General features: G+C 43.0%; 2 protein-coding genes and 2 long non-coding RNA genes across 9 annotated transcripts; 1 reads left to right on the top strand and 3 right to left on the bottom strand.

The window, feature by feature from the left end:
* Positions 1 to 22,752: 22,752 nt before the first annotated feature.
* Positions 22,753 to 24,969, bottom strand: LOC120406937. The gene is made up of 3 exons (XR_005599672.1): positions 24,382 to 24,969; positions 23,386 to 23,527; positions 22,753 to 22,880 (listed from the first exon to the last, which is right to left on the bottom strand). It is a non-coding gene; the product is annotated as an uncharacterized LOC120406937 (long non-coding RNA).
* A 51,266-nt stretch (positions 24,970 to 76,235) lies between these two features.
* On the bottom strand, positions 76,236 to 119,713 carry RBM46 (RNA binding motif protein 46). 5 transcript variants are annotated; one of them, XM_039542166.1, is made up of 6 exons: positions 119,575 to 119,713; positions 118,686 to 118,828; positions 114,197 to 114,358; positions 101,202 to 101,669; positions 99,381 to 100,160; positions 76,236 to 77,066 (listed from the first exon to the last, which is right to left on the bottom strand). In XM_039542166.1, exons 3-6 carry the CDS (start codon positions 114,345 to 114,347, stop codon positions 76,870 to 76,872), a joined length of 1,596 nt encoding a protein of 531 aa, XP_039398100.1. In that variant the 5' UTR covers positions 114,348 to 114,358; positions 118,686 to 118,828; positions 119,575 to 119,713; the 3' UTR covers positions 76,236 to 76,869. The 5 variants fall into 5 exon arrangements, with proteins under 5 accessions (XP_039398100.1, XP_039398099.1, XP_039398101.1 ...); XM_039542165.1 differs by having other exon boundaries at positions 119,571 to 119,706; XM_039542167.1 differs by having other exon boundaries at positions 119,515 to 119,580.
* LOC120406936 lies at positions 119,432 to 126,521 on the top strand. 2 transcript variants are annotated; one of them, XR_005599670.1, is made up of 2 exons: positions 119,432 to 119,846; positions 125,169 to 126,521. It is a non-coding gene; the product is annotated as an uncharacterized LOC120406936 (long non-coding RNA). The 2 variants fall into 2 exon arrangements; XR_005599671.1 differs by lacking the exon at positions 119,432 to 119,846 and adding an exon at positions 121,827 to 121,885.
* Positions 126,522 to 135,650: 9,129 nt separating this feature from the next.
* LRAT (lecithin retinol acyltransferase) lies at positions 135,651 to 143,140 on the bottom strand. The gene is made up of 2 exons (XM_039542174.1): positions 142,529 to 143,140; positions 135,651 to 139,746 (listed from the first exon to the last, which is right to left on the bottom strand). The coding sequence occupies exons 1-2, from the start codon at positions 143,072 to 143,074 to the stop codon at positions 139,594 to 139,596; spliced, it is 699 nt and encodes a 232-aa protein (XP_039398108.1). The 5' UTR covers positions 143,075 to 143,140; the 3' UTR covers positions 135,651 to 139,593.
* Between the last annotated feature and the right edge of the window lie 1,039 nt (positions 143,141 to 144,179).

Raw genomic sequence — 144,179 nt, 5'->3', positions numbered from 1 at the left:
AGCTACTCAACCAGCTTTACAGCCCCTTTGTTATTACAGCAATGCAGGAGATGTTCCTCTCCCACATAAACTTCTCTTCTTTAAGCTCTGTCTCATAACTGTTGCCCTTAGAACAAACATTAGACAACTCCACAGAGGCTTAAGTTCTCTTTTTAACAAACAAATACTAATGTGATTAAACCTCCCCTGACATCACGAAGAGCTAATGTGTCCTCTAAAAGAGATTCTAGGCTGATGTTCTGGATCGCTCTGAAAGGATACGACTACATAGTGTTTGGGAATCCATAAATTAAGTTAAAAGAAAGAATGACCATCATTACGTGTAAAATTATGTTAAAGAAATCTTGCTTATTCTTGGCATACACCGAAAACCATGTTTTAAATCACCAGAGGAGATAGCAGAATAGCATGGCGGCATAAGATTTAGGATGACAGTAACCTAGGCTCCCTAGAATTATACAGTAGGATCCTTCGAGGAGCATCAGACAAGTGATAAATAGAATTCCACACAGATTAATGTGCATAGGGTCTTTTAGGGAAAGCCTCAGCTGTATGTATGGACGTTAGAGATCCTGTGACACTTTCAGTAAGAAAAAGTTTCCCCTGTTCCCACTCTGTTGCTACATTTCAGAAGAGAAGCAATTATATGAAAATTTATAAAGCATGTGGCATAAAATAAATGAAATCTATGTTGCTATTAATATATAGCATGAGCATTTTCTTTGGAAACTGTTGCAAGCCCTCAAAATTTCACCTAGTGTTTCTAACAGCTTGTCTACACTTGCCAGGGGATTGATGCGCGGCGATGGATGCATCAGCGGTCGATTTAGAGACCTGCTAAATCGACCACAGATCGCTCTCCTGTTGACTCCTGTTCTCTACCTGAACAAGAAGCACAAGGGGAGTTGACATAGCATAGTGTGGCCCCGCAGTAAGCAGATCTAAGTACATCAACTTCAGGTACGTTATTCACGTAGCTGAAGTTGCGTAATTTAGATCAATCTCCCCTGTAGTGTAGACAAGGCCTTTGACAGTCATCATTCCTATTTAATCTCATACTATCTAATCTACTTCTATTTTATCTAATCTAGCCTGTCCAATTTATCCTATCATATCTAATTTAATTGACTCCATCCTGTGTAATTCATGATATTTATATGGCACCTATCATCTTGGTAGCTAAGCAGCTTGTCTGTTGGTATTAATTTACAAACCCCGTCTTTCACTCTTAAAGTGAGATAGCAACTGAAATGTACAAGTTTGTGTTCTCACTTTCACTCTTTGCAGTCTGCTGCTAATAACAACCTATCCAGCTTCCTGAAACTGAATCAGAGGAGCAAAATTAAAGTTCAGCCTTAAAAGGTAAGAGTTTAACATCTTTACTATGGCTATTCCCAGAGAAACAGAACTGGCCATAGCAGAAGAGTCAATTTCAGTTTCCAGTTATTTCTGCTTCCAACTCTCTGAAACAATGTGGAGCAATGAAATTAAAATGGGAGACTTTTATTAATACCCCCATATCTTGTTTTCACTCCTAAGAACAGACTCAGAATTAGAAAGCTGGCAGTAGCAGAAGACAACTATTGCCTGGAGTGAGAGCCAAGACTCACCCCATAGATCTCAGCTATTAGCTACCTGCTACATTTTTTTAATATTGGGCTTCTGAAGTCTACAGTATTTCAAACTAGGAGCGTTAATAAAGGTGCAGGGGGAGTGTTTAAGGAGACAAACTGGCTAACACACAAGTAGATTGTACTCCTGGTACAACTAGAGTATTCCAGGCATCCAACTTATTGGAAGTTTTGCCAACCAGTCACATGCTCCATCTCATAAGTAATGTCTAAAATAAGCATTAACATTCTTTTAATATATTTTATTGAAAAGAGGCAGCAATTTTTGTATAGTATGGGGCTATTTATGTAGTACAGAGACAAACCCTGGAAGGTGAACACAGTTGGAGCTTACCTGAGTAAGGACTGAGGATTTGATCCAGTGTGAGTTGAAGATGCTCAGCACCTCAGCAGGATCGGGACAAATATTATAACCCACAGTTCTAGTACTTGACATGGATACTGCTAGTTCTTTATAATGTACAAAACAGCAAAAAATCATGGGTTTACAATATGCATGTTCTGAGTAATAGTATTCTAATAGGAAGAATATGCTTTTCATTAATCTACTATATTGAAACTTCTTGTCCTAGAGCTAACTTCCCTGACTCAGAAATTTTAATGAATTTTCTGTTAAAGAAAATTAAAGAGAGCTGGCTGAATAAGTTCAATAAATATATTTTATTAGTTGTCATGAGTGTGTTCCTTTTAAACCAACTTCATTATGAGTAAGGTGTAATGTAATATAATATACTAATACAGAATCCATCTGCTAAAGTTCAAATGAATCCTTGGATGCTGACAGATCCATGGCTGGTGCTGTTGGCAGATACATATTCTGCATTAGTTCTTCACAGCTGGAAATCCCAATTCAGACGTGAAAGGAATCATAATTACTTCTATTTTTCCTATGTGCAATCTCTTTAGAAGCACAGAGAAGAACACCTGCTGTAGAGTCATGGTCCAGCAGAGGAATGTGATTGGCTTGAGGAAATACACATTTTTTGCATGCAAAAAATCTAAACATTAGCATTACTAATTTAGGGGGGCAGATTATGATTCCTTCGTACATGGCAGCACAGGGAAGTAAGAGGGTGTCAGGCCCACATCCCATAAATATTCATGTAGCACCCACCCTGATCTTGAGTCTGAGTCTGGGCCTGGGTTGGGAGGAATAAGCAGAGACTGCAAAGCTGACATTCCACCAGGTGGGTAGGGTCTATTGGAGTATCAAGTGGATGATGGCCATGTTGTAAAGTCTCCTTTCCTGGGATGGAAGTTAGAGGAAGCAAAGGAGGATGGGTTCCTTCGCTGGACTTTTAAACACTAATAAAGGTTTATAGAAGGTGAGAGTGATGGGTGAAAGGTTAGGTGGGTTCTTATCTTATTAAGCAAAGCTGTTGCCCATATCTTGTGGAAACTAGTTGTCTTCATTTTCAACCTAACACTTTTTTTCTGAGCATCCTCATAGAGGTTCTTATCCTGTCTGGTTCTGAATGCCTCCTGTGCAGTACTAAGCATGTTCCGCTCCCACTCGAGTGCAGCTACTTTAACAATGTGAGGCAGAGACTGAAAAGAAATACAGGAAGAAGTGGTCTGTACAACATTTTCCCCACAATGTCATCATCAGGTGTAGCTCAGGGGCCCAGACTACAGCTGTTCATTCATGCAAGTAGTCCCATGAAACTATGCACATGAGTAAGCACTACTTGCTTGAATAAGTGTTTTCAGGATTGGGCCCCTGCTTTTTAAGTGATCTGTACAGTAGTAGAGATTGATTGATTACAGTCTGGCTTGTGCACACCTTAACAAGCAAATTTTTGTTTCTAGATTTTTTTTTTTTGGAGGACATAGCCATGAGGACAAAAGTCAAGCATAGAGCTCAATCCTCCAGGCCTTTGACAGCATGGGAGTTGTGCCTCTGAGGATCAGTTTTGTAGTCTCACACGGCCTTTGATTAATATTCTCTCCATGTGAATTCATGCACCAGACACGTTAAGAAGATCAGATGTGCGCTGGCTGCAGATGAAGGGCCAAATTGAATGAAAAGAAGCTTAGTTAGTTTGATTGATCATTCTAACTGGGATGAGAAATTATGTGCCAGAATGCCAGCCGACAGACTCTGGGTCCCTCTGTACATTCCAAAGGGAAATAATCCAAGCAGCACATGCCACTGTAAGTGAAGCAGCTACTGAAACAAAAATATGCAAACCCTACCCTGCCTTCCCTGTTTCTCCTGATCCTCCAAATCTCTCTGAGCTGGCAAGAGAGTACCCCAGTGGGAGCATTAGCAGTACAGACAGCTAGAGAAGAATTGACAACTACTCTGCCAAAAGAATTTATTCTAATTAAGACAGTTAGAGGAGAGAACTGGGAAAGGGACAGTTTCAGAGGATTAAGCAGGGGTGGGAGGAAGAAAATCAGACAGGGGTATAGGATAAGTTAACCAAATTTAAGTTAAGGAAACATACATGTTGTAAAGAAAGTCCCTAGCAAGTAGAAGGAAAGCCTTGAAAATAATAAATGATAAGGCCAGAAGAAATAAAGTAGGGATGATGTGTGACTCAAAGAATAACTAATGAGATAAGGGGAAGTTTTGAAAAAGAAGGCCTCTGACCAATAGAAGTGACTGTTTTATTTTAAACCATCTGCAAAGAGAATCTGTCTTAAAATGAGCCAACATGGCCCTCCCCAAATCCACACCAATGTTAAAGCCTATGTGAACCCAGATGCAATGGGAAAAGTGTTGGATAGCAAGAAGGAAGGGAGAAAAGGCCTTGGGAAGAAAAGCGGCTGTAAATCTTACCTGGCTTAAAGACTGGAAATAAGGGTGAACTGTCTCAAATTGGTTCTTAGCTGAAGTTAGTAACTGGCAATGACCTCACTGTCATGGGTTGGATCCCCCTACTAGGATACCACTGGATATGCTGGGGTCCTGCTGAACCTGCCCGTTCCACCAGCCTGGGCTCTCCCCTGCTGGTCCAAGCCCTTTCCAGCACACACACAGGTAGGGACACACCCAGCTGCAAATGGACACAGAACTGAGATCAGCTTGGGAACTGCCCAGCACTCAAGTGCACACCTCCTTCGGGAGGCAAACCCAAAATTATATTGTCTTGTGCTGTAGAGATCTATATAACATAAGCTCATAAATTCACCCTCTCCCTCAAAGTGGAGGAAGATATGCACAGTTCTTTGCCCCCCCCCCCAGTTATGAATTGCACAAACTGGGTTTTAGAAAACAAAACAAGTTTATTAACTACAAATGATGAATTTTAAGTGAGTATAAGGTAGGGTGACCAGACGTCCTGATTTTATAGGGGCAGTCCCATGATTTGGGCCTTTTAAAAAAAAAATATGGGCTCCTATTACTCCCCACCCCCGTCCCAATTTTTCACACTTACTATCCCTTATATCCCTTATAATAGGATGACCAGATAGCAAACAGGACAAAGCAGTTTACTGAGCAAAACAAACATTCAACCTAAGCTTAATTCACTAAAGAAACTGGTTACAAATAGTAATTTCTCACCCTAAATGTTACACACCCCATTATAATCAGTCCTTTCTTGCTTTAGTCAGATGGCTAGTCAGGCCTGGCACAAGGCCTTTTAGGATAAGGGTGTGAAAGGGAAAATGGACAGCAGATGCAGAATGCCTCCTTCTCCAAGATGATAAAAAGGTAATTCACAGGTTTTCTATGTTAACAATTAATTGCCTTGCTTTTGCAAGTTAGCTACAGATTTCACAGACTGATGAAATGTTTGCCAAGACAGAAGAGAGACTCCATAGGAGTGGAAGGGAATCTTGTACAGTTAGGATATGTCTACATTGCCATTCGACACTTATGGCTGGCCTGTGCCAGCTGAATCAGGCTCATTTTGGAGTGGAGCCCAGGCTCTAGGACCCTGGGGAGTCTGTCGGTTTGGGCTGGTTTCCAGCTGGAGCCCAAACATCTACAGCACAATTAAACAGCCCCTTAGTCCGAGCCCCGGGAACCTGAGTCAGCTGACACAGACCAGCCATAGGTATCTAACTTCAGCGTATCTATACCCTGAGGATCCAAACCTGTCAGTTGCAGAACACTTCCTCAGGCACTTGAATTCCTACTGAAATCACTAGGGGTTATGTTAGTTAACATCTTCCAGGATATACACAGGACGTTGCAGGATCAGGCTCCTAATTCATAGCCTATGCATACAGAACTGACGCTCGGTGGTAATTATAGCCTATTTTATTATCAATATGGTGCTGAGTGATATTTATGTGCTAATTAGTGTGTGGGGTTTTTGCCAAATTTGATTTGAGATTTACTACAGGAGCAATCAAGCAATGTCTTTTTGTTCAGATAACCATATTATAATGAAACATCTGAACAACAAGACAGTCCCTCAAGTTTATCTTACCACCACATATCACAGTAGATTTTAAATTGGGTATTCAGGTGTCCCCCAGGCACTTAGCCTGCTTAATATCAATAACAATAATGGTGTTTCTGTAGCAAAACGCCTATTCCTATAAGATGCTGCAAAGGTCTGCTGTCACAGAGACATTCTAATGTTGCTACTGCAAATACTGAGTGGAAAAATTGCATTTATGTAATATTTTCACTATTCTAGAAGGTGGGACAGGGAAGAGAAATAGCTATAATGTAAGTCTTATTTTGTAGAAAAAAGATAGACAAATATTAGAATCTAAATTATACTGAAGACTGACCAAAGTTACACTGATTTCATTATAAAACAATCCTCTATCTTATTGCTAAGAAGAGAGACAGTTCAGTGATATATGTTTGTTACCAGAAGTTAGATGGAGGCCACTATCATTTTATGGACACGTTGTAGCAATAGAAATTTGTATATATACAATACTTGGTTCATTACACACACAAAAGACATATGGCAGCGATAAACTCTGCCTCAGTAAAATTGATATAGATCATGAGAGCCTTAGTTCAAGAAAAGATCCTTATTCACTAAAGCACTTAAACATGTGTAAAAGGGTGTAGTGGCCCTTTCAGAACAGAGGAGGCCAGAAGATCCCTGTTCCAAGAAGCTGGAACAAAGACCAAGCAAGTGGACTTGTAGCAAGAAAGAAGCAGCAATCCTGGGGAACTAGTAATTGAATGGGGCAGGAGCACCTAGGATATTGTCCCTTTAAGGACCCAGGAGCCTATTCTGCTGGGTGGGGCAGGGCTCCCATCTCTCCCAGCCAAGTGAGAGGTGCTCTCAGGAGACGTGATCATGTAACTAGACTATAATAAGGTATATTCACAGGGGTCAGAATTAACATTGCACAGGAAACCTTAACAGGGACATTTCTTAACTGTAGAGTGCTTGACTTTGCAACCTTAATATTCTTTAAGAGTTTTCTGGATGTGCCTGTGGAGTTCTGTATACACTTCATGGCTGCTGATAGTTTTAACAGTGACTGCTGAAAAGTTAATGTACTTTAAAAATATTAGGCCAAATTCATTATGGTTTAACTCCAGTCATTGACCTCAATGGATTTGTATTAAGGATTAATTTAGCCAAGTAAGAGCGAGATTCTGTCACCCTTATCCCTGTTGTAAGGTAATATACTGAGTCAGGTACTACTCAGAAGTATGAGAGAGAGAGTCTGGCTTGAAATTTTTGCCATTTAGCTAACCAGAAGTAAGGTTTCCAGCCTTTTAGATGCAATTCCAGCTTGCAGAGGCACTGCACCAAGCCATTTATTCTGCAAATATTTAACCTACTGCATTCTGCCTTTCCTGACAAACATTCAAACATAAGCCAGCCATATCGAGTTCTGAAATGGAATTTGTGGCTGTCTGATGAGCTGTGAACTCTGTACCTTCATATTCTATCATGAGCTCAGGACTTCCTGATCTACTAAAGAGATTCAGTGAAAAGGAAAAGGCCAACAACATATTCAGTGATATTTGTTCACATCAGACAGCTTCCCCTCTCAATTGTTGATCTCAACTTCTAAATGAAAGCCAAATTAAGTAGGTATGTAATGAATTGCTAAAACTCCAGTCAGACACAGGGTAAAAACTTTAAAAATATATATATCAGTACTATAGGCACCTACAAATCCAATTAAAACCGGTGGAAGTTGCAGGTGATTAGTACCTTAGAAATCATGCTTGACTTCCATGAGGGCCTTTGTTTAGTTTATACATCCCAAATTTGTGCAAAGCACTTGCTTGAATATGCAGTCTGTAGTTGTCCATGCAAACGTTAATTTGCACATGCAAGCCATGTTAGTGTATATAGTAGAACCTCAGAGTTATGAGCACCTTGGGAATGGAGGTTGTTCATAACTCTGAACAAAACGTTATGGTGGTTCTTTCAAAGTTTAAAACTGAACATTGACTTAATACAGCTTTGAAACTACTATGCTGAAGACTGAAGAAAAATGCTACTTTGAACCATCTTAATTTAAATTAAACAAGCATAGAAACAGTTCTCTTACCGTATCAATTTAACACCCCCCCCCTTTTTTTTTAAAAGTCATTTACATTTAGCACAGTACTATGTTTGCTTTGGGGGAGTGGGGGGGAAGGCAGGGGTCTCTCCTGCTGCCTGATTACATACTTCCGGTTCCAAATGAAGTGTGTGGTTGACCTGTTAGTTTGTAACTCTGGTGTTCATAACGGAGGTCCTCAGTTAGAAATTATTGCTAAACCTCTTATATAAATCACTGGGGAGGCAAGTTATGATAAAACTATAGGGATATGTGGACTGATCCAGCAACCAAATGACCATCTCCTGAGAGTTGCCAAGTACCTTCAGCTCCCACTGAGTTCGCTGGGAACTGGGATCACCCAACACCTCTCAAGAGACATTCAGCACCTTAACGAATCAGGACCACAAATGAGATCTACAAACACACAAATCAAAGGTCAACCTCAGAGACCTGTCATAAATGTCTTTATAGGGATGACAAAGAGAACCCTAATTTAATTTTCATTTTTGAAATAACTCAACAGCTATTAATAACTTAATAACTATTAATAGCTCAATAGCTGTTAAAATACAGAGTTTGACATACCTATCATGTTTATCATATAGAATAGCAGTTTTATCTGATAATCTTTGTCCTAAGTCATTCTACCATCAGTGGCATTAAATAGCATTTTGGGCATCATAAGCGGCAACCATTAGTTTCTCATTTTTTCCTCCTGCCCACATAATTTATACAATCTGAATGGTATTATGTAGATTGTTCTCCCTGAGAGGCATCTCAGTTGTCAGAACAAAGTTTTCCTCTTTAACTCTTAGTTATTACTTCTACCACTATCCTGGAGGTCATAGACAAGTATGGCCTTTCCTGATTGGGCAAAAAAAAAAAAAATCACTTATAGCTACACACCATTGAACCAGTTCAGTTCCTACCTCTGAAACAGGCCATCTAGCTTTTAGCATGAACTGCTCAGAGAGATCATTCATCTCTGATGGTTTTCCCAGTTGGAAACTATATGACATTCTTTACTTCTGTCATTTATAACCTCTTGTGAGGTCTGTAATTTATTGAAGAAACATCCTCAAATATTGTGGCAGTTTTCATTTATTCTGGTTTGGGGCATAATCAAAGCATATAAAGTTGTGGTAAATCAACTGTTTCCTCATTTTGATCTCTGATGTTCATTCATTCTCTCTATACAGTTTTCAAATAAAAGCCAGTCAGGAGTTTGCCCAGGCTCCCTCCCAATCCCCAATATCCTGCTTGCCTTTTTTGTAACTACACTTGATTACCTCTGAAAAATCAGGCCACTATGAGTGCCTAAATATGGATTTTAAGTGCTTTGCTTCTCACACCCAAATTTGAAAATTCTGGCTCTACCCCTCTGGTGTAAATAAAAGATCTGTTCTTGTAATTTCATTAGAAGGAAAAGGAAAGACTTTGCTCCACATTACTTCTCTCCTGGCCCCAGACATATTCTTTGTGTACATCTAAAAGTAGAATTCAAGTTCCCACTAATTAGATATTCTCTACATTCTGATTATGTTTACTTAAATCTTATACAAGATGATATACTTGTGAGTTTAGCCCATAACCATTATCATCCTGTGTTCCATATTACTATTTCCAGAGTTTAGAATAGTCTGTGTGCGCTAGTGTTATGAAGCAATCTAGGGCATTTAATTTAGTTTTGCCGCTATGCCTCAAGAACTTGCTGTGAGTGATTCAGAAATCTTATCTATCCCTATTTTCCTAAGACTTTTTATTTTAATCTCCTACTAAACTGGTATCCTGGGAGAATGCAATATCAATATCAAGGCACTAAAACTCTTGTTATTGGCTCATTAAGGCCTCACATTTCACAGTGGTAATGTCAGCATATACTGTGTTTCCTCCAACAATCAAAAAGAGCATTAAGTCTTCATCCAAATTCTGATATTTGAACTAGAAAATGTTTGATTCAAACTACTCAGTGACTTATGGCTATTTATTTAATTCACTGGGTGAACTTCTGGCCTTGAAGTCAATGGCAAGACTCCTATTAGACTTCACTGGAGCCAGGGATAGCTCAGTGGTCTGAGCATTGGCCTACTAAACCCAGGAGTTGAGAGTTCAATCCTTGAGGGGGCCATAATAGAGATCTTGGGCAAAAATCTGTCTGGGATTGGTCCTGCTTTGAGCAGGGGGTTGGACTAGATGACCTCCTGAGATCCCATCCAACCCTAATATTCTATGAAAAGGTGCTTGGCAAAAAAAGTTAGCTGCCCTCTGCTGGCTTGCTGATAATCAGAGAAAAATAAGGATCTCATTGTTCCCCCAACAGAAGTCACATGCTTATGGGCCACATTGTTTGTGCTAGCTTAGAGCATCTGTATCCACTTACTGTCTGATGGGATATACAGTGTTTTGTAGGATTAGCTCTTAAGAGAGTCAGGACTCTTGGGCTCTAATTCCTGGATCTGACGTGGGCTTGCTCTTTGAACATGAGCAAGTACCTAATTTCTGTCAGACAGTAACATTGGTATGATATTTGCCAACTTCTCAGGGGCATTGTAAGATATAATAAATGTAAAGTACTTTATCTGGGAGTTTCAAAGATGCCACAAAATATTCAAATATCACACTTGTTATAACACAATTATAGAATAAAAACGCTCCCAAAAATAGCTACAGAAAAGCCTTCTTTCCACCTGTCTGTAGTCTACTGCATTTTACCAACAACTACAGCTTGCACAGAGGAATAGACTAAAACTAAACATTGTCCTGAATGAAACAGAAATAAGTTGATCTCTACTTCATCTCTCTGTACATAAACATGACCTTTTTTCCCAGGACAGCTTTCTGAACATATTAGAAGTCTCAGCTCAGACTATAGTTAGAGCACATCCATGCAAGATGTCACCACACCAGAACACATTTCCCAGTGAAGACTGATTATTTTTATTGAATATTATTCTTCTATATTCCAATCATTTCCTGCATTTAGTTTTATGTTCCTTATTTCTGGGGGGAATGCTTATTAAAATTGTTTCAGCTCTTCCACAGGTCTGCATAACCAAGTTGGCACTTTACTTAATTACAAAGTACTTTAAAGCAGCAGTTCCACCTCACTATCCCCTCCGATCAATCAAACCAAAATGCAAAAGCTTCTGAAGTGTTCAGCCAGACAGCTTGCTATAGAGAGTGATCACTTTTCTTTTAGTGAAAAGACATGCATATAACCCACTTCTTCTGCGCAGTCTGTCATCAAATCATCAGTTTGGCATAATCTCCTCCCTGTTGTGCCAAATGGGAAGCGTGTATACAGCTGTCAATTGCTTTTTTGTACCTAATAAAACCTTTGATTAAGTCATTGTGAGCCAAAAACACAACAAGACAAAAAAAACACATCAATTCTTCGTTGAAACATTCATGAAAGGGTTCAGTCATTTAAAAATGAAATATAGTATGTAGGTACGAAAGGAAAAAAATCTGACATCCTGTCAGGCCCAGAATCAAAGTGTTTCCTATTTTTAGCTTTATAGTTTCTACTAAATCAATAGTCTCCATTTTTTATTCATATATGAACGAAACTACCTTCTGTGCAGTTTAATAACAACCCCACACTAATCTTCGAATAGACTAGAGCAGCGATTCTCAACCAGGATACATGTATTCCTGGAATATATCTAGATATTTGTCTAGTTTTACAACAGGCTACATAAAAAGCTAGTGAAATCAGTACATGCCAAAATTTCATACAGAAAATGTCTTGTTTAAAATACTCTATAGACCATACATGTAAGTACAATATTTATATTCCAATCATTTTATTATATGGTTAAAAATGAGAACATAAGCAATTTCAGTAGTAACGTGCTGAGATACTTTTGTATTTTTATGTCTGATTTTGTAATCAAGTAGGTTTTAAGCACAGTGAAACTTGGGGTACACAAGACAAATCAGTTTTCTGAAAGGGGTACAGTAGAATCATAGACTGGAAGGGCTCTCGAGAGGTCACCTAGTCCTTCCATGAGCGCAGAGGACTGGACTAAGTATTATCTAGACCATTCCTGACAGGTGTTTGTCTCACCTGCTCTTAAAAATCTCCAATGATGGAGATTCCACAACCTCCCTAAGCAATTTATTCCAGTGCTTAACCACCCACCAGAGATAGTTGGATGGGCGGCACAGCACCTGCATAGAAAGTAACCAGGGGCCACATGGAAACCTAGGGTGCTTGAGCAGAAGATAGAGAGATGGTGTTGGCTGTTAGGGCATAGGCCAAGTCTAGACAGCTGCCTATGTGCTTAACTCCAAAAGCAGGTTCATGCCTGAGGATTCCAAGTGGAGGGAAGCATCTATCTCTGGTCTATCAGTCAAGTGCACCATGTCAGTCACTTAAGTGCCTAATCCATTCCTTCTCCCCAACCTTCTACTCAGCATTTCACTCCTGACTAACCTAAGCAGCTCCCCACTCATCTTGCTGGTTTCTGAGACTCCATTTCTTAGGAATGTCTACATAGGGACATTCAGGAAAGTTAAGGGAGATCAGCTAAAGGGGTAATATCTATGTTCATAAGTAAAAGAGAACTGAACCCTGTGACAGGGTTCAGGGTATAACCCAGAGCAGTGAAGGGTTGAGTCACCACCTGCCCTGTAACCCCAGGTTCCTCAGGTGCTTTGCTACTGTAACCCCCTGCCTGGAACAGTCAGCCAGCAACAAGCATACAGCATACATACCCTGAGTGTCTGTGTACAGCTGCTGCAGTCCAGCAACTCTGACTTCAGCAGCCTGTCAGCAACACATCAATCACATTCCCTCATCTCTACCAGCCTTGCAGGACAACTCCAACACACATTCCGTTCTGAATTTTCCCTAAAACTATGTGCTCTGGGACATCCAGCCCTCTCCTGTTTGTTCTACTAAAGACAATTTTATTAACATAAATGGAGTAAATACATCCTTCCATTTAAACACCATACTGAGCTGGTTTATATTAAGAGTAAAAACAAGTTTATAAATTGGACAGATTAAGAGAAGCCAAGTAAAAGAAATAGGCACAGAGATGGTTACAAGCAAATCAGAGTGAAACCACACATCTAAAAATCTAGAACTACTCCAGCAAAGAACAGGCTTTGTTCAAGATGTTTTCTCAATCTTCCTTCTTCCCAGGCCCACATCTAACCTGACAAAGTAATTTTGGTGTATTCTTTCTCTATTTTAGCCTCTTATCCTACCTTATTTTCACTGGCATTCATTATGTTAGATGTCCAATTGCTACCAACCTCTTTGTTTTCATCAAACAAAATGTAATTTAGCACTTCTGCCATTTCTACATTTTTATCTTGTTTCCCCCTCTACCCCATTGAGTAACAGGCCTACCCTGTCCTTGGTCTTCCTCTTGCTTCTAATATATTTTCTAGAACGTTTTCTTGTTCCCCTTTATGACTCTAGCTAGTTGAATCTCGTTTTGTACCTTGGCCTTTCTAGTTTTTTTCCCCTATATGCTGGTGTTTTGTTTATATTCATCCTTTGCTAAAGATCTGAAACTCAAAGTTTCCACTTTTTTTTTTTTTAGAACTCTAGGTCAAACTACAATCTCCTGGTTAAGCCAGTGTGATCTCTTGCCACACTACCTATCTTTCCTATGCAGTGGGATAGTTGGCAGTTTTTCAAAGAGACATTATTAAAGGCACAAGAGCAAACTCTCTTGAACTGTTTCCCCCCTTAGACTTGGTTCCCCTGGGAACTTACCTACCAACTCCCTGAGTTTGTCAACCATCTACCTTCTTGAAATCCATTGTCTTTTTGTGCTGTTTTCCTTCCTACCATTTTTTAGAATCATGAACGCTATCATTTCATGATCATGGTCACCTAAGCTGCCTTCCACTTTCAAATTCTCAACCAGTTCCTCCCTATTTGTCAAAAACAAATCTAGAAAGCCTCTCCCTTAGTAACTTTCTCCACCTTCTGGGGAAAACAAAACCAAACCAAAAAGTTTGTCTCCAGTACATTCCAAGAACTTGTTGGATAATGTGTGCCCTCCAGTATTATTTTTCCAACAGATGTCTAGGTAGTTGAAGTCTCCCATCACCACCAAGTCCTGCATTTTGGATGATTTTGTTAGTTTAAAAATAGCCTCATCCATCTCTTCTTCCCGGTTAGGTGGTCTGTAGTTGACCCATACCATGACATCACCCTTGTTTTTACCCTTTTATCCTTACCCAGAGACTTTCAACAAGCATATCTCCTATTTCCATTTCAACCTCAGTCCAAGTGGATACACTTTTTCCCCTGTCTGATGTTCCTGAGCAACCTGTACACTTCTATACCAATATTCCAGTCATGCGTATTATCCCATCAAGTCTCTGTGATGCAAACTATCAGAGTTGTGTTTATTCACTAGCATTTCAAGTTCTTCCTGCTTATTCCTCCTACTTCTCAAGTTAGTATACAGACATCTAAGATACTGGATTTGATCCCCCACCCCATCTTCCCTTGTCTCTCCCTTATCCCTGCTATAGTGGCCCATGATCCCCCCAGATTCAGACCCTTCTTTGGATCTGTGGGCTTTTGTCACCTGCCCCTGTTGAACTTCATTTAAAGCCCTCCTCAATGTGTTAGCCAATCTGTATCCAAATATGCTCTTCCCCTTCCTTGATAATGTGAGATTTCACACCGCTGCTTCTGCTACACATTGTGGATAGAGAATTTCAGTCTGCTAGGGTATCAGTATAGCTCCTTTTATGGGCACTGTAATCATCATAAAAACATTTAAGGAAAAACATAGTGCCTTATGTTTGCACAAGTGATAAAATGCACAGTGGGTCAAATTCTGCAGACAGTGGAACTACTTGCGTAAGCAACGTGAACAATATTTGGCTATGAATAATCGTAATAAAAACTCCTCGATGCAGAACTGCTATTATATAGACCATTAGAATCTCAGTAGACACAGACTAACAATCTATTTAAAAAAAAATCCCACAACTTTAGCATCACACCTTTCCTGTTGGACTTTCTGATTGACATCCAGCCTTTATTTCATTTCAAGCAGTTATACTGTAGAATGCAAATTGTTCTAAGGGAAAAAGGGAGTAAAAATGTGTTCGTGTTGCATCATTTGGACAGTCAGTAGAAAAACAGCCTGATTTTTCTGAGCACCTCTCCGAGTTCAATGGGACATGTTGGTGCTCAGCTTGGGGGTGGCGGGGAAAGAATGGTCCAGAATGTCATTGATCTGAAGACCAGCTAATACAATAGGAAGTTCCCTTAGCATATTATGAGTGATATTTGGTGCTCATTGAAGTCCATAGGAGTTTAGGCATTTTCAATGGGACCAGAATTTCACTATCTGTTCTGATTCATTGATAAAGAGTAATTCATATAATTCCAGATTCCTCTGGAAGTGGTGCAGATATGCATAACAAAAAGATCCCTAGTTCATTTAAGAAAAAAGAAAAGATACAAGCATGGAGTTTATTCTTTTCTGGATGAAGTGGAAACTTTAAATAAGATCCATTTTAAAAAAATCACATTACTTTATATTCCTCACATTATAGCAGCTCTGACATGACAGCACCTAGTGTACTATATTACTTCAAATGTTTTTCTGCACTTCATCTAATACTTTTTGCAGAACTAGAATGATGGTAGCATTGCATCATTGGGTAGGAAGTGAGTGACATCATGTATTTAGAAACTGGGGGTGAATACCCAGGCTCATGGGAATGGTTGTATGTTTTTTCTGATATTACCAAGCCTGCTCAAGTCCCAGATAAAACAATTGACACTTTGTGCTGAAATTTCATCACTTATACCAAGATAAATATATCACTATGATAACATTTCTCTTTCTCCAGATTAATAAAAGGTGATTGATGAAGCATAATATGCTTCTGATGAAGTATATAATGATTGTAAACTGGTATAATGAATACTGGCTTTTCTTAAAATACCCGAGTGGAAACATTGATCTCTAGGAAATGCTGTAAACATTCTCTTTGTAATGCTTAGTATTTATCTCAAAGATTCTGTGGTCTTTACTTGTGATAAAGGCCTGGTGACGTGATTAATGACTCATTTTTATTCAATATTTTACATCTATACCATCTTCTCACAAATAAGAACTTGAATGAGTGGAGCAGATTTCTCGTTTAACATTGTATTTACATTTCAAAGAGTTAGCAAAATAAAGTACCTGAAAAAAGGTGTTGACTTGATATACAGCTGTCCATTCAGTGGGGGGGGGGAAAGGGGGGGCTACAAGTAGCTACACTATGGGAGAGAGTCTGTTTAAACTGGAAAGGCGAAAAGGATTGCAGAATCACTGTCCTGCAAGAGTCCTTCCACAGTACCTCATTGCAAAAAACTACATCAACTTTATTCCATAAAGGACAGGATCTAGAGACCATTTTCCTAGACCACCTTCACTTTGACGGGACAGCCCCCTTTTGCCCACCTTCACTGAATCCTCCTCCAATCAGCTTATGATTCCTGAAAACGAAGTCTCGTGTATCCCCACCCTACCTGTCATCTTTCATTCAGTACTGAATTAGTGACTCCCATCAGCCTATAATACCAGCCTCCATTGCCTACCTCATTACATTTTCAAACAAGCACCTTTGTACTTTCTCCTATACTACTCCACACATATGAATGTTTAGAGTGAGTGCCTCCCACTATCCTCCTTCAAATCTCTCCCTAAACTCTTTACAGCGATGCCCCCCCACACACACACACACAATTGTTAGGCTCTGTTCTCAGCACACCAGTGACCTATCTCACCGACCAATATTGTCTCATTGTTTTTGTATTCCCTTGTCCACCTCTTTCTTAGTCTTAGATTGTAAGCTGTTTCTGTTCTGTATCTGTACAAGATTGCAGAGTGGGCTCCAGGATTAAGGCGCCTATGTGCTATAGTAATGCAGTTAAATAATAAAATGCCTGATATGGAAAGAAAGCATGCTTGTACATCCTGATCCAAGCTGGGAAAAACTGTTTCCATCTAATTAATTTTAAAACATTAGCTGTTCTATAATGAGTAGTAGTGAGAACAGGAACGTTCCTGTTCAAACAATTTTTTTGCTTAAATTGATGTATATTTTGGCAGAGCCATTTGACTCATCTTTTTTTCAAACTGAGTTTGTTTCTCAGGAGTCTTGTGAAGAAAGATGAAAGGAGGCAAGAACTCAATATTTAACAAGCTGTGAGACATATTCATCACTATGATATGTCTGTGATATTTGTGCATTGGGGGAATTTAATTAAGTTTGTCTGTTTCAAGGAAGCTCTAAACTAGGTATGATGCTACCACCATTGTTAATGTGCCAGATATTGATGTTTGTGAATAATTATATGAAGATCAATCCAGGAGTCAATTATAGACATGCGTTGAAACTCAGCTGAATTCTGTGAATTGTAGTACTATGGTAGTTTTTTATAAGGTCTGTTGCAGATTGAGAAAAAAATGAATAAAAACTTGCATTTTATTTTAAATGTGTCACACCAACTGCAGTACATTTAAGCTTTTGCCAGCATTTTAATTAACCCCATGTTCCAGCTGGGTTAGACTAACTCAGCCACAAAAGTAAAATGCTTCAGCAAGAAAGAATCTGAAAGCAAGTGAAAACAAATTGCTTCAGTTATTTTATGCATGTGTGTAGATGTGGTGTTTAGATGTGCTTGTAGTTATTAGAACTGGGAGCACTGGCTGTTGGGAGTCTGAAATGACAGGAAACGGGGAGGAAGCTGAGTGAGTTACAGAGTGTGCAGCAGCAGCTTGGTAGAGGTTTCCACTGTAAAATAAAGTCCTGGTGAAGCTTGTTAGTACCTTGCCTGCTTGATACAACAGTAGAAGGAAGAGATTCTCCCTGATTTGGGAATTTCTGGTACTTCAAACAAAAGTTTAAGACTGATTAGTTCATAATTTCATCTACCTCAGGTTTTTTTTTAAAATGATCAATAAGTAAGCGACTATAATGTAGTGATTAATTTCAGCAACAAAAGCTTATTTTCTAACACCCTTAGAGCAAAATGTCAGTGTCTGGTTGCCTACTGAATAATTTCTCATGCTGAACCAAATTAGACATGCCTTACACCAGATGACAACACCTGAGCTGAAAGTCTCAGACGGGGCTTTGATTTTTCAAATAAAAAATAATCATATCCATTATATAGCTATGTACATCACAGGTTGAGTTCCATGGGCCTCCTAATGATTTTGAGTTATAGTTTTACAAGAATGATGCAACCAGCCCAGATTGAGAGGAGAGAAGCCCCCCCCATCCTCCCAATTTATACAACTCAAAAACAAACATTGAATTTTCCCCCATTCGATACGTTTCTTCATCCATTATTGATAAGTGTAGATAATCTTCACTATTATACATCTGTGTTTGGATCTGGTCATTCTTATTCATGTAACTAGTCAACTCAAAGTCAATGGGACTGTTCATGTCACATGTTGCTAAGTTTCTGTGCTATATGAATGAGAGACTGACAACTTAACACTAATCTTTCTAAATGAAAATGGCCTTATTGCTTTGTTTAATCCTGCTGATTTAAGAGACCAGGGAACAAATCAAGTTTTTATATTTATCTTAGTTCATATTATACACACACACGTGAATTTTGCATTGTTACATGCTCTGCAAATTAAAAAACCCCTGTGTATTGCCAAAACTTACTAGAAAATGAAATTTAGGGGACCTAAAACAAGGAATTAAATTAAGAAATGCCAGATTGGTTTCTCCAAACCAGATCAGTTGTGCTTGGCCCAGAACCAGAGGATGAGCCAGGGAGCAAAATGGAAGGTGAGTTTTTGCCACCTTTATACCTTGTTCTGCCTACTTCCAGTCCTAGGATCAGGAAGCGGTGATTTTGGCTTTCAGAGTTTAGGGCCGCCACAAGCACTTCCAGGATTGCCCCCCCAAGAGAGAAGATATGTACATCCAGAGCTGGCTCCAGACCCCAGCGCAACAAGCACGCGCGTGGGGCGGCAGTTGTCGTCAGGGGCGGCAGATTGGGCCGGCGGACCTGCCGCAGTCATGCCTGCGGGAGGTCCACCGAAGCCCCGGGACCACCGGACCTGCCGCAGGCATGACTGCGGACGGTTCGCTGGTTGCGTGGCTCGGCTGGACCTCCCGCAGGCATGACTGCGGCAGCTCAACCGGAGCCGCCGGACCAGCCCCGCCAACCGTCCACAGCTGCGGGAGGTCCAGCCGAGCCACGCGACTAGCGGACCCTCACCAGTCAAGCCAGCGGGAGGTCTGCTGCTCCCGGGGCTCCGGGGCGTCTCCCGCACATGACTGCTTGGGGCGGCCGAATATGTAGAGCCGGCCCTGTGTACATCTGGGCAACCAGAAATAGCAAAACAACTGAAACTCCAGAGTCGCTTTTGTTAATATTCATTTAATTTCAATGTTTTGTTAAAGGTGGTTCATATCTTATCTCAACTATTTCACTTATCCCCACTGGTTATGCAGTTACCTGGTTGACTACAATTAGTTCAGGGAGGTCTTCACTCCACTCTGAATGAGATTCAGTGTATCATGCAAGTTATACAATTATAAAAGCTGTATAATTAGGCATTATTTAAGTAAAGTAGTATTTTCACAAGGAAGGTTTATCTTTCACTAAAACATTCTAGGCAGTAGATACTTTGATATTTAAATGTTTAAATAACTTACAAAAGCCAGAAAATTCAGAAGAGACAGTTGAAAATCCCATTCTGTGCCAAACTGTTGAGGATTTTTTCCCCTTCCAACTGAGTCAAGGACAGTATTAGTCTTAACTTTCCATAGAGTTACCTTTCCTCTAAATGTTTGAGGGCCAGGTTTTGCCTCCATGTACATCTATGCAACTTCATTAGCTGGCTTGTCTTCACCTTTGGGGTTGTAAAGGTATGGTTAGTCCCTACATGCTCCCTTGTGGTTCATTGTGGCAATATGGATGCATCCCACCTTAACATCCTCCAGTGGGGGCAGCAGTAGGTTCGCATCAACAGCCCAGGGTAAGGAGATGCCAACACACTAACAAATAGCATGTTCCCTTTTAATAGGGTTTCAGGGACAGGCGCAATTACAATACACAGTCTCACCTCAGGGCCCTGATTAAGCTCCCAAACTTTAATTCACAAAGTCTCTAGCTGGGCTGGGCTGGTCTCCTAGAGTCAGAGGAAACCATCCACTTCAGCCTGCAGAGCTTCCACTCATTCTTTTGATCAGTTTCTTCTTCTTCTTCCTCTTTCTATATCCCAGCTGTAGGATGGGGGCAGGGTCTCCTTGATTATACCCCAGGCTGTCCCAGCTATAGACTCCAGGTTGTCCCTTAAGGAGCAGTACAGTCCTTCACAGAGCTCTTCAGGCTTCCAAATTAGGGTTGGGATAGGGAGTAAAATAGGGTAGAGAAGACTTCTTGGGGAAAATATATGGCCATTGGCATGCAATAGTCAATACAAAAAACCAAATTCTGCCCTCATTTACACCCATGCAACTCCACTATAGCCATTGCCCTTATCTATGCTATGAAATGTTACAATATTTGAACAGTTGCTAATAATGTCAACTGACAATGCTGCACGCGGTTCAGGACCAATTACCGATCCCCTTACTTCAGTTGAATAGCATCTTACAGTACAAAGAGTCCTATCGAAATCTATAGGACTACTGGTGCAGTAAGGTGCTACACCCCCACCCCTGGAGTAAGGGTATTAGAGAGTGAATCTTAGCAGTCAGCATAAACCAGGACAAAAGGAGTTTAGCTTTGAATGATCAGAGATTAAACCATTACTTTCTTATCTGCCAGCAAAGTTAACATTTTGTAGTGTAGACCCATCATTGGCTGTAATGAGGTTGCATGTGTATAACCACAATTTGAGGACTTCAATAACTCAGACATAGGTTAGGGGTATGTTATAGAAGTGGATGGGTGAGATTGTATGGCCTGCATTGTGCAGGAGGTCAGACTAGATGATCATAATGGTCCCTTCTGACCTTAAAGTCTATGAGTCTAACTGAGGGCAGAATGGAGAGTGATATTCAACATGAGCCACAGTATTCCAGTGAATCTTTTACACTAATTACTCTGATGCCTATTTTGGAAGTTTCCTGACAATCCTTCTCCCTGATGTGTCATTTGGTATGAAACATTAAAACAATGATTGGAAAGAGGAACAACTGAAAGGAATTGCCTGCCTCTCACACAATGAATTAACCAGACTTTATACAAATCAGAAAAATTTTATGTTGCTTTTAAATAGGGCAGATCTTTATTGATCTGTATTTATTTTTGGTATCCTTGATAATCCAACTACTAGCAGCTTTTCCCAGAGATTAAATACACAACTACAGTGATGGTCTCATTTCCATGAATTCATTATTTCTGCAAATACCATCCAACACTTCCCTCTATATGGTTAGAAGGAATTAAAACCAAACTGCATATCATGACTACTTGCCATTCCTTCTCTTGTAGTGTAAATTTAGGCCCAGATTGTTAAAAGTTATTTGGGCACTGCTCACACAGGATTGATCCTGCAAAAATCAGAACATAAGAGGATACCTACATCCATGTGAAATCCCATTGAAATCTGTGAGACACCATGCAGGTGCTAGCACAGTTTCTTGCAGAATTGGGGCCCTACAGCTCCAGTCCTGTAATGGATTTACAAATTGGACCTTTCTGCCTGCATTGAATCCAATTGATTCAATGGGTCTTCCAGGGGGAAGTAGAAGTCCAGCCATTAACTTAGGTGGAGCTCTGCATGGGACGCTACATGAGAGTCAAGGAGCCATTGCAGAATTAGGGTCTAGTTCACAAATTTCAGGCATCTGCAATAGGTCTCCCAGTCAGTGAGGTTCTAGTGTATTTCAGAAGAGTTGCATGTTAACTCCTTGGTACAAGAACTTCTTTCATCTTATCCAAAGGAGAGGTATAGTCCAGGTACAACTCTTGTGCATATCTGCACCTCCTCTTTACATAGGACTGAGTTGATGGGCTCAGTCTAGTCCTTAACTTTTATCTGAATGCTTTTCTGAGAAATCAGGCCCCCTGCCATCTTCCACAGCACTCTAGAAGTCTTTTCAAGTTTTAGTAGCCAAGAGATGTGCAAACGTTTGAGTTACTGTGAAATATTAATGTAATATACAATCAATACTATTAGAAACAGAAATAATGACCTACATTGCATTTCCAACCATTTGGGCACACTTTTAGCAGTTTGGGTATAGCGGATTTATTCAGTTAGTGTCCAAGTATTGAATATACACCAACTCCATTTTCTGCATAACTAAGTGAAAAGAAATGGAGAATGGAAGATATGGAAAGATAATTAAAAGAAAAATCTCAGATATTGTGTACCAGTCCTTCAAACTCCTAATACATTATGGTGTGAGTGAGACCAAAACCTGAAAATAAATTATTACATAAAGTAACAGATGGAATAAAATATGATAAGCAAAGTAAAAACCCACTCCCTAGAGACTCAGATGAGAAATCCCAGACAGCAAATTTATTAAAAGAACTAAATCCAGTAATTGAATGGCAGGAAACTCAAATATCCTTCAGAGAGATGTTTAAAACTAAAAACAGATGTTTTACTGAAATTACTACAAGCCTCAAGCTTAGGGAGTCTCGTTTTCTTTATATGTAGGTGCCCATCCTATTGATGTATGCTAATCAACAAAGGAAAAGAATTGTACATATGGGATCCTGAATCTGGAGTTTCCAGTTGTAGTGATGAGAACCCTAACTTATGCTGGCTCCAACAGTGCCATGCAAATGCCTGTTCTCACTTTCAGGTGACATCGTAAACAAGAAGTGGGCAGCATTATCTCCTGCAAATGTAAACAAATTTGTTTGTCTGAGCGACTGGCTGAACAAAAAGTATGACTGAGTGGACTTGCAGGTACTAAAGTTTTACATTACATTCAAAAACAAAAAACAGTTTTTTGTACATAATTCTACATATGTAAGTTCAATTTCCATTATAAAGGAATTGCACTACAGTACTTTTATTTGGTGAATTGAAATACTATTCCTTTTGTTTTTTACAGCACAAATACTTGTAATCAAAAATATAAAGTGGTCACTGAACACTTTGTATTCTATGTTGTAACTGAAATCAATATTTGAAAAAGTAGAAAACATCGAAAATATTTAAAATGCTATTCTGTTATTGTTTAACAGGCAATGAAATGCAGTTCATTTTTTAATCACTTGTCAGCCCTAACTATACATTTTAGTAAATAAGGTATTGGCTTATATCCTCCAGTATGAGCTCTTCATTTTGCATACTCAATATCCCTGATCCAGGGCATCTATTTAGCTGCTCTAACTTACACCACTAGTGCAAGGGACCTTGCAGAACTTGGCATGATGGAGCAGATCTCCATCGGCAACCTTCATCCTCCAGACAAACTTAATGGCTCATCTTTGCTCTGGAAATCAGTCAGGTTCATGGGCTTTCAAAGATCATCCATATCTGTTGGATCAGAAAGAGCAGCTTCTCAGATAATTCAGTAGTTCTGCCTCTTGCTTAAAACCAAGAGATATAGAAGCTGTCCAGTACATTTTTAAAAATGTATCTGGCCTTTTTTTGACCTTTCAGACCGATATTAGCCAAACTGCCTCACTTACAAATTAGATGCCTTGCCTGCTGCTCCAGTCATTTTCAATCCCTCCTTAAATCCTCTCTTTCTGGCTTCCCCAGGCCCAGATTAACCACTGTACACTTGGTGCACTTTCACAGGATCCCCACCTCACGCTGCTCTCACCATCACCAGGGTGGCATTGCAACAAGCCACAAGCCAAATCTAAGCAGCGTTGCAACCCTGCGTGCTAGGCTGCAAATGCACCACCACTCACTCAAATTTGGGCTGCTGCCATCCCAGCAGCCAGGCCAAATTTGAGTGAGTGTTTTTGTGACCTTCATTCCATCTTCTGAATCAGTTTTCAATTCTAGGGTTGAAATCCTGATCCCACTGAAGTCACTGCGAGTTTTGCCACTGACTTCCATGGGATCAGCATGTCACCCTTTGTCCTTGCTTTCAAAGCTATGAAGAACTTATGTCCAGCCTGTTCTCATCCCTTTTCAGTTCCACTCTGGTTTGACTAGGGTGTTCCCAAGGAAGCAATAGATTGACACAAGTGGTCAGTCTTCTCACAGGTGGATCTCTGCCTGGAAACCTTACCATGACCCTGTCTCCCCTTCCATCCTTTCTCTTTGTGAAGAAATTTGATGGAAACTAACCCCAACAGCAGCTGCTCCCCTTCCTCCACCTCAGTAAAGTCTTAATATAGACTAGCAGGACTAAGATGCATGCTGCTCATCACTACCTTGGCATTTTCATCTTGTTGCATTCCATCTTTCATCCTTTGTCTGCTTAGACTGTAAGCTTCTTGGAGCATGGATGTTGTGTACCAAGAATATTAGATGAATAGACACTTGGTGCTCCAAGTTAGGGGGAAAAAAGATAATGGAAGATCTAATCAGAGATTGCAAGGTCTATCCCAGAGTGAAGGGCAAGTGACATTTGGGCTCTGAAAAAGTGAAGCTTTATAAACGTTTCTAAGTTCAATACAATTTCTGAAGAAACAGTGGCTATCTGTGGTGGTATTCTGGTTTTTAAATTAAGCCTCCAAAAGGAAGTTTTTCAAAAATCCCATCTAGAATCTTAAAATACAAGTATGATAACATGGGATTAAGAGGCAGAGGGCTACTATGTAGGGGAACTTTACCCATAGTCGTTGCCTAATTAAAATAGTATCAGCATTTTTAAGGCGGCATAATGTGCACACTGGGGTATGACAGAGGAGACATTAATACAATAAGTATTATTGTCCATATGTAGTAAATTCAGATTTGCTATTTAGAGCATCTTTTAGAGATTCTCCTGAATTGTCAAACAGGATTTATTGGCAAGCAGCATATAGAGCTCCATGCAAAGCAAACTGAAAATAGCTAGTCCAGATGACATGTCTGCTTCCCGTTTTTGGCAGGTACCCACACTCCCACACAGCCAAAGGAAGCAGATATCCTTTTAAAAGGATGTTTCTGAAAGATACACAGAAATTCAGAGAAACTCAGTTTGAACACATTTCAGGTAATGTCTCTATGGTGAGATCCCTTAGTCACTTCATTGCTGTAAAGTTGACATCTTTTAAAAAGTGATAGAACTCAACTGTAGTTACAGAAATAACATTCTTGACATTTCCCTCCTCCTCCCACAAGTGCAGAGTGTTTTAAGGTCAAATGTTTGCTGGGCAAAGCATTGCATGCTCAGTGTAGCATAAAAAGACTGCATGCTTATCACTATGGAGTCCCTTTAGACTGAGGGAAATGAAAAGTGCCAGTAATCCCATGTTATAGAACAGTGGTTTTCAACCGGTGGTCCATGTAGCCCTAGAGGCCTGCGGACTACGTCTAAGATTGCCAAAGGGGTCTGAACCTCCATTCAAATGCAAGGTTCAGTAAATGAAAAAAAGGTTGAAAGCCACTGTTATAGAAGAATGAAAAGCCTTGAACTTCTTTAGATCTAGGTAAACAGTGGGGTTATAAACATAAGGACATGCCCAAAGAGAAGAAATGCCTCTTTTGATACATTCACTTGGTTATTTACCCACTACTTAATTTGTCATTATTTATGAGATATTGCCATCTTTTTCTATCGCATAGAGCTAAAAGGGACCCTGAAAGGTCATCAAGTCCAGCCCCCAACCTTCACTAGCAAGACCAAGTACTGATTTTCCCCCAGATCCATAAGTGGTCCTCTCAAGGATTGAACTCACAACCCTGGGTTTAACAGGATAATGCTCTCTGTTAAGAGAATAAACCCAGATAGAGACTTATTAACATTAAGTTACCCTTTATGTTTAAATAAAAAATTTTTAAAAAAAAGGCAATAGCCACTCCACTCCTACCCACAATGGTCTCCAGGGAAAGATTCAGATTACAGTGTTACCAGTCAGGCAATGCGCAGTAAGGGTCCACACAAGGAAACACAAAAAGACCCCCCCCAAAAAAATACAATTGCTTGGGGGAGGGGAGGGAGATATACAGCAAAGGAGAAGTGAGAGCAAAAAAAAGTCCAGAATCAAAATACAGACCAATAGCATTAATTATCCCTCATGTATGAGGGCTTGAAACAGGTTTGCCAACTCAGGACACAAGCAATTACTGACAAACCATCACTCTCTCAAATGAGTCAATAAGGACTGAGTCTTGGAACCTAGGTTTAGTCTGAGTAATTGCAGATCTACTAGCGCTTTCCTTCTGCGCCTCCAAAGCTACTCTTAGAGTTAACATGGACAGAGTGCCTGCTGAGTTGTGCTTTGTGATGTGGGAGGTGCAGACACTCTACCATGCAGAGGGATCCACATCAGTTCCACTGCCTAACATGTCCATTGTGGGGCTTGTCGAGCAGATTACAGATTTATGCCCAGATCAAAGGTATGTAGGCTCCTAACTTGTTGATTTCAATGGAAGCCTAAATACCTTTGAAGAACTGGCCTTTGAGCGAAATGGAGCAAGGAAGATTCAACCATTGAATGGTAGATTCTGTAAGTACTGCAGCATCTGCCCATGGCTAAAAACCTGTTGAATCAAACATCTTCTAAGGCCCATATCCTCAAGTAGTATTTAGGGACCTAATTTCCACTGAAATCAAAGTTCGATGCCTAGATCTCTTTGACAATCTGGGCTTTAGTTCTTCTAGAAGATGTTTCATTTAAGCAGATTCTGCTCAAGGTCATATATGATAGATTCTGTAAACACTGCTATTTGAATGGGTTATTTTCCCAGGTCCCATTTCACATGAGCAAGTTTTCTATCATGAGAGCTGACAGGTTTTTTAAATTAATCTTTGAGTTTACTGTTAAAAATAGAGGCACAAGAGAACAAGATTCATAGCATATATCTTTATTTTTATTGACAGATTCTATAGTGACAGGCAATTCTGGCCAGCATTTTTACTGACAGTCTGTAAGTTTACTGACTGCTGGCAACAGGGACTTGAAGATCAAAGAATCTAATGGTAGAGAATGATCAATGCAGAGGCTGATAAGGTTATCAAAAGGCTTGGAAATCCAGAATGTGATTTTGCACAAGGATAAGGAGTGTGATAAGGATTTATTTTTAAAAAGTCTTTTTAGATGGCACAAGCCCAGGTTTCCCAATTAAAGATATTTGATAGTAATGATCAGTAGGAGGCTATTAACTTCACTACACTTTTGACCAGGACCAAATTGACCTGGTGTTTATACAGGGGTGCAGAAGGGAATAAGGACCCTTCCTTTACAGTTGCATGAGTCATGTAAAGGCCAGGCAGAATAGCCACCCTCACACACTGGCTCCACTATTGTGATAAACCCCACAGGAGGGGCTCTGGGGCAGGACATCTCAGTAGTGATTCCATCACAGAGTTCAGAGTAGCAGCTGTGTTAGTCTGTATCCGCAAAAAGAACAGGAGTACTCGTGGCACCTTAGAGACTAACAAATTTATTTCAGCATAAGCTTTTGTGGGCTACAGCTCACTTCTTCTGAAAGCTTATGCTGAAATAAATGTTAGTCTCTAAGGTGCCACAAGTACTCCTGTTCTTTTTGCGGATACAGACTAACACGGCTGCTACTCTGAAACCTGGGGAGAAAAAGAGGGTCTTCAGAAAAATAATATAGCCCTAGAAAGAAGTGCAAAGAATCTCTCCAAGAAAACCATTCCAAACATTTTTAAAAGTTACTGTTACAGTTAGAAATTGCCAATAAAATAATTGGGCTAGGGAGAAGGGGAGGGTGGTTTGGAAGAAGGAGAGACACTCCAGATTCTTATATCCAACTTATTTGCTACAATCTTTAAAAACTATATTACATCTTGGAGAGGCTATTCTTCCATTTATAAAAACTGTTCTGTCTCCCTCTCCCCATCCCTCAGTCAGACTGGTTTATGCCACTCAAAAGGAACTCTAACTGGTCAGTTACCTGTGTTCTGGGACTTTCAAGGGTTCACTCACCGCTGGGGGTATCCATTTGTAGCTGAATAGGAGGATCAGCTCTCATCTGGTCAAGCACTCCCTTCTGTCACGTGCCCCATAGCCCTTCTTGCTCTCCAAGACGCAGGATGTGCTCTCCATAACTCAGCCCTTCAGACAGATCACTACATAGTTCTAGCCTTCTATGGTAACACAGTCCCTCTGGACCAGCTGTCCATACACTGCCCCAGCTAGTCTATGATTCTAAGACTATCATGGTTGGAAGGGATGTCAGGAGGTCATCGAGTCCAACCCCCTGCTCAAAGCAGGACCAATCCCCAACTAAATCATCCCAGCTGGGGCTTTGTCAAGACTGACCTTAAAAACCTTTAAGGAAGGAGATTCTACCACCTCCCTAAGTACCCATTCCAGTGCTTCACCACCCTCCTAGTGAAAAAGCTGTTCCTAATATCCAACCTAAACTTCCTCATAAATATGTGGCCTATAGAGACTATGACATAATGTGAAATAAAGGTTTTTTTTAAATATAGAGATATACCTATCTCATAGAACTAGAAGGGATCTTGAAAGGTCAGGTCCAGTCCCGTGTCTTCACAGCAGGACCAAGTACTGTCCCTGACATATTTTTGCCCCAGATAGCCCCCTCAAGGATTGAACTTATCAACCCTGGGTTTAGCAGGCCAATGCTCAAACCACTGAGCTATCCCTCCCTCCTTATCTGTAATTCCCAGTGCTACTTGCCCTGCAGCTAAGGGAATCTGGACTTGCCTACTACTCTGGGATCAAGCCTGGAGACCTCGTCAGTAGCCAGGGTCTACACAGTCTCAACCCTCACTGCTCTTTCCCTGGGCTTCCTCCTAACCTGGAGAAGGCAGAGTTTCTTCCCTGCAATTCCTCTGGGTAAACCTCTTTTGTCAGGGACAGGATGCCAGGGCTTTTGCTCCCTTCTGGAGGCACAGAAAGGTGGGTAGGAAGAAACCAAGAGCAGCTATAGACTCTCTCCCTGCAGCCCCTTTGTGCTGCAAACTTTCTGCCTTTACAATTTACCCAGCTGGGTTTCATCAGCAGTTAGTAATTTATAAATCCAGCCAGATTCTCTGAGGTGAAACCTATACGGTTAATTAGCCTTGTCTGAGTCACTTCAACCCCTTCAGGGCTGGTGTGAGTTGAACACTTCATCACAGTATACTCCTAAATACCACTGCAAAAAGGGCAGCGAGGCTTGACTATTTTCATGAGTAATATCTTGGGTCTCAATTTTAAGCTGTACATTTCCAAGATTAGACACTGATACAGTACTCCATGAATTCTGCCTCCATCCCTCTATCATTCTGCAGCCCGAGGAGGGTACAGATTTGGACACAATCATTGTTGGCAAGGGAGTTCATATGGAGTGTAGTCAACATATACAATATTATTTTTATGGGGGAGGGGGAAAGAGGGTTTTTTTATTTAATTTTCTTTTCTCCTTTAGCTTGCATGTATTTGACAGATTTTACCGCACCAGGGTCCAGAAGCCTCAGAGTCTTCAGGATGCATTAAGTGTCTTACAGCAAACAACTACATAAAGATGAAAAATATAATTAGAATTTCAGGATTATATTATTTACAAACAGGTTAACTAGAAGTTCCTGTATAGTCAGTGTAGATTTGCTCTGACAAGCACTATGAAAACTAAAGAACGGTACCACAGCAATATCAGATGTATTTAGTTGTCATGGTCCTATTATAGGAAGCATTCAACACTTAGTTAGGATATAAAGAAAATAAGAACAGCTATACTGTGTCAGAACAATTGTCCATCTAGCCAGTATCCTGTAATCCAACAGTGGCCAAAATAGATTCAGCAAACAGTAGGATTCGGAGCCTTTTGCCAGAAATAAGAGCATCTAGGCATTTTCTCTTTATGATTAGAGATAAAGAGCTCTCTCATATGTTACTACACAGAGAGAACACTATGTATTTGTTGGTTATAGCTACAAGATACATTACAGAACCATGTGATAAATAGCTACAATGGATATAACAAATGAGAGAAGAATGCAAACTATCACTCAGCTTTGAACTCCACACTACACTCGGTCCATCTCTCACTGGAACATTCTAGAATTCCAAATCACGTAGCACTTTCAAGGGACTGCCACTCTTAACAATAAAAAGCCATCCTGCCGGAGAAGTGTTCCCACCCATCTCCCAGATATCCAATTCACACACACAGTTCCCCTCTGAAGAGATTCACTGTGCTGAGGGGACTAAAGATTGCCTTTCCTGCAAGGGTTCAGATGTGACCTCTAGTCCTGAATGGTAAGTAACCCAAAGCAAGTGTGGTTCTCAGAATGTACTACCTCTGCAGATTCCCACTGAAAGATTGTACATCCTGCCATTCGGTAGAGGAACTTACTACAAAGCAGTAACCTGTTGGGGGAAGTATACATGCCCCTGTTCCAACACTGCAGAACCAAGGGGGTTTTGTTGTTGTCGTCTTTTGTTTTAAGATTGTCCCTCAGCTCCTTTCTACCTCTAATCTTTAAAATCTCTGAAGCTGCAGGGAGAAGGGATGGTCAATTTGGACCTGCTGAAGAAATATATTTGGAGAATAAAAGTCATTTCTTTAGCACTTATCAGTAAAGTCAAATGCTGTACACAGGAGGTCATGCCCATTTTACAGATGAGAAAACAATGTAAATGACTTGACCATGGTAACCCTGTAACAGAGTCAAGAATATAACCTAGTGTCTTCAGTCCCAGTGCAGTGCACCATCTCTTTTCCTCATTCATAATATTAACTTCACAGATCCCTCCTTCTATGATAGGTTAGCTACTCAGAAGGGCTAAAGAGTACTGCCAACTGAAGAGTGACTGAATCACCATTTTCCAGCCAGCCAGCCAGCCCACCCTCTCTCTCTCTCTCCAGCAGTGTCCCTTTTAACCTATGAGAGGAGAATCAATGACAGCAGTAGATTATCATATCTCGTTCATAGTTCGAGACACTGCCAAACCTTTGTGGTAATAAATTGTCAAGTTTTTTGCAACTTGATTATATATCACAGTTTTCATAACTTTGCCACCTAATGCAGGACAGTTGCTGACCAGAAAGTCTAGAGGTCTTAAAATGCATAGGTAGAGGGGATAAGATATCAGTAAAGAGATACATGTTTAGTACAAAAAGCCCTTTGAGACCACAGTATTTAAAAAGGTTCCACCAGGGCTTTTTTGAATGATCAGTGCAGATTACAGGGAGTACCAAACTGAGACCATTATGGGTCACATCCCAGCTACATTTCAGACTGCCTCTCCCTCTATGAAACACTAACATAATTGCACTTCTCTGGGATAATTCAAATTGCAAAACCTGGGGGGAAGCACTTGAGATCGTACAGAAGTAGTTCTCAGCTGAAGGGCATGAGGAGATGAGACTAAATGGAAGTTTCACCACATTTAGGGCACCCTGAAAGACGTTCCTTTTTCTTAACTCTTTTTCATCATAATCAAAGTGATATTTACAAGTGTCCCCCCACTCTCTCCAAGTCCCCAAAAAAGAATCCATCCCAAACAGTTTCCTATAACTCAGATAGGAAAGAGAGCCAATTAATTCCACTATGGACCTTGCTATGACAATTATCCAGAAGGTACTCCGATACTATGATGATAGGCAGCAATTAAAACTGTAAGATGTAGTCTGAAGCCAGTAGAAGTAATTTAGAACTTATAAAACCCACAAACAGACCCATGCCTTTGTCCAAAACTGATACTTGGATTCTGGAGTCCTCTTTAGTCTAGGGTGACCAGATGTCCCAAATTTATAGGGACAGTCCCAATTTTTTGGTCTTTTTCTAATATAGGCTCCTATTACCCCCCACCCCCATCCTGATTTTTCGCATTTGGTGTCTGGTCACCCTACTTTAGTCACAGAACAGATATAGCATAGCCAACAGTAGTTCAGGCTTCTCTTTATTATCCCCACTAAGATACTGCATTTGGGGATAGCAATTTAGTTTCCATACACATTTAAATCTTGGGCTCTATAAAGATCGCCAACAAGGATGTCCATTTGTTTGTGATTGTGTCCCCTATCCACTAGGAAACAGACTAGGACCAAAAATCTCACTTCATGTAGGCCACCAAACAGATATGAGGTACTAGCCACTGTCAATCAGTAGCAATCTAGTCTTGCTCAGATCCGGAATATAGAAGTGAAAGACTACTTATTTCTTTACACGTCTGCTTAGCCACCCAGTCCTTATTTTTGTTTAACATTAACAACCATTTTAGGATAAGTGGAAGAAAGAATTGAACTAGAATTTGTTTCTTCAGGGGGGAGAAAAAGTAAATTATATATGCTGACTTCTTTACGTAAGACAAAGTTCAAATACTCATGTTGCTGAACCATTAATACGGCCTTACAGTATTACTGATGCACCACCTGTCAGCCCAGACCAGAACTGCAATTCCATCTCTGCCTCAGTTTCCTCTAGTGGGCTTTCAATGCATCCAATAAAGCCAATTAAACTAGGGATTCTCAAACTGGGGGTCAAGACTGCTCAAGGGGTCACAAGGTTAATAAAGGGTGGGTCACAAGCTGTCAGCCTCCACCCCAAACCCCTCTTTGCCACCAACATTTATAATGGTGTTATATATAAAAAAATATTTTTAATTTAAAACCAGGGGGGGTCATACTCAAAGGCTTGCTATGTGAAAGGAGTCACCAGAACAAAAATTTGAGAACCACTGTATTAAACAGTGCCCCTTCAGAGCATTTGTTTATTCAACTCAAAGGCAGCACTTTATATACATAGGTTTCCACCCCAGCATCTCTAGGTGAAGAGAAAGAGGTTGAGTTAGCCTTAGTCTATAATCCCGCTTACATCCAGGTCTCTTATCAGCAAGGCCTTTTTGACCCAGAACCCTCTGCTAGAACCAAAGCCTGTTATCAGCTGGGAAAGGGTCTTCCCCAAAGGTCAACCACAACAAGCCTTCCTCAGAACAGCATACAATTCTTCTAATCTGGGACTTCTGCTGTTACCTGGTGAAGTCCTTCCACAGGGGCCAGGTTCCACTAAGACTTAGCATTCCTAGAGCCTCCTTTAAGAGCCTCTCACACCTAGCAGAACTCTTCTTTAGCTTCCTTTCCAGGTGCTTTCCCCCTGAAGAAGAAGGAAAAAAAAGTCCTCCTCTTACTATGTTCTGGGGCCTAAGCCTCTCCCTGAAGAGAATCTATTATTCTACCTATCTTTAGTTAGAGTTTCTTTCTTTTATCATGCCTGAGAGCTTCCCTCACTAATTAACTGCCTCCCAGTTACTACCCAGTGAGTTAATTAGTCCCAGGTGAACCTGAGTTGCCTTGTTTCCCCTTGTGGGCTCTGTCAGAGATAAGCTGAGCCTGACCCCTGCAGAAAGTCAGCTATCCTCTGACAATCCTATTACAAATGAAAGTGCCCTATGGATAAGCAATGAAGAGAATACATATCTAGGCCTCAGTCAGTGCCTTGAACACTATAAATTATCCACAGTGTCTTAATTTAACAAATGGAGAGGACTGTTTCTGTCTTAGAGGACTTTCTGTCCTGTTAAGAAATATCCCCAGGAATCAATACCATGAATCAAGCATAACTTTATAGGGTAGTGTGGTTGAATGGATAAGGATCTAGGCTAGGAATCAGAAGGCCTGGGTTGTACTCCTGTCACTGCTATTGACATACTTCTGACCTTGAGCAAGTCCTCCATTTCTTTATCTGTAAAGTGAAGATAATGATTCCTTCCTTTGTAAAACGCTTTGGGGTCTGTGAATGAAAAGCACTATTTAAGAGTATTACTAATATGTAAAGGTCATACAAAGGATAGTAGCAACAATATTTCCACATATGCAAAAGATATGCACCATATACATGCCATCTCAGATACAAACAGTTTCTAAATAGTTTATAGACAAGCAATTAAATGTTTTTTCCTTTATGTGTGCAAAATAAATGGGATCTTTTTATAAGGTTCCCACAGGACCCACTTTATGAGGGCCAATTTAACATGTGTATAGGCTTAGTAGTAATCCTATATATTATGGAAGAATTGAAGAGAAAAAATTACTGGTGGCACAACAGAGCAATTTAGAATACAACTTTCACTTTTGCTCTTCAAATGCCTGATGCAAAGCCCACTGAAGTCAATAGGAGTCTTTTTACTGATGTCAGTGCTCTTTGGATTGGGTCCAAAATGCTTGAAATAAAATCCTCTCTATAAAGACCAGGACCATTTCTTAATGGAAACTTTGATTACTGATTTGTTTTAATAATAAATTTAATCTGTTCTTGTCTAGTTTTTATAAAGCTAGAAATAGCACAGTAAAAAAGCTGCATGTGTTTCTTGGCGGCAGCATATTTGACTTGTCAGTGTAACATACATTTTCCTAGGTTCCATGATTGAGTTTACTAGGGAAGGCAGTGCATAACAAATTCACTTGATTTGCGTGCAACAGGGGGATAGTGGCTGCAGGGTGATGCATAATAACACTACAGTACATTTAAAAATAAGAGCACTTTAAGATTTTCAATGGTAGAATCCAAAGAACTTTTACTCTCCACAGAGATATAATCCAGAGCTGCATCAAGCTATTCTGCTGAGATTTACACATGAATGGAGCCAGCCTTCCCCATGTTGTAAAATAGCGTTCATCCATTACGTTCTGGGAAATTTTATGAATAAGCAAGTGCTATTTGTATTTCCTTCTCTTGCATCTTTGAATGAGCCACTCAGTCTTCAAAATGCTGGAAGCACCAAAGTTCACATCACTGTTAAGCCCCAGAAGGTAATACTAAGAACATGAAAACTCCATCATGACTAGGGTTTTAGGTTAAAACTTATCAATCCTGATCAAACACTAATGTAATAAGCCATTGAAAACAGGTTTTTAAAAATGTACACTTCAATTACAGCTTTCATGTAATTTTTGTACAGGAAATCATTGATGTTCTAGCAGGGTCTAATGATCTCCTGATCTCAGTAGAAGATCTCAGCTCATTCCCAGAAGTACAGGACTTCGGAGGAAGCTAGTTCTTCAAGTACACTGGAGGCATAAGCTGCACAAGTTTCCCCAGGTTTAGTTTCTAAAAACTATTTAGAAACTGTTTGTATCTGAGATGACTTGCATCTGAAGAAGTGGGTATTCACCCACGAAAGCTCATGCTGCAAAACGTCTGTTAGTCTATAAGGTGCCACAGGATTCTTTGTTGCTTTTAAGTTTCCCCAGGTTGCCCCACCAAGGTACCTTGATGGAGATGAGTCCCACTTCAAGGTGAGAGAGGATAGATCATGCTACATGCCAACTCAGTCTTTAGACTCTTCTGAGACAGCTAACACAAAGTCAATTTGTGCCAAATAGAATGGTGGCCTCAGTGATATGGCCCACTTGGAACTGTACTGTGACAACCAGCTCATTTGACTTAGGAGATCAGTCATGAGATCACAATCCCATATGAGAAAGTCCTATAGAATGTAATAGGAATGAAGTCAAAAAGTTTATGTAAAATTAATAATGTTTCACAGTTCATGGCAACTGCACCTTTACTTTCCCTCTGTGGTCCAGCAAGGGCACCCACTTTTAGGCTCCTAGCTGTCACCTCCCTTGGGCAGAGACCCTCATCTCTCTCCCTCTTGTCCAGGTTTTCTCTAGGCTGCACACTTCCCCACCTACACAGTGAGTTCCCCAACATGCCAGATTGCCTAAACAGGTCAGTGTCTGTGCTTTACTTTCTCCTCAGAGGCTATGAACATTTGTAATTGCCCTCAGTTATAAGTTAGCACTCAGCTCTTTCTGAGGAAGCACATTTATTCTTAAGGTGAAAGCATTACAGAAAAACATATTACAAATAATAAAACACATGCTAATCATCTTACCAAAGATCACTTCTGTTCCAACAAGGCCTCCAGTAGGTGGCCAGTCCTTCAGATCGCACAGAGGTTTTTCTGTGATTACAAATTCCTAATCACTTTACCTTAGAACAACAACCATGAACCGTTCATTCTTTCTTTTATTCAGCTTCAGCTTTTGATTTTGTCTTCATGTAACTGGTGATCACAGACAAAGGTCTTTTCTTCAGGGCATAGCTTCAAAAGGCTGGGGAAAGGGGGATAAATCTGTATTCACCTCCCTCTACAGATTTCCTGGGAAACCCATTTTATCCCAAAAGTTCATTCTTCTATGGCACATTGTTTCAAATAGTCCTTTGAAGCTCTTAATACTTCCTAGGATTTACTTTGGTCACATCTCTCCAACTACAAAATGTATATACAATTCCAGAATAATACATAAACTTTGCATTTTTAATACAATGAACTCCAAATCTACTTAAACTTAATTCCAAAAGGTTTTTCAAGGATACTGCAGGAAATTGCTATATCTGTCACATCCAGTTCTACAGAAATTACCTCAAAACTCTTTAAAACAAAGAACAATCTCTTTTTTATAGGGTTTTGAACTATGTTATGGAATTCTATGGCAAGGACATAAATCTCTAGTGAATTCTATAGATACTACCAACAAAAATGATAGTAAGGTTATTATTTTCTTTTAAATTCTATGGGACTTTTCCATAAGCCACCAGTTTATAATAACTGCCAGCCTGCGTTTGTTTGAATAAGTAATATGATGAGCTATGTGTCCCATTACCAAGTTATAGCTCCATTTTTGTTCCTTTTGGGCATGCTAACGACAGAAATAAAGATGAAAGAAAGTCTCTCCTGAGTTTAATTAACTTTCCCAATGCTCAAAAATTTGCAAATTAATATATTAACAAAAAGTACGAGCACTCCTGCTAAGCTTGTTTTCTGAACTCACAAAACTAATTTTTAGTGAACCTGTTCCTAAATAGTAAAAGTGTTGCTTTATATATATTTGACTTAAAATGTATTACTGCTATGTTATAAATATCATCTGTGGAAATTCACCTGGCCTCCAATAGAGCTTTCAAACAAGAGACCATATTCAATGCTACTAACATAAAAAGCTAATAGATCATTTAGTGTAAAATGTTCCATTGGCATAGTACGCTTTACAATTCATGGCTTTATATTAAAACTACTATACAGTATATTTATTTCATAAGGCACAGTGTGCCAGATACTGATTTGTGATATGGCTTCATGGTTGTCTTGCAATTGTAGACATAAATATCATTGAGCTCTCACACTATAAGATTTCTGTCTAGCTTTTAAAAACACCTCCAAGGGACTAGAAGACAGATTATTAGGAAAAGCTGAGCTGTAATTGCTATCCTTGTATTCCAGCCAGAGATGTTTTTTGTTTTACTTGGAGATCAATTATAGATTCCTGCTAAAAATAAAGTAAACCAAGTAACTGAATGAGTCAGAAACTCTACAAGGTATGTCTCTTCTGTGAAAACTATATCCTAAACAAAAATAACACTAGTCTAACTTTAGAAATTTAATAATTAAAAACATCTAGCTGATCTGAAAGTGTGAAACTAAAACCAATGAAAATGTATGATATCAGAAAGTTTAGGGCTAGATCCTCAGCTCAGCTAGGGTGAATCAGCCTCCGTTAATTCACTTTGGTGGAGGAAATGGCCTTTGGCAGATAAAAATGATCCCATGGGTTTTACAACAGATATTATCTTCTATTTATTTGCTTCAAAAGCAATTTACAATCTTAAACTGATCTACAAATTGTGCAGAGGATACTTCATCCACTACTGAAATGTAACCTGAAGGTGAAAAATAGCAATCATTTTAGCAGTGCATAGCGACAGAACACAATACAGTATACAGTACTTCCATTTATCTGAAATCCTATTATTGGAACCTCTGCATTATCCCAGTCCTTTCCTTGTCCCCTATGTATCATGCTGGGGGGACAAGGAAGGGATTGGGATAAGGTGAGGGTTGGATAATAGAGCAGAGACCCCCTTCACAAGTGCTGCAAGGAGGAGAACAAGGAGCCGCCAGCCACGGGGGAGGCCAAGCTGCTGTTGAATGGCTCCTGCAGCCATGCAGGGAGGCCTCTGCAGACTCGTTGTCAGGGAAGAGTGAGTGGGGCTGTGACATCAGGCTCCCTGCATTCAATCCCTGCAGATGCAAAGGAGGCTGCAAGGGACGGCAGACCAGAGTCCTGGCTGGGGAGGTCTCTGCTCTGCTTTGCCAGGACCACAGCCTTCTCTCCCCTCCTCTCCCCCGCCCTCTGCAACTTGTGCCTGCAGGGGTTGAGTGTCATGGTGCCCTGCAGCAGGGCAAGGAGCCCTCTGCACCCCTGCTGTCCCAGGAATGAGTGACTGAGCTGGGGTGAGCAGAGACCTCCAGCTAGGACTGCGAGGAGGAGAACAAGGAGCAGTCTAGCCATGGGGACTGCCATCCCTATTGCTGAATGTCTCCTGTTCTCTCCATTATCTGAACTCCTGATTATCTGAATAAAACTCATGTCCCCCGTGTTATTTGGGAGTTTTCTATACAGAGTAACAGTGAAGAGATAGCAGTGAGTGTGGCGTCAGGAACTTCTGAGTTCTCATCCCTCACTGATGCTGACTTTCTATGATCATGTCATTTAACCTCCTTGTCTTTCCCTGATGTGTAAAATGGAGATAATACCTCTTTCCCTTACAGGGACATTGTGAAGGTTAACCAATGTTTGTATAGTGCTTAGAAAATATCATTATTGGTAGTATTATTATTACTACATTATGGTTTAGGACCGGAAGTGGAGGCTACTGAAACGTCACTGGAGATGTAGATGGCAGAATGTAATTAGTCATATTGGATACTGGCAAACAGATCAGAGGCTACAACTTTATTTTTATTAAAAGTTCTACAGAACTTTTAATGATCACAAATTATCAGGAATTTGGTTTGAAACCTCAGTCAAAAGACAACAGTCAATATTTCCAAAAGTGAGTCTGGATGCCCAGTTTAAGATGAGCCTGCTTTTCAGTAAGTGCTGAGCACTTGTCCTCTGAAAACTAGGCCCCTTTAAAGTATGTTGAGTTGGACATCCAAATTTGAGGAAGTCAAATGACTAGTCACTTTTGAAAATCTTGGCCAGCACCTCTAAAACCACTTCCTGAGCAGCTCTCTGTTCCTGGGAGGGCTGTCAGACAGTAACAAAAAAGCCAGACCCAGTCTAGTTTGTGGTACCTGAGGGGATCACACACAAGGTATCAGAAAACAAACCATAGAGACAGCTAGAGAACTAGCCTCAATCATTTTTAATCAGATATTCTGCTGCCATCTGAAAGTCAGAATTTCCAAACTGACTTTTCTTTTCATCCACCTCCTCTGCCTTTTTACTCCCTGTTGACAACTCAATTATGCTGCTCATTTCCCAGGCTGCAAATGCAGGGGGTCTTTGATTCTTCTCTCTCCCTCTAGTTTAATTTTTCACTAAATCCTCATTTTTTTCTCTCTACTTTTTTCCACATCTATCCTTTCTCCATGGTCCCCACAGTCCCTTCCATCACATTACCCTGCTCTTTGAATGCCTCCATCGACAAGTTTCTTGTCTCTATCTGAATAACAGTGTGACTCCTCACCCTTACTTACAGTACTGAATGTCCAACATACTACACTCACCACATTGCATTTATTTCCTATTGTAAGTACAGGGAAATACAGTGGTATCTCATTATCACTATGTGGTGGCCATTGGTGAATTTTAGTGATGAGCATTGTTTAAGGTTCTCCATTATCCTGCCCCACCTATATCTCTTCTCCCATGTCCCCACTCCATGATCTTCCCACTCATCTGATCTTACATCTACCTATCTTTGCCTATTTCTTCCCATTCTATGCTTTAGGTGTTCTATCATGCTCCCTTCTACACCTGCAACACAATCCATGTCCTCATCTGCCAAGCACCCTCTTTCTCCTTCTTCAGACCCACCTCTTCAGGCAATTAGTTCTCCCATCTTCTCATAATTAAGATACACTCCCATCCTCTTTCTCCCCATGTGCTGCCTTGTGCTTGTTTATAATCTAATAAAATGAGACAAACTCTTTGGAGCAAGGAACATGTCTGATCTAGGGTTGTAAAGCATTGTGCAAATGCTCAGCACCATATTATCATCACTACTACAAAAGATTTATAAATGCAATAATTCTTAATTGTCGGCATCATAAGCACTTTAAATTATAGGAATTCTAATCAGACCATCCCTAATCCTAAACACCTCCCACCCACTCCCCAAAAAAACCTGGTCATGCTTGGACAGATTCTTCCATGAAAATTAATTAAGGGCCCAATTCTGTTTCCCTTACTCACAAAGTAGTCTCTCACTCTGCACTTAGCTCCACTGATTTCAATAGATCGGCTTTCAGGGAAAGGTGCTATTTAGTAAAAAGCAACAGAGTCCTGTGACACCCTTAAGACTAACAGATGTATTAGAGCATAAGCTTTTGTCTCACTTCGTCAGATGCATGACAAAGTGGGCATTCACCCACGAAAGCTTATGCTCTAATACATCTGTTAGTCTTAAAGGTGCCACAGGACTCTCTGTTGCTTTTTACAGATCCAGACTAACATGGCTACCCCTCTGATACATGCTGTTCAGTATGATTCGGGCCTTCAGGACGCTTAAAAAACATACAACATGGAACCAAAGTGAAGGAAGCAAGTAACATATCAGTACAAAGCAATTCCTCAGGAAATAGTATAATAGGGAAAACTTGTTCTCTTTGTTTTAAATGCCTCAATCCTTCATGGTGTTTTTGAATTATTATCTTGAGGATTGAACTATACCACTACTTCATGTAATAAATTACAGATGGAGTGATGCATTTAGCAAAGGTCAAAGATTTTTGACTTAATGTGTACATGATTCAAACTAAGTGTCAGGGGGTATTTCCTACACAATGGAAATAATTTCCACTGTGTCATCTTAAGAGGTTGGGAACACAAAAGAACTGTGGACACGGAAGTTGTGCCATCAAATTTACTTTCATATGGGTTCAGAAACAGAGATCCAGATGTTCTATTTTCTCTATTTAGACAGGCAATATGTGCTATGCAGAATTTCAGATCTAGTAAATCATGGCTTTCAGTCTGTGTTGATAATGCACAGAAGGTTCCATGTGGCTCAATCCCCCGCACTCCTTTTTAAAAAGGCAGGAGGCATATTTTAAGTGTTTTTGAGCTATTGTGTTCTAGAGATAAATACATTGAGGGATCAAGAGTAAATAAAATGAAGTGTCTGAGTAACAAAAGGAACCTCCTGGGCCTGTGGAAGCAGTACAGCTGCCTCGGGGAACAGAACACAGCAATACAACTGCCATAGGGATTCTGCCTCAGGGGATAGCTTTAAATTACAGCCACAGGTCCACAGGATATTCATCACTGGAAGAAGTCGAGAAGTTGTATAACAGAGCCTGGGCTGCATCAGCTAGCTGTGGACTCCCCAGTGGAGCAAGCTTGAAGGAGGTTTATTCCACTGTGACTTTACTTTTGGTGAACTTTCTACCTCTGGGGCCTGCATCCCTAGTCCTTTAAACCAGCACTAGGGCTCAGATCCTCAAAGGTAGTTAGGTGCCTAACTCCTAGCCCTCTGGGAGTTAGGCACATAAATACCTTTGGGGATCTCAGCCTAAACCTTTAATTCACTTGTATGTACCTATATATTGCATTTGTCTCAGAACAGCATGGGGCATTAAATACTCTATCACTTTTTCTGTAACACAAACAGGGTGTGCCAGCACTAATTGAATTAACTTAGCTTTGTTACATTTGATATTAACATTGTCATTGGAAGTTGAAAGGCGAGAAAAATGAGAATATTTATAAATGAGCAATTCCTGAACCAATGTGCTATGAAACTATTCAAATTGTAGCTTTATGTTTGAGCTAACCAACAAATGGACTGGATAGAAATAGAAGTGCAAGAGAAATGACAAGTAAGGCGAGCACAAGGGTGACAGTAGTAAGATCACAGTTATACTGTAAGTACATCTTAATGACTCTGATGCAGTAATTCATCATCGTTATAACCAGGGTAAGAGTGACTCCTCACAACTAAACCTAGGAGAATTCCCCCAAAAGGGCCTGAGCCTGCGTTCCTTACTCAGCTAATGCTCAGATTGACTTCCATAAGAATTATGTCTGAGTAAGGAGTACAGGATCAAGGTAAGCAATGAATGGTCCAGAGTACTTGGAAGGCTAAAAACATGCTAACCTGTCTTATGAATGGCCTGTCTTTGTGCCCAGCAGGGTGAGAAGGGTAACATAGTGGTATCTGCACTGGGGAACAAGCAGGCGAGGAATCTTAAATGGACGTGTAGCCTGTGCTTGTAGCATAACATTCTGGCATGAGACCCAGTCAGTTCATTACAGAAAAGGCCTCAAAATAACCCTGCAGATTTGTGGTGTAGCTTGTAAAAACTGTAAAGGAGCAAGAAATGCAGTTATAACATTTACTCATGGCATGAGGTTTTTCCCTGCATTCTTTACTTTTTCCCCCCCTCACATTTTAAAAAGCTATTATGAAGAATAGGAGATTTTACTACTCCTCCAGGGGCTCACATACTGACTCCTGCCTATTGAGGCTGCCACTCAATTACCTATGAGACTTTATGGAAGCCCTTGGTAATGCAGGAAAATTTAGCACACAGTAACTTACTGCTGGGGAATAATAGCGTTTTTTTTTTAATAAGCGAAACAAAAACTGATTGAGCTACATAAAGTGTTGGGAGAAACTTCTTTTGTATAAATATATGATATAGTGAAAGGTGTCTAATAATCATTGACAGCTCAGCTCAGATGGGATGGGACTCATGATTCTGTTCCTCAGTCATGCACACATAACTCATTTACCTGATCTGTGCAAGTGCTTGACTTTACTGTATAAAACTTTCATTCACTTTCTTTTGATCTGTTTCCATAGAAGATGGATTACAAGAGCAGACAGCTGCTGAGAGTGAGAACTTTCATTTATAGATTTCATCTATTGGTTGCTGCAGTGGCTGTAGCATTTTAAAATTTAAAAGAAAAACCTGAAAAGTATTGGACTCAATTCTCTGTCCTTTTTTGAGCCCCTCAATAGCACTGCAGCTGGATGAAAAAGCCCAATGCAACAATGCTGCTTTGAATTAGGGATGAGCAAACCAATGTAGATATCATCACCTTCACCAAAACTCAAAATTAAGAAACTGGGTTTGTTTTTCCCCACATCCACATATCTTCTTGGTTTAGGCTAGAGGTGATAAAATATTCCATGTGGCTATTCTCAGAATTTCTTGCCTGACTGGAAAGAATTGCTACCAGAAATGTTATGATTAAACCCTGTCCTTATGACCCTTCCAGCATAATTTCTAACTAAAGAGGTTTGGATGCATTTCAGATAAGCATCCAAAATATCTGATTTAAACCTCCAAAACAATTGATATTCATCTATTATACTACTTAATTCTTCCTTTAAAATGCAGTACTGCTCTGAAAAGTGATTCTGTAATGGCATCTAGGGCTTCCTTGTTGTTTATGAATCATGGACTCTTTACTCAATATGTTTCATTACAAATAAAGAGATGTTTTCTTCTGACTGCCAGTCTTGCAAACTCAGCCTGGGCTCTGAGAGTCAAGCTGATTTCTTTCCATCTCACCCATCATCACCAATAATAAAATTCTGCAAGCCAAACTAGGCATTCACTGACATCTGTGCAACTCCACTGCCTTCCTGCTAGACCTTCAGTGACACCTGTGCAGTTCCACCGCCATCTGTGGGTATGCACAGGTGTAATGGATTGGCCTGATTCTGCTGTCAGTTATTCTGATGCAAATCCTAAACTCCACTGAAGTCAATTGAACAAACAATTTTAATGAAGATGACAAGAAGAAATAGAATCCAGCTCAGTGTCTTTACAGTGTTTGGTCTTCAGGTCTAAAAGGAGTAAAAGGCAGTAAGAACATATTTGTCCTTAAAGTGAGGAAAGCAGATGTATCGAGTAACATGGTACCATGTGTACACAGTCACTTTCTGAAGTAGTAGGATCCAGTTAGACCCTTAAGACACTGATATCTTCCCTCACTCAGACCCTGGTACCAGCCTGGGTATTTGTCCCTTTCAATTGAGTGTTGAGAGACACTACAGCTGGCACAGAACAGCAGTCATGAGTGAAAGAAGAAAATGCCCCTCTGGGGCAGCATTCAGAAAAAAGAAAGAAAGCAAAGGAAGCTTTTCTATCTAAGCAGGAAGGAGCTCTCCTGAGATACACAGACACAAATGTTCCTGGTGAGCCTTCCAGCCCCAGTGAGGATGTGAGTGGTGTGGAGATTCCTGATCTTTCAGTTAGTCAGAATTCAGGTGACCTGGCAGCTACTGCAGCATCCATATCTCCATCTCAAATGGATGTAACCATGCACATTCCTGAAGAAAAGTGTAGATCAGAGAAGAGTGTGGTGGAGGCACAAGAAACAGCAGCTGCTGGGTTTAGTTCCTTAAGTCTAGATGATCCAGGACTGTGGACCCACTTGAGCAGTAGCCTGAGGGACTTCCTTGTACTACATGGGCCACAGCAGGTGGAAAAACTTCATGTTCCCCAAAGACAATGAAAATAGAAGTTTCCATCCAACACATTACTGGCGTGAAATCCCCAATGGTGACAAAGTGGAGAGGCCATGGCTTATGTACTCAAGAACCCAGAATGCTGCATGCTGTTTTTGTTGCAAACTCTTCCCATCTAATGTTCTAGTCACATTGGGTTCTACAGGAACAAAGGACTGGAAAAATCTGGCTAGAAATCTGGCATGCCATAAGAAGGCAGCAAATCACCAGAGAGCATTTCATAGGTGGAATGAGATGAGACTAAGGTTAAAGGCCACCATAGATGATCAGCATCAAGAGAAGATTGCATCAGAGTCTCTTTACTGGAAAAATGTTCTGAAAAGGCTCATTGCCATTGTGAGAATGCTTGTTACCCAAAACCTAGCACTGCGTGGCACTTCAGATCAGCTGTATGTGCCAAACAATGGAAACTTCCTTAAAACTGTGGAGCTGATGGCTGAGTTTGATGCTGTGCTCCAGAAGCATCTAAGAGTCACCACCCAAAAAATGTACACACACCACTACCTTGGAAAAACAATTCAAAATTAGATCATACAGTTACTGGCAACAAAAGTCAAACCGAAAATTGTGGCAGATCTGAAGTCAGCGAGATATTACTCTGTTATTCTGGACTTCACACAGGACCTCAGCCATATGGAACAAATGGCTTTAATGGTGCATTTTGTAACAACAACAACAACAGAACCTAGTGAAAATGTCCCTGCAATGGTGACTGTCAGAGAGCATTTTCTAGAATTTATTGACATTGATGATACTACAGGAGCTGGTATGACAAATGTGCTTCTTAAAAAGCTGGAAGATATGGGAATTGCGATAGCTGACATGAGAGGTCAGGGCTACGATAATGGTGCCAACATGAGAGGAAAGAACAAAGAAGTGTAGACATGGATCCAAGAGTTAAACCCTTGAGCTTTTTTTTGTCCCATGCAGTTCCCATTCATCAAACTTGGTGATCAGTGATGCAGCATCAGCTTCTAGTGAGCCTGCTGAATTTTTTAATGTAATTCAAAGCATCTATGTATCTTTCTCTGCATGAACTCATCGATGACAAATTTTGAAGCAACATCTGGGAACATCCTCTCTGACACTGAAACCACTGAGTGCCACATGATGGGAAAGTCGAGTGGAGGTAATAAAGCCTATCAAACACCAAATTGGGAAGACAGATGATGCCATAGTTGCCATCATGGAGGATAATGCTACGACAGGAACTGTTCGTGGGAGAACAGTGGCAGAGGGAAATGGAATCACCAGAAACATACATAACTTCAAATTTCTGGGTGGCTTAGTGTTGTGGCATGACATACTGTTTGAAATAAATGTTGTAAGCAAGAGACTCCAAGATGTTGGCCTTGATATATCTGGAGCAATGGAACAACTGGACAAAGCAAAGTCATACCTACAGTCTTACTGGTCAGATGACGGATTTCAAAATGTTCTGAAGAGTGCACAGAAGTTGGCAGAGGAATTTCACACTGATGCTATTTTCCCACCCATTCAAGAATACAAGAGTCCCTGAAGAAGAAGATATTTTGATTACGAGGCACGGGATAATCCCATCACAGACCCCAAAAAACAATTTAAAGTTGAATTCTTTAAGCAGGTGCTAGATTGTGCAATACAGTCAGTTGAACATTTCATGCAGCTCAAGGAACACAGCAGTATATTTGGAATGTTGTATGATATTCCAAAATTTCTCACTATACCTGAAGAAGACCTACACCAGCAATGCAGGGTACGAGAGACAGTGACACATGATAACATGCGCAATATTGATGCGAGTGATTTAGGTGATGAACTGAAAGCCCTTTCAAGATACATTTTAGCAGGATCAACTCCAAAGGCTGTTCTGGAATATATGTGCATGAATAAGATGACCAACCTCATTCCAAATGCTTTTGTTGCTCTGCGCATACTTCTAACACTTCCTGTAACAGTTGCCAATGGAGAACACAGCTTCTCCAATCTGAAGTTAATAAAACACATCTACACTCCACAATGACACAGGAGAGGCTGGTCAGCCTTGCAACCATCTCAATAGAGCACGAGCTGGCCCAGACCGTGGACCTTCAGGAAGCAGTTCAAATCTTTGCAACCAAGGCGGCATGGAAAGCACCACTTTGATTATTCAAACATATAAAAATGCCAGTGTTCACTATGCAGACAAGAAAAGTTACATTTACTGTTCACCTGAAAGTTAAGTGTTACCTAACATTTTTGAACAAGGCATTTTAAATTGTTAGTTCTCCTTTATTGGGGTAGGTAGCAGAGCAGTACCATGAGGGGAGTAGAACAGGAAGAAAAGACTATTCAAAGTTTTGGCCCAAGCAAGGGGGAATGAGGGCATCATTTTAGCTCCCCACCTCAGGTGCCAAAATGTTGTGGGCTGGCCCTGCACGTGACTTCCCTGAATTAGAACCTATCTTTTCGAAAAACATCCAGTCTGAGTTCAAAAGTTGCCAGTGATGGAAAATCTACTGTGAAAGTGTTCCAACAGTTGTTTACTCTCACTACTAAAACTTTGCACCTATTTCTAGTCTGGATTTGTCTAGCTTCAACTTCCAGCCATTGGATCTTCTTATACCTTTGACTGCTATATAGAATGTCTCATTATCAATTTTTTGTTCCCTATGTAGGTACTCATAGGCTGATCAAATACCCCTTCTCCTTCTCTGTGTTAAACTAAATAGACTGATTGACCATTGACTTCAGTGGAAGCTGAATTACAGTACTGCCAACATCATATGTTCAAAAATCATAAATTAACCCCCCTACACACACCTGCTAAAAAATGAGAGATGATTTTTAATGCAGAAATATTTATAGGGTAATACACTTGAGGTTCTTTTTCTGGTTTTTGAGCTATTAGGTGCACTTGGGTCACATTTTCAAGTTTCTCTGCAACTGTGAGAATCAGAATTTCCTTTTTTTTAATGAAAGCTGAGATTTTTGCATAATAACTTGTCTACAGGAGCTGAGGCATTAAGTAAATCAAATATCACAAGACTCACAATAGATTTGTGAAGGCTGGTAATTCTGGAGTCAGGTGTGGCCCTAGCCAGTTTGCCAGCCAAGGTAGAAAATGGTTTTGGTGTCTACCCAGCACCCACCACCACCAAGTGGCTGCAGGTGTAAAGGCCAGTCAATCAGCAGAGCAAAAACAGCCGCCAATCAGAGCAGAAGGGGAGGGAAAAGACGGTTACTCACCTGTAGTAACTGGTGTTCTTCGAGATGTGTTGCTCCAATCCATTCCAGTTAGGTGTGCGCGCCGCGCGTGCACGGCTTCTCCGGAACTTTTTCCCCTAGCAACCCCGGCGGGCCGGCTGGGCGCCCCCTGGAGTGGCGCCGCTATGGCGCTAAATATATACCCCAGCCGGCCCGTCCGCTCCTCAGTTCCTTCTTGCCGGCTACTCCGACAGTGGGGAAGGAGGGCGGGTCTGGAATGGATTGGAGCAACACATCTCGAAGAACACCAGTTACTACAGGTGAGTAACCGTCTTTTCTTCTTCGAGTGATTGCTCCAATGCATTCCAGTTAGGTGAATCCCAAGCCTTACCTTAGGCGGTGGGGTCGGAGTGAGACGTGGCGGAGTGTAAAACCGCGGAGCCGAAGGCTGCGTCGTCTCTAGACTGCTGCACCAACGCGTAGTGGGAGGCGAAGGTGTGGACCGAAGACCAGGTAGCCGCTCTGCAGATGTCCTGGATGGGGACATGGCTCAGGAAGGCGGCGGACGAGGCTTGCGCTCTCGTAGAGTGAGCGGTGAGTCGGCATGGAGTCACGTGAGCTAGCTCGTAGCATGACCGGATGCATTGGGTCACCCAGGAGGCAATGCGTTGGGTAGAGACTGGCTCGCCTTTCATGCGATCAGCGACTGCGATGAAGAGCTGGGTGGAACGCCGAAAAGGCCTTGTCCGGTCGATGTAAAACGCCAGCGCCCTACGGACGTCGAGGGTGTGGAGCTGTTGCTCCCGGGGCGAAGCGTGGGGCTTCGGGAAGAAGACCGGGAGGAAGATGTCCTGATTAAGGTGGAAGGCCGAGACCACCTTTGGTAGGAAGGCCGGGTGAGGGCGAAGCTGCACCTTATCCGCGTGGAAGACGGTATAGGGAGGGCCCACCGTCAATGCTCGTAGCTCCGAGACTCTCCTTGCCGATGTTATGGCAACCAGGAAGGCCGTCTTATAGGAGAGGTAGAGGAGAGAACACGTGGCCATAGGCTCGAATGGAGGACCCGTGAGTCTGGCCAGGACGAGGTTCAGGTCCCAGGTCGGGGCAGGGCGACGCACCGGCGGGTACAAGCGGTCGAGGCCCTTCAGGAAGCGGGAGACCATCGGATTGGCAAAGATGGTCCGACCCTCCGCCGACGGACGAAAGGCGGACACCGCGGCGAGGTGGACTCTCAAAGAGGAAACCGCCAGACCCTGCTCCTTAAGGTACCATAGGTAGTCCAGGATGGTAGTGATGGGTACCACGAAAGGGTTGAGCCCCTGCTGGTCACACCAGAGCGCGAACCTCTTCCATTTTGCCATGTATGTAGTACGGGTGGAAGGCTTTCTACTTTCAAGCAGGACCTGCTGTACGGCTGCCGAACATCCCCTCTCTGCGTGGGTCAACCACGCAGGAACCAGGCTGTAAGATGGAGAGATTGCAGATTGGGGTGGAGGAGTCTGCCGAAGTCCTGTGTGATGAGGTCCGGCCACAATGGGAGGGTGATGGGCTCCCGAACGGAGAGCTCGAGCAGCAGGGTGTACCAATGCTGCCGCGGCCAGGCCGGAGCCACGAGTATCATGGTGGCTCGATCCCTCCGAAGCTTCTGGAGCACTCTGTGCACTAGCGGAAACGGAGGGAAGGCATAGAGGAGGTGAGTCTGCCACGGATAGAGGAAGGCGTCGGACAGAGATCCCGGCGAGTGCCCTCGGAACGAGCAGAACTGGAGACACTTCCTGTTCGCCCTGGAGGCGAAGAGGTCGACCCGGGGAAACCCCCACCTCTGGAAAATCGTGTGTACCACGTCGGGACGGAGGGACCACTCGTGGGAGAGAAACGACCTGCTGAGGCGGTCGGCTAGCGTGTTCTGCACTCCCGGAAGAAAGGACGCTTCCAGGTGAATGGAGTGGGTCACGCAGAAGTCCCAGAGGAGGATCGCCTCCTTGCAGAGGGGGGACGAGCGAACTCCGCCCTGCTTGTTCACATAGGCTAGAGCTGTTGTGTTGTCCGTGAATACTGTCACCCAGCGGCCTTGCAGGTTGGTCCGAAAGGCGTGACATGCAAAACGGATCGCCCGGAGCTCGCGGACATTGATGTGGAGAGCGAGCTCCTGGGGCGACCAGAGGCCTTGCGTGTGAAGGTCCCCCAGGTGAGCCCCCCAACCGAGTGCCGAGGCGTCCGTGGTCAGCGTCGCGGACGGACGAGGAGGGTGGAACGGCACTCCAGCGCAGACGATCTCTGGGTCGAGCCACCAGCGGAGGGACTCGAGGGTCGGTCTCGTGACCGTGACCACCATGTCGATGTGGTCGCGGTGCGGGCGGTACACCGACGCCAGCCACGACTGGAACGGACGGAGGTGGAGTCGCGCGTGCAGCGTGACATATGTACGATGCCATGTGACCGAGGAGGCGGAGGCATGACCGCACCGTCGTGGTCGGAAAGTTGACCAGCTCCTGATGAGGAGACCATTGTCAGGTGCGAGACCGCGGCAGGCAGGCGCGGCCCACCGAGGAGTCGAGGATCGCGCCAATGAATTCCACCCGCTGTGCCGGGAGCAGGGTAAACGTCTCGGCATTGACAAGCAGTCCGAGGTGTTGAAAGAGGGACAGGATTTCCGCCACCTGTCGCTGTACTAGCCCCGCGACTGCCCCGAATCAACCAGTCGTCCAGATAGGGGTAGACATGGATCTGGCGCCTGCGAAGGGCTGCTGCTACCACTGCCATGCACTTTGTAAACACCCTCGGTGCCGTGGCAAGTCCGAAGGTAACACGGCGAACTGGTAGTGGTCTTTGTTGACTAGAAACCGAAGGAAGCGCCTGTGAGGGGGTAAGTGCGACATGGAAGTAAGCGTCCTTCATGTCGAGGGCGGCAAACCAATCTCCCGGATCCAGAGAGGGAATGATGGTCCCCAAGGTGACCATGCGAAATTTGGGCTTGAGCAGGTATTTGTTCAGCTCGCGAAGGTCCAGAATAGGACGTAACCCTCCTTTCGCCTTGGGGATAAGGAAATAACGGGAATAGAATCCCCTGCCCCGTCTGTCTGGAGGCACTACCTCTATGGCACCCACGCTCAGTAGAGTCTGGACCTCTTGCAGGAGGACTTGCTCGTGAGATGGGTCCCTGAAGAGGGACAGGGAGGGTGGGTGGGAAGGAGGGGGCGAAACAAATTGTAGACGGTATCCCGACTGGACAGTCTGAAGAACCCAGCTGTCCGATGTTATTCGGGACCACGCAGGACGAAAATAGGAGAGGCGGTTGGAAAACAAACGGGGAGGATCCGAGATGGAGAGTGATGGGCCGCCCCCGGGCGTCCCATCAAAAGGCCTGCTTGGACCCTTGCGGGCCCTTGGAAGAGGCCTGGGACTGGTTGCGACGGTTACCCGAAGGCCGCCGGTGATTTTGTCCCTGACGTCTAGACGTGTACGGACGGTAACGCTGCTGCGGGAAGGACCGAGGGGCCTGTTGCCGGAAAGACCTGCGTTGCGGAGCCGGCGTGTGCATGCCAAGAGTTCGTATGGCGATACGCCCATCTTTCAAGGTCTGTATCCGCGAATCGGTCTTTTCGGAGAATAGGCCTTTCGTGTCAAATGGCAGGTCCTGCAGCGTGTACTGCACCTCTTGTGGGAGCGTAGAGGATTGCAGCCATGAGATGCGACGCATCGTCACCCCTGTCGCTATTGTCCGCGCCCCCGAGTCCGCCGCGTCGAGGGCCGCCGTAATGGACGAGCGTGAGGACGTCTTTCCCTCCTCGAGCATCGCTGAGAACTCCTGGCGGGAAGTTGTCGGCAGAAGTTCGGTGTATTTTGCCAGGGATGTCAAGATGTCAAACACATACCTGGCCAGGAGGACCATTTGGTTAGCTATGCGCATCTGCAGGCCGCCCGCGGCGTAGACTTTACGGCCTAGCAGGTCCATCCTCCGAGCGTCCTTGGATTTGGGCGCCGGGGCCGGTTGACCGTTCCGTTCACGGCCATTCACAGACTGCACGACCAGCGAGTCCGGGGTTGGGTGCGAGTATAAGTACTCATAGCCCGTAGGGGGGGCTGAGTACTTCCGCTCTACCCCCCGCGCAGTGGGGGGGATGGACGCGGGTGTTTGCCAGAGCGTGGCCGCGTTCTTTTGTATGGTCTTCACAAAAGGCAGTGCCACGCGCACTGGAGTGTCCGAACCGACCACATTAGTTATGGGGTCCTCATCCTCCTGGACCTCTGCCACCGGAAGGCCCATGGCCGTCGCCACCCGACGGAGTAGTTCCTGGTGGGCCTTGAGGTCAATGGGGGGCGGGTCTTTAGCAGAAGTCCCAGCCACCGCTTCGTCCGGGGACGATGACGAGGACATTGCTTGGCCGATGGCCTCCACTGGAGGGGCCGCCAGAGGCGCCTCAGCCAGGCCAGGCTGGACGGGGGCCTGGTGGTCCCGGCATCGAGGGCTCGCGGGAGGTGACCCCGGAGGGCGACTGATCGACGCTTCGGGCACCCTGCGCTCCGCGGCGATGTCTCGTGGGGGAAGCGGAATGCCTTGCGCTTCGTGATGACCCCAGGGCACCCAGAATCCCCACTGCTGAGCACCTTGCGGATGGTCGTGTGGGGTTGGCGGCAATGAGCCGGTGCCGTCCGCGCCAGAGGCGACCGATGCCGGACGAGACGGCCAGGGTGGGGCGGAGCCCGAAGCCGAGGCTTGCGGAATACTGCCGGATGGTCTGGAGGCCCGGTGTCCGTCCGTCCGGTACCGGGAGGGAGACCTCGACCAACGGCCACCGCGGTGCCGGGAGCTCGACCGGTTCCGGGAGCTCGACCGGGAGCCGGACCTGCGGTGCCGGGAGCGGCTGCGGGAGTTCCGGTGTCGGGAACGGTGCCGGGACGGGGACCTCCGGCTGCGTCGACGCGACGGTGATCGGGACCTTGACCGGTGCCGGGAGTGCGACCGGTACCGGGATGACGATCGGTACCGGGACTGCGACCGGCGGCGAGATGGCGAGCGGTACCGCGATGGGGAGCGGTGCCGAGATCTCGACCGGCTGGACGGCGAGCGGCGACGGGTCCTAGAGCGCGAGCGGGACCGAGAGTGTCGACCGTGCCGGTGGTCCACAGATGGAGGTCGGACCATCCTCGCCGGTTTTCCAGCCGACGGAACAGCCCGCACCGGCGGTGCCGGGGGCCGGAGGCTCGGTGCCTCTACGAGCTGAATTAGCTCTCGTGCGGCGGAGTACGTCTCCGGCGTCGTCGGCAGCCTTGGCTCAACTCCGGACGGCACCGGGGAGCGCGGCGGTACCGGACTCGACGGACCTGGCGGAGTCAACGGCCCAGTGTCTGCCTTGCGCGCGGTCACCACTGGGGGCGCAGGCGGCACAAGCACTTTAGCTGAGTCCTCAGCACGGGACTTAGCTATGGCTTTGGCGAGTCTACGCTTCCTCGCCGGCGAGAGTGAGCGGTGCCGGGTCTTCGGCGCCGGGGGTGGGGCCTGCGGGACCTCGGTACCGGGGCGGCCCGGTGCCGCTGGTGCGCTCTGAACCGAGGAGGTCCTCGGTGCCGGCGTCGCTGGTGCCGCCGGTTGGAGCGACGCTTCCATAAGTATCTGCTTAAGCCTGTGGTCCCGTTCTTTGCGTGTCCGTGGCTTAAAAGCAGAACAGATAACGCACTTGTCGGTGCGATGTCCTTCTCCGAGGCAACGGAGGCAAGCGTCGTGTGGATCTCCAACGGGCATAGGCTTTTGGCACACAGCGCAGGGCTTGAAGCCCGGTGCCCTGGGCATGAGCCCGCACCGGGGAGGGAAAAGGGGGGGGAAGCCCCCCTTAACCAACTACTATCTAGAACAACTACACTAAGACAACTATAAAAACTGAAATACTAACTATACAACTAACTATATATATACAAAAAACGAAGAGTGAAGGCTAGGGTGGTGGAGGGCAGAGAGCACTCCACAGTTCCGACCGGCCGTCACGGGCGGTAAGAAGGAACTGAGGAGCGGACGGGCCGGCTGGGGTATATATTTAGCGCCATAGCGGCGCCACTCCAGGGGGCGCCCAGCCGGCCCGCCGGGGTTGCTAGGGGAAAAAGTTCCGGAGAAGCCGTGCACGCGCGGCGCGCACACCTAACTGGAATGCATTGGAGCAATCACTCGAAGAAGAAAAAATATTATAGCAGTATGGCACCCCCCAGGAGCAGGCACCTTGGGTGACCGCCCTGCTGACCCGCCCCTAGAACAGACCCTTACTGGAGTTAGATCAGCAATGGATGCTTTTGAGTAACTAAATACTTACTCTCAGTTTGAAGAATTAGAACAAATTAAAAAGTGAAACATACGTAGTGCAGTAAAACCTCAGGGTTAATTATTGTAAACATTTTGACCATCAACAAAAGCATTTATGGTTTCATCAAACTAAAGAGTTAAATTTGCATGTGTTGTAGAATGTGAACTAGTTTATTTTAACTGAGCAGATAAAGATAGAAGCACGGGACATTTCCTTTGAGCTCTATGCCAATAATAAAATCTTTGCAAAACTGAACTATATATTTAATTAAAAAAATCCACTTACTTACCTAGATATATGTATATAATAAAAGACACCACATTACAGGTTGACTCCTGCCAATGCAATGTCACAGCAAGAGGGGCGCTAGCCAGCCATGATTTCTAGGGACATAAGAAGGCCAGAGAAAACGTTCTGTTTAGAATCATTTTTGTGCTAATGCATCTTTTTCCGTCTTGAGACATTCAGCACTTGATTGTACAGTCATCGAATTTTTAAAGGCATGTTCAGATCATCTTTTAAGTATTTTGGTTTGCTATACCTAGTGTGAGAAAAAAACAGAGGGATTTGAGCCAGGCCTTCTAGATGAATATCTGTGTCTTACAAAATTATGCATGTGCAATCGTTTCCTTCAAATTTCAGAGCGGAAAGATAAAATTAATATTTTGACACAGACATAAAAGTAATTTTTTCTAGCTCACTACATTTTCTAATAGAAGGATTGGTCTGAGATAATATAATTTTCTGAGACGCTGCTACACACGCTAGATAGATTCTGTGCTTTATTTGCCCATATTTGAACCTAATTTTTCATGTGAATTTAGTCAATATAGGATTATTGATTAAAAAATATTAACTGAAAGCTACAGGTATGGATTAAGGAAAAGATTCAAAGCAGTACACGTTATTTATCCATGGGATTTTTGCACATCCTCCTTTGAAAATACTCCCCACAACAGCAAATCATTATGCCTTATTCCTATTTCTAATGCAGACACAGTTAACAGGTTATTGATAGGGCTTTACTGTTCTGAATTATTTATGGATTATTTAATTATTATTAGATATGAAATCATGGTGCTATATCATCAAAATGAAGCAGCAAAGAAACTTCCTTAAAACTGTGGAGCTGATGACTGAGTTTGATGCTGTGCTCCAGGAGCATCTAAGAAGAGTCACCACTCAAGAAATGTACACACACCACTACCGTGGAAAAACAATTCAAAATGAGATCATATAGTTACTGCCAAGAAAAGTCAAACAAAAGATTGTGGCAGATCTGAAGTCAGCAAGATATTACTCTGTTATTCTGGACTGCACACCTGACATCAGCCACACGGAACAAATGACTTTAATGCTGTTAGTCTATAAGGTGCCACAGGATTCTTTGCTGCTTCTACAGAACCAGACTAACACGGCTACCCCTCTGATACTTATCATCAAAATGATATTCTGCAACTGTTAACCAGCATTAAAGAGTATCTAAGTAATAAAAATCTGCATTATATGTTCTTTCCTGATGCCAGAAGTTACTTTAAAATAGTCCCCTACCTTTTCCCTTTTAAGGGAAAGTATAAAACTCTGCATATAGTAGGGTTTGATGTTTCACTTTAAAAAATAGATAATAATAATAATACTAGGGGTAACATACTAGCCTCAGTGAAGTCAATGGAATTTTTGTCATTGACTTCAGTGAGGCCAGGGTTTCATCCTAGCTGTTTTCTGTCAAATAGTGAGTGTTGAATCTAGGTAGCCAGCAAGATGATGATCTTGTGTTACATATCAATAACAAGTGATAATTTGGCTCCTCACAGAAAGTGAAATTCACCCCTTAGCCAATGGCCAACACAAGTTTTATGTATGAACTAAATCCCATTTAAACCCTATTTTCATAGTTTAGGTAGATTGAAATTATGCATAAGCCTTGTGCTGGCCCTCTGAATGGGTGTGATTGTCACCCGCAGTGTATGAGATCTGCTTCCAATCAGTGAGGATGAAATCCTACGGGGAAGATATTTACCAGACTGGAAGGACCTTCTTTGATTTCCTAATAGGTAGTTTAATACTTGATTTTTAGCACAGATTCCACCAAAGGAGGTAAAATACTAATCTGTCTTTTCTTTTCAGTTGTTAAATGTATATGATAAGCTCTTCCTCAATATAATAATGGCTTTTCTCTTCCACAAGTTCCAGGGACATCAGGCTTGTGGGGAATAGATAGAGAAACAGATTTAGAAGAGTGATAGGCTCAACCACCAGCCCCGTACCACTTGGATTTGTCTAGCAATTCTATTAGTGATGACTAAATGTAAAAGGTGGGAATGCAAATTAAGGAGGCACAGCAAGAAGAGCTGACAAAATGAAGACCAAGAATCAGGCCAAAAGGCTGTATCTACAATAGTTATGCCAAAGCCTATTGGCTAAATCTTTCTTGTCTTACATAATTTGTCCCTCTGAAATCAATGGGGAGCATACAGGATATAGCCCTATGGCTGGAGAAAACTTGTTGAACAGACTGCCCCTCTACAAGTCTCCCCTTCTGCCTTTTACTTCGAGAGAGAGCAATGCTTTGAGGACAATGCACCTCATCTAACCTGGACAGATATTTCCTTCCACAGAACTAGCTTTTGTAGAATTACAGCTAAAAATACACCTCCCTGATGTGTTTTTAGAGGCTTTTTTCCCTTTATTAGTGTCATCATATAGAAAAGACGGTTACTCACCTGTAGTAACTGGTGTTCTTCGAGATGTGTTGCTCCAATCCATTCCAGTTAGGTGTGCGCGCCGCGCGTGCACGGCATCTCGGAACTTTTTTCCCTAGCAACCCCGGCGGGCCGGCTGTCGCCCCCTGGAGTGGCGCCGCCATGGCGCTAAATATATACCCCAGCCGGCCCGTCCGCTCCTCAGTTCCTTCTTGCCGGCTACTCCGACAGTGGGGAAGGAGGGCGGGTCTGGAATGGATTGGAGCAACACATCTCGAAGAACACCAGTTACTACAGGTGAGTAACCGTCTTTTCTTCTTCGAGTGATTGCTCCAATGCATTCCAGTTAGGTGATTCCCAAGCCTTACCTTAGGCGGTGGGGTCGGAGTGAGACGTGGCGGAGTGTAATACCGCAGAGCCGAAGGCTGCATCGTCTCTAGACTGCTGCACCAACGCGTAGTGAGAGGCGAAGGTGTGGACTGAAGACCAGGTGGCCGCTCGACAGATGTCCTGGATCGGGACGTTGGCCAGGAAGGCAACCGATGAGGCGTGCGCCCTTGTCGAGTGGGCGGTGAGGCGGCACGGCGGCACGCGAGCAAGCTCGTAACAGGTTCGAATGCATGCAGTCACCCAGGACGAAATTGTCTGGGAGGAGACCGGCTCACCCTTCATGCGGTCGGCGACGGCGACAAACAACTGGGTCGAACGCCGGAAAGGCTTCGTTCGCTCGATGTAAAAGGCGAGCGCCCTGCGGACGTCCAGGGTGTGAAGCTGTTGTTCCCGAGGCGAGGCATGCGGCTTCGGGAAGAAGACCGGAGTAAGATCTCCTGGTTGAGGTGGAAGGCCGATACCACCTTAGGGAGGAAGGCCGGATGTGGCCGAAGCTGTACCTTGTCTGCATGGAAGACGGTGTAAGGTGGGCCCACCGTTAGCGCTCGAAGCTCCGAAACTCGTCTCGCGGATGTGATGGCGACGAGGAAAGCTGTCTTCCAGGAGAGGTAGAGTAGTGAACACGTGGCCAAGGGCTCGAAGGGGGGACCCATCAGTTTGGCCAGGACGAGGTTCAAATCCCAGGTTGGGGTCGGACGCCGCACCGGCGGGTATAAGCGGTCCAAGCCTTTAAGGAAGCGGGAAACCATCTGGTTGGAGAAGATGGACCGACCTTCCAGCGATGGACGAAAGGCGGACACTGCCGCGAGGTGAACCTTCAATGAGGAGACTGCAAGACCTTGCTCCTTAAGGTACCACAGGTAGTCGAGGATGGTAGGTACCGGAACGACGAATGGATTCAGAGAACGCTGATCGCACCAAAGCGCGAACCTCTTCCACTTCGCGAGGTAAGTGGAGCGCGTGGAAGGCTTGCGGCTTTCCAGGAGGACCTGCTGAACTGCCGCGGAGCAGCCCCTCTCTGCGTGGGTCAGCCACTCAGGTACCAAGCTGTAAGATGGAGGGACTGCAGGTTCGGATGGCGGAGTCTGCCGAAGTCCTGGGTGATGAGGTCCGGCCACAGCGGGAGGGGGATGGGTTCCCGAACGGAGAGCTCGAGCAGCAGGGTGTACCAGTGCTGCCTCGGCCAGGCCGGCGCTATGAGAATGACGTGGGCTCTGTCTCTCCGAAGCTTCAGGAGCACTCGGTGCACGAGCGGAACTGGAGGGAAGGCATAGAGGAGGCGATCCGTCCAGGGGTAGAGAAAGGCGTCGGACAGGGAGCCTGGCGAGCGACCCTGGAATGAACAAAACCGGTGGCACTTCCTGTTCTCCCTGGAGGCGAATAGGTCTATCTGGGGAAACCCCCACCTCCGGAAGATTGTGTGGGCGACGTCTGGACGGAGGGACCACTCGTGTGAGAGGAACGACCTGCTGAGCCGGTCGGCCAGCGTGTTCTGCACTCCCGGAAGAAAGGACGCTTGAAGGTGAATGGAGTGGGTCACACAGAAGTCCCACAGAAGCATCGCCTCCCTGCAGAGGGGGGAAGAGCGCGCTCCGCCCTGCTTGTTCACGTAGAACATTGCTGTCGTATTGTCCGTGCATACTGTCACACATCGGCCTTGCAGATGGGGGCAGAAAGTTTGGCAGGCTAGACGGATCGCACGCAGCTCGCGGACATTGATATGCAGGGCGAGCTCCTGGGTCGACCAGAGGCCTTGGGTGTGGAGATCGCCCAGGTGGGCCCCCCAACCGAGTGCCGAGGCGTCCGTGGTGAGCGTGGCGGACGGGCGCGGAGGGTGGAACGGGATCCCGGCACACACGGTCTCCGGGTCGAGCCACCATCGGAGGGACTCGAGGGCCACTCTGGAGACCGTCACCACCATCTCGAGCGGGTCCCGATGTGGCGGTACACCGACGCCAGCCAGGACTGGAACGGGCGGAGGTGGAGCCGCGCGTACGCGGTCACATACGTGCAAGCCGCCATGTGGCCCAGGAGGCGGAGGCAGGAGCGCACCGTCGTGGTCGGGAAGGTGACTAGGTCCGTGATGAGGGTGACCATCGTTTGATGGCGGGCGCGAGGGAGACAGGCCCGGGCTATGGTGGAGTCGAGGACCGCTCCGATGAACTCCACGCGCTGAGAAGGGATGAAAGTGGACTTCTCGACGTTGATGAGGAGGCCGAGCCGCCGGAAGAGGGACCGGATCTCTGCCACCTGGCCCAGCACTAGTTGTCGAGATTGTCCGCGAACCAGCCAGTCGTCCAGGTGCGGATACACGTGGATCTGACGACGGCGGAGGGCTGCGCGACCACCGCCATGCATTTGGTAAAGACCCGGTGCGGTGGAGAGACCGAATGGCAACACCGCAAACTGGTAGTGGCGTTGCGAGCACAAATCGGAGGTAACGTCGATGAGGAGGATAGATGGCGACATGGAAGTAAGCGTCCTTCATGTTGAGGGCGGCAAACCAATCTCCCGGATCCAGGGAGGGAATGATGGTCCCCAAGGTGACCATGCGAAACTTGGGCTTGAGCAGAAACTTGGGCTTGAGCAGGAACTTGTTCAGCTCGCGAAGGTCCAGGATAGGACGTAGCCCGCCTTTCGCTTTGGGGATAAGGAAATAGCGGGAGTAGAATCCCCTGCCCCGCCTGTCTTGAGGCACTGCTTCTATGGCACCCACGCTCAACAGAGTCTGGACCTCTTGCAAGAGGACTTGCTCGGGAGAGGGGTCCCTGAAGAGGGACAGGGAGGGTGGGTGGGAAGGCGGGGGCGAAACAAATTGAAGGCGGTATCCTGACTGGACTGTTTGCAACACCCAGCTGTCCGATGTCAAATGGGACCACGCCGAAAAGAAATGGGAAAGGCGGTTGTAAAATAACGGGGAAGGATCCGGTAGGGAGAGATGGGCCGTCCTCGGCGTCCCATCAAAACGGACTTGGCCCCTGGGGAGCCTTGGACGAGGCCTGCCTGGTTCCGCCCGATTGCCCGACGGGCGACGGCGGTTCTGGGCCGGTCGCCGGCTAGAATACGGCCGATAGCGCTGTTGGTAGCGGGCTGGTTGCGGCCGGAAGGGTCTGCGCTGTGTCGCCGGCGTGTGCATTCCGAGCGTGCGGATGGCGATGCGACCGTCCTTCAGGGTCTGGATCCGAGAATCCGTCTTCTCGGAAAACAGACCCTGGGTGTCGAACGGGAGATCCTGGAGAGTATACTGCACCTCCGGCGGCAGGGTAGAAGATTGCAGCCAGGAGATGCGCCTCATCGTCACGCCCGATGCCAAGGTCCGAGCCCCGGAGTCCGCGGCGTCGAGGGCAGCCGTGATAGAGGATCTGGAGGACCTCTTTCCCTCCTCCAACAAGGCCGAGAACTCCTGACGAGATGTTGATGGCAGGAGCTCCGTGAATTTCGCCAGGGACGTCAGGATGTCAAAGACGTACCTGGCGAGAAGGACCATAATGTTGGCAATCCGCATTTGTAAGCCCCCTGCGGAGTAGACCTTACGGCCGAGCAGGTCCATGCGGCGGGCGTCCTTGGATTTGGGCGCTGGGGCAGGTTGGCCGTGTCTCTCCCGGTCGTTGACGGATTGAACGACCAGGGAGTCCGGAGTAGGGTGGGAATAGAGGTACTCATAGCCAGTCGGGGGGGCTAAGTACTTACGCTCGACCCCGCGTGCTGTAGGCTGAAGAGAAGCGGGGGTTTGCCAGAGCGTAGTTGCATTTTTTTGAATTGTCCGCACAAAGGGCAATGCCACTCGGACGGGAGTGTCCGCGCCGACCACATTGGTGATCGGGTCCTCATCCTCCTGGACCTCCGCCACGGGAAGGCCCATGGCCGCCGCCACGCGGCGAAGCAGTTCCTGAAAGGCCCGAAGGTCAATGGGCGGGGGCTCGTTGGCCACAGCCCCTGCCACCGCCTCGTCCGGCGAGGACGATGAAGAGACGCCCTGTCCGATAGGTTCTGGCACCGGGGCTGGTGGCTGGACCTCCGCTTTCTCGTGCGGAGTGGCGGGTTGGCGGTCCGTAGGAGCGGGGACCTCGTGCGGAGGAGAGGGAGGCGGTCGGCTAACTGTCGCCTCGGGGAGTCTGGTCCCGGCGGTCCCATCCCGCAAAGGAAAGGGGGTGCCCTGTGCCTCATGGTGCGCCCAGGGGACCCAGTAGCCCCACTGCTCGTGATGGAGTCCTTGCGGGGTCGGCAACTGCTGGGCGGCATCGTCTGCACCGGAGGCCACCGACGCTGGGCGGGATGGCCAAGGCGGTGCCGAGGCGCCGAGGAATGACCCGCAGAGGGCGGAGACCCTCCGCCGGCGGGCGAAGGTCGATAAAATGGCGACGGCTGGGCGGCGATCGCGACCGTCGGCCACCACGGTGCGGGAGCTCGACCGGCGCCGGGAGCTCGACCGGGACCGGGATCTGCGGTGCCGGGAAGGACTTCGCGAGTCGCGGTGCCGCGAGCGGTGCCGGGATGGAGATCTCCGGCGGTACCTGCGGTACGGTGACCTGGATCTGGACCGGTGCCGGGAGTACGACCGGTACCGAGATTGAGAACGGTACCGGGACTCAGACCGGCGACGGGATGGTGCCCGGTGGCGGGATGAGGAACGGCGTCGGGATGGTGCTCGGTGCGAGATGAGGCGGCGTCGAGATCCCGGCGACGGACGGCGACCTGCGGCGGGACGGGATCGGGACGGGGCGCCTTCCGTGCCGTTCGTCCAGGGAGGGCGGCCGTGTCATCCTGGCCGGTTTCCCCACTGATGTGACAGTCCGCACCGGCGGTGCCGGGGGCTGGAGGCTCGGTGCCTCTATGAGCCGGATTAGCTCACGCGCAGAGGAGAACGTCTCCGGCGTTGACGGCAGCCTTGGCTCCACCACGGTCGGTGCCGGGGAGCGCGGCGATGCCGGACTCGACGGCGCTTGCGGTGCCGGAGTCGAGGGCCCAGGGCACGCCTTACGCACGGCCGCAGCCACTCTCGCGGCATCCTCCGTGCGGGCTTTTGCCCCTGCTTTCGCGAGCTGCTGACTGTCTGAAGGCGAAGCGGCGGCGCCGGTCTTCTTGGTCGCCGGCTTAGGCACCGGGCAGCGGTGCGGGCGGCTCGGTGCCGCCGGTGCACTCTTCACCGCCGCCGCCGGCGGTGCCGGCGCGGGCGGTGCCGGGGGTTGGAGGGACGCCTCCATAAGGAGCTGTTTGAGGCGAATGTCTCGCTCCTTACGGGTCCGCGGCTTGAAAGCCGAGCAGATAGCGCACTTGTCCGTGCGGTGTCCTTCGCCCAGGCAACGGAGGCAAGAGCCGTGGGGATCACCAACCGGCATAGGCCTCTGGCACGCTGCGCAGGGCTTAAAGCCCGGTGCCTTGGGCATGAGCCCGCACCGGGGAAGGAAAGGGAGGAACTACCCCCCTTATCCTTACCTAAATCACTAACTAACTAACTATTGAACTAACTATACTAACACTAAACGAACTATGTACAAGGAAAAGTAGCGAGAGCTAGGGTTGTGGAGGACAGAGAGCACTCCACAGTTCCAACTGGCCGTCACGGGCGGTAAGAAGGAACTGAGGAGCGGACGGGCCGGCTGGGGTATATATTTAGCGCCATGGCGGCGCCACTCCAGGGGGCGACAGCCGGCCCGCCGGGGTTGCTAGGGAAAAAAGTTCCGAGATGCCGTGCACGCGCAGCGCGCACACCTAACTGGAATGCATTGGAGCAATCACTCGAAGAAGAACTTAATGTGCACCAAAATTTAAAACAAAAATAAAAGCCATGCTTCTTTTGAAATCACATGTTAGGACCCTGGATCAAGATATCTGCATTTCAAGATAAGGTGCCGGATTGTTGTGGTGTACTTGAAAACTGTTGGAATTGTAGGCTGATGCTTTAATTTGTATGGGGTTTCCTGGTCCTGCTTGCAGGCTAGAGGGTAGAGAAGAGTGCGATCAGAGTCAGTCTGGAGACAGCCAGTTTAGAGTAAGGTGGGGTGAGTTGTGCCTCTCTGTTTTAGGGATCAGCCTCTTTGCCTCTTTCTCTGCTTGGGGGTTCTTGGTGTGTTATTGCTCTGAATTTTAAGAAATAAAGGACTGTGACATTACAACCTTCCAGCAAGAATATTTATTCTTTTATCTAACTTCTTTGTGTTCATGGTGTGAATTGTGCTCTTATTTGAGAGGAGTCAGTGGAGTTAATTTAAATGAAACACCTTTAGAAAAAGCCAATTTGAATCAAATATATGCCAACATAAATCAGATTTTTAGAGATTAAGAAATAAAGAGATTAACTTTCAGAAATTTCACTGTGGTTGGCATTAGAATTATTGCACAGATAGAAGGGGGGTGTCTGTCTGTGTGACACTGTTCTTTGATCATCTCATTGATTTCCATTAAAACTACATTAACAGCATAGAGTCACCTCTTCAGCTAGTGCTGAGAAGTCCCTAAATCACTTTCCTTAAAGGGATACTTCTTAGAAAACTGAAAGGTGAGCCTCACTTGTTTTCTTACCCTGCCTTACCCATTCCCATGGGCATTTCAGTGGGAGGGGGTGATTTGGCCCAGAGAGCAGAAGCCTCAAACGGGAGTGTGTTATGCAGTCCTGGGAGCAGTGGGGAATGTATGAAGAAAAAGCTAGGCTTGGTGACTGGGTACTTTCAGTCTTTGTCTTTTGAATATGTGTTACCATCACAAATACATATGATTTTCAACATCATATATTATTTTAACATATTTGTGATGATGAATAGCTCAGTATTTATTAAAGTTCAATTGTGGAGCTCATTCTGGCTGTATAATCCAGTTTATTCAATAGATCACATACAAAGTAAACAATAGCAACCTCGAGATTCGTATTTCCTTTCCACTGTGATGTTTGCTCAGTCACTAAAGCTGATGAATCAGCTGCATTACTGAGGTTTTGTTCAGTAAAAATTCATTCTGGAGTGTACTGCTGTCGTATTGAGCTCCTTTGATTAGCCTACTGTAATTGTGTTTGAGCAAACATTTGGATAAAGAAGAAATAAAGCACTAAATAAGAAAAGAACTTCTACAAAAGTCTGATGCTTGAAAGGCTGATAAATTTGTAACATCTGTTACAATTATTTAATTGTAAGAAGTAGCCAGCTGTAAACAGCTAGAATGTCTTCAGTTTTAGAAGGCTGTAAACCAGGGTGACAATCTGAAAGAGCCTTATCTGTTGTATTAGGTAGATAATGGTAATTCTGTGGTGTATTGAAAACTGTAAAAAAAAATCATATGCTGTCACTTTAAATCCTGGTCCTACTTACAAACTAAGGGGCTCTGCACAGAACCGGGGCCTAACAGAGTCAGTTTACAGACAGTCTAGAGAAAGGTGATGTTAGTTGTGCCTCTGTTTTAGAGAGCAGCCTGCTTTGTTTCTCTGTTTTTTGGGGTTCTTGTGTCTTCTGAATTCTAAGAAATAAAGTAGTGTTGTGTTGCAACCTTCCAGCAAAAGTATTTATGGTTTTATTCACATCACTGTGGTATAAACATCAATTCTTATCTGCCTGTCCTAGGTACTTATATGGCCTGCATCACTGTAGTACCTGAGTACCATGCAATCTTTAATGTATTTATCCTCACAACAACCCTATGAGGTAGGGAAGTGCTATTACCCCCATTCTACAGATGGGAAATGGAGGCACAAAGAAGGTGGAATTCACAAAAGTAGTTAGGCACCAAAATCCAACACTTAGGTGCCTAAGTCCCAGTTTTGGCTCCATTACAATCCACAAAACTTCCCCAAACCTTCAATCAGCATTTAAGTTTTTAAGAGAAAAAGTTCCTAAGGCCCTTACATTGCTGCCTCTTTGCACATGCACTGCTGCCTCACTGTAAGTGTCCAGATGTTAGTCTCCTGCCTAAGACCCAGAGCAATTTATGAACCATGGAAAGACAGATATTCATCTACCTAAATTGCATGGAGGGCCCAATCCAGTAGGTGCACTTGGATGCTACTTACCAGACCAGGTCCCATTCAAACTACCAGAGGAGGTGGTAGTAGCAGTAGCCACCTTATAACTTCTAGCCCAATGGTTAGAGCATTTAACTAGGATTTAGGAAACCCAGGTTCAATTCTTCCCTCTCTACTGGGGAGAGAAGGATTTGAATAGAGGTCTCCCACCTTTCAGGAGAGTGCTCTAACAACTGAGCTATAGGATATTCTGACATAGGGCTCCCTCAGTCTCTCTTGTTGAAGCTGTTTCACTGTGGATAAATAATGAAAAAGTGACTGGAGGGGAGGGGCAGCTGGTCCCAGGATCTACCATCTCCCAGGTGAGTGTCCTAACCACTGGGCTACAGAGTCATTCACTCTCACTTTCTGACTGGACCAATCTTTACATCCAACTGTGAAGGCAACTCTCCTTGTCCAGATCTCTCCCACTGTTGTTTCCATGGTAACATTCCTCTTCCCCCCACCAAAACCTCACACAGGGAGCTCATCACAGATCTGAATATCTGTGTGGGGCCAGGTGGCAAAGAATATACAGGGAGGAGATTTTTATGCTCATAATTCCTCACACTACACTCATGGGTGAAAAATATAATACAGTCCCAGGTGCTATAGATTTTTCTCAGCCCCTCACACTCATGCTACAGACCCCTGTTTAATGGGTATGGCTGGCCAAAAACCACCAGAATTCCATTTCATGAAAACTTTTGAAGTTTCACCATTTGTTTTCATCTGATGCAGAATGAAACCAAGTTTTTGTGGGGGAAAAAAGCAAGAGACAGAGAAGCCAGGTGATCAGGGCACTCACCTACAATGTGAGAGTAGATTCAAGTCCCTTATTTCTATAAGGCAAAGCAGGGATTTGAACCTAGGTCTCCCACCAGACTAGTGCCTATTCTGTAGTGGGTCTCTCTCTCTCTCTGACCAGAAATTCCATCCTGGACCCAAAAAACCTTCCCTGATAAAAGGTTAACTAAAACAGACAGGCTTCCATTAAAAGTTTCCATTTAAACAAATTAGTATTTTCTAACAACAACAAAAGAAAAAAAGATTTGTTGAAGAGTTTCAAACCACCTCTAGTCTTGAAGGCTTTTGAAGGCAGGCAAGGCCCTGCCATAAGTCTTAGTGAGTGCAAAGTCTCTTCCATAATTTATATCACGTTTTGCTTAGATGCAGCTCTTGATGAGAATCAGATTTACTGTGCTTTAGCTATAAGTGTACCCACACTCAGAGCTTCTAGCAAAACACTCAGAGCTTCTAGCTTTGCACATACCTAATGTTAGAAGCATTAAGGATGATATTGTGGCATTTACACCACAGCCCTCTGCATCAGCCAGTACAGAGCCATAGAATCCCAGGAAAAGCTCTGGGGAGGCTGTGCCTCAGGACGACACAATCTTTCCTGGCACTGCTCTTTGCGCATAGGTCTGTTCCAAGCATTAGAATGAAGCACGTTGCTCCCTCTAGTGGAGCCAACATGTTCCATGAACAGGAGTGATGTGGAGATAGCTGGGGCAAAATGTCACCTCCTTCCTGCCCCTTTCCAGCCTCCTGCTTTCCTGGAAGCAGAAGAAAACAGACCCTGGATTCTGGAGAATCCAGAGAGCATAAGTACTGCTATTGTGAGTAGCCCTAGTGCACCCCTCCACCCAGTGTGCCTATGAGATTGCCTGTTAATCTGGCCTTTGAAGAACAAAGCTTTGTTGCTTAGTATTTTCAAAGTAGTGCTCCACATTCCTCACCAAAATCCACCCCCAGGCTCCCCACAAATTCCTCATGTACTGAGAGTTTGCAGCTCTGGATTTAGGCTATAGAGGCACAGAATGGGGGAGGGAAATGCTACCACCATGGCATGCTTCCTCAGCCCTGCAGGACACAGTTGAGTTACACAAGAAACCAATGTTCCATTTAAGTCAATGGGCCAAATTAATTTCAATGGGATTTTGCCTAAGGAGGAACTGTTGGATTGGGTCCTAGGTTAAGTGGAAGAAGCATAATTATTAAAGTGAAATGTGTGACAATGACTCACATTTCCATCAGAGCTGCTACAAAGTATATGCTGCATTACAACAACTTCTTTTTAGAAAGAGACTATAAAGCCATTCATTTGATGTAATGCTTTACAAGAGCAAGATTTCCTATTAAAAGTAATGTGAATGAGTAGTTACAGCACAGCTGAGCCTGCTAGAATTAGAATATATTAACTTTCATCAACATTATCAAACTTTATTTTTTTGTGTACGGTGACACAGAACAAAGAAAAACTGTTCAGTAGCTTTAGCTTATAAGAGGTGAAATCACAGAATTTAACTATTAGCAGCAAAAATTAAGTTAAACTACCATCCAAATAGGAGTTTATTAGCAGAAGCCAACATAAAAATACAGGAAGCTTGTAAACATTTGTTATTGATATGGTAAATTTATACACAGGAACTCATGTAAAAGCAAATTATCCTTCAAAACATTTAGTGAAAATCCAATGCAAGTTTTAAAAAGTTATAGTGAAGAACAGGTTATTGTTTCACCTTCTTGATCAATTTCCCCATAGTTTGTAACAATAGAAGCTTATTTTAACTTGATGCTCTTTTAGGTTTATAATAATCCCACTTTACAATAATATTACTTGTTATAAAGCTTATTTGTTACTGTAGCGGGGTAGTTAACCCGCTCTGGACCTGAAGGGGTTAAAGCAGCCCTGATGCTGGCTGAGGGCCAGCAGCTGAAAAAAGAGTCTCCCTCTGGTTCTATAGAGAGAAGGCCTGGCTGCCTGGGAAGCTGAGGAGGGTACCTAGGGTGGAGCAGTGCTGGGGGAGGGCAGAGGGAGCTGGGGAGCTCCAGCCTAGCTAAGCCCCAGGCTGCAGGCCGAATTAAGGGCCCACAAGAGTACTGGGGCTGCAGAGGGGCAGCCCAGATATAGGCAGAAGCAGCTGGTCCAACCCCCCTTGCTGATGATGAGTGGTTTATATATTGCAGTCTGCCCCAGGGAGCGGAGGCTAGAGGATGACTGGCAGTACCTACTGAGGCAAGGTGAGGACTGGGGGTTCCCCTGGGAGAGGAGACCCAGAGTGAGGGACTACTGCTCTGGGCAGAACCCCTGGGCAAAGGGCACTGGGGTCTGGGAGGGACACGGGGGCCAGCGGCAGGTAAGACATCAGCCGGCAGAGGGAGCTCCGGAGCTGAAAAAGAGCTCATTCCCTGGACACACAGCAGGAGGTGCTGCAGCAGTAAGCCATTGCCCTGCCACAGTTACATTAAGAAGAGTTTTTAGGTATTCTGCCTTTTTAACCATTATTTTTATTGATGCATTTGGTCAAACAATGTTATTTTTATGTACTGTTCCTATAGTTTAACACAGAGCATTTGAATTCTACATAAATATCCCTGTTCTTCACTTTTGTCCATTTTAATTGCTGTTTTAATAATGGCATATTCCTGTGTCCTTATTTAACCTAGGCCTAATAAAGTCACCAAATTATGGCAAGGACACCACATTATAAAAATGAACCAACACTGTGCACCTGGTCATTAGAACAATCAGTACAACTTATATTGTGGCTATACCTTAAGAATGGGTAAATCTTTCTAACCAGGAATAGGAGGTTACTCAACTTGTGCAGTAACTGAAATTCTTCAAGATGTGTGTCCCTGTGGGTGCTCCACTTGAGGTGTCAGTGTGTTCCAGCACTGTTGATCAGAGATTTTCAGTAGCAATGTCTGGTCGGGGTGTACATACACAGTAGCACTCTCTAGTGTGGAGTGTCTAGCTTGTACCCTGAAGTAGAGGGGAGGAGTGTGGGTAGTGGAGCAGCCACAGGGGGGCACATCTCAAAGAACCTTAATTAGTGCACAGGGTGAGAAACCTTTTCTTCTTTGACTACTGTCCCTGGGGGTACTCCACTTTAGGTGAATGTAGAACAGTGTCCTCATGAGGATGGAAGGGACTTCGGATTTGAATTAATTGCTGAGGTTAGTACACTGAGGCCTAGTCTTGTGTTTGAGCTTAAACTGAGAGTAGCTGCATAATGGGTTGTGAATGTGTGTTCAGATGCCAAGTTGGACACCCTGCAGATGTCTAGAATGGGCACATTGTGTAGGAATGCTATGAAGGTAGATGAAGCTCTTGTGAAGAGGATTCTGATACCCAGAGGGGCTTCAGTGTTGTGTAGTGAATAGCACATATGCATACAGCTGGATATCCATTTAGATAATCTTTGCATAGATATGGCAGAACCTTTTGAGGGTTCTATTGTTGACACAAAAAGTTGAGGGTAATAACTAGGCTATCTAACTTAATCCAATTTTATTTGAAGGTTTTTAGTGATACCGCTAACAGACTCCATCTCAAGCCAAGGACAATTGAGAAGGAACTGTAGGGGTCAGGGTGTGCACATGCTAGATAAGGCACCAGTGGCGCTGCAAGACTGCTACTGCACATGCGCACCCCGACCAGACACTGCTATCGAAAATCTCTAATCAACAGCGCCAGGACACACTGACACCTGAAGTGGAGCACCCACAGGGGCAGCACTCTAAGAACTCTTCATCCTAGGCCAGAAAGTTTCATTTTATATGTGATAGACATATTGACTTTGCCCTCTATAAAAATATTGCAATCAAACATTAAGTGTGCTATTTCTTTCATGTTCTTGAGTTCAGTGAAACCCCTTGCCTGCCCATCTACAAATATTTGTACTGTACAAGTGAAGAGATTTGGGGGGAGGGAGGGAAGGAGGAGAGAATTGCCTTTTTATAGGCTTTTAATCTACATGGCTAGAATGAAGGAATGGTAACCAGGATAATTTTGAGGTTGTACCAGTCACTTGTTTATAAATATTTTAGAATCAGTAATAAGGGATAAATTAGGAGAACATTTGGACACAGAACAATTTAATCAGGGACAGTCAGCATCGATTTACAAGGAGGAGCTCATGCGTAATGAGTCTGATTAATTTCTTTAAAGATGAGACAATGAGAACTGGCAAGGAAGCAGTAGACATAATCCACATGGACTTCAATATAGCTTTTTTTTATGGAAGCAAATTAAAGACTATTGTGTAAGGTTAATAAGTGACTTATTGAGAACATTTTTAATTACATAAAAAGTTAATTTAGCAAGCAAAATCAGAAAACAGTGCTAGAGGGATAAAAACAGCAGTCTACACACCTTGCTCACTCTGTGTCAGTGATCTTAAGAGAAGATCTATAAGACAGTATAAAGATTTGCAAGAGGCTCTAACAGAGGTTAATAATGAAATGGGATATAAAGGATCCTGCCACGGTTCCTTATAAAGCAGCTATTGTACCTCTAAAGCAGAATTAAAAAAAAAAAAGTTTAATTCTATAATGATTAAACATTATACTTAATTGGAATTGTCTCTGATAATCCATATATTGGGAATTGCGTAACTATTTAGTTTTTACTCAGTTTTGCAATTCTCTGTATCCTGGAGTTTGGGGGGTGGTCCTGCTTGGTGGTAATTTTATGATTATTTCTCAATAATGTAAATGAGCATTAGTAGAGAGATTTGCATAGGTATTCAGAATTTTCTAGCAACTTGCAAACAAGGGGGGCAGAGTAAAAAAAGAAAAATCCACTCTCACTTGTTTACCTACCACTTTTTTCAAGTGAAAAAAATTTAAAGTGAGAGTGGGGAGTATTCCCATCTAAACTTTTAATTTTTAAATCAATAAAAATTTCATTTAGAATTTTTTGCCAAAAAATCAAAATTTTCCAAAACCATATTTTTTGTAAACACTTTGTTTTTTAAAAAAAAATCTAGTTATTAGGCAGCATTTCCAGCAATCCCAGCCATTATACAGGCTGTGCAAAGTGGAGGCTGCTTACACTTTACCACAATCATGTTACAATGAGCATCCCATAAGGTCTAAGCAGAATCTAAGCCTAAGGGAATAACTGAAAACAAGAACGTTCAAGCATTTACCTCTTGAAAATGTTCATGAAGGTTCTTTCCTTTTGTAAACTTTGGCAACATTTACATAGCAAATTGGTCATGCCTGTCAAGCACTTTGATTACAGCACATATGTAAATTTCAAAAGTAAATAGCACAGGAACACTCTACTGTTTAATATATTTTTATAGTGCTTAGTATCTTTCCCTTAGCTTACCATATGAAGTCAAGTCCTCGCCCAGTGCACACTGAAACGGAGTTTATAACAATTGATATCAATTAAGGATCTACTCCCACCCCATCCCAGTGCCAATATCCACCTTCATTACCTTGATCGATCAGCCCTCAGAGAGAGAGCACTGATCACAACACGTATCTGTCTTAATATCCTTGAGAATGTCTTGTATTTATCTAGATGTGTACATTCCTTTTTTCTAAGTCTAGGATTTAAACAACACTTATGAGAGTACAACTCTGCTTCAGAAAGTGCTAAGAAATCAAAGCACTTGTTTGCAGTTATCTTGAAAATCTGGACATGACCACAGATGCCTTGTCTTAGCTAGAAAATAAGGACCTGTTGAAAGCAATGGTGGAGGCAACAGCGCATACAGGATGTGCACATTTTCCCTATCATGCACTCTAACCTGAAGGTGGTGGTGAGCCCATCTACATTACAGCTTCAACCAGTAGGAAATTGGAAATAAGTACAAAGTTGGCTAGTGCTATAATGTAAATTCCCATTGCATCTAGTCACATATGTTTTAGAATTAGGTGGAATGTTTGTAGAAACTTTATGTACAGCAGCATTTCCTGAAGCATTGGGCACAGCCCACACAGAGGCTTGAAGGCTAGCTGAAGAGGGGCAGATGTATAAATTAAGAAGGGTGAGCCTTTTACAGCACATGGTGGAGCTGAAAAAGAAGTGTAGTTTTATTTTCCTAAACAGGACTCAAGTTTCAAAAGTTTGCACAAACTGTTGCATAGCAAGCATTAAAGTATATGAACAATAAAATACAGCATCATTTATAGTTGTTAGAGAGCTATATACAATGCTGTAACTTGAAAGATTTATCCCATTTATGCTATCAGATTTGAGAAGTGGTGGATTCTCCATCTCTTCTTGTCTTCACATCAAGACTGGATGCCTTTCTTTAGTCAAATACATTATTTCTCTCAATAATGGGTTAGTCATTTGAAATTATATGGCCTGGGTTCTACTGCAAGTCAAACTAAATGATCCAACACTCTCTTGTAGCACTCAAGAAAATAAGTGATTTCTTGGTAGCTTAAAACAATATGCCTTTGATAGAAAACATGCCACTGGAAGTGTTCACAATGCATTATTCACTTTACAGGGATGAAGGGAGTTTTCTCCTATATAATCCTCAAGTTGCTGGTGATGTAGAAATGAGAGAGAAAACTCACTTTTCTGTAAATGTATATTTGATCAGTACAGCTATGGGCAAAAATAAATGACATGATTTCATTTTCCTGGAAATAACTGTGCTGGACTGGAGCTATTATCCATCTTCCAGTGTATACTCTTACACAGAAAATAGACTTTTACACAATAAATGAATAAAAAAGCCTTTTTGAATGACACATACTATTTGAATTCCTTAGTTTGGTTTGAGGAGAAAGGTTTAGCGTTTCTGCTATATAAAGCTTCATTTAACTTGAAGTCCTTGTTTTTATGTACTGGCAAATGCCTCCCTCTGCAGGAAATTGGAAGTCAATTGCAGCTACACCCTGTTGCAGCATAGAAAATAAATGCCCAAGAAACAAGATAATACAATTAGCAGAGGAGAATCCACTTAATTAGTTCTTTATTAATGGCATAACATATCTAGGCTCTAGTTCTGATTTGGTCAATGATTCAACCTGTGATGTCAGGCAAGTCAATGCTTTCTGTGCCTCAATTTCCCCATCTGTAAAATAGTGATATTACCCATCTTTGTAAAGCACTTTCAAGCCTTTAGATGTTATATGGGAAGGGGGAAGTATCATTAGTTCATACTATTTTGTTTATTAAATGGAATCCCTACTATTGCCTGCAAGCCTGGCATCAGTACTGTGCTTAAAAGGTGTTAAATTTAGCACAAGTTTCCTGCTGTGCAACTTTAGTTCAGTTCTGGCTCATACCCTAATCTCTGGCTGCTAGATGAGTCTATATTACCTAGTTTAACAGCTAGGCACTGCCTAAATGAAAGTGCAAGACTGAGAATAACGAGGTCTGAGTTCTATCTGCCACAGATTTGTGGGGCAGTTGTTTTTAAAAACAAAGATAGTAGTTGGCTATAGACACTTTTGAAAATTCCACTAGGCACCTAACTCCCACTGGGCATTCCCAAAGTGGAGATGCCATTTAATAAACAGTAATAAATAATTATACTTTGCACTTATGTAGCATGTATAAATGCTCTAAAGTATTTTACAAAAGTGGGAGTTAGACCGCTAGGTGCTTTTGAAAATCCTACTAAGCATCAATCTGCAGCTTTAGGTGCCTAAATGCCTTTTTTAAAATCAGGTCCTGGGTGACTCTGTGCCAGTCATTTAATTGCACTGTGCCCTGGTTTCCCAATCTGTAAAATGGGGAAAATAGCTACCTTACAGAAGTTCTGTAAGACTAGTATTGTAAAGCTCTCTGAGTTCCTTGGATAGAAAACACTTCGCAGGTACAGATATTCAGTTAGTATTAAGGAATTAACTATCTGGAGTACTGTGGCAGCTGCCCTTCCTGCTTCTGCCACAAAATCCTGGTATAATACTGCATCTGCAGTAGCAGGCTGGTCGCAAATATGTTAGGCAATTCTTTATGAAGGAGCAATATTCTTGATAAGTAGCATGATGCTGTTGGTCAGAGTGCCAGCTTTCAGCACCAAGATTCAAATCCTGAATGGGTCACTTAAATATTTAATTACAATGACCCCCATCTTCAGAAGTGTCAGAACAATACTCAGTGCACAGGACAGGGGCAGGATGGGAAAAAGTATTTTGCAACCAACTTTGACACGCCAAGCCACAGAGCTATTCAGCCATAACCATAAATTTTAGGCCTTGGGACTGCTCCAAGTTGTGGTGGCTTGTAACAGCCCCACTAGCAGACTGCCAGAATGCCACAAACTCTGGCCATACCTGTGGCTCCCAGTACACACCTTAGTAGGAGATGGGGAGGGCACAGAGTTGCCCATGTCAACTTCCCTGATCCTGGGGGAATTATCTGATTTAACGCAGCTTTAATGGTTAATTGGTACAAAAGGGGCTTAGCACAGGATGACCTACACACAAAAAAGAATCTTTCCAAGATTTGTTATATATCCTTGCAGTGTCCACTCTAAAAACTAAACTATTTATTGCATCACAGATTGGTAAATGGATTCCACTTTTTTTTGACCAGCATGTACAGCATTAGTATAAATCACAGTACACAATTCAATTTTTTTCCTATAGTTTTTCAAAATTCAGTGAGAAAAGCTTTGTGACAACTGTCCTTCCTGAAGATTAACAGGTTCCATTGAGAGATTTCTCAATTATCTGAAGACTGTGTAATCAGCACATTTGTGTAAAGTATCAAAGGAGAAAGCACTCAGGCAGATGCATTTGCTGAGATTTTTTAAAATTGCTTACTCTATATAAAGTGTATATACACATGCTACACATGACTTCAAACCCACAAGTGGATCAACATTCACTGTACACCAGCCATTTCTTTAGCTTATTCCTTACAACATTGTTAACTCCAGAATGATCAGATGAACTTTCCTTTCAGAGGAACTAACATTTCCAGGAATGAATACATTCAGCAATACTTGGCTGTATGTAAGCTAATACAATTCAATTTTAACAAGTTCTTTTTAAGACTTTATACTTTTGGTCTGTCAGCATTTTGTACAGCAACAGTAGCTTGAATTACCTTAGGGAAAATCATTATAAATCTGGTTACTAAAGTCATAATGATAATCTGAAAAGGATTGAATTCATTCCCCTTTGCAAAGCCCATGTAGTCTTTGCTCAGCGCATGACGTGGGGGTGCACAGGTTAAAACTGCCATTGCGGTTGCATGGCTGCAATGTAGTACCTGCAATTATTATTCTATCCTACAGGCTTCATACAAAATGTCTGATACCTCACTCTGCCTCATTAGATGAGTAGTCATGAAATCCCATAACCATCCCACAGCCTGCCCCAAGAAACCCTCCCTGCTGGCCTATTGGTAAGTGGTATGGAGGCCCCACATATCCTCTACACTCGTGATCACTCTGCACAGACAACAGGCTTTAATGTCCCAGAGGGCTTTGCATGGCCCACCCCACATAGGAAGATTCCCTCAAAAGCATTACTGGAATATTTCACACTTTTGTACAGACTACTGCAAGTGTTATGTTTAACCCTAGTGTGATGGAATGCTAATCCCAGGGGAAGGGTTTTAAAAGGTTATTAATAAATATACTATCAATATCAAATGAATTGTGTTTTTTGTATATGTACAAAACAGCATATTTTCACATATGCACAACTGACTGGTTAAAGAGTGCTTCAATATTAAAGAAATCATCATGAAAATTATTCAAAAATTAATCTGAGTGAAGACAAAGGATTTCTGATACCCCGAATTCAAATTCAAAATTGTAGATTATACCAGGCAATTTGTGCCTCACTCTCAGGTTAAAATTCCCTGTTCTAAGGAATCAATTTGATTGAACATTGTACAATATAATAAAAACTGAAGTACTTTTTTCTTATACCAAAAACAAAAGTGTGCTAGACTGATGTTTTGAATTCCTCTCCTATACCAGCCATCCCTGTTATTCCTGAACTGACAGATAAACAATATTAGCATTTATTTATATTTGCTTCATGTTTAAGCTTCACTGACCAAAGGAACAAGAGTCCCAAGGTTGGCCCACATCAAATTTTCTTATGTAACAGTGAAACATGCCAAGCTAGTTTATGAACCTCCACCCCATTCACACACCATCTCTAAAATAAAGTTATTTTACCCTCAAAGCATGTGCTTAAAGATAAGTTCATATATGTAAGTGCTTCCACTGGGGGGAGAATGAGGCCCTAAAACTCTATCCACTTGTCTCTAAAATTACTGTAAACAATGTTGAACATTTAACAATATATACAAACCCCACAAATATCTTTTAAAGAACAGCATAAATTTAATGTCAAAATATTTGAATTCAAGTACAGAAATTAACACATGATTTCAACATTTAAAAAAAACAGCACAACTCTTTTAAAACAGAACTACTATACAGGTAATACCAAAACACAGACCAAGCTTAACAATTTTAACTCTGAATAAATTAACAGCACAAAAAGTAAGATATTTTACTCTATTACTAAAACTATTCAAAGGACCACAATAGTAAATTATTTCTTTAAAGTTGAAAAAAAGTTTCTTAAAATCTTTCTTTTGCATCATTTTCCGGCCACATAATAGTTGCCTTCTCACTAAATAACTACTAATCTTCAACGTAAGAGTGATCCTTGGTAACAAGATTACAACCAAAATTTGCACAGATTAAATTAAAGAGATACTATTCAGTAAAGTAATTATTAGAAAAAATCTTAACATAAACCACTGGGTTCTATTGCCCACACTTTGACCAGGAACCATAAACAGATAGAAGAGCATCGATCTACAGTACACAGGCCAAGAAAAGAAACTTTTTGAACTTTATCTTTTGACAAATGCTTAGTAAAATGCTTATATTTACGGAAATGTGAAAAGTTCCCTATATGGAAATAAATATATTTTACTCATGAAAATGAATAGTGAAGACCCAATTAAAAACTAAAATTGAAAACTTTCATATTAATGCTGTACAACTTTTTCTTCAAAAGAATGAGGCCTCAGAGATATATACTCGCTGTCCAACATGGCTGCCATTAGCAAGCAGAATTGTTGGTGATAAGGGGTAGCTTGGATAAAAATAAGGCCTTGATGTGTATGGAAGCACGCTGGGTGTCCCAGAAGAGAGAGTGACACTAACAGGGGAAATGCTATTTACTGAGCTGCGATGAAAATTGTAGTCTGTAAATAAACATATGAATAGTTATTTTGCATGTAAGTCTATAGATACAAATTGAATTCAAAGAGACAAAATAGACTACTACACAAAAAATCATTTTCTAACATGTTTCAATCCTCAAGAGACTATGCTGATCTGTCGCATTGCAAATCCTGCTTTACCAGTATGTGACACAAATACCTGCACTTCACTGATATATTTCTATACCAGGATCACAGATTTGACTGGAAAGGTATCTTTCCACTAACAAATTTGTTTTGCATCATTCTACCTTTGCAGAAACAAATCTCTGATTTATCTCACTACCACAAGATATTAATTTTCTTCCAAATTAGATCTGGTACTGAAATACAGGGATTTCATCTCTGAAAGAAGAGGTGTAACCAGTTCATTTTTGCCTTTTTCTAAGATTTATTATTATTTACAATACAAACTGATAGAATCTTCTCAAACTACAGAAATGTGGAGGGTGAGGTATTCTAACTAGATTACTTTGCCAATATTTGATTTACATATTACTGCAAACCTTTTATAAAAGTCTAGTTTTACTTACCATTTAAAGTATTACTGGTAAATACAATTTTAAATAAATCATCCCTTTAAAACAAAAGCTATATTAATCAAACATTAGCTAAAAGACAAATAAAATGTAATAAATTTCACTAATCTTTAAATTAAACCATTTAAAATACAGAAATGCTATTTGTATAATTGTTGTTTCCCAAAAAACACATTTTATTTCCCAGTAATTCTCATACACCATACAGTGTTATCCTTTTCTCCAAAATAATAAATTCTGAACTTTTCAAACATGTAACTACGCTCTTCGTGGTAGTTCAAGCCAAACAAGGTGCACAGTTGATTCTAGACATAAGGAGACCTTCTGGTTTCCAAAAAAGCATTGTACACTATCTCCAGAGGGAATTGCAAATAAAGTCAGTTTAAGGTGAAGGTTAAGGTCTGCACCGCAGTATCCTCATAATTCTGTAAATGCTGTACCTCAATTTTTTGGCAAGCATTAACTTAATGAAGTCAATGAGAATAAATGTTTAGCCAACAGGAATGAGAACAACAGCAGTAGTGCAAGCTCAAGCATCATCAGAAAGGACCTAGTTAAGGGGGAAAAAAATGAGAAATTAAAAAATGGAAACTATTTAGAGAAAGTTTTGTTTTATTTTATTTTCAGTGTTGAGACAAAGAATTTTTTTTCAAAATTTAATTTCAATAAACAACATTCACGGTGGAAATTAGCAAAAACGTATACATCAGTATGTGATGAGTTTGCAAGCAAAGGCTCTGATCCTTCACTGACAACTGTGCAGGCAGAGCCATGCACCAGAGTTCCAGTGCAAGATGAGAGTCAAAAATTAAAGATACTTTTCATCAAGTAATTTTTAAAAAAGCATCTTTATGACTTCCAATTACCAGTTATTACTAAGTTATCCAGAAACATTTATTTACACTGTTCTGGCTCTGAAATGGGGTCATGTAAATTAACATCAGGCCCATATCTTCTGATAAATACAGAATATAATTTGTTTATACTGTATAGAAGATAAGTGCTTTATATTATATTATTCCAGTTATTCATATATTTCATGTGATATATATCAATTTTGTAGTATCAGCCTTTTCATTTTACTTGTTTTTATTAAACACATTAAATATACATCCTGAAAATAACACATTTTGGGGTGCCATATTCTGCCACACTGAGTGAGTATTCATGAACTATCCTACTGATTTCAGTGGGACTACTTAGAGTAAGGTTGTAACTCTGGTGACATAACCTGGCCATTTAGCAGCGGAGTAAAATGAGCTAACTTCATTTCTACTAAAACTCCACTAAAGTGAATGACGTTGTGCCAGGGATGAATTTGACCCAACGTCGCCAAGTTTATATTTCTTACCTGTTATTTATTTTCTCCAAATTCTCCTACACAGATCCAGACTGATGAGGTTATGTTCCCTGTCTGTAAGCAGTGGAGACAGAGAATAACTGAATCTTCAAGACAATGTTGTGATCCCTACTTGAAGTATATGGAACCCTAGGAGACTCAGTTACAAAAAATTCCCAATAGTATAATTAATACTCAGGAATGAATAAAAACTTTGTATTTTCAAAATGCCTTAAAAGCATTTGACTATTTAACCCTGCAACAACTCAGTTGAGTAGGTACAAGTATCCCCCTTTAAACAGATGGGGAAACTGAGGCAAAGAAGTTAATGACATGGTTCTCAGAAGTGCTGAGCACCCACAACTCAAACTGAAATAATTATTAATAATCCATTTAGTCTTCTAGAGAAGATAAGACCTTAATTTCTAATGTAAGAGGCAGTATGTGACTTTTTTAAAAAAATGATACTTTCTTTATACATCACAAAGAAAAAACAAAAGGTATTAGCCCAATTTCTTTTCTTTCACATTACCATTAAACTTTAGCACTCTGTGCCCAAAAAGGAAGGCAGAGATTGTCTTAGTACAATGAAAGCCTTATAGCACAAGAAAGTATTTTGCATCTGTATGTATAAGGCCTGATTTTCAAGTGTGACGCTCCAAGTTTGAGCATAAAATTGTTTGTGGTTACAAAATGCACTCAAAATTGGAGGTCGGGTTAAGGTCCTTTTAAAAATCAGACCAATAAACTTCACCTGTGCAGTACCTAACATATGCAAAATCCGACTGCAGACTAGCTAAAGCAATTGCACATATGAGCAATGGGGCTCTTTGCAGGTAGCAGTACTAGAGGGAGAGCAATCTCTGTGGGAAGGGGTGGGGAGTAGCCTTGGCTTCAACCCCTCAACACACTAACCAGTGCAACTGAGTTAGTGCACTGGGGAAAGTAATCTGTACCAAATATAAACTGGTGCAGATTATTTCCCTCCTGGATTTCTGGGGCACAACTATAATCTGCCCTTTGCTCAGAACTATGACAGACACAATTTAGCCCTCACCTACTAAATATTCACAAGCTTCTAAATTACAGACCACTAGTACTCACTGTAAAGAGCACCTTGTAACAAAATAAATCCTTCAAAATAAACTAAGTCTTCTCTTTACAAGAGACTTTTTGGAGAAAAAAAAGACAGGAGAATCAATTTCTGATGTACAGTGTATGATTACATTACCTTCAGGAAAAGAAAAAGAATAATGAGTTTGAGAGCAACTCATTTAAGTCTGTAATTTTAACAACTATCAAAGTGATTCAAATCTTTTTGTACAAATTCTAACAATAATAATGTTTCAAGGAAGAATCAGAAAGTAAAGCACTGGATAATATTAGTAGCTTAAGAAGTCTGGTGATATCAGGATTTCAGACTATGGAAAAGGTTCCCTACTTCGCTCTAATTGCTCCAACAAATACATCTTGAATTTTGATAAAGCAAACAGACCAGACCATATAGAAAAAAAGTATAAATCAATTATATGGTAAAATGAAAGGCTTGGTGTTTAAATCATGGCATCATGAAAGAAAAGGTTTCTTTATTCAAAAATATGTAGAAAGATGGATCCTACTGGTATCTTCAAGGAAACAATAGGATTAAGTATTTATGTTGAAATCATTGCTTTAAAAGCCAGACCAAGAGAAAAAGTTTCTCGGGTGAATTATCTATTTTGTCCTTGATTTATAAGGACTATGTTGAACACAATAACTGAATTCATAGCCTCTCTGTGCTTCAGTTCCCCATGCTTCTGAATTTATACAGCTAGCCATACAACATGAGAAAATGATTAATTGAAATTAAAAACAAGAAAGCTGTCATTTAGAAATTGTAATGAAGATAAACTTTCTTATATACTCATTACAATGAGCAGGAAAAGAAAAAATAAAAAGCACTAAAGAAATCACTAAAAGATTTACTTCCGGTAAATTCTAGGATCACTGTAACCTATCCATAACAATTAAAATCTGTGCAGTCAGCAGTGTTTATGTTTCTGAATATTCCTCTAAATTAGGATGAAAAGACACAGGCGTAGGTAGTCTGTTCCCACATTAAAAACCATAAGCAGCAACTATGAGTCAAGGAGTATTCACAAGGATTTTCACGCTGAGGTGACCCTGCATAGTCATGTTAGAGGAAGGAACAAGGTATACCCCCATGGAGCAGCCATCCGCAAACCTGCTAGATCCCCTAGGATTCACAGGAGAACACAAATCCTCACAGCAGCTCCAACCCTCTGCACCTCCCGCTGTGAAGTGAAGCTCTGTTACAGCCACAATGCCAGGGACTCCACCTCTAGCTGTGGAGGCTCCCGAGGACCACCAAAGGCTCTGCAAGAGAGTTTATGCAATCTGTGGTAAATGGTGTGAGTGTTGGGTGATAGCGACATGCTTCCCCTGCTCCCCAAACCTTTCTCCCTGCAAGAATCTCTGATCACAAAGATATCACTCTGCAGGATATGTGGGAGGGCAGTTTGGGGCACTGCTACAGAAAGAGACTGAGCCCCTCCTTCTGCACACAGGGAGATCCACACATGGATCTCAAGATGAATGATGTGGTCCAAGAGAAATGGAAATCCCACTTCTAAAATAATGCGTCTATTCTCGATACCCATCAGTATGTCAAAATACTACAGTGACTTCCACTTTTCTGTGATGGCTATCAAGTTCATTTGTTGGGTGCCTGATTGATTTTTTTTTTTTTTAAATCTGATGATCCAAACATCAACTGCTAGTAAGCCAGTGAACATGGGAGTTCAAAAACCGTGCTACAAAGAACCTAGGAGGGAGGGCTCTGATAAAAGTTTAAGGAAGACAACACGTAAAATGGAAAATATTTTTCTTGAACTGTGTAAACAAATGCTAGAACTACAAGACTGCTGTCCTCTCTGGTAAACACAGCAAATAAATAAATATATCAGATTTCCAATACAGTCTAAGGCAAGTTTCCAGAAGTTTCAGTTTCTTTCTGTCTCCACTACTTTCATAGAAGGAATATCATCCCCTCAGTATAGACCTATGCAAGAGAATGAAAGAGAAATATATTTTAAGAATTCTACATATATAACATAAAAAGGACAATTATTTACAAAAAATTATATTCGCAGTAAACGTTTTCATATCTACCATAAAAAAGAGAGATCAATAAGGGCCAAAATTTAATATCCTTACTCATGTTGAGCAGTACCTCAACTCTATAAATAATCACCCTGGGTTAACTGTGAAGCCAGGTACTAAATATGAATAATGATATCAAAATTTGGCCCTTAGGTATTATCACTAAAATTGCTTTACAAACTCATGACAAGATTCTGACAGGATTAACAGAGAATATCCATCAAAGAGTTCCAAACTATTTTCAGTACAATCACACATGTAGGGAGATTTGTTAACTATATTACCCACTTCTGACGTTACAAAAGATGAAAGCAGTCACCTTCATTAAGAAATTAGTCTGTACAATACCACCAAAATTTCTAGAACAATATTTGGCTTTGGCTTCACACCTTGCAATGCACTTGAAGTCCAGGAACATCTTGTTATAACCAAGCACTGTGTTACTGTTTACACAGAAACTTTAATTTAAACTAGTGGAAAATTCATAATTTGAACCATGAATGGTTCAAAACTTCTGTCTAATTATACTTCAAATTCAGCAGATTACTAGGCTAGATTTTCAGAAAACCTGGTTCTGAAATTCAAGGAAGTCTTAGACACACAGTATAACAAGTGACGACTCTTGGGTCCTTACAAATATTGAAAAATGGCAAATTGACTTCCCTTATATTATTCAGGTATCTCACAGGAATATCAATGATACGGGATTATTTATTTTGTGATACCAAAAAGCCAAATAAAAGACTATTATTAATGCATGAATTACTCAATGACTGCCATGCATGTAAAGATCTTTTACCTATGAGAATATCAAAATCTTAAATAAAAAAAGTTATTACATGGAAAAACAGTCCACCAATTTAGAGAACTGAGAAACCCTGGGTTACTAACATGCACTTGGATATGCTTTCTGTTGGGGGTGTAGATGGCTCTGAGCCAGGCCTAAAGACACTGGAAGTGTAGTTTTGCTAAGGGTGTCACAAATATACAGGGTGCCATATGACTCAGAAGTTGCAGGCAAGCCTCTGCTGTTTGCAGGCTCTGCTGTATTGTAGAAACAAGGCTGATATAGCTGCTAGGATTACTATTCTGAACCACTCAGAGTGGACAAAGATGTTTACTCTATTGAGGTCCAGATATAAATAATCAGAGATCGTAACATCACCTGGATGTCTTTAGGAGAGTAAAGAGTACCTTCTGTGACATCACTAAATTTGGGGCTCTCAAAGGGAAGATCATCAATAGTGTTTTGCATCTCCTGAGATAGACCATAGGACTGCAACCAAGAAGCTTGACACATTACTACTGCTGTAGCCATGGAGAGTGCAGCTGTGTTGGCAGCATTTAGTGAAGCCTGGAGAGATGCCTTGGTGATTGTCTGGCCTTCTGTTATGAGGGCTTAAAATCATCCTCTGATCCTGTAGCAGGTATTCAATGAAAGATGAGAATTTGGAATAGTTTGTAAAGTTACATTTTGTCATCAGGGCTTGGCAACTGGCTACTCTGAACTGTAGCAAGCAGAGGAGTAGCTATTCCATCCCAGGAGATCCAGTCTTTTTAGCTCTTTATTGGATTGTGTAGAGTGGAACTGAAGTTCTCTATTCCATTCACTGACTGCCTCAACCAGGGAGTTGGGTGCAGTATGGAAAGAAATATTCCACGCCTTTGGGTGGGATGTAGTATTTCTTAACAGCCCATTTATATATATGTGAGATAGTGGCTGGTGCTTGCTACACAGAACATGCAGGGATCAAGAGAACATCATTGATGGGCAAGGCAATTTTACAAAGCAGATGTGTGAAAAATATCTAACAAGTATTGGGGTGCCTACATCTCCTCCAACAGAATATGTAGGGTCTCCGCTATATATTTCATAAGATCTTGAAAGACCCTCAACATAAGTGATGAGGGAGACATGATAACCTCCTCCAGTGGCTTCACCCACAGGTGGCTCTTGCTCCTCTGTAAGAGCTTGCCACATGGAAGGGCTCAAGAGTAACAGATGCTGCTCCTGATAGGTCCTCTTATGAAATGGGAGCTGCAGAACTGTCCATCAAAGGGGCCAATAGATTCCAATAAGACCACTGTGGTGGAGCACAAGAAAAGAGATCAGGATCCCATGGATGTCCTTGCCAGGGTTGCCCTGTTAGAAGTTTCATAATCAGGGCATACCTCAAATGAGGGAGGTGGAAAGGGGGAACCTTATATAGATCCCTTAGAATCAGAAGTGTCATCACCCATGTCAATGGGAGGGACAAATGGTGTCAGTACTGGTGATCAAGTCGGTATGGGAGCCCGAAATGGATCCTGTAATTGCATGGGAACCATAAATCAACAGTGTGAAGATACTGGAGCACACTGAATTGGTACCAGCCTGAAATGCGTCTCTGTGAACTCTAAGAATTTGTGAAGGATTGGAGACTGTGATGGTACCCAAGGACAAAACACTACTGAAGATGGTAGCAGAATTTAGGTAGGCTTTGGGAGGACAGGCCATACCAGGTAACGTTCTTCAGTACCTTTCAGAAGTGGTGATTCTGTCTCCTCCAGGATCCGAAGGTCCTCAGGGGTTAGAAAATGGATAGTACCAGGGACACCAGGTGGGAAACATCAGGAGTCAGAATATCTCATGGTACCAGAGATGGTACTGCAGTACAATCGGTGTGTCCTTCAAATCTAGATACTGAAGGCACTACTGATGTCTATTTTGACTTGGTTCTGGAATCCTTGTGACACGGAGGCACAGACTCTGGTCCCAATGCAGGTATTATTTTAGGTACTTTAAAAGATAGTTTCTTGGTACACAGCATGGTCTTCTTCGCTGGTGCCCTGGTTGCAGTACCAGAGAGGATGGGTGTGTCAGTGGTACCCGTGATGGGACACAAAGTCTCCAGAGACACAGATCAAGACAGTGACTTTCATTTTCTCCTCTCCAGATCTGGAGAAGGTAGTCTTTTCTTCTTTTATAGTTTACATGGTTCTGAAGGCCCCAAGGGGTCTTTGCTTACCATCACAGTATAGACCGAGGTAGGCAACCTATGGCACACATGCCAAAGGCGGCACACGAGCTGATTTTCAGTGGCACTCACACTGTCTCCGTCTTGGCCACCGGTCCGGGTGGCTCTGCATTTTAATTAAATTTTAAATGAAGCTTCTTAAACGTTTTAAAAACCTTATTTACTTTACATACAACAATAGTTTAGTTATATATTATAGATGTATAGAAAGAAGCCTTCTAAAAACGTTAAAATGGATAACTGGCACATGAAACCTTAAATTAGAGTGACTAAATGAAGACTTGGCACACCACTAGATACACCATTAGATTTATTTATTTTTAATTCTGAATTGCACTTTTGGGTTTTTATGCAAAAAAGTCTTCCCAGGTGGACTCCAAAAGATCTAAATAATAATACTCCTGATTATGGGAGAAATTGAGATTTCTACACTGATACTAAAGGAAATTAGAGATACTGGACAAGATCTTCTTGTGTGTCCAAAAGTGCACACATTGAGTCAGAGGTATGTGTGCAAGTGGTTAAAGCTCATTTTTGCAGTTCCCTAAACTGGTGATTCTCTTGGCAGACCAGTTCCCTTGTGCTGTACCAGCAAAAGCAGTATGAAAACTAAACAGGTTTGGAGTAGCATAGGAGCATCCCAAACATGCTTCTTGTCTGTTATGCCAGCAGCAGGGAAAGTGTGTGGCATAAGAGTACATTGTCAACTCAATACAAGCACAGGATCACCCTTACATTGAAGTGTTCTTTCCCAGTTTTATGGCAGATGATGCCAACAGTGCAGTGCATAAGGGCCTTACCATACTAGAGGCGCTGACCTTTTAAGTTCATGTGACAAGTTGACTGTCACATTCACCTGCTCTCAAAATGCCTCTATTTGTAGTCATGACACTACAATAATGTCTATTAAATGTGATATTAAAACTATATAACCAATGTCAAGAGCAAGATAAATTTTTACAACTTTTCTGCAGTCATTTACTTACTGAAGAAATGCATTGTGATTTCAAAACAGTCAGGAATAATAGAAAAAAGGGAACATCTGTTAATTTTGTTTCTGTATCCCAATGATTGACAGCTAAAAGCACCAATGAATTTTTTTGGGATGATTGGGATTGGTAGCTTTAATACAGAACATACAAAATTTATGTATATGCATCCTCAGTGTACTATTACAGAACTGATGAACTCTGACTGGCAATCACTATTAATACAGGGCCAAAACTTAACAGGGAGAAAAAACAAAAACATGAGTATATCTAGGGTGAGATACAAGACATCTTTTAGCCTTCTAGAAATAATGATGCATTTAAGAAGCTCTCCTATGAAGTACAGGTGATCCCCACAGACACTTGTCAACAAGATGAGAAGTATATTTAGTCAACAGCCAAAAATCTAATCAAATATATTTCAAGTTCAGTCCAAACCTGATATACAATACTTATTCTAAAAAGATAATGTATGTTGTTTTCAGGCACTATATTTCTGCATACTGACAGATCTAATAATGTCGGGTTTCAAACTATAGTCTGTGAAATACCTGGTACTCTACGATGAAGTAGCTGGTTACATGGTGCAGGCTCTCTTTATTTGGAGGTACTAAACTGCATTAAAAGACTGCTAAAATATTACTTTCCTCATATAAGCAATTACCACAGGGATACTATGCAATTTTAAGTGGGAAGTGGAAGGACTGTCCAATGGTTAGGGCACTGACTTAGGATATATGACATCCAGGGTTGCCTAGTGTTTGGATGTTTTCTTGCTCTTTATTCCTTAACATAGCAGGCAGCAGAGCCAGAGGTAAAACACTTTGGTCTCCTGTTCTCGCTGGCCACATCCATTGCCTAGGCAGTTCAGTTTTTAATTCTTCCAAAACAGTCCTCTCTCACCCCCATATTTTTAAATTGCTTATATAGTAAAAAAAAATCAAAAACACTAAATGTAACAGTAGGTAAAGAGAGGTTATTTACCAGTAACTGTGGTTCTTCAAGTCACCCCTCTGCATTCTCATTTGTAGTGAGTTACCCAGCAGCAAAAGCCACATATCTGTTGGTGGGTTCATGAGCATCCTTGAGCATCATATGTCAGATGCCCTAGTCTGTATAGCAGCATGCACCCCAATCACTACTTCAGTTCCTTCTCCACTGCCACAGAGGGATCCTCTGTCGTATGTCAGCTACTCATTCTTTTACGTTTCACTTCAGACATCATTTAGTGTTCTATTTTAGTATAGTGTAGGTAAGGCTAGAAGGATTTCTCCATTTCCTCAGATCCCTAGATGCTCAGTTTCAGCACCACATCTATGCCTAGTACTAACCCCAAAAAGTTTTAATAGTATGCATGAGACTTCTTTCTTTCCAGAGTCAAATGTGCATTCCCACTTTGAAAGAGTTCTGTATGCTCTCTTCCAGTGAGTAACTCCCCATAAGCGGGTATACACAGAGGTTGTCAAAGAAGATACCTTTTATCCATAAAAAAATACAAACAAAATTTTATGAATGTCTCTCAATGACCACTAAGTGGACTGTTTGTAGCCAGAGTCTTGGCTACAGGAATCAAATTAACAAGTAAAAATGCATACTGTTTGTGATGTGTAGCTATCCTATGCACTGTAATATATTGCAAAGAACTCTAAGGAGGACTTCAAAAATCCTACTGCGCCTGATAATGTTTTCCCTACATTCAAAAATAAAACAATGTCAAATTTTAGAGCCTGTAAGCCCACTCAGTCCTACTTCTTGTTCAGCCAATTGCTCAGGCAAACAAGTTTGTTTACATTTGCAGGAGATAATACTGCCCGCTTCTTATTCACATTGTCACCTGAAAGTGAGAAGAGGTGTTCAAATGGCACTGTTGTAGCTGGCATCGTAAGGTATTTACATGCTAGTTGCACTAAAGCAGGGGTCTCAAACTCCCAGCCCCCGGGGCCATCTGCAGCCTGAAAACCTCCCCACTGCAGCCCACGGAGGAGAGACGCATACAGCCATGCTGCTGGCTCTGACTGCTGCAGGCGCAGCCCCCTGCAGGTCCCACTGGCTAGGGGAGAGGAACAGAAATACCATCACTAGTCACTGGGCAGTCAGCCATGGAGGCAGCATCACTTTTTTCCCCACAAAGTAAAAATACCAAACAACTATCTGATGCACACCCTGCTGCAATCCTCAAGGTTTCAACTGCTCAGTCGCTGAGGCCAAACATCAACAAACTGACAGAACTGAAGCGTTGCCAGGTGTCTGACAAACACTGAAAAATCTCTGGCAGGCAAAGAATTGTATAAAGTTGTAGGATAGTTTTATTATTTCTGTGAAATTTGAAATAAAAAATACAATATAAACGTTTTCTTTTCTGAACACCATCTTCAGTGACATTATTGGCCCACTGGGGGGGATTTGAGGATTGGCACTGGCCACAAGGTAAATTGAGTTTGAGACCCCTGCACTAAAGATTCCTATGTCCCCTCATGCTTTAACCACCATTCCAGGGGACATGCGTCAATGCTGATAATGGGTTCTGCTTGATAACAATCCAAAATAGTGCAGACTGACGCATGTTTATTTTCATCATGTGAGTCACATGCCACCAACAGAAGGCTGATTTTCTTTTTTTGGTGGTTCGGGTTCTGTAGCTTCCGCATCGGAGTGTTGCTCTTTTAAGACTTCTGAAAACATGTGCTACACCTCGTCCCGCTCAGATTTTGGAAGGCACTTCAGATTCTTAAACCTTGGGTCGAATGCTGTAGCTATCTTTAGAAATCTCAAATTGGTACCTTCTTTGCATTTTGTGAAATCTGCAGTGACTATGCTGGGTCACCATTCAAGACGGCTATAACATGAAATGTATGGCAGAATGCAGGTAAAACAGAGCAAGGAGTTCAGTCACAAATTTTATTAACACATTTTTTTAAATGAGTGTCATCAGCATGGAAGCATGTCCTCTAGAATAGTGGCCGAAGCATGAAGGGGCATATGAATGTTTAGCATATCTGCCATGTAGATACCTTGCAATGTCAGCCACAGAAGTGCCATGCAAATCCTGTTCTCGCTTTCTGGTGATATTGTAAATAAGAAGAGGGCAGCATTATCTCCCGTAAATGCAAACAAACTTGTTTGTCTTAGTGACTGGTTGAACAAGAAGTTGGATTGAGTGGACTTGTAGGCTCTGAAGTTTTAAATTGTTTTGTTTTTGAGTGCAGTTCTGTAAAAAAAAAAAAAAACCTACATTGTAAGTTGCACTTTCATGACAGAGATTGCACTACAGTACTTGTATGAGGTGAACTGAAAAATACAAATTTTTTTCATTTTTACAGTGCAAATATTTGTAATAAAAAATAATATACACTGATTTCAGTTACAACACAGAATATAATATATATGAAAATGTAGAAAAACATCCAAAATTTAATAAATTTCAATTGGTATTCTATTGTTTAAATAGTCTGATTAATCATGATTAATTTTTTTTTGAGTTAATCACGTGAGTTAATTGCAATTAATTGACAGCCCTACTACAAACCTTTTAGTTCGCACCCACAGTGTCCACACAGGCGAGTTACAGCACAGCACTTGGGTGTACAGTGCTATTTACACTTCCATGGTCCAAACTGTGAGGCAGAGTGGTCACAGAGGCTGTATTTCAAGTCAGTGTTTTTTCAAATTTTTGATTAGTCCCAAACTGGATTTGGAGTGGGAATGCCCCTGATTTGCAGAGTCCTGAGGACAGTGTGAAGAGATACTGGACTCCTGGGATAATAGGTGCCGATTCCGTGGGTGCTCCGGGGCTGGCGCAGGGTACTCTGCACCCACTGGCAGCCAAGCTCCCCTCACCCCCAACTCCATCTCTACTTCCTCTTCCTCCCGAGTGCACTGCGCTCCCGCTCCTCCACCTACCTCCCAGCACTTCCCGCCTGGCCGCCGTCAAACAGCTGTTTGGCAGCATTAGCACTCTCTGGGAGGGAGAGGGAGGAATGGGAAACGTGGTATGCTCAGGGGAGGAGGCAGGGAAGAGGCGGAGATGGGGCAGGGACGTTGGGGAAGGGGTTGGAATGGGGGCAGGGCCTCAGGGAAGGGGTGGAGTGGTGGTGGGGACAGGGGCAGAGGGGAGGTTGAGCACCCAGAGGAAAAAGGGGAAGTCGGTGCTTAGGTTGTTAGCAGATGCAAACTTGACCAATTATACAGTATTTAAAGAAAACAAGCATAAATAACCAACTTGCAGCCTTTCTATTTTGTACATTATGAGCCAAGGATACTCTTACAAAAGTATTTCCCCAGAGATGACCAACAACATGTAAATAAAACAAATCAGTACTAAACTGGTGGGAAGGGACGGGTTGTACATATTGGACATTTCCATGCATAAGACTTTTTGAACAGGAAGGCTAAAATCAAAGAAAAATAAATCTGAAATTGTTTTGTGCTGTTTCTCTGAAGAGACAACTGAACTTCACACAGAAGATGTGTGTCCAGCAATAAAAAGGCAAAATCTTTAGCCTCCAAGTGACAACCAGCCATGTTCAGGAAGTAAGACAACAACCAGGGGCAGCTCCAGGCCCCAGCACGCCAAGTGCGTGCTTGGGGCGGCAGGCCGCGGGGGGCTCTCTGCCGGTCGCCGGGAGGGCAGCAGGCGGCTCCGATGGACCTCCCGCAGGCGTGCCTGCGGAGGGTCCGGTGGAGTCATGGGACCAGTGGACCCTCCGCAGGCACGCCTGTGGGAGGTCCACCAGAGCCGCGGGACCGGCGACCGGCAGAGCGCCCCCCGCGGCATGCCACCATGCTTGGGGGGGCAAAATTTCTAGAGCCACCCCTGACAACAACCTAAACTAACATTCTCAGTAGATTCCTGGAATAAAAAGATATTTTTGGTTAATCTAATTTCTCTTCTATTTCTCATGTCCACAAGTTCTACAGTGTTGTACAGGGAGAGAAGGAGAATGGTCATTTCAAATCTGCATCAGGCACTATCTACTAAAGGAATGACAAAGCAGAGAATTTCTATGCCCACCAGAGAATAATTCTAGATTACTAGCCCTTTAACACACACTCTGTATAAATTATTATACTTATAGAAATATTCCACTTTACTCATTCTATCAGGGGATGGGCTGTGATCCTGCTGGGGGCTTCTGAAAGCTACAACACATCCACCACCACAGAAGAGGAAAATTGCACTGTAGAATATATAGGAAACATGTTAGATGCCCATTTATATAAGAGTGTGTATGGGCATCTAACACACACACACACAAACAGATAAAAATGCAGTATTAGAACTCCAATCAACTGATTGGATAGGACTGACAGATATCAGAAGGAGAAGATAGAGAAATTTTGATGTTTTAAAAATAAATAAATAAATAAATAAATAAATAGAGGTGAGAAATAACAGACCTCAACCCTATTGTCCCTCTGCAAATTTGTGTACACAGAGTCAATCCCTTACCTCTCTCTAAAAGTGCAAAGTTTCAAAACCTTCAGTGAATAGAAGATTGTTGGAGATGGAATAAATCTCGACAAGGAGAAGAAGCCTGGAGATAAATGTGAGAAGGGAGGGACAGGCAGTAGAAACAAGTCTTGAGGTCTTTCTGAGTATAGCCTTCATTGATTTGAGATCTACCATACCATTCTCACACTAGACGGGAAAAATCTATAATGGCAGCAGGCCATAAAAGAGACCCAGTTGGGGAATATTTTAATGAAGTTCCTCTACTTGTGGGTAAAACAGGTATGTGTGCAAACAGTGCAACAAAGAAATGCAAGGCCTCGTTGCTCAAATGAAACTGAAACAACATCATGAGAAGTGTTCCTTCTCAGGAGGAAGCTGCGTTGAAGATGGTGAAAGGAACATGTCTGAACATGCAGGATCTTCAGGTTGGTAAACTTTTTTATTTCATACTTCTTTCTTAAGGACTGCCTGTCTTCCTTCTAGACTATTCTTGAATTCTCATGTTTGAGCAAAAAATATAGTTACTTTATGGCAGATGCAGTTGTGATGAAAAATAAATCGCTGAAATAAGCAGACCTTCCTTTTACAATTTCACCTTTAAAGTAGTACTGACTATCAGGGAATGCAATGAGTAATAAATACTAAATGAGCAGTATGGTGATAATGATTAAATAACTGCATTGACGTATTTTGTTTAGGAGAATCCATCCTCAACATACAGGATTCTGAAGACCATCCACCTTCAAGATCACCATCATTTTCTATCGTTTCAGAGTTATCTGCCAATGATAGTGTTTCAGTCACATCAAGTATGTCACATAGCCACAGTATATTCACCTGTAGCAAAAAGAAGAAAAAAATCTCCATCATCCAAAAACAACCAGAGGTAAATTTGTGATAAAGAACCAGCAGATTACAAAAAGAGGTAACTGATGGAAAAAATTGCATGGTTTGTTTATGCAACAAACTCTCCTTTCCATATGATTGAGAACCCACACTTCATTAACATGGTTCAACCATTAAGACCAGGATACAGTCCACCCAACAGAGCAGATGTCGCAGGCAAATTGCTGGATAAAGTATATGAAAGAGAAATTCAGCACTGTGCAAAAAGGTCTAGAGGGTGAAATTGTTAACCTGAGTCTTGATGGATGGAGCAATGTCCGCAATGATCCTGTTGTATGTGCACGTGTGACAACAGCAGAAGGGAATGTCTTCCTTCCAGAAAACAATTGATATATGGAAATGCACACACAGCAGAATACTTACAAGAAGTAGCAGTAAAAGCTATAACAAACTGTGAAAAAAATTCAAATGTCTAGTACGCAGCTTGGTCACAGACAATGCTGCAAATGTATCCAAGATTAGAAGAAATTTGGAAGAGTAAAGAGTCCCAAGCTAACAACATACGGTTGCAGTGCTCATCTGATGCACCTCCTAGCCAAAGACTTCAGTGTTCCAGAAATAAAGGCTAATGTTGTTGAAATTGCAAAATACTTCCCTAACAACCACTTTACAGCAGCTGCTCTGAAAAAAGTGGGAGGAACCAAGCTAATTCTCCCACAAGACATGCGATGGAACTCAGTAGTGGACTGTTTGGAGCATTATATCAAGAACTGGCCTAATCTGATGACAGTTTGTGAACAAAATTGTGAAAAAAATAGATGGCACTGTCACAGCCAAAGTTCTCAACATTGGGCTCAAGAGAAATGTTGAACATATGCTGAGTACCCTGGAGCCTATTTCTGTAGCCTTGAACAAAATGCAGGGAAATAGCTGTTTTATTGCTGATGCTGTTGAAATATGGAAGGAACTGAGTGAGATCTTAAACAGAGAAATACATAATGACAGAGTTAAATTACAAGCATTAAAAAACAAATGGGACAAGCACTATCTCCAGCTCATTTTCTTGACAATATTCTCAATATTCAGTACCAGGGTCAAACCTTAACTACTGAAGAAGAGGAGTTGGTTATGACATGGACATCCAGCAATCACCCCTCCATCATGCCAACTATAATAAACTTCAGAGCTAAGGGTGATCCATTCAAGCAGTATATGTTTGCTGATGATGTTTTAAAGACAGTCACATCAGTGAACTTGTGGAAGTCACTTAAGCACTTCAACAGTCTCTGAATCCAAGTGCTTATCTCACTTTTAATAGCAGTAGCTTTTTCTGCGAGTGTAGAAAGAATATTTTCTTCCTTTGGACTAATTCATTCCAAATTAAGAAATCATTTGGGACCTGAAAAAGTAGGAAAGCTTGTTTTTCTTTTCCAGATTATGAACAAACAGGAAAATGAAGGTGAAGACGGCTGAGTTAGCTGCATAAGCCAATTGTTTAAGTTTCTCATGTTGACCTGGCTGACATAGTTGATTTAATTTTTTTTTGGGGGGGGGGGGTTTATATTCATTTAACTATTTTAGTTCAAAACAATTTTAACAAAAACAAAGCTATTTTAAAAAACTTGAATGTTTAAATTCAAAAATTCATATGCTTGTTTTGTTAAAATATTATATGTCTGCTATTGAAGAAAAAAATCCAGAATACATAATGTTGTTTTAGTTAAATAAAACAAATTTAAATGTCTGTCTGGTGATGTTCTCCTCCTAATATAGCATAGCAAGAAAATCCTCCAAATATTAATGATTGAACTGGAGATAATTCACCTCCTAGTGACTTCATAAATATCTGCTTCAATTACCTTTGGTAAATGAAATAACCAAACATTTATTCGTTTTCTGATATAGCTGTAAAACTAATCTGAAAAGTTTTCAGAATAAATCACTTTAAAAATGTAGGTTTCATTTTTAGAAGGTACACACTATACATCTATCTCTGAGGGTACGTCTACACTACGGGACTATTCCGAATTTGCATAAACCGGTTTTGTAAAACAGATTTTATAAAATCGAGTGTGCGTGGCCACACTAAACACATTAAATCGGTGGTGTGCGTCCACGGTCCGAGGCTAGCGTCGATTTCTGGAGCATTGCACTGTGGGTAGCTACTCCGTAGCTATCCCATAGTTCCCGCAGCCTCCCCCGCCCCTTGGCATTTCCGGGTTGAGATCCCAGTGCCTGATGGGGCAAAAATCATTTTCGCGGGTGGTTCTGGGTACAGCCTCACCCCTCCCTCCCTCCCTGACAGCGGCAGACAACCGTTTCGCGCCCTTTTTGCTTGGTGAACCGTGCAGACGCCATAGCACAGCAAGCATGGACCCTGCTCAGCTCCATACCGCAATCGTGGATGTTTTAAACACCTCGCGCACTCGTGCAGTATATGCTGAACCAGGACCTTCGAACCGAGGCGAGTAAGAGGCGGATACGGCAGCGCGATGACAGTGATGAGGACGTGGACACAGAATTATCTCAAACCGCGGCCCCGGCGCTTTGGAGATCCTGATGGTAATGGGGCAGATTCTATCCATTGAACGCCGATTTTGGGCCCGGAAACAAGCACTGACTGGTGGGACCGCATTGTGTTGCAGGTGTGGGACGATTCCCAGTGGCTGCGAAACTTTCGCATGCGTGCACTTTCATGGAACTTTGTGACTTGCTTGCCCCTGCCCTGAAACGCCATAATACCAAGATGAGAGCAGCCCTCACAGTAGAGAAGCGAGTGGCGATAGCCCTGTGGAAGCTTGCAACACCAGACAGCTACCGGTCAGTCGGGAATCAATTTGGAGTTGGAAAATCTACTGTGGGGCTGCTGTGATGCAAGTAGCCAAAGCAATCACTAAGCTGCTGCTACGAAGGTTGTGACTCTGGGAAACGTGCAGGCCATAGTGGATGGCTTTGCTGCAATGGGATTCCCTAACTGTGGGGGGGCGATAGATGGAACCCATATCCCTATCTTGGCACCGCAGCACCAGGGCACCCAGTACGTAAACCGGAAGGGGTACTTTTCAATGGTGCTGCAAGCACTGGTGGATCACAAGGACGTTTCACAAACATCCACGTGGGATGGCCATGGAGGGTTCATGTTGCTCGCGTATTCAGAAGCACTACTCTGTTTAAACGGCTGCAGCAAGGGACTGACTTCCCAGACCAGAAACTAACAGTTGGGGATGTTGAAATGCCTGTCGTTATCCTGGGGGACCCAGCCTACCCGTGATGCCATGGCTCATGAAGCCATACACAGGCAGCCTGGACAGTGGTCAGGATCTGTTCAATTACAGGCTGAGCAAGTGCAGAATGGTGGTGGAATGTGCATTTGGCCGTTTAAAGGCTCGCTGGCGCACATTACTGACTCGCTCAGACCTCAGCCAAACCAATGTCCCCTATGTTATTGCTGCTTGCTGTATTCTCCACAATCTCTGTGAGAGTAAGGGGAGACCTTTATGGCGGGTGGGAGGCTGAGGCAAATCACCTGGCCGCTGATTACGCGCAGCCAGACACCAGGGAGATTAGAAGAGCACACCAGGAAGCGGTGCGCATCAGAGAAGCTTTGAAAACGAGCTTCATCAATGGCCAGGGTACAGTGTGACTGCTGTGTTTGTTGATGAACACCCAACCCCTTGATTGACTCAGTCCCTGTAAGCAACTCCCCTCCCCTTCGAGTACAGCTTACTTATGCAAATAAAGTCACTCTCATTTAAAAGCATTAATTCTTTATTTTTTCATTATAAAAGAGGAGAGAAGTAAGGGTGTGCTTTGGGAGGAGGAAAGGAGGGATGGAGAAGGCCATTAAAAAAATTCAGAGTAACGGCATCCTTCTGGTTGGGCTGTCCACGGGGTGGAGTGGGCGGGTGCAGAGCCTCCCCACGCGTTCTTACACGTCTGGGTGAGGAGGCTAAGGAACATGGTGAGGGGAGGGTGGTTATACAGGGCTGCAGCGGCACTCTGTGATCCTGCTGCCGTTCCTGAAGCTCCACAAGACGCCGGAGCATGTCAGTTTGATCACGCAGCAGCCCCAGAGTTGCATCCCGCCACCGCTGATCTTCCTGCCGCCACCGCTGATTTTCCTGCCGGTCTTCCTGCCGCCACCTCTCATCTCGGTTGTCCCTCCTGTCCTCACGTTCATCCCTCCTGTCCTCACGTTCACTGGCCTCTTTCCTGTAATTTGAAACCACGTCCTTCCACTCATTCAGATGAGCTCTTTCATTGCGTGTAACTTCCATAATATCTGAGAACATCTCATCTCGCGTCTTCTTTTTCCTCCGCCTTATCTGTGCTAGCCTTTGGGATGGAGGAGGGACGCTTGAAAAATTTGCAGCTGCATGAGGGAGATAAATATTTAGAAAGATACATTTTACAGAACAATGGTTATACTCTTTCACAGTGAAAAGCACTATTCACCTTACATAGCACATGTGATTTCCCTACAAGGTCGCATTTTTCATCTTAATAGGGACTGCTTGCATCTCTGGGGTTACAGATCTCACAGACACAGGTCCAGGCATCAGGATTCAGCTTGCATGCGGCCATGGTAAGCCACTGTCTCAGTGATTTACCCTCCCCAACGCATGGCTAATACCACGCTAGCTCCTGCTAATCAACAACCTTCCCTCCCCTCCCCTCCCCCACCCCACTGCTTGTCCGGTAGCTTGGGGCAGCTCGCCTCGCCGGTTACCAATAAGAAAATATCATCTGCATTTCAACCCTCCACTCCCCCCGCTTCGCTACGTGCAGGAAAGTGTTTTTTTTAAGCTGCTGCATTCCACGAACCCAGTAGAAAAATGGCCACCCCCCTTACTTAAATTCCTGATTTTTAACCAGGTTATCCTGAACGATATCACTTTGCTGAGGATAACAGAACAAGATAAAGAGCGGATGCTTCTTGAATGCCAGCAGTCCCGGGACCATACGCTGCGATGCTTTGCCACGCAATGATACCTGATTACTTGCTACATGCATGGCATGGTAAAGTGTCCTACCACGGTGGGCAGAACAAGGATGCCTTGCCCAGAAACCTTCTGCAAAGGCTTCTGGAGTACCTACAGGAGCGCTTCATCGAGATGTCCCTGGAGGATTTCCTCTCAATCCCCGGACATGTTAACAAACTTTTCTAAGTAACTATACTGTCTGCGAATGCATCCCAAGTCCTCAGGGCAAATCAATCATTAAAAAAGGCTTGCTTAAAAAACACTGTTTGCTATTTGCAAAGGTACACTCACCAGAGCTCCCTTCCAGGGCGTCATTCTCTGCAATAGTTGCTTGCAGGGCTGGGAGCAGGGTAATTCCGTCAGGGTGATAAAAGCTCCTGGCTGCTGGGGGTCACGGAGTGCTGTGTGCTCTGCAGGTCTTCCTCTTCTTCTTCCTCTTCATCTTCCCGTCTGCATAATCCTCAGACATGGCAGAGATTACAACCCCACCTCGGAATCCACAGTCAGGGTGGGGTACTTGTGGCGCAGCCCCCTAAAATTGCATGCAGCTCAGCATAGAAGCGGCATGTTTTTCGACCTGCCCCGGACCTTCCGTTTGCTTCTTTGGTTTTCTGGTAGGCTTGTCTGAGCTCCTTAACTTTCACTCTGCACTGCACGGAGTCCCTGCTGTGGCCTTTAGCAGTCATAGCCTTAGAAATTCTTTCAAATACTTTTTCATTTCGTCTTTTGGAACGCAGTTCTGTTAGCACTGAATCATCTCCCCATATAGCGATCAGATCCATTACCTCCCGAGCGGTCCATGCTGGGGCTCTTTTTCGATTCTCAGGAGACTGCATTGTTAACTGTGCTGATGAGCTGTGCGTGGTCACCTGTGATGATGAGCTCTCCACGCTGTCGAAGCAGGAAATGAATTTCAAAAGTTCCCGGGGCTTTTCCTGTCTACCTGGCCAGTGCATCCGAGTTGAGAATGCTGTCCAGAGCGGTCAGTGGTGCACTGTGGGATAGCTCCCGGAGGCCAATACCGTCGATTGCGGCCACACTAACCCTATTCCGATATGTTAATACCGATATTAGCGCTACTCCTCTCGTCGGGCAGGAGTACAGAAACCGATTTAAAGAGCCATTAAAATCGATATAAGGTGCCTCCTAGTGTGGACGGTTGTGGCGTTAAATCGGTTTTACACTCGTAAAACCGATTTAAACGCCTAGTGTAGACCAGGCCTGAGTTGTGAAGAATATGTATTAAGGTTATAACAACCAACAAGAATGCATTTTTATGTAGAAATCCATGATTAAATAGAGTCTTCCTGACTAATGATTTAATGATCCACCTTGATTCTCAGCTTCAGATAGAGCTCTATCCTTTTGGTCTAGCCAAGTTGCCTGTGGCACAGGACCCAGGACGAGGTAGGCAGTTGTAAAGCCACCTTTCTATTGCCACAGTCCTCGGTTCTAAAAGACAGGTAAGTCAATCCCTCCTGAAGGCAGCTATAGCTCTTCCTGACATGTAACTATTTCTTCTTCCTGGTAATTCTCCTGTAGCCTATGGTCTAAATCATTCTGGTGGGCAAAATGTATACCATCTGATGATGAAACTCCTATTGGAGCCCACTTTGTACTCAATTCAAAAGAGAAGATGAAATGGGAAAAAGTATAAAACAGAAGTAGGAAAAAGATCAAAAATAAGAGATGCATTGTTACAACATACATTCATGTGAAGGAACTAAAGCAGAAAAATGGCCCTGGAAGTCTGAAGTTGAAGATTTCTTTACTGTTGTGCTTCTGGTTTATCATGAGCAACAGTGACACCACCCTAAAGCTCTAGACTGGTGAACTGAGAATACAGGAAAGAAGATGCACTTAGCCCACAGGCAGCAAGTATGTAGGCTATGTACACACAGAACAAATTTAAAGTAACCTTCTCTAGTTTCAATTCTTAAGAACTAATTAAAAATAATTCTTAAACTTACCTAAATGTAGCAGTGTAAACTGGGCTGCCAATTCCTTTGCATCTTCTAATGTTGTGCAGAGTTTGTCTGGCATAAAATAACTCTGGGATCCATTTGCAATAGTAGGAATAACTATTTTATATACCAAGAGTACTTTTCCATCCTGACTTGTTGAATATAAATAATATTCTGGTGGTGCCCAGTTATTTTTGTTGCAGTAATAATCCAAATGCATTACAGCAGAACTGAAATGATTGGATTTTAAAGAATACATGCTAATTGGAGTAAGCTTTGTCCCTGGGAAAAATGGGTAAGTACACCTTTCAATTTCAGGGGGGCTTGGACTGTGCTGACCATTAAGACGAATTGAAAGATTTGCTGGTTTTCCCAACGATTTTTGATGAGCATCTTCCTTGTTAGCAAAAACTAGAAGATTTTCAGAATTGGGACTAATCTGACCATTAAGATGCTGTCTCCAAGTGCTTTCTTTGTTTACAGGTTTTGCCAGTGTTACCTCAATACTAGCACCATCAATGCATTTTCCATTCATAATTGACATAGCTGCAACTGCATCTTCTCGGTTGAAAAAATGAACAAAAGCATAGTCTCTCAGTTTCTTCACACGTTCAACTGCTCCTGGCTTAAATTTGTTAAATTCAGCCTTAATTGCATCCTCTGTAGTAGAGATCATTAAGTTTCTTACATACAACACTTTAACCCTCTGCATTGTTTCTTCATCAACTTCTTTCTCTGGGTCTGCCCAGTCTACTTGAATAGTATGTCCCCATAGCTGGAACGTTCCTAGGACAAAAGTAGTATTAGATTTAAGTAACATGCATAATAATGAAAAAAGAAAGCTAAGTGATAAATAATATTCATTAACCATTCCAGGAACCAAAACACTGAAATAAGCCTATGTTATTTATAATACTAAATTTGAAACAAGCCATGATGAAATGTTTTATTTGCATTCAATGCAATTTAATTTGCATTAGCTAAACAAATATTGCTTGAAAGTATAGAGGTCAATAAGAAAAATAAAACTTTGCAAAAAATTCAGCAATGTTCATCTGTTTAAAAAGTACTCAGTCTGCTTTTGCTTAAACCACAACCAGTGCCGGTTTTGCTAAAGATGATTGCTTTTGTGAAATCTATGTATTTTCAATTAGTCAAATATTTTGCCAGTTGATGATGCAATGTATTTTTTAAATAGTCATACTTTGGGGGGGAGGAGGGACGGGGAAACAAAATAATGTGTGTCCCTGTTAGAATGAGCCCTGTTAAATTATTTCCCCAATATGCATTAAACAAATTCACAGAAGATCATAAAGAATGTTATGTTTAAAAAAAGTTCAAATTTGGAGTGCCATACCATTTTTTTTCTTACATTTGTTGAGTCGGCCTTATTATTTCTCCTATGACTTTTCAAGGCTTAGATAAGTTTCTTTAAAGTCAATGCTTCTCGTCTGTGACCAACATAAGACTTTGGGTGAAGTCAATAGGAGTTCTGTCAATCATTTCAATGGGGCCAGGATTTCACACATTTTCCTTGTCTTTCTTGTTTCTCCAATTCTGCTTCCCCTGATCTCTTCACTCTTCTTCCTTCCAACTCTCTCCCTTGCTACTGAATCTTTTGCTCTCTCCCCCTTTCCCAATTCCAGTATCTTCATCCCTCAATTTAAAAAAATCCTTGTTCAGGATAGAACTAAGCATGTGTCAAGTCCCACGGGAATCAACTGAGTAAGATAAAGGTGGTGTAAGCACAGATCAAAAAGTGGAGATCTATTATAAATGCTTTGATTTATAAAATTGCACATTTAATATTAAAATTAAAAGGCTTACCCGGAATTAGCTTTCTTCTAGCCATAGCAGCAGCTCTGTGAGACTCATATTCTACAAAGGCAAAGCCACGGTTTTTAGTTTTGTCAGTAGCACTTGGATAAACAATAACATCAACCACTCCTTCTGTAACTTTCTTCATTTCATCCAAGATTTCTTCTTTCTTTTTCTCTTTTGGAATAGCTCCAATAAATAATCTGCAGTTGTCTAAGCTTACACAGACACCAATAAATTTTCCTGGACGAATTTCATAATTATTAAGGATCCTGATGGCCAGCTGGGCTTCTTCTTTAGTTGTGTACATCACAAAGGCATATCCTCGATTCTCACCACTAAATTCCATCATCAATCTGAATTCATAAATCTTCCCAGCTCTCTCAAAAACAGGGACTAATTCATCTTCATACATATCACGAGGAATCTTTCCCACAAAAACTTCACAGCCACGAGGTGGGGGAGGACCTTCCCAACCTTAAAAAAAATTGTCCAGCAACCAGTAAGTATGAATGCCATAACCACTACTCTCTCAAACAGTATTTCTGATGTATTGATAATGCTGTACAGTATGTTACAACGGTTATTACTGTATTGATTTATGTCATCTTTTCTTTATTCCCTACAGCTCTGAAAACAAGACAACCCCATTCAGCATTTTGGGTTGATTTGTTTTTTAAGAACTTTTACTAAGTTCAATAAAGCAATTATAGGAAATACATTTTACACAAATAATTTTCAAAGGTAAATCCCTAATACGTTGTCCAAAAAATGTCAGTTACAGTCAAACCTCGTAATAACACGCCCCGCCATAACGCAAAATCACATATAACATGATCATAAGTTGGTTCCCCTTTAAGGCCTAATACCAGTGGTCTCCAACACCATGGCGCCCGCCGGGACATTGATATGCCTCCGCCTAGTGCCCAGCAGGGGAAGAGCCACGGCCCTGCGCCTGCCGGGGACAGAGAACACCGGCGCCCGCAGCCTTGGAGTTCTCTGTCCCCGGCAAGCGTGGGGCCGCAGCTTCTCTCCCCTGCGGGGCACTAGGCACTGCACAGCAATACACCGCGTTAGGGACCACTGACTTAAACTGACCGGCTTGAAACCCCGCTATACCGTGACCCCGCATTTATCGCGATGGAATTTTTTGGACCCCAAACATCGCGTTATAGCGGGGTTTCACTGTACATTCTACTGTAAGGGAGATGTGTCAGATTTCCAAACTGCACACATCTCTGCATAAAACGGAAGGTGAAAATTAATCCAAATCCTTCCCAGACAACAACTGAGATATAGTTATGGCAAACGTTTCCAGATACATACTGCTTAAACATACAGAACGTGGTCATCCAAAAGCTAGCTCTTTTCCTGGTGCTGTTTATGAATTGCAAGAGTGTCATACTTCATGAAATGACAACTTCAGCTTCTCTTACCTGGCTTTATAAATAGCATCAAATTGATATTAACATTATCTAGAGCACTTTTATGAATGAATGTGACCTGTCCATGACTTATACCATAAATACCCCTGATTGACTCTTGGGAAGGGGGGACCTTGTGGGGGAGAGGAACTCGCGGCACCAGCTGTCGAGGGGAAGAGCGCGGTGGGGTGGAGGGCGCACCTGCTACCGCTCCTGCCATGGCTGGGGGAGCCCCATGAGACCGGTAGCTGCCCCGGGATCACTCCTGGGAGCTGCTCAGCTCAGCTGTGGCTGCTCCCACTGCCCGGGACTGCTGCTCAGGCGGTCCTCAGGGCCAGCCACGTCGGTCACTGCTCGGGCTGTCCCCAGGGGCAGCTGCCTGGGGCCGCCAGAGCAGCAGCTGGCTTCACAGCTGCTCCAGCAGTGGCCAGTGTGGTTGACCCCAGGACCACCCAGGAACAGCCACACCAGCTGCTGCAGAAGTTATGGTGCAGAAATTACAGTGGTTGCAGGAAGTCATGGAATCCGTGACTTCTGCAACCTCCATGACAAACATGGAGCCTTAATCGTAATTAAATCACTTGTGCACGTTCACACAACACTCTGGTGTCAGTGGAGTGCGTCCGCAGTTGGTACTCTAGCACTGACAGAGCAGTACACCATGGGTAGTTATCCCACTGTGCAAATCACTTTCTCCTGCTAGGAGTGGATTACATGAGGCAAGATCACTGCCCCCCACGATACAGTTTTCTCCATCCCATAATTCCAAGGACTTCCAACTGCATTTCATGCTGTTTTTCAACTGCCCCTGTAAGCTTTGCACTCATCGTGGTGCTGGGGCCAGTCTTGTGACAAGTGTTATGAATGAACAGAAATTCATACTGCCTGCCCTGCTGTGTGCTATGGAAAGAAACAATTCAAGATTGATGTTGGCATTCACAGAGCAGCTATTGGGCTTGAGAAACAAGCACTGAGTGGTGGGATCAGATTGTGATGCAGGTATAGAATGACATGCAGTGGCTGCAGAACTCTTGTACGCTCAAAGCCACCTCCTTTGAACTGTATGCAGAGCTTGCCCCTGCCCTGCAGCACAAAGACACCGAAATGAGAGCTGCCCTAATGGTGGAAAAGCAAATGGCAATCACTGTGTGGAAGCTGGCAATTCCAGACTGCTATCACCCAATCGCGAATCAGTTTGGACTTGGGAAGGCCACCATAGAGATTCTGGTGATGCAAGTGTGCAAGGCCATTAATGGCCTCCTGCTACGAAGGACTGTGACTCTGGGCAACGTGCAGGAAATAACAGATGGCTTTATGGCAATGGGGTTCCCTAACTTTGGCAGGGCAATAGGTAGCACGTGTATCCCAATTTTGGCTCCAGACCATCTTGTGATGGAGTACATCAACAAAAAGGGCTACTTCTCTATGGTATTGCAGGCACTGGTAAATCGCTGGTGTTGTTTCACTAATATCAACATGGGCTGCTTAGGAAAGGTGCATGATGCTGGCCTGTATAGACAGCTGCATGCAGAAACTTTCTTTCCAGACCAGAAGGTTCCAATAGGGGATGTGAAAATGCCCATAGTGATCCTGGGAAACTCAACTTACCCCTTATGCCTGTAGTTCATGAACCCATACACTGGAAACCTTCACAGCAGTAAGAAGCACTTCAACAACAGACTCAGCAGGTGCATAATGATGGTAGAATGTGCATTTGGCAGGTTAGACCTCAGTGAGGAAAAATATTCCAGTGGTGATAGCTTGCTGTGCTCTTCATAACATTTGTGAAGCTAAGGAGGAAAAATTTCTCCAGGGCTGGAGCACTGCAGTGGATCACCTGGCAGCTGATTTTGAGCAGCAAGACACCAGGGCTATTAGAGGGGCTCAGTAGGGGGCAATTCAAATCAGGGAGGCTTTGAAATAGCATTTTCACAATGAGCCCCTGTAATGTGTCTTTCTGTAATGAACTAAGCCAGACGTTGTTTACTTGCCATCTTGAATGACTGGTGTAATGATTCCTACCTGAGCATTAATTATAATTTGCAAATCTGGTGATTGCCACTGTATTTGAATTTATGTTGCAACCACCCTGTGTAGGTCACAAATAAAGAATCACTGACTTTGTAAGACTCAATTTTTATGAAACAGCAATACACAGATTAACATTTCTTATAACGGACATGACAGTGAGCAACACTCATTGAAGTGAGGATCTCAGAGCTGCATGTAAATCCACCTGTCTTTATGGAAAGTGTGCCGAGGGGTAGAGTGCAAGAGGTTCCCAGCCCATCGGAGTACATGAGAGAAATGTGGGGGAGATGGGAATTTGGGGAGGACAAGGAATACACATCTCTATAGGCTGCAGGGGAAGTCTTCTGGTATGCCTTCCTCAGCTCCTTTATCTTAGCACAGCACTGCCGTGTGTCCCTTTCGTGCCCCTCCTCATCCATGCCACGAGCAAGCTGCTCATAGGTGTCAAAGTTCCTATGGCTGGATCAGAGTTGCGACTGCACAGCCTCCTCTCTTCCCAGACCCAACAACTCGGGTGTACTCCACACAGGAGCCGTTTGCTGCAGAAAGCCAGCATGGTCAGCTAGGAAGATGTGATGTGAGCTGTCCACACCAAGTAAACTAAGTGGAATTTCAAGAATTCTCAGGGCTTTGGAGGTGAGAGGGAAGGAAGGAGGGAGCGTGCACATGTATATCTGGCTGTAGAGCAGCTGAGTAGAAAGTGCAATGACACCCATTGTACAATGCCTCGCGGCCACCGTGCGCTTGCTTATGTTTCCCTGTGTCTACAGTGACACAGTGTCACTAATTTTGTCACCAAAAGCTCTATGCCACTTGTCAAGATGGATTTATTATTTCAGCATAGCACAATATGGAAGTAGAGAAAGAACTGACAGAGATTTAAAGGGGATTTCAATGCATGACAGTCTCTGTTAGACAGAGTCAGGCTAACTGTAACCCTAATAACGTGAGATTTGTAGAAGCAAGAATTGTGTGAGGCAAGTGGGAAGTTGTGTGAGAAGTTGTTGTGACCTTGTGTAGATAAATATGGAATGTAGACTAGAGTCTAAATAAGTGAGAAAAATAAGTTATCAGGATGACCTATGTATAAACAAAATGCAGCTGCTGCTTATTATTGTCTGTGTAGTGTTACTTATTATTGTTTGTAATAAAGGTATAAATGCTGGCTGTAATTGTTTACCTGTAGAGAGACCTGCCTAGGAGGGTGAAACCCTGTGTCCTAGAGCACTCTCCCCCTCTATGCAATTGCTTAAGAATAAAGTATCTGACTTTGCTGCACCCAGAGAGTGAGAACTGTTTTTCTCCGACAACGAGTTAAATCGGTAGGAGGAGCATTGTTGTGTGTACATCTCCACTATTTTGTCGGCAAAACTATATAGCACAGACAAGGCCTATGTTTGGATTAGATTTTTACATTTCAGCTATGCATTTAATATAATAGTGATTAACTGTACTGGCAGTGAAAGAAACTCATATTTCACATGCTAACCCGTAAAAGTTGCTTCTCCATACCTCTTCCCCCCTCCCTTTCTGTTTTTCGGGTTCCTGGTTCTCCTGGTGCTCCTTCTCTTTTCCCACCCCACCTCCCAAAAATCCCACACATTTTCGTTCTCCTTTCCTATCTAATGTGGGAGACTGGCTACAACCTTAATTTGAGCTGCCATAATAGATTTTCACTACTAAAGTAGGTTGCGAGCCCACCCCATCCCCAGAAGCCACAGGGAGAATTCTCTTCCATCTCTTGATGGTAGTGGGAGGCGGCGGTGTCTGAGGTCAGACTAACCAGCCCCAGTCCAAGAGTGATCTATTCTGTCTGCAAACTTGGCTTCTCCTTCAGAATGGCTAAGCATGAAACTACTCCCATGCTCACAAGTCCTTCAAGCTAGCAGCTGAGCACAGCACAACACAGCCTCCAAGCCTATTAAAGTACTTCAAGGGGTTTAAAAGACTATGTAAACTTCACACATATACACTATGATTATGCAACAGACAAACTCTGGAGGATTATTCCAAAATAAAGTATCCCAGACTGCATAGTCAAAAAATGGCATTTATCACAAAAAGGTCAAATATTGCATCTTTCTCTTGTGCTGAAGATCATTACATCTTTGAAAGGAAAATGTAAAGTTCCAAAACAATTGCAAAATTCTCCTCTCCAATTAGTGCTGCAAAATTAATGCACATCCCTATGGCACATTCTCCAGTTATTCAATATTTCAGTTGAAGTTCTGAGTAGAGGACATGCTTAATTATTTTCTAATATGACTCCTCTTGCTCAACCCTGTAAACATTATGCTGAACTGAATGAGCTATGTCAGGTAATATGTTTGTGGGCCCTCAGGCTATGCTATTCCATATCTTGCTCGTGGTATGAAACAGAACAAAAAGGCTTGTCCTTGCGAAAACATGAACATATGGCATATTTTTCCACTTTGCTGACATATCAAATATGCAAAGGATGCAGAATTTTGTTAATTTGCAGTCTACTGTTTTCTCTCATATTCAAAAACTGCAAGAAAATTGTACCCACTTTGCTCATCCCATAATTCTCCAGTTTCACAAGCTGATGCCAAATTAAGTTTCATATGCACTTTACATCTGAGTTTATTTATGCTAACAGGTGTCTTATATTTACAAATTTGAGAATGTTTGAAGAGTATAGGTGAATTTTCCTTTGGAAAATATTAAAAAATTGTATCCTGTCCCATGTCAAATTTTGAATATGCAACTAGAAATCATACAGTGATTCAAATCCATAGCATATTAAGTGTGTGCACTAGGATCTTTACACTAGTAGCTGTAGTATTCATACTAGTTTCCATATATGAGTTATTTCAAATTGACTGGAATAACCATTCTGATTTTCCTACGTGCAGATGCCTGATTTGGGGACAGAGGAGGCAGTACAGATTTCAGTCTTCACAAAAAGGGTCAGATACATGTGCATGCTTTGTATTGTCAGGAAATCATAAAAGTTAAACAATAATTGGATCCTTTGTTAACGCGACTTGATTTTTTTTATTGTCACTCTCAATCTAACCAACCAATTAAGTCCTAAATAGACATCAGAAATAAAAATCATGTTCCCCTCTCTTCTCTTTTAAGACAATGAACTGATCTAATTGCCTTTTTCAATACACTCGATTTCGCAAAACAATTCAAGTTATATATACACTGAATCATTCTTCCACAGCTATTCAAAATTAGTTTAGCTGGGTTTACCAAATACTCAGTGTTTATGCAAAGTGCATTAGGCACTTAATGGTTGCAACTTTAGATCTGTTAGTGCCAAGGGGTTAAAGTTATATTAAAAAAAAAATCAGCAAAGCCAAACTATATTGATAGCAGTATCTGTCAGCACCTTCACTGGTCAGTCTAATCTTACATGTCAAAGAATTAATACAAAGTACATACCATAGTCAGAGACTGAAGCAGCACATCATTTTGCCAAATGCAGTTAGGCTATGTTGTCATCTGCAGTTTTTGTCATTTGACACACTGCTGATGCTGTTTTGGAGAATGGTATATTTCCAGCATGGTCAGATTCTGGGTTTTTTATTTTATTTTTTTTTCAGACGTTGGCAAAATTTGTATGTGCTACACCAGTGCCCCAAAAACTGTGACCCATGGCTCCCTTGGAGAATCATGAAGTATTCATGGGAGAATTTATTTTTTTGGCAGATATGCCCATTTTGGGTTTTCCCCTAATTAAGAGACTATTAAACTAAGCTTAGAAATCACTGGGGTCTTGTCCTGCTGCTGTTAATACTGTGACTGGAAGCATCTCCATGTCTTCCACTCCTGCAGGGGGCCCTCAGCAGAGAGACTTCCTGCTGGGGGAAATATTCATCAGAAATCTCTGCTGAAGGCCCCTGCTGAAGCAAAGTGCACAGAAAGGTTCACAGTACCAGCAACAGCAGCACCACTGCATTAGTGGGTAGGGGGCTGAGGCAGAGACAGGTGAGTTTTATTTTTATAATGGAACAATTTTTACCAAGTGCTAAGCGTACATGTAAGCAAACATTCAGCTAAAGACGATTTTAATAAAGTTAAACAGAAAAGGAAAGAAATAGACAATAAGGTGATAGTTACATTATGTTGGGTTTTCAGGTCTGGATACTACTTTGGAAAGTCCACAGCCACAATGTATCATTTGTTTTCCAGCATTACTAAATGAAAGTACAAGGCCAGGGAAACTACAGCAACATTTAGAAAGCAAACACCTAGAATTTGTAAATAAGAGCTGTGACTTTTTCCTTCGGAAACGAGGAGAACTAAGGAGGCAAAAGAGTAATGTCTAAATAAGCAATTGTTCCTCAAAAAGCCTTAGAAGCATCTTATGTTGTAATCATGCAAACTGAAAAACATAAACAAGACCCTTCTACCAGCAACAGACATGCACAGAATTATGATTGGGAAACAAGAAACCATAACACTGAAAAACATTCCCATGTTAAATACCACAATCCATCAACATGCTGATGGATCTTACAGAAAAGATCCAGGACCAGCAGACAGAACACGTTAAGAACAAGATCCTCAATGAATTCATAGTGCACTGATGGGACAGAAGAGTAGGGTTGCAGAATGAGCGAAGAAAGTGGCACCAGCAACAATTTGGACTCACTACATGATTCACCTCCAAGCTTTGACATTTAAGAAGCTGCAACGTGAAGTATGAGAGGCCCTCAACAGTTACCAAATTTGTTAATTCCAGGCAGCAAACACATTTTATTATGCTATGCAGACCGATGGGCTCTGACCACACTCCACTTGTAACACTTCCCCAGGTGACTTCTCTGTGAAACAACATGTCTTTGAACTGAGTAATAAAAAAAATCAGAATTCTCCTTCTTGGGAAAACAGACGTTGCAGATTACATGTGTAATGCTGACTTCTTAACTATATTAGCTTACCTAGTGGAAATATTTGACAGACTGAATGCACTGAACCTAATACTTCAAGGAGGAAAGCAAAAATACTAGATATGAAAGGAAACCAGGCAATTCATGAAGCAACTTTGTCTTTGGAATTGTCACATTGAAAAGGGAGTTACCAAGATGTTTTCAGGGTTATCACACTTTAACAGAACAGAGTGAAAGTAATCAAAATGCCACTAAAGACCAAATATTGACTCATTTGTTTGAGTTGTATTCCCATTTTGATGAATATTTTCATAGATTTGAACATTAATTTTGTTACTGATTGGATTAAAAACAGATTTTCGGTAACACACGACTCCATACCAACCTTAAGTATCACATTGTCAAGTGATCACATATTTAAAATATAACAATCCAGGAATTCTGGATTTCTGTTAAAGGACAGTATAAAGAGCTCAGTGATGAATCCATGAAAGTGCTGCTCCCAGTTATCTTTGAGTCTAGGTTTTTACCTATGATTAGTGACTAAACACACAAATTATTTAAATTTGGAAAACACTGTGCAACCATGCAGTTCAAAATAGGACCATTCTTCTCATTAAAATCTTCAGCTGTGTCCAAACATGTAAAAAATTCATAATTTTCAAATTATTGTTTTAAAAATCTGGATTAGATCACATTATAGAATTAAACCAAATGAATAGTTAAATAGAGGCCCCAAACCAACCAAACTAGTGGTCCCTCCTGAGACAGTAAAAAGAATAAAAAAATAAGTGGTATTTAGTTGTGGGGAGCCATCAAATTGTACAGTATCTGTAAGGGAGTTGCAGTACTAAGAAGTTTGGGAACAATGGTGCTATACACATTGTTTGACAGACTATACTTAACATCTTCAAATTATAAAACATAGCCTTTGTTCTGTTGAATTATGCATCAGGGGTGACATTCTACCTAAAAGTGTGGGGGGGGGCACAAGGCCCCACCCACTCCATGGTCTCACCCTTGCCCAACCTCTTCCCCTGAGGCCCTGGCCCCCAGCCAAACCGGAAGCCAGGCTAGGGAGCCCAGGCCCCTCCACCTACCGGGGTGGGGGCCCCCCCACAAGAGCAGTTCACAGCCTGTGTCCCCGCCCAGGGCAGATGGAAGGTCTGTGTCTCCCCACAGCTGCCTATGCAGCTCTTACCCTGATCCAGTTCCGGCTTCTAGCCTGACTGGGGGCAGGGCTTTGGGGGCCAAAGAGCCACAGCCAGGCCATGGTAAGAGCCTCCCAGGCAGCTGTGGGAATCCACAGACCCTCCATGTGCCCTGGGCAGAAGGTCCAGGGGACAAGGACCCAGACCAGGGGCTGCTCTTGCCCTCCCCCGCCCCCGGGCAGGTGGAGGGTCCATGGCTCCCCACAGCTTCCCATGCTCCCTGGGCTATTCTTACACAGGCCAAGCTCCAGCTTCTGGCCCAGTTGGGGGCGGGGGGCAGGGCTCGGGGGGGGGGGGGTAAGAGAGACTGAGAAAGGGACCAGGCTCATGCTGGAAAGTGGCCGCTTGACCACCCCACTTCCCATCACCCCGGAATACATTTTTAATTTGGTTTCCGAAACAAGCTTCTAAGACCTAGATCCACGAAGGAACCTATTGCTCCACTCAACATGGCCACAACTGCCATCCAGGAGAATCGTCACCCCAAAGTTAGGCCCTGTGGCTCCCTATACAATGCCAGGGAAGAGTTCGGCACCTGCAAAAGATTCACAGATGCCAGCATACTGAGTGGCAAGCCACTAAGAAATGCTGAGGAGACGGGCATAGCTTAAGTCCCGTTCATCAAAAGCTAATTAGGCAATATTGGTGCTAGGGATTCACAGCTGTGAACCCTCTCCTGGAGTTAGGTGCCTAAAGCAGGTAAGCCATTCCTCATAAAATACGAGAAAGAAAAAGTGAGAGCAATACCCCCCACCCCATTATAGCCAACAGCATAGTGGTTAGGGCACTCATCTGGGAGGTGGGAGACCTGTTTTCAAATCCCCACTCTGCTCAGTTTGGTGCAGGGACTTGAACTTGAGTCTCCCATATCCCAGGAAGTGCTCTAACAGTGTGGGTATAGAATCACCCTGCTCCTGTCTGTCTTTTCTGGTTTCTAGATTGGGCCATAAAAAGAGGAAGAACAGCAGCATTAGCTCGAGATATAACTCTAATGTTGTTCCTAACTCAAATCCTACACACACGTCAGCAACTCAAGTGGTGGTTTAAACTCGAGCTAGCTCACCTATGGGGGAGAGGGGGAGTTGAAGGCCAAGTGCTGCTGATGCTTGAACTAGTAATACTACAGCGTCTTGGGTCCAGATTTTTAAAGGTATTAGGCATTACTCAGCTCAACATCACAGTGCCTAAATACCTTTAAAAGTAAGTGCCTCAGCTACTATGCACTGCTAATACATACAGGCTATGCTGCTCGAGTAACGTTTTGCAGAGTAACATTCTGCAGCACGACTGCTCTCACTCAAGCTCAGCTAACTCAACAGGCAGGGCCGGCTTTAGGCCGATTCGCTCAGTTCTCTGGAATTGGGCCCCACACCTAAGAGGGCCCCGTGCCTTAGGCACCTTTTTAATTTTTTTTTTTTTTTAAACTCACCCCAGGCCCCGCTCTCCCGGCCGGAACGTGGCAAGCCCCAGGGCCCCGCTCTCCCGGCCAGCAATCCGAAGTGCTGTCGAAGACTGGGAGTGCAGCCCGGTGAGTACAAGCCCCCCCAGGAATTGGGCCCTGCACTTGCTAAAGCCGGTCCTGTCAACAGGAGTTAACTCATGGGTAGATAACTGGAACTAACATTGCAGTGCAGTCAAGCCCAAAGCCACTGAGACTTTCAAAAGTGACCTGCAACTGCAATTGCTATAGAGCATAAATGCAGTTTCCACTATTGTCTGTAATCTTATCAATAAAATATTTGTGCTTAATATTCAATTATATTATTCAGAATAAAAACTTTTTCTAAAAGTCTGAGCAAAATTAAATAAGCTGGTTTTGAATTATCCAAGTAAGAAAAATTGCAGTTTCCCTACTTGTTCCAATCAGAAATTCTTTATTCATATAACTTTAAAAGTGTGAAATAGTTCAAAATTTGGCTGAAAATCTCATGGTGACATAAAAAACAAATAAAATTTGAGGAAAACTGATTCAAAATTAAAATCATATCTGTTTAAAGTTAACCATATTGTATATGCACACCAGAATTTTAAGTGCATTCTTAAGTGAAGAAATTGTTATTAATAGGACTGTTGATTAATCACAGTTAACTCATGCGATTAACTCAAAAAATTAATCGCAGTTTAAATTGTGCTGTTAAACAATAAAATATCAATTTAAATTTAGAAGTAGGACTGAGTGGACTTGTAGACTCCGAAGTTTTACATTGTTTTATTTTTGAATGCAATTATTTTTTGCACATAATTCTACATTTGTAAATTCAACTCTCATGATAAAGAGATTGCACTACAGTACTTGCATTATGTGAATTGAAAAAATACTCTTGTTTTTTACAGTGCAAATATTTGTAATAAAAAATAAATATAAAGTGAGCATTCAGTGAGTTATAACTGAAATCAATATATTTGAAAAAGTTGAAATGGTATTCTATTATTTTTTAACAGTGTGATTAATTGCAAATAATTTTTAATAGCACAATTAATTTTTTAATCGCTTGAAAGCCCTAGTTATTAACAAGTCTAACCTCCACAGCCCTGCCACCATTCCTAAACTACACATGGATCCCCCCTCACCCTTAGAACAAAAAGGAAAATTCTAAAATAAATAACTCCATTAATGATATGTTACATTGGGAAATGAAGCATTAAATTCAAGAAGTTATACAAGGCAAGGTATCTTCTTCCAGGTCACCTTAGTCTCACTGTACATACATGTTAGTATATAGGCCTGTCTCTTAGCTTGGGATAGAATTTTGGGTTTGATTTTTGATATATTTATATCCTTACTAATATGTGAACAAACATACTGTGTGTTGCTTCTGCCTAACCAGATGGCATTTATAGCACAATGAGAAGAAATAAGGAAGAGGGTTTAAGTGTTGCTGGGTATGGTGGGAGCTTAATATACAAGTGTACACTTGAAGACTGCCTCGACTTCTATCTCAAGACAAGGTCAAGAAACCAGTCAGGAAGGACAAAAGGGGATGAGGACAGGGGAGGGGAGGCATAAGAAACACTAAAAATCCAGAGAAAAGGTGACCCTGGCCAATACATAGCCTCACTCCTTACCCCTCCCATGGGGACAAAGGAGGTGGTACCGAAGTCCCCAGACTTGCGACCCTCCAAAACAGAACATGACCATAAATTGTAAGGGATAGGACCAGAGGCGTGCACTACAGGTATAATTAAGCCTGCCAAGAAGAAGGAGGGGGGAAAAAAAAGGGGACATGGAAGGTTTTGGGGAGTATTGATTAACCCCAATAAACACTGCATTGCCTGCACTTCAGACTTCAGGTCTTCCGCTTTCTGTCTGCATGACAAGAACCAAGGGAGGGGCAAAGAGAAAGCCCTTAACAATATGATGTATTCTCAATTCCCTGTTTTCTTTGCTAAATGTCAATTTCAATGGTTTAACTGGGAAAAAAGTAAAGGCAGAACTTGGCCTGGTATTTTTATAATTTCAAACAAATGCTCACCTGGTGGAGGACCACCAAATTTTCTTTGTCCATTTTCTTGAACCATGCTGTAGCCAGTCTTTTCCATCAAAGCTAGTAAGGCAGCCTCATTCTGAGTACCAGTTCGGATTTTGCCACATCCATTTGTTACATCTGTACTTTCGTCATGCATATTTGCAATATCTTCAACAAAACATTAAGATAAAATTTCATAATACAGAACTCCAAACTTAGCCACACACAATAGCTACTAAAAGCCAGAAAAGTAACAGCATAAATTATTTCAACTTTACCTCATGAAATTCTTCCCTTGCAGGAGTAAGCTTTTTTGTTCTAAACTAGCAAGTTATCATCATCTATATATTTTCTTGCAAATATGGTCCCATTTATTACAATAAATGTATGCATGAGAATACAGTACAGATAAGGAGTAATAATTTGTAGGATATAGTCTGAAATTTCTGTTTTATGTGGTTTACTCGCCGATGGAGTGTCACAGGGTGGCCAAGTGCAGCGCTTTCTGCCATTTCTTTCCCCTAATGTCATTAATAAGTTCACCAAGGCTTTATATAAGGAACAATGCCCCTTCTGAAGGGTCTAGTTTATTAACCCAAAACCCAATGAAAATATAAGTAAGACTTCACCCCAGGATCTTAGAGTAAGGTATCAGTTTATCCATTCCCACCTGGGTCCACCATTCCCTTTCAACAGGGTTCTCAGCTCAGTACCTTTCCTGGAGTCAGGACTTCTGCCACTATGGAGAGCCAGCGGTCTGCAGAGATCTATTCACTGCAGCTCTTCTCTGGGGCAGCATGTAGTTACTGACAGGCTGAGCTTCCTGCTACTGTTTGGGAGTTTCCAGTCCCTCAGAGAACAGCTTCAAGGCCCTTGCTCCATTTACAAATCCCCACAAATGCATGAAATAAGGACCCTTATCTTTTTAGTAATACCATCCTGGATTGCAAACTGCCTTACTTATATCCTTCATTAAAAGCTGTTAAAAGTGACTTAGTTCACAACTAGGTGGTATTTCTGAGGCCTGAAAACTTGTAAGGGAGCCAGAGGGTGCAGTGTAAGAGGCAACAGTAAGGCAAGGTCAGACTGGAGTCAGGACAGCATCTGTTAAAACTCAGGATGCAGTTTGCTGCCTCTGAACATTAATTACTACTCACTTTCTTCAAACATAGCCTATTTTGTAGCTCTCAACAAGACTTTTAAAAAGTTTGAAAAAAGTGGAGTTAGTAATTCTATTATCATAAATATTTCAAGTCAGCATATCATGGTACAACCTTAACTCAGTTTAGAAGGATTTCAGCTAGAGTACTTCAGCGTTTCCCCATAATATTTAAAACATGCTCAATTCCGACTGGTCTTTAAAGCAAAGTTCAACTTGAATTTAACAATTTTAAAAACAGTCAAATGATATTTTTAAAATTTCTATTAAACTAAGTTTGCTAATTTCACTACTATAATTTTAACGTCAACAATGTTTAAAATGAGCAAACCAGTTCTGAAGCAGAGACGGACACTGTGCTTACACAAGTGAACATAAAAAACAAAATGCATACATGCTTAATATACAATTTTAAAATACTAACATAAACGGAAGTCAAAAGAAAGTCATTTTTTCTATGCAAGCAAATGTCCTACTCCTCAAACAAAATTATTAGATAGATTAAGTAAATTAGATGAATATTTATTATACCTCAAAATTTTAGGGAAAGCATTTTGTATGAAGAATTTTTCTAGGAACAGTATTTTCTTTAAATAAAAATAAAAAATAATTGAAAGAGAATTACTTCTGTAACCCTGTCTAGGAGACTACCTAGATTCCTGGAGCTCTGTCTGCTGGCAGCTCAGGGAGGAGGAGCCAAGGCAAACTCAGAGTCTACCCGGCAACCAATAGGGAGTGAGATGCCCCTCCCAGGGAGTTCAGGAGAGGGGAGGAGCCATTTTTTGGGGGGAGGCTGGAGCCAGCGAGGGCCAGGGCAGGACTGGCTGTGTGGGGAGCTGGTGAGTCCCAGGCTTGCAAGCAGGGTTCCCCCTGAAAACTAGCCTCTAGGGACCTGACAGCAGATCCCTCAGCTGGGTTTTCCTTCCCCACAGATGATTACCGATTGTTAGGTTTGCTGAGAAATTTCCCCAGCCAGGCTGGGTTCCCCTCCAGCTCCTTAGGTGAGAGACTAGTCACCACATGGTCAGCTCTGCTAGTCCAGGGAAGCTGCCTGCTGAGTGTGTGACTGGAGGCTGGGCTAGGAGGGTACAGTTTAGATGTTAGGGTAGTTGTATAACCTACACCTTGAGCCCTGCACCCCTTTGTGATGAGGGGAGATCCTGGGACCAATTCCTGCCTGAAGAGGATCCCTGTCAGCAGACAGCAGCCACTCTGCAGTGACTGAGGAGTCCAGCATCATCTTCAAACCTGAAGGTCATTCATGGAGTTCGTGAGTGCACCAGCTTTCAGTTAGTTAGTCGGGGAATTTGTTTTGGGGACCCCCTACTCCCTGAACTGTGTCCTCAAGCCAGGGAGCGAGGGTTTGAGGATTTTATAACCTGCTGCTTATTACACCTGTGGAGCGATTCGCCACCTCCTCCCACTTGTGGGTCTTATGGGCTGTACTGAACCCAGTCAGCCACACTGCTAAACCACTGCAGAGAACTGTATAGGTCATCAAGGGCCCTAGCAAAGTATGCGTACCAACAGGACACTAATTTTACACTTGTTACATCAAGTCACAGGTATTTTAAGTGTGGGCACCAGTGACCCTAAAAATAGTGTTTCACTGTTACGCTGTATATGTTGCCTGTTTAATATAATTATTGTGTTGAATATATTTTTAGGTGTTGTATTATTTCTTGGAAGTCTCCAACTATCTGGCAAGTAAGTGGGGATTACTCCGTAGTTAGAATTTTCCACCCAAGCTGCCCTGGTGACCCTGCCAGAAATGAGCAAGGGGGGTGGAGGCACCGCCAAATAATTTCATAGCAAAAAAGAAAAAAGATTCACCCTGCTGAGTGGGTGGCGGGATCCAAAAGAACCCAGACCTGCCCATCAAAACCTGTAATCAGATTGCCATTAAAGGCGGTAACCAGGTGGAGAGGGGCGCTACACTTCAAAAACCACTAACATTAAGGGCCTGATTTCCAAAGCAGCCTCCACTTGGAAACCTTGTATGGATACATTTTTCAAGCAGCAAAACATTGCATGGGCACATGTTAGGCTAACACCTACAGACAGGTAAGTTATTCTGCCAGCGTTCATTGAAATTAACAGACATCTGGAGGTATAAGTGTTTGAAAAAAGTATCCATAGAAACAAGGTTGCTATTTGAAAATACAAACTTAAATACATATCACACATAGACCAATGAATTAAAATGTCTTTAGTTATTATTTTATTACTATTTATTATTGCTCACCCCACCCTCTCTGACATTCCTTTCCATTAAAATGGAGATTAAGACAGGCATGAGGGAAAAGAAAGAGGAATAATTCTGTCCTGGTAATTCCTGGATAGTGATGGTGGTGGTGGTGGTGAGCGTGACACGACTGCAGCTTGCCACACTAGCTGTTAGGGCTGGTCTATGCTGAAAATTTACATTGGCATAGCTCTGTCAATAGGTGGTCCACACCCCTGACATAGTTAAGCCAGCCCAACCCTCAGTGCAGAGGGTGCCAGGTTTACCGAAGAATTCGTCCATCAATTTATCCACCCCACCACCTCCCAGGGAGGTAGCTTATTTAAAACAAAGGGTGAACCCCACTGTAGAACTGGCAAGTGGCTGCACTGAGGAGCTGTAGCTGTTTTAAGTGTGGACATTGCCTGGGTTACTTTTACCGTGGTTGGCAGCATGCAGGCCACGCATGCCCAGAAGGAACAGTGGTCAGGGGTGGCGAGTTGTATGGGCCCTTGGTGCCCGTGCTCCAGGAATATTCAGAGCACGGCGGCCCGGCTCCACCAATGTTTGGGGATGGGGCTGTCCGCCGGCCTCACCTGCTGCCCCCGCATGCCTTCCCCGGAGCATCTCCCGGCCCCGCCTGCTGCCCTGGGCGATTTCTAAGGGTCTGGGGGCTCCCACCGCCAGCGCAGCGAGGCTAGAGCAGCTTCCTGCCCGCCCTCGCTCCACATGGTGCGCCACTCCCGGAAACGGCTGGCACATCCCTGCGGCCCCTGGGAGGAGGGGTGTCTCCACGTGCCACCCCTGCCCCAAGTGTTGGCTCTGCCATTGGAACTGCAGCCAAAAGGAACTGCAGGGGCGGTGCCTGTGGGCAGCCACTCATGGAGACACCCCCCCCAATCTAGGAGCTGCTGCCAGAGGCGTGTGCGGGTCGCTTTCCGGAGCCACCCTAGATAAGCGCCGCACCTCTCAGCCCCTCTTGCGCCCCAACCCGCTGCCCCAGCCCACAGCCTGCACCCAAACTTCCCCCCGAACCTTAGGCATGTTTGGGGGCAGGGGGGGAAGAGAGCGGGACATGGACCGTTCTGGGCACCACCAAAAATTACACAAACCTGCCACCCTTGACAGTGGTCACTCAGCAGACCCCGGCTTGGCAGACACCCGTCTCACTGCTGATAGGACACCACAGGGGACGAATAGATTTTCCTCGGCTTCACCCAATCCAATCAAGCTGGCAGGAAGGGGGTGGGGATATCTGTGGAAACAACCGAGCACATAAAGACCTACGTGGCGGGGAAGGGGCACATTATATTTGATGCAGGGGGAGGAGCTGGCTGGCAGGGCACAGGGAGCTATGGGATTGTGGTGGGTGTACTCAGCACCGAAAGCTGTGAGAAAGGGGCAGGGGTGGCATGCGACTAGGTCCCAGGGTGAGAAGGGTGGCAGGGGAGAGGCTCCCTGGGTCTCTTGGTGCTGCCTTGGAGTCACCAGAGCAACAGTAACAGCAGCACGTTTCCATCCAGAGCCATACGCACCAACTCTGAGGGTGCTCTGGAGCTGGAGCACCCACAGAAAAAAAATATAGGGGGTGCTTGGCACCCACCGGAAGGCCCCACCAATCAGCTTCTCCCCCCTCCCATAGATCAGTTGTTCAGCGGCGGGCAGAAGACACTGGAGGAGAGGGAAAGGGCAGGGCCTGCTCAGGGGAGGCGCAGACAGGGCAGGAAGAAGCAGGGTAGGGGTGGAGGAGAGTCGAGAACCCCCGGGGGAAATGAGACAGTCAGCGCCTGTGTCTCGAGCCCCCCGCCCCCACGGGGCTTCTGGGGCCGCACCCGCGCTGGGCTCTCAGCCGCCGCCCATGCCAGCGGCGCTGCAGGGACTTCAGGCCGAGGTGGGACCGTTACACAGAACGTTGAACAGCCCCTCCCGGGAGAGTTTTACCGCCAACGGCGACTCCCGGGACTGGGGAAGGGGCAATGGCAGCGCGCGCGCCTCACCTACCACCGCCCTTCTCACGCGCGTGGCATTCGACGCCACCACGACGACCGACTTTCCCACTCTTCGGCGCGTGGCACCGTCTGACGCTCCAGCGTCGCCAATCAGCAGCCGCCCGAGTAGGCACCTGACAAAATTGACGGCCTCCAGCGACCAATCAGAACGTGTCGAGAGCCGAGTAGGGCGGGGAAAGCTTTTAAAAACCTTGGAGGTTGAGGGAGAGTGTGCGACCAATTAAAAGGAGGATATGAAGGAGCCAATGAAAGAGGTGCTACCAGGTGAGTGCGGCGTTGAAGGAGAAGGGAGGGGGTGTGAAGTGGGCGTGGGAGGGCTTCTTACTCTGACGCTGACAAATTTCATAGCGGTGTTGCAGTCAAGCTGGAGGGCCGCTGTTGCATGTGACTCCCAGCCTACTAGGGTATAGCGTGTTCGTCCCTAGGGCTGCAAGTCTACTGTTACTTCTGCAAATACAGCCAAACTGAGGGAAAACCTCCGCATTTCGCGATCTTTGCTGAGCTTAGTGTGACTTCAGTTTTACTAATGTATTGCAAAAAAGTTGGGGGGCACGAGGGAGTGAGAAATGTTGAGCTTTTCAGAAAGTCACACCATTGCTGAGTGAAAATGTAATGTTGCAATCAGACTAAGATATGTTTTCACGTGTTTTGATTTGAAAATCCAATCTTAAACAGCCCTGCAGAAAGGTAGCACATATAGCATGTGCAAAGTTACCTGAAACAAAATTGTAGAAACATTCCCCAAAAAATCAGTTTTATACAACTCCATTGGTACCAGTTGATCACCACCACAATTACAAAATAGGTACATAGCAAGAGAGAAAATTTAAAATTATTTTATCTCTCCATTATATTAAATAATGGAGCATCTCTTAAATGCCACCGCAATGTTGTGTAAAAAATATGTGGCCTCCAATTGCCACAACACTCAGAACCACAACAAAATTCCTCCGGGGTCAGAGCATGGCTGCAGAACCATACCCATGTCATATACATTTGATGGGCATCCATCAGCTGCACCAGAAGTCTGAAAGTTTGTTGGTTGTGGGCATTTTAATTTGCTGTTATCAAAGTATTGTGTACTTATTGCACCCAGACTGCACAACAATGAGGTCATTAAAGAAAAAGCATACAACTTTTAACTCATTAAAGAAGTTCCCCAATTTTAATATTGAAACGCTTAATTTCATATTCCAGTGAATCAGAGAAATTATAATTCTAGTCACTATAGTAACATGCTTCAGCACTTTTAGTCTAATTTTAAATGGGTGCCAATTTTATGTCATTTATAATATGACATGATAGACAATTCAGCTAATCAGTTTATTAATTTTTTCAAAAGAGATGGTTTGTTCCATTATTATTTATAGAATAATGCTTTAATGATATGATTGACATTTAATACTTTTAACAGTAAAAGCTTAATAGTGTACCCAGTGATATCACTTTTCATGGAGTGTCACCACATTTTCAGTGTAGGTGCCTACAATCATTTTCACCTCATCCAAATGAGTCATGAGGGAATTGAGTGTATGTAATGTTAACAAGCCAGTACATTTTAGCAGCAACTCAGGCTTTCGACTGCCTGAGATCAGTCACTACTCAATAAGAAATTCCATTTTAGTTATTGCTATTTTACAGTATGCTAGGTATATTTCTTTTCTAACTTTAAAAAAAAATCTTAGTGTTTTCTCTGGATTCCATGCACGTGAGGTCTCATTGTGTGGGGCTGTCCCAGACACTTCCGAAGTATTGCTGTCTGCCATTGTAGTGTACAGAAACTGAATAATATTCCTTTAAATAGTAAATGAATACTATCCAATTTCTATCCATGGTAGCCAATAGATGGCACAAATTTAGGGTCAGACTTCCTTTTATTTTATAAAATGGCTTGAATGAAAGGGAAAATCTAATTGGCTGAAAGTGTTCCAAACCTATGTCATTATCTTGCAGTAAACACGGATGTTAGAACTATCCAACCTCTTCTTCAAGAAGATTACTAAAACACATTTTATTAAACCATTTTAAATCTACTTAATTTAAATCTTCTATGCACTTGTGTAAGTATATCAAATAAACAGCAGTATGTGCATGAGACGTGAGTTCCGTCTCCTTTCCTTCTCCTCTATCTCCTTCCTTTTACCTTTGTCTCTGTCTCTTCCTTCTTCAATTGCCTCTCCTCCTTCCTTCTCTTAGGTAACATTTGTTGGGAGTAGGTCTTTAAAAGAGAAGCTGCTGCCCTTGCTCCACTCAAGTGTTTGTCAGTAGTCAAGCTTCAAAGAACAAGTGATATAAGCAGAACCGTAATTAAATATTCATGCCCATCTCCACTAAAACTAATGCCAGGTTTAACTCTGCTGGTTTTGATATACAACTATTTGGAGGACAGGAGAACAAGACCCTGATTCAGGAAATCATCATTAGTCAGCAAATGCTATGCTTAAGTGCTTTGCTGAATCAGGACTTAAGTACAGCTATGTTTTAATCTTTTTAGTCTTGATAAGCAAAGACTTAAATGAAGATGTGTATGGGGGCATTTTACAATAGAGTTACTTGCTCTTTACAAAATACATTTGGCATAAGTTCTAGCTAAAAAAGTACTTGGAATCAGAAGTAAAATGTGCCATTTGCCTAGGGGCTAAATCCTGCACCCATCAATATCAGTGGGCCTAAATTCCTATCTGAATGTGGCAGATCTGTTCACAACTCTCACTGATTTGAGGCATGTTGAACAAGGGTAGAACATTGCATAGATCATTCCATTTATTCCCTTGGGTATATTTGAAAATATTTGAGATCTTTCCCCATTCACCTTATTACTTAGTATCAAGTGTGACCGTTGCTTTTCTTTTCTTTGCCAGCTGTTTTAATTAACTATAGTACATAATTTTGTTCTGTTTTGTTTGGTTGGAATGTCAGCAAGTCTCATCACATATTTTCCTAGAGTAGACTATTATTACAGTTATACATTTTTATAGAAAAATAAAGGTTTTTTTTTTGTCAGAGTAAATTTTACTATGTCCTGGAGCTGGAAAAGCTGATATGTAGCATTTCTGCACTCTGACAAGTTTGATGTGAAGGTAGGGCAAATACTTTAAAAGGAAGACGACATCCTTTGAAGTTTAGACAAAGGTCTCTACAGAACCTAGACCTCAAATGTAATCTATGTAATTGTAAATCTAATTATAGTAAACAGTCTAGAAAAAGCATTCAGTTCAGTCCATCAATACATTTTATTTTAGTTTCCATTTCATCAGGTCGCTGCAAATGCCTGTTTAGTGGAATACTCCTATGTAAAGTTATACTGCCTCAAGGGCTTTCTTCTTCAAGAGTGCCATTTACTCTTGTACAGTTTGCTTCTTTAAAAGAGTGGATTTTTTTCATTATGAGCTATGGAATTCTAATACTATTGAAGGAGTCATTAGAAGAAAACATTTTATAGCACTTTCTTCCTCTTTTGATGTGATTACCTGTTCTTAGAGCGAGGAATACATCTTTGAAGAATGGGTCAGTAGAATCTGAATTTGTACATGCATATGTACAGTAAATATTAAACATAGATTGTGGGGAAAATTCTGCACTTAGTTACAGAAGCATCAGTTCGGAGTAATTTCAGTGAAGTAAATGTAATTACTCCAGATTTATGCCAAGACACCTGACTGCAGAATTTGCCCCGTAACTTTTTTTATTTCAGCAGCAAGAAGGATTTTTAAAAGAAAACCATACATAAACAGATGTATAAATCTTTTAATAATGTGTTTGTTTTATTTCCCACACTGCAGAGTTCAAATTCGTATCAGCATAGTAGACACCTACTACCTTGTATATTAGCCTGTGGATTACAGCATCTATTGGTTATTGCCACCTTGTATATCTGCCTCCAAAATCTATTGCCCCTATGGCCAAGCAGTGCCTTCAGTCAATCAATAAGAAAAATCATTGTTTCCTGATGGTAGCTCATGGAAGTAAAGAAGCTGACTGGAAGAATTGGCTACTTTCTGTCAATAGAATGCTTTCATTTCTATTTCTAATTATTTTTAAAAATCAGAAATGTTAAATGCAGTTATGAATAAGGGTGATGGCTCCAAACCTGAATTATGTCAGGAATCCAACAGAGATGAAACAAAAAAACTGCAATGTTCAGTACTTTTTTGTGGTTAATTTCACCTTAACAAATGTCTACTTTTCTTTTACTTTATAGTAGTGGGATCCAAAGTTAATTGTTCCTTATTTATTTCATGGAAAGAACTATGGGTTTTGCTGAATGAGTAGTGGTAGATTATAAGGAGGGGAAGCTGTAATGATAAATAATGGCTTCTTATACCATATTATTGCAGTAGATAATGTCACTTCCTAGCTAGCCACTAGGTGGGGATATGTTATTTAAAAAGAATAGGGCTGTGCAAAACTAGGGCACTTTGGTTTGCAGTGACTTGTGCAAATGTTTCTCTAGTGCACATGGGAACAGTCCAAATCCTTAGTGCAAAATGTAATCAGCACCAGAGAGTTTCACTTGATTTTGCATCCCTACAGCTGACATCTATAATAGACATCTTGGGAACAGTGGTGGTGTAGCTGGGTTGATCTCAGGATATTAGAGAGACAAGGCAGGTGAGGTAATTTTATTTTATTGGACCAACTTCTGTTGGTGAGAGAGACAAGCTTTCAATCAACCCAGAGCTAAAGAAGAGTATCTTGAAAGCTTGTCTCTCTCACCAACAGAAGTTAGTCCATAAACAATATTACCTCATCCACCTTGTCTCTCAACTTTTTGGGAATGTCACTGTTCTACCACACCAATGCTGCTCTTCCAAGCATAGGAGCTCTGATATAGACTGAGCACTGGCAACTTTAACTAGCATTAAAGTTCCTATATAGCATGGTTCCCTGTCCCAAAGAGTTTACAGTCTAAAAGACAAAATCAGACAAAGTGGAGAAAAAGAGATACAACATAGAAGCAGAATGATCAACATGATGACAAGCATTTACCATGTTAGTTCCATGTTAGTTTTACATCTCTGTTTATGCGTTTTTATAATTTGTTACAAAAATGCAGGGTTTGGGGGATACATTCAAGGCTGAAGTGGTGGAGAAGAAGGGATTGAATTGAGAAGGAAATGAATAAAGAAGAGGGCATCTGTGGGTAGGGAGTTTCAAAGGGAAAGAGGAAGAGGGGGTAGGAAAGAGAAGGAATGTAAGAAATATAATGGGCAGTGAAATTGGGCAGCTGAAGTGTTGCAATGCTAGAGGAGAAATGGAATGAAGGAGGACCGATAATCAATAGCAATTCAACAAATAGGAGAGAATTAGAGTTGAGAGTATGATGATGATGTCAAGAGGGCTTAAAAGCGCCTCTCCCACAAACCAGTTCTTGCAAGTGTTCCCCCTTTAGAGGAGACTAGGGAAGGTTGCTGGACGACATGCCCCAGGTGGGTCCCTCAGGGTACATTGTGAGCTGCAGGAGGGAGTAGAAGGCCTTTCTTATCCTTTGCACCATCATTGGTAGCTGGCCTGGCTGCTTGTCAGAGATAGGCACAAATTGTCTTGTTGTTTCTTAATGGTTTAGTACTTAGTATTTTATTTCAGCTGGTACATGAAGGCGCTCAAGAAAAAGTTTATACCATAACAAAAAAGTTTTACAGTATATACTGATTGTATCATGATCAGTGGAACTGGAATCAGCAGACCCAGGTGCCCTGAGAGGACTCTTATTGATGGAACACCAGTAGAATAAGGAAAACGGGGAGCTAGTCTGGAAGCAACTCAGCCACATAGTGCAATGCAGAGGATTTAATGAAGTTCTACTTGTTCAACTTAACCTGCATTCAGCTTCGCTCTTTGCAAATGAAACACTGATAATTTAAAATGGATGTTGTGGTGGTGCCTACCATAAAGTCAAGTTAATCTTGTTAGAACAAAAATACCAGTGAATTTTGCTTGACATCAGTCCAAAACTTACCACATAATTATAGATATCTTGGGACCATAAGACTTCTCAACATTGGATTCTCCTTATCTGTCAAACACATGTGGTGGGGGAGAACACACAGAAACTTAGGACAGACAAGAACAGGCAGAGGCAAAAATCAAGAAAGCCAAATAGTGGCCTGTGAGCAGAGTGTAACCGTAGAAAAAGCTAAAGAGAGAGCTTTAGGGTCTGAAAGTTGAAGAGGCGTGAGGCTAAGAAACTGTTTCTTTTATTCTTGGTTCCTCCTCTGTTTGGAGAAGCTGGACTTTGTACATTCTTTGTAAACAAACAAGATTGCATCAAAGAAAATACCAGATTTCATCAGTTTCTACTTCCAACTTGAACATCCCTAGAGCCATGAACTTTGATTAGCTGTTTGGGATATTATCCAGCTTTCACTGAAAGATTAGCAAGAATATATTGTATTCATAGATATATTAACTGCAAACAGAAAGTTCAAGACATGTTACTGCACCTTGGAATAAAGGAAGCTAGTTGCCAAGAAAGGAACAAGTCATGAAACGACACTGAATAACTTTCTGGCTATACGACGGGTCTTTCCATCCCATGTAAAATACGACCATGTTTCCTGCTGCACAACTACATGAATGACAACCTAATTGACCACTGAGCCCCACTTTTAATTTTTCTATTTGTGACAAATTGGCACATTAATGTTGAGTCCAAAGGAAACGCAAGGAACTTATTTGACATGAAGGGAGGCACTAAAAAAACCAGCTTCAACATAAGTGGATATGGGATGTAATTATACGTGTGTGTATGTGTGTGTGTGCGCGCAATATCCAGAGAAATTCCAGCTATTACTGATCAGGACTTCAGAACAATCAAAGGAAAGAGAAAACATGCATCTCAGATTTTACAGAAGGCTTGGCACATCCTAGAAGGGGACATTTGGGGAGTGCTAAATCAGTACCAGCTGGATGCATTTAAATAAAGCTACTAAATCTATACATTAATTGTGAGTCATAATTTAAATCAAGGCTCATAGTGATTAGGGACTGCAGCTCTGAACATGTCAACAAGATTTCTGTAGGGATTAGCAACAAGAGCCCAGGGAAAAAATTACATATATGATCCTGCTCCCACTGACGTCAATGACAGAATTTCCATTTATTTCAATGGGAACAATCATGAAGCCCATACCACTTATTGTCTGTGCTCAGTAATGAAGAGACTTAATTCAGCTGAATGGATCTGCTGACTAACTGAGGGACTTTCATACAGGAGAACACTTTAGATTAATCATACTAATCAAATGAATCTTTGGATTGTTTTAATACCTCCCTCCTGCTATTTTTTTCTAATGATCAAAGGTGGATTTTTTGTGTGTGTGAGTTTAAACAAGTGTCTCCCTCACAGCCCATCTTCTCTTCCTGCTTAATCATGCAGTCAAGTCATAATACTGAAGTTGTGACATCTTAACCCTTCCCATGGCAACAAACCATGTTGTCACAAACACAGAATTGTGACTTTGTTGCAGGATCAAGTAGTGGCTGCCAAGGAGACACCTTGTATTCTAACACAAATATCCCAAAAAGACAAATTAAATTTAAAAAATTACTGATGAAGTTAATTAGTTGTCTACAGCTGCTATTTTTTAGTTTGCCCATAAGAGCTTTAAGTCCTGAAGCTTTATCCTTCAGACTAATTCCAAAATATTTCATAATTCTATATGAGACATGCTTCTTGAGCAATGTCTGCACTCTGATACCATTGGATTTATGAGTTCCATCATAGAAATTAGAGGTAGAAAAGGTCTATATTCAGAGAGTTTCATCTCACTGGCAAGGCAAGATTATTACCTACAAGTTCTTGTGCTTCCTTCAGGCTATTTTTTTAATAGCCCTCATTCCCAATCTAAAGTCTGTCTATTAAATAAATTAGTAATAATTGAATTATGAACCTTCCCTGGCAGCTGAACCACCCCTCTTGTTCTGGCATCCGGCCTCTGAGCTTACCTAGCCTGTGGCAGAGGCACTACCACTAGGAGTAAGCCAGGAGGTGGGATAGAAAAGGGAAAATAGAATGATGCTGGATCCTGTGATTATTAGCTCCTAATAGCTAGTTTATAGTATGAAGAAATGCTGCTGCTGCCTCCATTTGTTTTGGTCTACATGACTTTGTCAGGGACATATCCTAACTTAGTACATGTGCAGAATTCCAAATTAATTCAGTGCAAGTTTTATGTAAAGACTGTGGGAATGCTATGGCCACAAACTTGTAGGATATTGACCTACTTGGTCAATAGGGAAGTAGGCCTGTTTGGGTCTAGTAGTACTTGGTTCTTTTCCCCCTCTCTTATGCTGTATGCCATTTTGTGTGAATAGTCTTTCTCCTGCTACCCCTGTCATTGATTGTACCCACACCCCACATTCCCTTACTCTTTTGGTTATAATTAGTTATTAAAATATTTTTCTTATGTGTACTAGGCATGCTCTTATGAGAGTTACTACACAGTGCTGAATGTAATGCACCCTGCAATGCCACACACGGTTCAGTGTAGGAGTACTGGGTATATTCCCCACAGTACTGCATAACCAATCTGTTGCAGCAGCAGCAGAATATCCGATTGTAGTAGGGAAACTTGCCTATGTGACCTGGGTTGGTAGTTCTATGGTTCATGGCAAAACAGGGCTGCCCTAAGTCCTGTATTGGAAATAGCTCATGGAGTCCTAGCTCAGATGATTGGGTGGCTCCTGCTTCCACACATCCCAGCTGTTAGTTTTGTCTACAAACCACTCTTTGGGTTGTGCAAATCCTCTGGAGCACCTGCTTAGGACTCTGCAGAGGCTGGTTACTAGATGGACCATGATTATGAGACATTTAGTCAGTTAGAAGTGTTGTGAACAAGCCATTAATATTAAAAGATGTGAGACCAGATACTTGATTGTGCTGTTAGAAGTACCTCAAAAAATGAAAAATGTGAGTTTATGTTGACAGCTTTCTCCTTCAGTATCTGTGGAGCATAACTCTAAGAAGGTGGATGATTCCTGCCCCGCTAATTAAGCTTTATTGCCTCCAAAGGGGAATAGTTATGCAGCTCTGAATTAATGATTAGGAGAATCTTTAGAGAGTATCTACAATTGCCAGGGTACCTCCATGATGAGTTAGTTCTTTCAGAGTTAAAATTGGGATGTGGCGGAATCCAGCAAAGAATCCAACACTCAGGCCTGGTCTACACTAGGACTTTAATTCGAATTTATCAGCGTTAATTAAAAACTAACCGCTCAACACCCCACCACACCAGGATTTAATTCGAACTAGAGGGCTCTTTAGTTCGAATTTGGTACTCCACCCGGCCAGGTGGTGGAGTAAAGCTCGCACGCTTGCGCTCTCTCGAATTGGTGGATGTGGATCGAACTTAGCAGCAGCCCGCTCCGTCCTGCAGCACCACTCACTGGAGCTCTCTGCAGCAGCAGCAGCTTGGATTCTCTCTGGCCAGCCACAAACACAGAAATGACCCATGAAATTTTTTTTCCTGTTTCCTGCTGGGGCGTTTGAATGAATCTGGTTGCACATGCATCGGCGGCGAGCTCGGCACCTGCATGCAGAGCATCCTCCAGAGAAGTCGTCCAATCCCCAGACTAAGAGAGAGGTCCCCAGCATGGGAGTGACGGAAGTCCAGGATCTGATCGGGTGTGGGCGAGTGCTGGCGAGCTCGGAGGAGCTGCGCAAGCGCAACGCCGAGCGAAGAGAGGTTTTTCGAGGGAAAGAAGAGAAAGGAAGGATACAGATGGGCATGCGCGGCAGTGGTGAAGTGAAGGACCTAAGACAAGGGTATCAAAAGCGGCAAACGGACGGGCGAGCGGCCCGCCCAGACATGCCAGACATCTCGCGAGGCACTGCACTGCATGCCATCTCTGTGGGTCTGCTACCAGTGCCCCACCAGTGACGGTGGACTGGAACGGAATAGTGTGTGTTCCCAGTTCCCCCCTCGATGGGAGATGGAGGAGGGAAGAGAAGGGAAGGCGGAGCGCAAGGCGACATGGAACCCACTCCCTGCTCCTGACAGCCAGGATCTCTCCATCACCCTCATCACCCTCCCCTACCAACCCTCCCCGCCCCCCAACCCGGACTCGGGATCAGGCGGAAAGTGCAACAGTGCAATAAACATTTATTTTAAATATTTTTTTTATTTTTAAAATAGAAAAAAAAAAAAAATAATTCTAAATATTAAATAAAAATATAATAACTATAATATATATTATTTAATTATAGAGAAAGATTAACAAAATTAAAATTAAAATATTTACAAATTTAAAAATTTAAAAATATTAATATAATATAATATTAATAGATATATAAGAAAAGAGATAGAAAGTCACAAATAAAAAAGATAGAAAATTACATTTCCTCTAGCATCATTTCTAATCCTCGTCATTCAGCCTCCCGCAAAGGAAGGTGTGAGGGAGGTCCGCCTTAGCAGACTCTTGGAGCTCCGCTCTCCCCGCCAGGACATCCGCCATCGCCTCTACTAACATTGCTGCTACTGGTGCACTGCTGCAGGTCCTCATCCTGCAGTGCTGCGGTCTAACATGCGGTCTTTCTGGGCGTCAGGTCTATCTGTCCTGTGATCTCCTGGGTGATCTCATGCTGCAAATACTGTTTCTAATCAGTGTTGTTAATCAGTTACTATATTGTTTAACAATGTTTAACAACCAACTCGCCACCTGCGAGTCCACAGAGATCAACAGAGAGTCAGCACAATGTGGCATCGGCGCGCTGGGCTGCGAGGCTCTGCTTTTCTTCTGCTGGTAGGCTTTTTTTTGCTTTGCACACAGCTAAACTGTAAGCTAGCAAAACTAATGTAAGGTAAGGCAGTATGTGCTTAAGGACAAACTTAGACTTTGCGCATGTGATGCAGCTTTGCTAATGCTCGCAGCGATGTGCAAATGAGAGCAATGAGTCGGCGCCTCGAGGCACTGAGCTTCTGGTTTCTCTCTTGGTCTCTTTGTTAACTGAAGACTGTCTTCTGTGTTTTACTGTTGGCAAACATACTTTGTTTCAAATGTGTACTTTTTCACATCACACAGCCCACTTTTCACATCCCACAGCTTCCCTCCTTCCTCGCCTCGCCTCACATCCGGCTGCGAAAGGAAAAAGACAAGACACAAAAGACAAGAGGGGCCACATCCAGGCCTCCAGAGAGGCAGCGCAGACAGTCTCCAGCAGAGCTGTGTCAGGTGGAGGAGAGGTGAGCGAGGAGAGGGAGGAGAGGGAAGGACAGGAAGGCACAGGCAGGGAACGCGAGGATAGGTGGCGGCAGGAGAGCCAGCAGGCGCGAGCAGGAGGAGACGCCCGTGCAGCAAGGAGAGAGAACGCGAGAGCAGCCCAGAGCTCAGCCCAGCAGCAGCACAGAACAGCAGGGAGAAGCAAGCCCCCCTCACCCAAAGTGCCGCCCTGAACCCCTGGGGAGAACCCCCCCTGCCTCACACTAAGCAAGAACCCGGACACAACTGACTGTCAAATCAGGTGTAAATGCTCTCAACTTGCAAGAGCTAAAACAATTTTCTTTACAGCATCACCCAGTCCTAACTCCAAGTTCAAACCCCACTGTATTAGTTTATTATGTGTTGTTGGTTTAGTTACTTTCTGTTTGTTGTTGTTGTCTGTTGTCACTTGTTCTCTGCTGTTCAGACTGGAATTGGTTTGTGGCTGCAGATGTAATGTCTGCATGCTACACACAGGCTGCAGTCCAGACTTGGCACAGCACACAACAGTGCAGGTGTACACAGACTGCAGTCACAGCAGTGTATGTGGTGTGTGTCTTGTGGCACAGTTGATGTGTATTCCTTGTATGTGGCCTTGCAGGCCCCTGAGGTGTGAGGCTTGGCAGGTCACACGCAGACCTCTCACCCGTCCCTCCCCCAGGGAGACATCCCCCTCCCAAAGACCTCACCGGACACCCCCCTCCCCCCCAGCCACCCACCCCCCCCTTCCACCCACCCTCCCCCCTCCAACGCCTAAACCCACGCCACCCAACCCCCCCCATACCCTCCACACCAGCCCACCCCCCCAAACCACCAATAGCACAGAGAATACAGTTTCAACAGAAACCAATGAAGAAAACGTAATAATTATTAAGAAAAATTAAAAAGTTTTAAAACGTAGTAAAAAAACGTGGAAAAAGTCGAAATTTTAGGGATTCTCTCAAAAAAAGTCTGCTTAGTTTTAAAATCAAAGACAAAAAATCAAAGCTCTGCCCAGAAAACTCGCTGCTCTGAATATTCTCCTCCACGATGCATGGGCTGATCAGCTATTGTCCGCAGGGATTTTGATCAGCAGCCAGGCGGCTTGCCTCAACCCAGCAGCCTCAAGGTCTTGCCCTTGCTCTCACCAGAGATTGTGACCACACAGCAAGCAGCACACCGAGCGGGTATATTTTTTCGCTGATCTCCCGGCGAGTCAGTAAGGTCCGTCAGTCACCCAGAGGATCGATCGCACACTCTCCACTTTTCACACTTGCTCGGCATTCTGTTGAGTTCCTGTTTTCCAGTGTCAGGCCCGGTTCAGGGCGGCAGGCCTTCATGCGCGTTGGCGATTGGCGGCCGGGCCGGGGGCCATTCCCACATAGGCAGCCCTGGAGAACCGCTGGGTGTGCATCTGCCCATTTGTGCTGCCTGAAGGGGCCTCTACCCCCCAGACACCGGCCTGAACATGCGTCAACAGACCTCACCCGCGACCGATGTTGCTGGTGTCCTGCCGTCCCCGTGCCCCCACCACTGGCTGCTGAGGTCCAAAGTCCCCCCCCTGAAAAGTAGGATTGTGCTGGCATGCTGGTGGGCCTGGCCAGCGCGGGATGCCAGGTCCCATCATGGGCCCCGCGGTGGAATAGGGATCGGCGTGATCATCCAGAGGATAGGCTGGACGTCGCCGAGGTCACTACCAGCAGCAGCAGTTGCTCCATTGCCGCGGGGGCTACTTGAATGACAGGACAGCCATCCGCAGGTAGACACGCCAAAGTGGGCCACTCGCTGAGCGGTAGCTGCTAGTGACACTCGCTCAAGTTGGCAGAGGGCCAGGGGCAGGCTGCTGAGCAGGGGCTGCAAGCATCCTCAGCACTGGCTTCAGGGGCTGGGGGGCTCCTCCACACCAGCAGACCTGGAAAGTGCAGACAGCCTCCTGAAGAGAGTTCACACCGTCCACTCCTGAAGTCCACCAGTTTCACCACCCAGACCTCCCACCAGTCTCCTGCCACTTTCGCAGCCCACACACCCCCCACCATGAACTTGACCCACACCATCCATGAGCTGCCGCCCCTTGATGCTGGCTTTGTCAGGTGCGCCACCTCCCTCGTGCTGCTTGCGCTGTCCTGGAGCCCCTCTCCGGCGTGCTCTCGCCTGGTTTCTCAGCAGCCGACATGCGAACAACGGCAGAGGTGCGTGCCCATGCGCGAGGGCGCGAGCGGGCGGCAGGCTAGAGCGTGCCGCAGCGCTGTAGGAAGACAGGGGCCGAAGCCGACGGCTCAGCTGATTTCCGCATTCAAGAGGCGGGATTGGGGGATGCAATTTTTGGAATAACACATCAGGATCCCCCCGGATCCCGGGATTGGACAGTGCCAAATGGGCATTGGGGGACCGGAAAGTGTCCAAATGGGCAAGTGAATAACAAGTGGTGGCTGGTGTGGGAGTGAATTAATTTATTAAGGTAATTTCCACAAATTATAATAAGTAGTAATTATACAAATTAAGTGTAAATTAGACAAGCCCTCAGAATAGCAAAAGTCAATGTGAGCATTTGAAGTGCTGTAGACATTTATTCTCTCATAAAAATGTGATTATACAGAGCTGTTTGTGTTACGCACATTATGTGTCAGAGTTGCATAGGAATGCACTGTAGAAGAATGGGCCTTTTTACAGTGATTAGATTAATGAAGAATTATAGATTAAAGAGCATTCATGTACCGCAGAGGAAGATAAATTGTAGATCCCTGCAATCCCCATTTTGGCAATTTTAAAAAATGTTATTTCATTGTGCTCTGGCTCTGAACACTGTAACCACTATCTATAATATATAGGTTTTAAACAAAGTTTATTACATGTATGAAACACAAATTTGGGTCACTTTGGTTTTTAGTACTTGGGTGAATATATACTACTTCTCTACATCTGGAAAACCTTTATGTATTGATTTTGGCACTAGAGCCTTGATTTTTAAAGGTATTTAGGTGGTGCTGTGCTTGGGATTGCAATGTCTAACTGATTTAGGAGGCTTCATCTCATTTTCAAAGGGGATTTAGGCACTTAGTCTAAGTCCCATAGACAGTAGATGGGATTTAGACTCAAGTGCCCAAATCCTTTTAAAAATGAGAGGCTCCTAAATCAGTTAGGCATTGCAACACTGAGTGCAGCAATCCCTAAATACCTTGAAAAATGTGGGCCTATAATGTTTGTGGTGGTGTTGTGGCCAGAAATGTATGAAGTTTGCAGCTTCATAATGGCCCAATTATATGAAACTTTACTGAATATTTTGTATTTATATATTTTTCTATATTTATATATATTAATTTATAGTATTATTTCAAAGATTTTGGTACCTCACGGGAAGTACAGGTGAGCATTAGAGGAGGTGAGAGAAGAATTATTTTAGCATCCAAACCAAAAGTGGTTGTAACTATCAACACTTAAGGGGTTAACATTAGGTGTTTACTAATACAGTGACAAGTCCTGCTGAGCCACTGAGAGTGTTTAATGGAGAATAGGTGGTTGATTAAGCAGGTAAAAATTTAGATTGAGATACAATGGAGAAGCAAGCTGCATTTGAGCTTTGATCCTCCTCCCCCCTCCCACTATGATTATTCTATTACCTATATTTCTCATCCTGTTTTCTACAATTAGTAAAAAGTTTATTCGAAAAGCGGGACATAAACATGCATCTGTTCCTGCTGATTATTCCACATGTAAGGTTCTATTATTCTATGGCTATGTCTACACTGTGAGGTAGGGGTATAATTACCAGCTCGTGTACATATGCTCACATGAGAATAAATAGCAGTGTAGTCACGGTCGTATGGGCAGCAGTGACATGTCTCCGCCATCCTGAGTACTTAATCACAAAGTACTGACCATGGCTACACTACTATTTATACTTGAGCTAACATAAGTCTCTGTCTGAAGGCCTGAGCTCCTACTGTAGACATAGCCTATGGCATCACAGTGATTTCCAGAGAGAGTAATTGTGATGCCACTAACAGGCAGAGGCTCTGGAACAAAGGGTTTGGGGAGGAGGGCTACAGCTCTCCTGGCTTGAGGTGGTTTCCATCATATACAGAGTTTACAGTTGGATTCAATGGCTCTCAGCACCCCCACTATACAAATTGTTCCAGCGCCCCTGCTAACATGAACATTTTGCTTTTGGTGGAGATTAATATTAATAGTACTTGCATAGCACATTTCATCCAAGGATCTAAAAACACTATACACATATTAACTAACAAAGCCTCACAACACCTCTGTAAGGAAGGGTATGTATTATCTTAGTTCTATGGGTAGGGAAAAATGAGGCACAGAGGATAAATGACTTGTCCAAGATCACATAGCAAGAGACAGAAATAGTGCCCATGTTCTTTGTCTCTATGCTCTAACCACCATATCTCTCTCTCTCTCTCTCTCTCTCTCTCTCTGCCCCTTACTAAGCATCAGGAACAGGAATTAGCCCACATTTCTTACCAATAGCCTTAGCAACAACAGGCAAAAAGGATACAGAACCTCACTCTCTCTGCAGAATGGATTCTGGTATAAAGTGATGAATATAGTAGGTCTGATCAGGAAGTCCCTATGCAAGTAATACACTAATCTTACATTGACATCGGTGAAGTAAGGTAGCAACTATGGGTTTAAATTTGACTATAAAGTGACTGATAGTAATATGTTAATTATTGTTTATAAAAGCTCAACTTAAACCTCATTTGAATTGTGGTCAAACTATGGCATTTTCAAAACACAAGCTCACCAGATTTCCAGCTGATGTAAACTGGCATAATTTGGCACTGAAGTCAATAGAGCTTTGCCAAGTTACATTAATTGAGAATCTGACCCCAGATGTTTAAACGATGTAAACTTTTTTTTTAAATAATAAGATTTGATTTGGCAGTTTATTTCAACAGCATAAGGTCATGCAAGATCACTACAAAAATAGGTACATCACATACACACTTGCTGAATGAATCACAGTATTACAATGTATGACCCCATCCTGCATACACACACTTACTTGAAATCCATGCGACTACTCATGTAGTAAATTTAAGCATATGTTTGTAGGATTGGGGCCTAACGTATTACAGAGTTTAAGCAGTTTGCACCTCCAGGAGCCATTTGTTATCTGGTGACTTCCATTTAATATTCAAATGTAAAGTCAGAGCATACTAACCACTGATTTCCTAACATAGGAAGCATTCTCAGACAACATTATATTATCATACTGTGTTGTGAGACCCTTTGATTTAATTACATAACACATATACACACAATATGGACAAACCAGACCTATGGTTGCCATAACAGAGAATATGTCTTGCTTCTATAGCTTTCTTTCTGAATCCCACAGAGATGCTGTCAGGTCATATGTTGCCAAAAATATAGTTTCATTTTTTCCCCCAAAACCTAATACTGACACATATTGCCATGATTTCCCCTACCCCTTTAAATCTCAATGGTATTACACACACACACACACTTTCCCTAGCAGTTTTATAACCTACACATTGTAACAGAGTGCTAGTGCATAAGGACCTGAAAGAAACTAGAAACTAACTGTACACAAATTGAAACTATTTTCATTCATCAAGCTAAAATACAAAAGTAAATATAGCATCAAGTGATTAAAACATTAGAACTTGAATTTTAATAATCTAAGGTTTTAAAAATATTCTACCCTGACATTGTCCCCTTATATTTTTTTTTTATTTTGTTTACCTTTGTAAGGTAATAATGAAATGTGTCCTTTTAATCTGATGTCTTTACTACTAACAGGTCCAGCAACACAAGACTCGTGTCCTTTTCAGTCCCCGCATTGCACATTAACGTTCTCAAAGAAGATCCACCACCCCCAAAAACAATCATACAAAGAACCAACTAAAATGAAATGCAACTTCTGTATCTCCACTCCCTATCTACTCCATCCTCCATCATTCATAGTTACCAATATATTGTACCAATCCTGCACTTATAACACATGCAAAATTTCACTGACGATACTGCCCTGTGTTTTGTCCTTTATAATTCATATTTGAGCCTAGGCCTGAAAGGCAAACTCTATTCATAATCCCTCATTAGATTATTATATTAGCAAAAATAGTCATTAGAAAAATAGTTGGTGTTGAAATTTAAAGTTTGAGACTTCAGAGCAAACAATCCAAGGGGATGAACAAGGGAATTCACACCGGTGTTAGAACTGCTCAGTCTATGGCCCCAATTTAGCAAAGCAAATGAGCATATTCTTAATTTTAATAAGATTTAAGTCCTTTGCTGAATTGGGGACTGTATGAAAACTCCTAAGGGCATAACTGAAGTCCTCCTGTGAATCAGCTCTGACCAAAAAAATACAGCACGTGTATCACAGGTTTAAAAGGCTTAGTCTGAGCAAGTCTTAAGTATTCCTTAAAGATACTTTATGGAATTTTCACTTACTAGATCTGACTGAACAAAAACCCCATGTCTGTTCCAGGTGCCATGGAACAAAGTTTTCAGACAAACCACATCTTGCCTGTCCTGTCTTCTTGCCCAAATATCCCTGGTTATCCCATCCCCATTAACAAAGAGGCAACATCAGTCCTTTGATATTACAGCTACTATGAGTACACTCACCTCATAACAGTCCTAACAATGATTAGCTTATTGGTCATGGACCCATTGTTTGTTCTGTAACTGACTCATGAGAAGTACTGGAATTCTTACAAATCCCAAGTAAAAGGGAGGAGCGGACATATAATGTAATTAGATACCATATGTCTCAATGGATTGCTCAGTATCCTATTGAGATAAACATTGTTAGGGAAGTGCTATTCCATTATGCTCATCAATTTCAGAACACAAGTAAACATATACAAATGAATTATATTTATATAATTATGCAGTGCTGACCTTATGTACAGTAAATAAAAAATACAATGGAATTTGTTTAGAGGGTATGATACATACTTGATGGAATAGCATTTCACATTCATTTAAAAATTTGCTGTAGGTTGGCACCTTAGGACTCTCTTAAAAAGAATGTAAGTTGTTTAACAATTTAGTGGTAGTTTAAATCCAGCTGCTTTGGAGCATGACTGCAAGCTGAACATATAATTTATTCTAAATACAGTTCTGCATTAGTATTGAAGTCTGGGGGGAAATCCTATCTCAATTGAAATAAGTGAGAGTTTTGAAATTGACTTCAATAAGATCAGGATTTCATCCTTGGTCTTCACATTTTCAGTCAGTTGTAATGGAATAGCCAAAACGAGACATCGCTATTAGCAACAGAACAGACACTTAATTCAAGATACCACACTTCAAACAGTTGGGGGTTTTCTGTTTCTTAAATAAAGATAAAGCAAATCTTATTGTAGAAATGGTAGTAAAGGAGGCATTTTTTCTTATTTAATATTGTCCTTAATTGACTGTGGTATATTGAGCTTTCACTGTTAAGAGAGACAAGGTTTGGAGATTATGCATGCTTTAGATTTAAAAGGAGAGGCAGAATAATGCTTAAATTCCTAAGTACACAGAAAAGGCATGTTTACAAACAGCAATAAACATTGTGGATAAATAATAATAATAAAAATAGAATAGTCACTCAAAATGAGTGAATAGATAGGTTTGGATTTTGAAGGAAAGAATCCTTAGAGGTCTGAGATTAAAAAAGTATCAGCCTGAGTTAAGAATAGTAATATTTTCAAAAAAGCCCTTGAATCATATATCACATGCTCTTTTAAAAGTTGCTGGCTTGTAGGTAAATATTCACACATTCAGTATATGAAAAACGTATAATTTGTAAGGGGTTTGTGGTATGTTTAGTTGTTAAATTACAGTAGCTTGATTGTAATATCTGCCACAGAGACTCATGATACTTTATGGCACTCACACTGGTCCCATTACTGAGGGAAGAGAAAATAGGCCTCTTTCCTTCTCCCCTGGAACATAGGAAAATTCTTATTGGTTTGCATGTTACTAGTTTTCAGCAACCAAATTGCTTTGTTCCTTATCTTCTGAAACCCCCTGTAGTGAATTATATTGGCTGCACTGACACTTATTAGCAAGGAAAATTCTGAGGAACTGCAGGCTTTCCTTGCAACCAAACCCAGGCAAAAATCTGTTCAGGATGGTATAAAGTGTTTGTGAAATTAAAATGGATATATGATTTGTGAACACCTCTCAGAAAGGAACTGAATGGGCAGTACCAATCTGGCCACACACAGTAGTATGGGAAACAATACTTAACTAGGAGTTTTTACCAACGCAGAATACAATCCTGGGGCTGCTTTTATTCCTCACTAAAAGATATTTCTAGGCTTAATACAAGTTGATTTAAAAATAGTAACTTCCCTGAATGAAAAATACATATATATGGAAGTGAAATTAACGTGTTTTCATCTTCCATCACTTCTACCTAGGTACTTAGATGGCCTCTATCATCCACTTTCAGGATGGAACTCTAATCTTCACTATTTTATATGGCACTTAGATACACAGAGTTAAGAGATAATAAAATACCTGATAAAATACATTCACTAGATTAATTTATGACTGAAAGCAGGGAGCAGAACTATATCACCCCCGCCCCCCACATACACACACTTTCATGGCTTGAAAGGTGTGTTAAATTTACTTTCTGTGAGATTTTCAGGAAATCTGGTTATTTGGCTTACACAGTAAGCTACTCCTTGTACATTGTGTTCTGGATAAAGGTGTGATTAAAATATTACACAAGTTACAGGTCACATTTTTTCTCTTTACATAACCATTGATAAGTAATTTGTGCTTTTATAAATACAATATTATACATTCTATGTACAGGCACTGACAGGCGCTGGTGCTGCTGTTAACCAGCCATCCACAGAAAGAACGGAATAATGATAGTGGGCAGGGTGGTGGAAGGTGCCCAACCCAGACAGACTATAGATGCTAATCCCAGGAGCGCTGAAGCAAGAACACTTCTCTGGTCCCGAATAATCATCTTCACTGTTTCACAGAACTGCAAAAGTCAGAGGGAAAGGTTCACAGTTAAACATGAGTCATTCTAAACTGATAGGTATTGGAGAGGGCAAAGAGAAAGCAGACCATCAAAGACTGCTCTGTACCAGCGATTCAACTAGAAAGGGATGCCTGGGTAAGTGAAAAGGGATGTATTCCCCTTAGAAACTGCCCCTGCCCCATTGAAGTCAGTAGGAGCTTTACTACTGACTGCAGTGCATGCAGGATCGGGTCCTATTTTAAGAGTTCATTACTAGTTGTCTAATGAATCATGCTTTATTTTCTTGATGATCGAAGTCACTGCGGAGAGGTTAAATTTAGCTGCCGGTTAAGTTATTTCTAAGCAGCTTGGAAATTGTTTTAATGACTTGCAAAACCTGTAACTGATTGTAATTTGGTGAACTGACTGTTAGCAACTACTGGAAAATTATGCTTTCATAGAGACACTCCCTGCTCCCCTTCACATACCACAGGTTTCAGACTGAAATTGCCTGGAGTCAGTCTTTGCAATCCTTTAAAATGCCATTAATTCTGTTTGATCTCCTGCTGAATAAAATATCCAGGATCCTGTTTGGCATTGGGTGGGGAAGGGAGAGACAGTGAAACAGTGTTTTGCAGCAGTCTGTGGCTGCAGTGCCAGTATATAGTAACTTCGAACCAGAGAGCTAAGTATTGACTAGACTGCTCAAAAGATTGCTTACTTACGGAAACCAGGGCTCAGCACCAAGTGACCTACTTCTCAGGGAGCACACTTGGAAAAAAAACAAGGGTTTTTTTTGTTTTGTTTTTTTTAAGAATTGTGAAGATTGAGCCCTATCGAGATTTTACACAGGCTAGCCTCTCACCAAGCTGTTTGTTGGACTATTCAAGCCACACACAAAAACTCTGTTATTCTGGAGGTGCTAAACAGTAACGCCAATTAAATCTCTTCTGCTTCTGTAAAACCTGGCAAAGCTTTCACTGACAGAAAGTGCTCCATTGCTAATACACACAGATTAAATATTTTACTTTACATAAATTTAAAAAACGAGCTAACTAGCCTCTGTTCCTTGGCTGAAATGAGCACATAGGAAGCACATAGGATAACCTAGTTATCACGCAGAAACGCTGCTTTCACTGCGAGACATTTGCACCACCTAAATAAATGTGACATGTTTCCTTTTGTAGGCTTGTAAAGTATGAGGAGACTCCTTTCCAAACTAGCCCTCGGCTGCTGTTACCGCTGTCTTCAGACACCTCATAATGCGGCAACTGTATGTTTCTTTTATCTGGGGGGAAAAGGCCAGCTAGCTCTTTTCCAAAATCCATGATTGCTCTGGTTGCACAGGATTTGGTTTCATTAAAAACTGGTAAATGGAGGCAGTTGTTGGGCTTTTTCGTTTCTAAAGAGCATGGATCCAGTGCCTCAAAGTAAAGTATTTCAGTATCATTGGTTTAGATCATCAGAAAATGAAGGGGGGGAGGGTGCTTTGTTGGCAGAAATTTGCTTTTATTTTTATTTTGTCGACTGATGCCAGACTTGCTTCTTTAAACAAATTCATTGTCAGTCTCCCTACCCCCAGCTCAGAGATTAGCCACAAAACACCTGATTTCTCAATGCCACAAGCACTTTCAGGTATAGAGGTTACTCTCCTCCTCACCAATGCCAAATAGATCTACTTTATTCAGGTCAAATACTAGCCTAGAGTCTGACTTCACAGATGATGCTTTACTTTGAATGTACCTTTATGTCAGATCAAATTATCAATGAGATTCCTCTTTCTTCACCTACTTTTAGAACCTTGCCAATTACAAGAGTCTGTGTTTCTTCCACTAAGTTAGCATTTAAGGTGTTGGGGGGCTTGATTTGCAGCAATAACAATGCTTGGAACCAGACAGCCTTGGGGTTTAACCCGTTTCCAAGCATTCTAATTGGGTTTGAAATGGGGAGAGGGGGAAATGATCTACAGCGGGGTGAGTTTGTAACTTCTACCTGTATTTACACATTTTGGGCCCTCTGCGTGGAAAGATCCCTTTCATGCTGAGTCTAGCAAACCATTAGTAGTCAAGGACCAAAATCCCTTTCAGCGTTAATGGTCCATTGCAGGATGTCAGGTCATTTGACCTCGTGGGAGGTTTGAAGTGTTAAGACTCTCTTGCCGGTTTTCAGGATCCGGGGTGTGAGGAAACACTAGACGAGGGACTAGAAGTATGTAGACAAAGTTCAAAACCTCAGGCAAATGATGGCTTCAGACAACTCCTTTTGCAAGCAGCTTCTGGAGTAGCAGCCAAAGAACTGGGGGGGGGGGGGCGAGGAGGAGAAGGGAGCCCTCGCGCGAGAAGGCTCACGTTAAGCTACCGATGCTGCTCGGGGGGGGGGAAGAGGCTGAGTGAGCTCTTCTTTCACACAGGGGAGCGACAGGCTAAAGTTACAGCGAGATCGCTGCGGCTCCTGCAAGGGCAGTTCCCGCCCCGTCTTCCAAGACTCTGCGCCCCCGCTCACTCCAGCTGGGCAGGTGTTTGCCTCCCATGCCGGGTGGGACAGCGTGGGAGGCCGGGGGCACTGCCGTTCGCCAGGTGCCTGACCCACCCGGGGGAGGGGGCAGCTCATCCTGCCGTGGGGGGGGGGGGTCTCCACGGGACGCCAGAAGGTAAGAGGGGCCGCCGCCGCCGCGAACAGATCTGCTCCGCTTCGCCCCCGCCCCCGGACCCAGAGCGGCGATTGGCGGAGGACCAGCACCCCAGGGCCCCCTCCCCGGCGCACCCCGCTGGCGAGGCAGGGCTGGAGGCTGGGCGGGCTTTACCTTGTCGGTCTGGAAGCTGACGGCGGCGCCGTAGCGGCAGTAGGTGACGAAGTGCTCGCAGTTGTTCCACAGCAGGCTGTACGCCGTGGCCCCCACCAGCTTCTCCGCCCGCCGGGCCACCTCCTCGCCGCACAGCGCCTTGCTCGGGAAGGCCTCGTCCATGTGGTTCACCAGGATGGAGCCGCCGTAGGCGAAGTCCTCCACCGTGTCCACGCGGATGCGGGCCATTCTGGCCAGGACGCCCAGGATGAGCCTCTTGTTGGTCACCATCCGCTGGATCTGCCGCTGCTCGTCGGTGAAGGCGGGCAGGATGTCCGGCATGAGGTGCGCCACCCGGTTGTCCCCGAGGTAGATGCCGAAGTGGACGAAGAGGGTGCGGGGCACCTCCAGCAGGTCGCCCCGCTTGAAGCAGGTGGTGTCGTAGTAGCTGGCGTGTTTCTCCTCCTCCTCCACCGCGCCGGGGCCCACGCTGCACAGCCTGAGGTTGGCCAGGAGGAGCAGCTTCTCCAGCAGCAGGGAGGCCACTTCGTACATGGGGTTCTTCATGCTGCGGGCCTGGGGGCTTCTCCTGCCCTTCCTGCTGCTGCGGGATGCTGCCACCCGCCCCTGCAACCCGCCTTTTTATCCTGGCGGGCGGCGGTGGCGGGGCCACAGGCAAGCACAACCCCGATTGGCTGAGAGGGAAGTGGGCGGCTTCCAAACGGGAGTGAAATAAACCTTTATTCAGCAGCGGCGCTTAAAAAACGTCTCCTGTGCCAGCCCTGATGCTACTGCCCCGATAAAGCCCCTGGGAGGTGGAGATCCTCCCCAGAGCAGCTACTGGCATCTCTAGTGCATGTTCGAGGTGAGAGGGGCTAGGGAACTGGGCAATCCAACAATTTGTCCGTTTGCACGAATTTACCACTCCGCCCCCAGGTTTTCCTTGCCCAGTGACCAAAGCTGAGAGAGGGAAACGATGGAATAAAATGAATGGCCGTTGAGGGAAGTTATGAATGACACAAGTGCCATTGATTTCGTCATGGGTGTAAATTACAGCTCCAGCCTGTAAGTGGGGACTTCAAAGTAACGCAAACTACTTCCAAGATAAAAAGGTGCGTTTTCTCCCGCGTTTCAAATTTCTTTTCAAGTTTTCACGACGTTAAAATAGAACATTATCATCTATTTGGGCCTGTAGAATAGAAAGGTCACTAAGACTGCCCGAGAATTTCTCCCGTTGCATTTGGATCTCTAACTACCACTTGCATTTGTGTATTCTGTTTTCTTTGCAATTCCTTTTAATCGCTTTAAAACGAGCATCAGCTATCAAATGCATTTTAATATACCGGATTCTATTCTATACCAGGAGCATCTGTTCGTCATTATAGCAAACACCGCATTCAACATTACAATGCCTAAGAGCTATTACGGGCATGTGTCTGCTTGGGCTATAAACAATTATAAACATCCGAGTGAGCAAAATACCTGACCTCAAACACTAGCACTCATTTTTGATGTTGTGAGTGGCTACAGCCTCCTTGGAGTTAAAATGTCCCCTGATCGATGTAGTCGCTAAAGGATTAACTGGCAGGGATAGAAGCACAGTAGATTACAAAAAGAACAGGAGTACTTGTGGCACCTTAGAGACTAACAAATTTATTTCAGCATAAGCTTT

This window comes from Mauremys reevesii, linkage group 5 (assembly GCF_016161935.1).
Source record: "Mauremys reevesii isolate NIE-2019 linkage group 5, ASM1616193v1, whole genome shotgun sequence".
In the NCBI taxonomy this organism is placed as follows: Eukaryota; Metazoa; Chordata; order Testudines; family Geoemydidae; genus Mauremys; species Mauremys reevesii.
Note: the sequence above shows the minus strand (reverse complement) of the source record. Positions and strands in the feature narration are given on the sequence as shown.

Bases quoted from the DNA above. Each gene is read 5' to 3' on its own strand.
- RBM46 (XM_039542166.1), bottom strand. From the start codon at position 114,347: ATGCATGACGAAAGTACAGATGTAACAAATGGATGTGGCAAAATCCGA. The intron at 101,670-114,196 runs GTGAGCATTTGT...ATTTTTTTTAAG, and splicing joins ATTTGGTGGTCCTCCACCAG to GTTGGGAAGGTCCTCCCCCA. The intron at 77,067-99,380 runs GTAAGTTTAAGA...GTTTATTTACAG, and splicing joins GTTTACACTGCTACATTTAG to ACTACAATTTTCATCGCAGC.
- LRAT (XM_039542174.1), bottom strand. From the start codon at position 143,074: ATGAAGAACCCCATGTACGAAGTGGCCTCCCTGCTGCTGGAGAAGCTG. The intron at 139,747-142,528 runs GTAAAGCCCGCC...TGACTTTTGCAG, and splicing joins TCAGCTTCCAGACCGACAAG to TTCTGTGAAACAGTGAAGAT.